Source organism: Cavia porcellus, unplaced genomic scaffold (genome assembly GCF_034190915.1).
Source record: "Cavia porcellus strain 051 isolate PalLab524CR breed Dunkin Hartley unplaced genomic scaffold, mCavPor4.1 scaffold_30, whole genome shotgun sequence".
Taxonomy (NCBI): domain Eukaryota; kingdom Metazoa; phylum Chordata; class Mammalia; order Rodentia; family Caviidae; genus Cavia; species Cavia porcellus.
In genome coordinates, this window is record NW_026947513.1 from 7,010,426 (window position 1) to 7,154,604 (window position 144,179).

A 144,179-nucleotide genomic window follows, 5' to 3' on the forward strand; every position below is an offset into this window, starting at 1 on the left:
GGGGTGAGTGAGGTGGGGAGCCGGGAAGGGTGAAGAGATAGTCTCTCAGATAAGGCTTCTGAAACATAGACTATGAGGCCCTGAAGTAAGACTTTGACTGTCATATCCTCAGGGTCATGGAGCCCAGTGCAGAGTCCAACACATAACTGTATCTCTTAGGCATGAATTTGGCTACAAGTAACACAAACCCACTAGCAATGAAACACATGAGGTGTAATCTCTTCTAACGAGAAACCTAGAATGCTGCTGCTGTTGGTTAAATGCTCAGTGAGGTCTTCAAGGACTTAAATTCTTCCCACCGTTTCCTTCCACCATCCATGTACGATGGTCTCATGTTCTCATTCTTGTCAACTTATGGTGCCAAAGCAGCTGTCACATTGCCAGGTGTCTCTCCCACATTTTAGCCAAGATGGAAGAGATCATCACCAGCCATTTCTGTAACCTTTATAGAAAAGTGACTCCTCAAAATGGCATCAGTTTATGTTTCATTAGTTCTAACGAGGTCACCTGTCCACTACTACTTACAAGAGGTTCCAAGAAAGCAAGTGTCTAGTTTCCCAGATTCTGGGGCAGGAAGCAGTAAGAAGAGGGGCAAACATGGACGTTAGGACCAATGAATGCTAAATAAAGGTAATAAGAGAGTAAACTGAAAATTGTTTCTCTTTTCTCAAATAGATGCAATTATTTTGAGCAAATAAGTGCTAAATTGGATATGCTTTCAAGGTACTATAGTATTTTCTTATTACAAATCAACAATGGCAGGAGCTTTCTCCCAGGGATGACGCAGGAAGACGAGAGGGAAAGTTGAGCCCATACTAGGGAGGGCTTTCACTCTGGGGACCTTCCCAGGAAATAGTCACACACACTGCCTTCACGTCAAAAAAGGCACTCCTTTTGTGTCCTACCACGGGTCTTGCTCTTCAGGTGACCACGTTTGAAGGGAAGGGTGATATGCTCACCGTGGAAAGGAAACTTGTCCAAACACAGCATGGACCAGAATGCAATTTCCCTTCTTCACTGAGAAGCAACATTATTAATATGAATGAAAAGCTGCACACAAATTGCTTAGCCGGTGCCTGACACACGAGAGGCATTTAATAAATGTTAGATGTTATTAATTTACTCCTATTCGTAAGTCTGATGCTTCTTTGCTTCCTGCTCACTTTTCCAGTTAGGATCTACTTTTCCCTACATTACCCAGGTGTGCCTGGACAAGATTGAACTCTGCACTTCTCGGATTCCGCTTCTACCCCCCTGGAGGCTTCCAGGAAAAATCCAGGCAGGTAAAATGCACTGGAAGCGTTTTTCAGGGGGCCTGAAGTAAGTACCCCGCCTGGGTAAACTGTCATCATACAAAACCTGGTTTTGGGGGAGGCAATCTGAAATCCTCGCTATCACTTTGAAAAATTTTCTCCTGATGGTAACCACTCAATCTACAAACTCGTAGAATTTAATTCCATCCGTTTTCTGCAAACACAGTGGCAAGGAAGCTGTTTACAACTCAAATTCCTTCAGAAAGAGTACAAAGTTCTCCAGCAAAGCGGACAGCTTTTAAATGCATTTTATAGTGCTGCTGCTTAACAATGCCCACTTGGTTTTCTGTTGTATTATTCATTAGCAGACATGAAAAGCACAGAAGTCAGTGGTTCCGGGTCTCATTCTAAAGGCACTTCAGATGACTGCAAAATTTGTGCTTATTTATCTGATGCCTGTTTGTAACTTTTCTTTCATCTCCTCATAAGGTTAATAATAAAGTGTAATGATTAAAAGACCAGGCTTAAGGGTCAGAGTCATGAGTTTTCAGCTGTGACTTTGCCATTTTGTATGTCTGCAAGTTTGGTGGTATTTTTTTTTTGAACTCCCTTTTGATAAAGTTAACAGATCAATATCAACTCTACAAATTTATTGCAAGCATTAAATAACATACTATCTGAGAAAAAGCTGTAGAATATTCAGTTACAAGTTTAGAAAACTCAAGCAATCTAAGGAATTTTTTTTTTTTTTTTTTGTACCAGGATTCAAACTCACAACCTCACACTTGCCAGGCAGGTGCTGTGCCTCACGGCTATATGCCTGCCAATCTAAGCAAATTGCCAACATATTGATTTACAAAATGAAAACAGAGCTTCAGGTATGGCTAGTTCTAGGGGCTCAAACACTGCCACTGAGTCCAAATTTCACTCTGGTTTTATTCTACTTCCTCCCATGTTGGCCTTATCCTCAAAAGGACTCTTCCTTAGTGGAATATGGTGGCCACAATAATTCCAGCCTTTCCTTCCAGTGTTTCAAGTCCAGTAGGAAAAAGAGGCTATATCTCTTTTAACAGCTCCAGCAAAAGCGTGGTAGCATCTCATTGTCCTTGAAGAGATCACCCCTGAGCCACCTGCAGCAAGGGGTGAAGGCAGTACTTATTAGTAACTCTTTCCACGGTGCCAGTTATCAGGGACCCCTGCAATGAGTCCCTGAACCTCCTGCCTGGAGTTAATGTGCACAGTGAGAAAGAAAAAGAGTAAAGTGCAAGAAAATAAGGCTCTGGGAAGATCAATGTTTTCCAGGAACAGAGACCAAGAATCCCCCGATAGCTACCATTTTATTTGCTAGTGCAGGAGGAGGGAGGAGCGGTACAGTGCTTTTCCTGGAGCAGCTTAAAAGTGTGGTTGAATGGGCAAGTTTAACATCATAAAAGAAACAAAATTCACCTCCACATCTGGGCACTGGTTTTCCTCGCATTGTCCTCCGCAGACTTCATCCTGCTCTGTGAGCCTCACAGCCGCACGGACCATCAAGATCTCAGCGGCGACCTAGAGGAAGCGCAATTTCCACCGTCCAGAACTGGCCCACCAGGCAGGGCAAGGAGGACCTCGGACAGATGCTCTGTGGATTTATAATTTGTGGTCGCCTACACAATACCACTTGCAAGACTAAAAATGGCTTCCCAGAAGAAAATACCAGAACAGAGCAAGGGGAGCGCTTTCTTGGACATTAAAAAGCGTGCAGTTAGTCTAAACAAAATGGTAGCCATAGAGTTATTTCAAAAACTGAATGAAAATTTTTAAAAAATTGTTTTGGATGATCAGTTCACAATGAGAAGGTAAAGGTCTGCGGGGGATGGCTTCCGGAACTTGGAAACTCATTCGTGGAGCACAACAACCCCCATCCACAGAATCCAAGCTCATTCATAGAGAACAACTGCGCCCACCCACAGAATCCAAGTTTATTTGTGGAAGACAACCACGCCCATCCCCAGAATCCAAGCCCATTCGTGAAGGACAACCAAGCCCACCCACAGAATGCAGAGCTGTAGGACTGAACTGCTTTGTCCAAATGCTTAGCCAGAGGTCCAAGCAGGGCAGGGGGCTGGAAGCCCTGAGTTCTGAGAATTCTCCATCTTACCTTCTGGATCAGCTGCCTCTGGACAAAAATCTTTCGTTTGAGCTTGTTATGCCAACCATAAGTTCTCAAACCCGGTTGACTATCACGACCACTGGCTTTTAAAACTATTTCAAGAGGTGTCTATTGTGATCTATTGGCCTGGGGTGGGGTGCAGAAGCCTACATCATTCAACAAGCTTCCTGCTGCCAGGGCTAGTGCTGGGGATCCCAGGGGCCATGTCCCTCCTTCCCTGGATGCACTCCCCCCATCCTCACTGCTGTTGTCTCTTTTCTTAGTGTGAACCCCAAGAGGCCAGGACTCCTGTAGCTCTGGGTCCCCAGTGCTCAGCATAGTCACAGTCGCTTACCTCCAGTGCACAGCCTGGCAGGGGGCAAGCACCCAATGGCCGTTTGTTGAAGGGACCCAGGAGGACAGGCAGGCAGCAGCAAGCTGCCTTTTCCCCTGCGGGCTCTTCTGGGAAAGAAAGGCTTCTATTTCTAGCAAAAGCTGCTGTGATGTAGAAGAATTTGTGGCGACGAGAGAGAAAAGGACCTTGTAAAAGGAAAGGCTTTTGCCCCGGAAAGACCACGTACCCTTTTAAAATGCTCCTCTGTCATTTTAATAACAACAATGACAGCGACAGTGGCATTAATGTCATTATTTAGGAAAGCCGGGAACTGGCTTTTGGGGGTAGGGGTCACATTTGTATGACAGTCTTGTTTCATCTTCACAGTAATGGTGCACGGTGCCGTGTCACATGCCCATTTGACAGACACTGCAAGCAAGGCAGAGGGGAAGGTGTCATGGGTCCAGGAGCACAGTTGGGAAGAGACAAAACCAGAGCTCTGCACTGTGAGATGTGCTGCTCACCTCTTTACAGAGACCACCAAATTCTGGAACAAGCATCACTCACGTACGAATGCCAAGAGCCTGCGTTTAAACACATACCAGCATCCAGCAAAAATAAGTCAACAGCTGAGGCACTGAGGGGAATGGAAGATCGCTCATAAAGCAGCCATTGTGCACCTCTCCAAACAGGCTATTTTCTTTCTCCTGTTTATCTCCCCGCTGCATGCTGAAGGTCACAGGCTACGTCTGTAGAAACCAGGGACGTCATGAAAAAGCAGACTTGGCAAGGGGGCCGAGGATGGGAAGGGATAGGGAGGTGGGGACAGAGGAGGAGGAGGAGGCGAAATGATTTTGCAACAAGGGATATTTGGCTGGCTTTTCCTCCCTAAACGGGCCCAATGACCTTCTTGCCTCCTACTGACCACTCCCTAAGGGCTGGCTTCCCTCTGCTCACAAACAACCCAGCCCAGGAGGTGGCCTGAATTCCTGCCGTCACCACTGGTGCTGCTCCACACAGCAGGAGGAGAGGTCTCCTGGAAGGCTGTTCAGGTGGGTGCCAACTTCAGACGGGGTCTGTTCTTCTCAGTGTGTGCTTCTTAAGAGCCAGCAGTCGGTTGGGGCAGGAGGCCTTGTCTTGGGGAAACACTTAAGGACAGGCCTGGCTGCTTTGGAGGAGCAGTGTGGCCATGAGGAGGAAGGCGATGGGGGGAAAGAAGCTGTTTGCTCTGCCAAGGCCAGTCCAAAAGGACTTGTGCATTAGCAAAAAGAAATCCTACGAGAAGTAGATTTCTCAGAGTTGCCTCACTGAAGGTTGCCTGGCTTGGAGACTGGAACTAATGAGGGACAGGAGGTACTTGAAAATCAACACTAGGACAAGCATGGAAGGTGAGGCCCTGGCCGGACCACCGCCAGCTCCCACCAAGGGCTCCTTCTGGGAGGGAGCTGAGGGATACAGATCACCTAAAGCTCAGGAGGAGTTTTCAAGGCTCAAATCCTTGCAGATACGGAGCCAGGTTAAGACAAGGCCTGTTAGCTTCTCTCTGACAGTCTTATCTCCTCTGCAGACCATGCACAGATACTGAAAAAACCAGCTTGCGTGTTCACCGTGAAACTGGGCAAGAGGCTGTCCCAAAAGGCTGGGCCCCAAGTGGAGGCCCCAAGACAGAGAGGGCAGAATCCTAAAAAGTAGGACTCAGAGCTTACCTGGATGTAGGAAGCCTTTTGCTTTTTTCTTTTCTTTCTTTCTTTCTTTTTTTTTTTTTTTTTTTTTTTTTGATTTAGCAGTAAAATAGCTCCTTCAAATATTTATTATTTCCCATGTAGTCCTGTAAAACAAAGTCCACAGAGACTAGCGACAGCCTGATTTTGTTCTCTGCTTTGAAAGAAAACTTCTCCAGGCACAGAGAACTGCTAGGCATCAGGGTGGCCCCAGGAGGAGGTTCCTACTGGGAAAGCTCCAGGGAAGTCCCCCACCTCCCTGCCCACTCCCAAGGATTTAGTAGTAATGCCACACCAAGCCAAGTCAGAAGCTGGTCCCTGGCTATCACTGTCTTTGCTTCTTGTCCTGCCTTCCTGGCTATTCCTTGGCGATTTGGATGGGCACGTGCTACTTCTAAGGTTTCCATCATGGCTTTCTGGACTGATGGTCCCAGCATTTCCACTGGTGGCTTCTTTGCTGAGAACTCTTCATATCAGGCTCTGGGCTACAGGTCCTAGCTGGGTGCTTCATCATGGGGGCCCTGAACAGTGTGTAAGGGGCAGCAGATCACATTTTAGCAGTTCTAAGTGTCTCCAGCCAGTCAGCAAGCTTCTAAGGAGAGTGTTACTATCTCTGCTGCAGATGAGAAAGCTGAGGCTCAGAGGGGAGGCAGGCCTGTGGACACTTTGCAGTCCAGCATTAGCTGCTGCACTGTATAAAACATGACAATGACTGCTAACTCTTAGAGTCCAGGGGACCATCAAGCTTTCAATTCATGAGGTCCAGAATCCATTCTTGTAATCGCCCTACTAATGAGCCTTCCTATGACAGTTCTGCAGAGAATACAGACCCAATCCTGGATTTGTTCTTGTAAATGGCATCTACTTTGGGTTTAAAGAAGGCCCTTGAAAGTGTACTTGACCTTCAGACTAGTTCTTCAGAGGCATCGTCAGTCCCTCTGGGCCGGTTTTAAAATGTGGAAGAATTCTGATTTATAAACACCTCACCCAGGCCTCAGCATGCTCTCGCTGGTGTGACTGGCCTTATTTCACAGGGCAGGAGCCTGAGGCTGAAAGTGAGCAGCCCTGGAGGTCACAGGACAGTTAGCCCTCAGCTCCCCTTGAACAAACTCTGTCTGTACTGATCAGACTTTTTTCTCATTGTTCCTTAAACAATACGGTCTAACATTTATCTATCTACATAGCACTTACAAAAATGTAATGAGTAACCTAGAGATGCCTTCGGGTGTAGGAGGAGACCTGTAGGTTATGTGGGAATTCACTGGCGTTTCATATAATGGACGTGAGCACCAAGGACTTTGGAATCCACAGAGTGGAAGGAGTGGCCGTGGGACCCCAGATTCCTACCGATCCTGAAGGTCGACTGTTTTTGTTGTAACTAAGATTCAAATCCAGACCTGACTCACAGTCACTTCCCAGGCCTCAGAATCTTTGAGTTTTCTTTACACAAGGAAGCCCACCACTGAATTAGAATCTCATGGGTGGGGCCCGAGCATCCAATTTTGTAAAGCCCACATCTGACGAGCAGTCAACAATAAGCTAAATCTGCTCCCCAAGACTCCCACAGCACCCCACCCTCTGTGGGTGCTGGCTCACGCTGCCTCTCTCCCTCTGGGCCTGGATCCTGTCCATTCCCCCGCAGCAGGGTGTCCCCTGCTAGGAACCTCAGCCATCGTCAGGGGCTCACTCTCCCTCCCTGTTGGCGGTGCTGAACCCCAGGTCTCCCTCACTTTTGGAAAAGCTCTGCTCATTTCCACCTGGGTGAGGTCTCCTCTCTCACAGCTGCTCTGTGTCTCGGTCTCTAGAAGGATGACTCCCATCACCCTCCTGTCCTCTCTACCCGCAAGGTCCAGGCGTCATCCATTCTCCGCTCAGACTTTGTGAACTCTCAACATTTTTTAGCAATTTTAACTGACACAGTAATTGTGCATATTTATAGGTTCCCTGGAAGGGCTCAAGCTGCTGGTATTGGGTCGCATTCAATATGCACAGGAGAAACATGTCTCTCTCTCTCTCTACTTCTCCTTTCTTAGTGGTGAGGACATTCAAAATTCAGTCTTCTTGCATCTAATACTGAACTTTTAAAATTTCGTCGTCACCCACTTCTCCCCGCACTCTAGCCCCGGCCTGTACACACACACCACCTCCAGCCCTTAACACAGCAAAGCTGTCCCTCCGTCCCTGGCTCAGTTTCCTCTCAATCCCCAGCTGTCCATAGTCACAGAGGCAGTGTCCTGGCCACAGTGAATTTCCTCCAACTTTTGTCCTTTCATTACCATGAGCATGTCCTGCCTTCTCTCCTGCCTGAAATGGCTAGCTAGTAAACCGCTACTTGTCTGGTAGAATCCAACTCAGAATCCTCTGGGAATCCTTTCTGGAGGCCTTCTGAGGGTTTGGGCATGACTTTTTCTGTCCTACTGCAACACAAGGTTCCAACATCAATCACAGGATTGTATTGGACTGGCTTGGGGACCAGCCAGCTGCTCACAATCTCCCTCAAGGTTAAGGTTCTGCTATTGCCTGGTATGGGCTGGGTTACCTAATAAAACCGAGTATATTTCCTAAGCCTGCAGACCAAGACAGGAGGCCAGGAGGGCGGGAGGCAGGATGTGGAAAGAGGGCAGCAAGGGGTCAGCCCTGGAGAAAGCTGAGTCTGGAAGGGTCCCAGACATCAGCAAGGCCCTGGGTCTCTCTCCAGACTACCCACAGGACTTGAAGGGACCTAGCTCTGTGAGTGTCTCCAGATGGGATCTCACCCAGTTTTACTAACCTAGCACCTTGCTCAGTCCGCTGGACATAAAGCAGGCCCATTTGCCAATTGAATGTCTGCTGGACCAGGAAGGCCCTTTGGGGAGCCCGGGAGGTGGGATGAGGTGGATCTGTCGAGGGCAGGGACCCTGAGACTTGCTATTTCAAATGACCGAGGTGTTCTGCCCTGTCTCCATGGGGCGCCTTCAGGTGCAGACCCCAGCCATGCTGGCCCTGCTGTGTGGCTGCCTGCTTCTGGCAGCAGGTTCCATGCACACCCTGAGCAGCTTGGTCCTGGCGGAGCCCAGCCCCGACCTGATGAAACAGATCGGAGACATGTATGCCAAGGTGACAGACATCTGGCAGGAGCTGACGCAGCGGCGGGAGGCGGCTAGCCAACCAAATGCAGCGCTCCACGCAGTGTGTCGCGTGCAGCCGTCCGCCACGCTGGACGCCAAGCAACCCCGGGTGACTGGCCTCGTCCTCTTCCGGCAGTCTGCACCTGAGGCCAGGCTGGAGGCCTTCTTCGACCTAGAGGGCTTTCCAGAGGAGTCCAACAACTCCAAACGCGCCATCCACGTGCATCAGTTCGGCGACCTGACTCAGGGCTGTGACTCCACCGGGCCCCACTACAACCCGCTGTCCGTGCTGCACCCGCACCACCCTGGCGACTTTGGCAACTTCGTTGTGCGCGACGGCCGCGTCTGGAAACACCAGGCCAGCCTCCCCGCCTCGCTGGCCGGCCCGCACTCGATCCTGGGCCGCTCCGTGGTGGTCCATGCCGGCGAGGATGACCTTGGCCGCGGCAACAACCCGGCCAGCGTGCAGAACGGCAACGCGGGGCCCAGGCTCGCCTGCTGCGTGGTGGGTACCACCGGCGCCGAGCCCTGGACGCGCCAGGCGCGGGAGCACATGGAACGCAAGAAGAGGCGGCGCGACAGCGAGTGCAAGACAGCCACTGCCTGAGCGTCCTGGGGCGCCCCCGTGCATCAGAGACCACCCACCGCCTCCCCGGGACACCCCACACACTCCCATGCGCCCTTGCAGGACGCTCATCCCCCTGGACACCCCACCATGCCAGGATCTCCCTGTGTGCCCCAAGAGTCCCGTATCTCCCCAAGGGCTCCATTCCCAAAACACCCCCATGCACCGAGAGCCCTCTCACCAGGACACTCTATGTACCGCTGTGCGCCCCGAGAGCCCCTCCTGCCAGGACACCTCCCACCAGAATCCTCTCTGTCTTAACAACCACGTGTGCCCTGAGACTCCTTTGTACTCCGGTGCCTTTCCACCCCAGTATACCCTAAGGATCCTCCTCACCAGGACACCCTTGTGTACTCTGAAAGCCCTACCTCCAGGCTGGAGGAGATGCCCTCTATACGGTTCCACATATCCAGGGCCCCTGTGTGTGCAGAGAAAATGCTGTGTGCCCCTTGACCTGTCTGCCTTGGAGCCCCTCTACCTTTGCACCCACACGCATCTTTCAGCCTGAGGTCTCCTCGTGGGCCAAGATGCTTCCCTCTGAGGGCCACCGATGAGCTCCAAACTCTCAGGCCCCCTCCCCAGGTGTGTGGAAATACAGCATCCACCTTGGGTCTCTCCTGCTGAGATCCCTTTCCTCCCTGAGCCCCAGACCCCACAGCCCCCTCCTGTGACCCCTGAGATCATTTTCAATCTTGAGAAAGAAAGAAAGACCTGCTCCCTTAGACTCCTCCCTGGCGTGGGAGGTTGCCCAGGGACCCTCTCGTGTTCACACCACTAGTGGTGCGGCCAGAAGTTACCATCCCCCACGCGCCTTCTGCTGTTTTGCCCGCACCCCCTGGGGAGAGCTGCTCTTCAGGGCTGTCTCTGACAAGCTCTGTTGCATAGTAAAAATTCGGCAGTTCAGTCCTGCGCCAGGCCTTCCTTGGTTACTGTGTTTATCTGAGTTTTTTCTTCCAAAACAAACTTCCTTTTTTCTTCCTTTCCCCTCTTCACTTTTTCTTTTCTTTTTTTTTTTCTTTTTTTCTTGCTTTCTCTCTCTCTCTCTCTTTTCTTGAGATAGTAAAAAGAACTTCTCAAACCTTTGCAGGATGTGTTCCCTGCTATAACCCCACTGGAACAATGTTCAGTCATGCATGATGGTGCCCTTTCCAAGTTGGGATTACCACCATGGGAATCACCAGAATTACATAAGGGTAGAAGTTCATGTGTGTACACGAGTGTGTGTACCCACGTGTGCATGTGTGTGTGTGTGTGCATACATATTATGTCATATATGCCTCAGAGCTGTGAAATCCAAAAGGCGGGGGAGGTCCATTAGGAGGAAATGTTGAGTCCCTGGCCCGGGAGGGAGTGAGGCCAGATGGGACCCGCCCGGCCTTGGTTCATTGTTTCCCAGGTGTAATAAGAAAGCACCAGGGAAGCCACACCTGGGCAGGTCACGGTGGGTGGTTGTTGCCAGCTGGGATTGTTAGCATTCTCCAGGATGATATGCGGCACAGGGGTCAGGGGAGCAGAAGCTGCAGGCTGAGTTTGACTGGGCCCTGGGGGGGGGGGGGGTTCCAGGTCCCTTTATGCAAATTATCACCTGTGGTAGACTAGAGCAGCTTTGAGCAGACACCTTCATTCACCAAGCTGGAGCACCTGTGTGTGGCCTGCCTCGAGGGGGCGTCACTCCCCAGCTAACCTCCCCGCCCAGAGGCAGCTCCCATTTCACCTGGGCTCATCAAGCAGTGAGTCAAACTGAACCACAGCCAAAAACCCGTCCCCAGTGGTTATTTTTACCGCAAACTAGGACTAACTTGTTATTTCTAAATCTTTGCTTGAACTCAAGCGACAACTGAAAAGACTGCTGTCTTTGCTCCACCACCTGGTCCTTACTGGTGTGAAATTTTCAGTGGAGACTGCACGGAAGGGAATCAGCAGCAGCCTCGGAATAGCCTGAACTTGTTTTTTTGGTTTGGGTACTGAACTCAGGACCTCATACTTGCCAAGCAGGCACTGTGCCCCTGGGAAGAGGGCTGGCGGAGAATCCTGCCGGGCGGGGGAAACAAGTGAAGTGCAAACAACAATGCTATCACAAAATTGTAGTTCATCTTAAGGACAAAGCACCGCACGTGGAAGGTGAGCTCGAAAGCCCTGATGAACGTTTAAATAAGAAAAAGACGCATTGCTATTAATCGCCCCCCAGTGCTCCCCCTGCTGCAGAGACCCTCATCCATCATTCTTGCTGCTTGCTCTGGGAGTCCTGTTCCTTGTCTTCAGTTGTAATAGCTTGGCTGCCTCCATGTTCTGACCTGATTCAAAATGTTTATGTTTCATGGTCATTTTGACTTTGGAGAAAAGCCAGAAATCTCACAGTCCCAGATCCAGCGATAAGAGGATGAGGACACACTGTCGTGTTTTTATGTGAGGGAAGTGATGTGTCTGGAAAATGGCCCGAGAAAGGGGTAACAGGCGTCCTCCACTGTGACAACACTCTATCACACATCACATCTAGTATGGTGATCGAACAGTAGTGTCTCCTCCTCCACGCTGTTCATCCGATCTGGTACTATGTGACTTCTAGCACTTCCCCAAGGCAGAATAAGCAGTGAAAGGTAACATTTTGAATTGGTTCAGGATATTGAGGAAGCCAGCACAGTGCAGCTGAAGACACTCCTGAAAGAGGACCTCCAGAGCTGCTTCAGAAAGTGCCAAGAACAATGGGATTGGTGTGTTGGAAGACAGGCAGGGTATTCAGAAGGAGACTAACAGCAATGCGTCTCTCGCTGTAATTTTAAAAAATATAAACGCTGAATATTTCGATTGCACCCGATAGCAATGGGGTCAGAACCCCTGTCTGAACTCTGACTCTGCTCTACTTCATGCTGTGTGGCCTAAATAAGTCGCTTAATTTGTCTGAGCCTGGGTTTTCGTTCTTGTAAGATAAGATCATACCCTGGATTCTTCTGAAGATTATCACAAGTGTTACTCATGAGAGGTACATAGCATCACATTGATAAGGATCTACTTAAGAACAGTGGCTAAAGACAGAAAAATACCAAAGCTATCATGTGAGGACGTCACACAGCTAGGAGTCAGTGAACGGAAGGTCACCGTCTTTGAGTTTTCTAAGAAGAATTTCTGCCACCCCTGGGAGGCTGGAAGAGAGAACCTCTGCTATCATGGCTCTTGGCGGGAGGGGCCTAAGAGAAGGGGGGGCTTGTGAGCCAGAAGGCAGACAGCCACCAGGCCCGCCCACTGGACCTGACTTGGCCCCTGGAGTCTATTTTTGCTCCTCTCATCTTACAGACCTATTTTGTTAATCTCCTTATATTTGCTGTTTTGACTTGCCAGCCAGCTTGCTAATCAGTTTGCCCATTTGACTCACAGGGTTTGCATTTGTCACTGGGACCTAAACACACACTTGTTTTGATTTCTTTTTGTAAAATTAGAAGCGTTTGATGCAATGACTCTACCTAGACACAGCTGGTAAAGTGAGAATAACGCTCAAGTTTGTATAGTTTAAACACAATGTAGACAATAATTAGAAATGCTATCTTTAGATGCTTAGGATAAGCTTTTTCTCAGAATTGCAGTGAGTTTTTTTTTCCCCGAGTAGGGCTTTTTAGTGCATATACACAGAAATACTAAAAACGTGAAAAAATAGAGCAAATCAGTGAGCACTTGGGTCCAGTTGAAAGACTGCAGGAAATAAACCAACTGATTTTAGATCTGCCTTTTTTGACTGAATGCATAAAATCTTTACATTCACCGTATTTTTTCATGGCTACCATATGATGAAGTAATTTTAAGGGACAGATTGTGACTGGTAAGTCGCTACAATATGCTATAAGCAGTGCCCGGTGCTGAGAGAGAATGGCATACATAATACAGATAATTAGTCACCTACATCAAGAAAATCATCACATTTTTATTTCAAGTAAAAACAAGATATAGTTATGATACACAGTGATCATAGACTCTAATATGGTCAGGCCTGCAAAGGAAGAGAAGCTACATCTTTCTTTACATAAAACTACAAAGAGCAGCTGGTTTTAAGAAAAAGTCAATTGTTTTACATTTAACAGGCCCTCAGGGCCTTGGCTAAAATCCCAAAATGTGTTCCTGAGCTCTCACAAATTCTCCGAAGTCAAACTTCCCAGCGCTATGCAGACTCTCTCGTGCATCCAGAAGAAACAGTCTTGTTTAGCAAAGACCTGATAAGAAAGAGAAGGCAGCACATCCACAGCTATCATGTCAAATTGCCCTCATGCTGGATCGACTCGTTTGGCTTTGCTTTTGTGCACAACCGTCACATGGAGAGACCAGTCCTTGTTTATTTCTGCTTTTCTTTCTAATTAGATTCCCGAGTTCCTAGTTGCAGCTCTGTCTGCACTTTTCTCCATCCTGAAAGCCATCTGGGGGAAAGGAATGTGGTAAAGCCATGAGCCTGGGACAGTGCTTTGGGTTTTTGACACTCTAACTGGAAACCTCTGATGGTACCTTGGTTTTTATTGAGAAGGATTGTCTCAAATGGAGCCTTCTGGAATGAAAGTAGAGGGAAAAAGCCATCTAATCGGGACCTTTTGCAAAGAGAAGTGAGCGCCAGGCAGCCAGCCACAGGGCAGTGGGAAGGCAGTGAAGCCAGAGGGCACCCTCTTGGTAGAGGCTTGGAAAACCCAGAGGGCAAAGCCACGCGGCCACTGGAGAGAGACAGAGAAGAAAACCTCAGAGAGCTAGTCTTCAGAATTCCCTAGAGACTGAACTTCTCGCGCCCCAGTTGGCTGGCAGACACATGCGTTTGGGAAGAGCAAAGCAACAAGGGAAATCTAACCAAGTTCCTTAAGGTTGCCATCAGACAGGAGGCTGCGGGGTCGGGGCCTCCTAGCAGTGAAGCTGGGTGGTAGTGGGGGTGCAGCAGGGGGAGGAGGGGGCAGGAGCGGCATGGAGGGAAGGAGCCAGGGCCGCCTGCCTTATGAACACCAATCCTTTCTGCAGGCCTTAATTAAAGACAAACACCTGTATGTAAAACTGCACGCCAAGCAGCTGCAGGAACAGAGCTGTACAGGGGTGCAGCACGTGTACCCCGTTTTCATCAGGAGGCCTGCCAGCCCTGTGTCCCTTACCCCAGCTCAGAAGTCTGCGGGAGCCTCAGGACAGGCGGGCCTGCAGCGGAGGGACAAACCCTCTCCAATGCAGGGGACCACAGAGAAGCGGGTGAAGCGGGGGTGCAGTCTTCTTCTCACCGACCCTAACGTTCCGGCTTTCAAAGCCGGGATAAAGGAGAAACCGCGGGGCTCAGAGGAGATGCTACAGCGCCCACTCAAATCTCCTTAAGTCTGCGCCTCTAACTTACGATTTTGATATGACAGTCACCCCTCTCATGCCTACAGATCCAGGACAGGGCCCCTCCTCAATTCTGAGGGTAAACCTCATACACCTAAACCTATCATTGTACCATCTTCTTGCGGGGGATTGACTCACAGGCATATGAAGATTCTGAGTAATGAAATATGGCAGAAGCTGGGCCTCTTGCTATTGAAACACACACATAGATTGTTGGGAGAAACTTCCTTCTGCCTTTGGACATACGTGAGAATGAGTGATGCCTGGAGCTATTGCAACCGTCTTGTTATCATGAGGAAGTAGCAGACATGGAGGCAAATGGAGATGGAAGGTGGAAACTCAGACCATCGGTGACTTTCTTGAAGGAAGCAGCCTTGGGACCTCCTACGTCTGAAGCTCTTGTGATGCCGTAGAGTTTGCATCACTATTATTAAGTGTCACAGGTGTGAATTGTTACTGAAAGTTCCACGTCCGTGCAGGGCTGTGTGGTGGCATGAGGGAAGAATGCCACACACTTTCACAAAGGCTAAAAGACAACCATGAGTAGTTGCCCAATCTCCCTTTAATGTCTGTGGTACCACGCGGGTGGGGACAGCAGAGATATGACAGTGTCACACAAGGGAATGGAGAGTTGCCATGGTTACCTATGTGCCAGGATCAAACCTGTCTCCCATTCCACCTAAGAACACAAGAGACTACCAGACCGACGGCGGGCACATTGTTAAAGCCGCAGCTCCTCTGATCTCAGCTTCCCAAACCCAGCCTCTCTGGGACTCAGTTTCCCTGGCCCTGGTGGAATGTGTTGGGTTTTATTACAAGCCCTACTATCCAGAAAGCCCTGCAGAGATAACTGCGGTTGACCATGTGGCAAACCAGAGCTCGGGTGAGCACCTCAGCTGCAGAAGTGACCTGCCAGGAAAGGATGTTATGGAGTTCCCCAGGGAGCAGAAGGACCCTGTGGAACGGGGAAGGCTGAAGCAGCATTAGGAGCAGCTAAGTGTCCTTGTACCCCCAAGTGACAGGGCACCGGTTCCAGCATGCTTCAGTTCTGCAGGCGGGTAGCCTCAGGGGAGCTGGGAAAAAGCAGTCGGAGGCCCCAAGGTGTGCACTTGACCCAGCCCAGGTCCTTGCTCTGCACGCTCCCTCTCCCCCCACCAGAGTGAGGACTGTGATGTCTGCCAGCAGCGTCACCAGGAGATGCAACCTGGCAGGAAGGTGTCGGTGGGGGCCAGCCTCCCATGAGCAGGCGTCACACCTAGATGAACCTGTGTGTACGTCAGGTTTTGGGGTGAATTTCTTTGTCCTGCAGGCAGGTGTCTGCAGTGCAATGCTGCTTCTCCAAGGTGTTTTGTGTGGTGGGATCTGGTATGGGGCTCTTGGGAGAAATGAACTGAGTCCAGCTTGTAGAAAGTCCGCAGCTCAGAGACCCTGCAGTTTCCTGCAGCCCCAAATGCTAGGTGGAACTGATGAGTCTCATCCCTAGAAGAACCAGCACTGGCCATACCCTCCTTTCTTACCCTTGGACCTTGCCCGGAGTCCCCCAGGCTCCTCCTCGCACCACACTGGATGAGGTCACTTTGTTTGCTCTCTTTCCCCACCAGGACCACGAGCTCTGTGTCTTGTCTTTTAAAACCCCATACCTGAGGCCCCAAAGAGACATTCTGTTGAAGCACTAAAGGGTTCTAGGTTCAGGTGGTGCAGGACAGTAGACTGACACCATACTGCCTGCTCTTTCCCAAACCCAGAATGGCCTCCAAATCCTACAGATAGCACAGGCTGAAGAAAGCAAACAAACATTTCTACTTCTAGCTCTCATCTCTTTTCAGAAGCAAAGAATCACATCATCTCTGGGAGTCTCAGGCCCTCCTCCTCCTCCACCACTTCCAATCAATTAATCCCCCAGATTTACAGGCTAGAAAACTCAGCTCTAGTAGTATGCAAACAGGCCTCTATGGGGACTAGGGATTTCCTTCCAGAAGGCCAACCTTCTCAGCCACTTCAGTCCCTTTCCACCCACCAGCGGGCACCTTGACGCACAGGGCCAATGACAGGATGCCAAGAAAGCCCATGCAGGGAGGTCTACTGGGCCCCGAAGACACAGGATGCTCCATTACTTCTTTCTTTCCAGCTGCCTGTCCATCACCAGCCCTGACTCAAAATCCCCTCCAATTCCAGCTCTTTCCATAATTTTGATCCACAACATCAAATGCTAATAGAAAAACATCTTATCTCTAATAAAACAAATGCTGACAGAAAGACAGAGGCCGAAGACCAGCCATATGGCAGCCTGGCCCTGTTCACAGCCGCACATCCTTGGCAGAAAGAGATGACACTCGAGAAGCTTGAGGACCTGTGTTTAATAAATCACACCCCGCAGGCATCGTCGGGACGTTCACAGTTTGCGACAGGATCTGAGCCATTCCTCATTTGCAGAGGCTGAGGTGTTTTAGGGGAAAGCGACCTGTGCATGTGTTGTGACGCTTCATTCTTTTCTCGCCATCCCTGGTGCCTGCAAAGTGTCACCGTGCTGGACTCTGTTCCCCTTCATGTTTGCAGGACACTGCCTGTGTCCTCATCCCCTGAGATTCCTTTACTGTCTTCCAGGGCAGCAGCTTCAGCCGCCGGCTGGGTGGGGTCCAAGCTGTCCAGGAGGGATTTGGGGAGCTCCTCGTTGGAGGCCAGGCCCAGGCCCACGGATGAGCTCTTTGATCCCTCCAGGGGACTCTCTCTCCTGACCCCTTCCAGTTCTGCAGCCGCCTGCTCCTTTGTCAGTTTAATTATTTCCCTTCCAAGCCTGTTTACTGCTTCCTCCTCAGAAGGTAGCCGGGGTAATGAAGGATGAAAGTGCTTGCGTTGGCTCCCATGACTCGGGTTTGCTGGGGAGCTGACAGCGGGCCTCCCACCATCCTCGGGCGCTGTCAACGCCTCGGCGGCAACACAACTTTCATCTCCTTCCTGCTGCTGAGCCTCCCCTGAAAACAGAGTGAAAACAGCGTCAAACTCTGGCAGCATTCAGCCTTCGCTCTGCCTCTCCATCAGAGAGCGATGGCTTCCGAGGCCCTACGGCAGTGCCCGCTCCATGCCAGGCACTGGAGTCCAGCCAGCAGGGGGACACAGGACCCACATTCAAAAGGCGAGTAAGTGTGATGGCTGCAAACAGAGCACCTCGTGGGGTTCAGAACCATCCTCTTAGGTGTCTGGGTGCTCTGGCTGCCTCTCTAATAGGGGCTCCTTGTGCCTATTAAGTATTCAATGCAAGGACAAAAGTTTTGTCTTGGCAGCTCTGGGAAGACTTGAGGCTCTTTAGTAATGAACGGTTTCCAGCTGCCTTCAAGGTGGGAAGCTGGATAGTGGGGGAGGAACTTAGTGCCGCCCCCATTCTCCATCAGCACCTCGTGCTTTGATGCAGGCCCCTAATGTTTGCTGACTTCCACATAAAAGATTATATGTGAAAGCAGCTTCAAGCTTTCTCCCTCAACAGTAAGTCTTTATCACCAAAGGCTCATCTATACAGTAGAAATTCTACAGCTACACCTAGGGAGGGACCGGAGACAATGGGGAGCCCTAGGTGTTGGCACTGTCTCCCCTGCTCACTTGTTTTGCGGTTGGAACAACTCACATAGCTTCCATTCTTGGGTACAAAGTGAGGGGCAGGACTCACTGGTGTGCCTTCCAGATCTGATGAGTGACGGGCTCAGCCGACTGGGGAGCAGGTGGGCAGGGTCACTCTTACTGCTTGGCTACGTGCATTCAACACCTGGCTCTGTGTCTTACAGAAACCAAACACTGATGAAGTAAGCATCGTGAAAGGGCCAGAGGTGGCCTAGTTCTAGCCTGTACACAGGTCCTGGCCTAGGGAGCACGGCCTGGGTGTACTCCCTGGCACTCCTGCATGGATCCGCAGAGCCCTGCTGTGATCAGGCTTGCTATCAGATGTAGGAAGGGCATTAGCAGGTTGCAGGTTGGGCAGTGGGGAGCTGCAGCACTGCGGGAGGCTCAGGAAGGAGCTGAGCATGTTTGGACAAGGCTTGTTCTGCTTACAGCCTTTTATCAGGGCCTTGCTGACCGGGACCCACTGTGATTCCTTCCCTTGGGTCCTCGGCAAGGCCCTCTGATTTGCTCCTGCCTTGCTCTCCAGCCTCATTTCTCAGTTTGGCCACATATGCTTGTCCTCCCAGCCAGGGGACACACCCTTCAAATCTCCATACGTGCCACTCCCAGCCGACACTTGTTGGATTCTCTTTTGTGCTAGGGAATGTACCAAGTTCTTATTCTAGAACTTAAATCCTTAAATCCACAAGACTAACATATTCTAAACATACAGAACAGCTTAAAAATATACCTTTTTAAAAAAAAAATGGAAGTATAACATCTGTAGGGAGATGTGGACGTATCTTAATACACATCTCCGAGCCAGTCAGCTTTCCATCCTCATAAGAGACACTGCAATGATTAACTTATAAAGAAAGAGGGTCCCAGCCCACGGCCAGCCCACTGACTCCAGGGCTATGTGTTGGGCAGCACATTTTGGTGGGAGTGTGAGGGACAGCTGATCTAATGGTGCGGATGCAAAAGACAGTAAAGAAGGGGCTGTGCGTCACCACCCCTTTCAAGGCCACACCTCCAGGGACCTGAAGACTTCCCACCAGGCCCCACCTTTTGAAGGTCTCACTGCCTCCCACTGGCACTTCCCTGAGGACCAAGTCTCCAACACAGAGGCCTCTGGGGGACAGTCAAGACCCACAGTGTAGTAAGCACAGTGAATGTTCATAAGGTGAACACATTCACATAACTAGGCTGAAAAAAAAAATCACCAGTTCCCTCTCAACACCTCCCAGTCCGGTGCGCCAGACCCTCTTCCTAGTCCCTTCTCTTCTGCCAAGAGTAACCGCTGTCCTATTTAGAAAGCCAAAAGGAGTTTTGCCTGGGCTCTAATTTTATATACAGGAATCTTACTGGGCGTGCTTGTTTGTGTCTGGCTCCTTTTGTTATCTACATGAGGCTTGTAAGATTTACTCATGCTATTGTGTGTAGAATTTGTTCCTCGGATTGCCAAGTTTTCAACAAATATTGAATGAAAACAGGCCATTCACAGAAAAACAAACGGACAGCAAACATTAAACAATTCACAACATCATTCATAATTAAAGCAATTAAAGTCACAACAGGATTTAATTTTTCATCTATCAAACTGGCAAAATTTCAAAGGTTTTATAAAGCTTAGTGTTGCTAAGGATGAGGGGGAAAAGGTACAATCCTAGAAAGTAAGACAACAGAAGATAGTAACATTGTTTGATAGGCCATTTGGATAATATGTCATAACCTTAAAAGCATTTATCCTGACACAGTGATTCTCTGCTTAGGAATCTATCTGTGGCTATCAGCCTAAGCGTGTCAAAATACATATTCCTGTACGCTCACTCTAATCTTGTTTTTAATAGTAGAAACCTAGAAAGGATCTCAGAGGCCACCAACAAGGGAAGTACACTTGCAGAGTTGTAAAATTCTTTCCACGGGAAAGAACTGACTGGAAATGTTGGGACCAGAAGAGATTCAGATTTCAGACTTTTTTGGATTTTAGAGTATTTTCATATATACACTATAATGAGATCTCTTGAGGATGGGACCAAAGTCTAAACATGAAATCCATTTATGTTTCATATATACTTTATACATAATCATAATATTGGAAGTAAACTGTATTTTTAGCCTGTGTTTTCACTGCAACCTGTCAGCTGAGGCCAGCTGTGGAATTTTCCACCTGTGGTATCCAGTGATGCCCAAATTTCCAATTTTGGAGCATTTCAGATTTCAGATTAGGGATGTACAACCTGTAGGCTAAAGGTGTAGGTTACCCCTGGGGAGAAGTCAGAGGGCCAGGGCACGCAGCAAGAGTACAGGAAGGCTTTAACCTTAATTTCACTTTTCTGCACTATTTTTTTTTTTTGCATGCTTGTATTACTAGTCTAATAATGCAAGATTCTGCTAGATTGTGTTCAAATGCAGCTTAAAATTTCTATAATATGTAAAATTATTGTCTGTTACTCATTTTAATTTAAATACAATGCATTGAAGTATTTATGAAATGACTAGTATGTGTTTTTGAACATTTGTTTATTTAACTAAATAACTAAATGCCTTTTTTTAGCATTTGTTTACCTAATATATACTTCTAGTTTTAAGAAATTTAAGACTGGTTATGGAGTTGATAAAGTTTATTCACATATTGCTAAAACAGAGGATTTTGAATGTTACACACACACACACACACACACACACACACACACACACTCTCTCTCTCTCTCTCTAAGCAGTTAAGATTCTGGATATACCAATTACTCTGAAGTGATCTTTAAACATTTACTGAAATGTCACACTGTCATAGTGATTCTATGTGTATAAAGTATATATGAAACATAAGATATATATATAGTTACTTTTATATATATATATAGTTTTATATATATATAGTTACTTTTCTTATCATTGAGCCATAATATCTGATACCCAAGGTTAAAGGAGGAAAGGTTTATTTAGCTCACAGTTTGTAGAGATTTCAGTCCATAGTTGACTGGTTCCAAAGCAGGACAGCACATGACAAAGGAGCAACAACAGTTCCTGGTAGCAGAAGACACCAAAAGCAACTAGAGACAAACTTTTTTCTGTTCCTTATATTGTACACAGGCTGCCTGCCCTAGGGCAGGTGTAGCGCTCATATCCTTAATCTCACCATTGGACCATGAATCAATCATAAACTCTAGAGTTAGCAGCTTCTGAGAAGCCCACCTCCCATGACCACATGAGGCTTTGAGCAGACATTCAGACACGAATTATAACAATATACAATGTTTATATACCAATTAAAGTTTTAACATTTTTAAATGGCTGAACCCTGATTAAAAAACATATATGCTGAGGAATGCTAGAAGAAATGAAACAGTGACACGAGGTGGACTGCAGGATGGAAACGAAACTGCAGGATGCGGATGGAGCACGGAGGAAGAGACAGTGATCACGTGAGACAACAAATACGCTGTTTTCCCTGCAGGCTGTGGTCAACTGAGCACGGCAGGTCCTGGCTGCTGGCCCCAAACCTCACTGCTCTCATCACAAGGATCCCTTTGGCTTTTGACACTGCCATTTCTTTTTTAACATTTCTGATGACCGTAGATGAATCTCAGATACAGATTTCCAGCCAAATCCACCTTATACTTTCAAAAGTCTGTATTCAGCTATAAGCAAATCTGCACTGCTCTCTACTAACAACTGTACCTGGACACCAGACTGCTGTGCTCATAATGGAAATCTGTGTACATATGAAGAGTGGAGCAAGCCTGACTTTTAGAAACAATTCCTATTTGGATCTGGCCAGCCAGGGTAACGATGCATGTCAAATCCTAACAGGTTCCTTGGCTTCCAGCCTCCTCCAAGGACCTTCCCTAAAGTTTCGCTGCTCACAATGGGGTCCAAAGGTCAGCAGCAGCAGCAGCTGCAGCCACAGCAGTGCAACCCTGAGGCTGGTTAGACATGCAGAGTCTCAGGCCCTGCCCTTGTGGACAGGTTCAGAATTTGTGTTTTAATAAGATCCCAGTTCACATAGGTGCAGAAACACAGCAAGCTTGAAGTACAAATCCTACCATGCCTTTGCCCAGCTATAAAACCTTCAAAGGCTACCAGTGCCTCAGGAACAAAGCCTAAGCTCTTCCTCTGGTTCTAACGACCTTCTATGACCTAACACTCATCTCTTTCTACTTGCTACCCTGACATCTTGTATTCCCATGCTCCAACCATATCATCCCTTCATGGGCTGCTACCCTACCCCAGTGCCTTTGCTCAGGTGCTTGATCTCTCCACCCCAGGACTATGGTTTCTTTCCATGTTGAGTGATAAACTGCAAGTCAGCCGTTTCTCCATCTCCTCCATGAAACCTATTTCATTAAATCTGTTCACAGGTCATAACGTCAGTGTCTGACTTCCTACAAGGCTGTATCTGCACCTCCTAAAGAGCTTAATACTTTGTATTTTCCCCCCCAAATTGCTACTTATCACTACCTTAAGTAAAAAAATCTTGCCCACTCAATTTTTAACGTTGCCAATATTCTCCAGTAGTTGCTTATATAGCTCATTAAATGTATGAATATATGGGTTTATACATGAATGCATGAACAAATGAATGTCTTAGCAGACATTTTTATATTAGGTACATTAATACAGGAGAGTAATCTTTGAATTTATGGTATTCAGATTGGTTCCAGGTTGCAACCCTAAAAGTTCTTAAAAAGCTACTTTCTGAAAAAAGAAAAAGATTTCTAATTTACACAAACATTGAGCTACCTCTAAGGTAGCGCAGGGAAGCCATCACATAAATTTTGAACTAACAAATGAAAATTTTTATGGTGTTGTAGAGGGAACATGAGAAACAGTGGGTCAGAGTGAGCGAGTCCCAGCCGTGTGGGGAAGCTTTATTCAAAAGAAGTAAATTACGGTACTTTCTGCACTAAATTTTTTTACCAACATGAGGTGAATAAACTCCTTCTGGAAATTACTCTTATGAAATTACTTCTTCCAGGACACTTAATAATATATTCTGGTGTCCCTGAAAAATTAATTAACCTTACTCATAACAATGTAACCTGTAAACCATTTGCAGCGTTGGGTTTTTTTTTAACCATGGGTTAGGTGAATCTTCATTTACATCTAAGGGAGTGTGGCCTAAATTATACCAAGGCTTTCTGGTCATTGGTATTTTTCCCTTGTGCCGTCTCTTGAGATGACATTCTGCTCATGTCCAAATGTATGGATCTGTTTTTAAATGGCAAACCTCTGAGACCGCTGGAGAGAAGTGTTTAGCTTTTTTGTAATGGGGCTGTCGCCATTATAGGTTACGATGCAGCCACAGCATGGGGAGAGATGAGCACAGGAGGCAGCACTACGGCTTGGTCCTACTGGGCATTTACTTTTTCTGAGACAGGCTGGGCTTTCAGAGCCTTGGCACCATGAAGATTCAGGGGCCAGACACTGGAACTGGCTGACTGACCAACAGCAGGGTTTACCAACCTTCTCGCCCCTCCTGCAAAATATATTCAAGTTATCAGGACATGAGGAAAAGTTCCTCAAGGCATCTCAATGGTTGTGCTGCCTCTGGGGCTCCTGGGTGCTCTGTGTGGGAATGCAACCTCTCTCTGATACTAAGATTCTGGAACAGTAACTCTTCAGCTCCAGAAATTTTAATTTTCTTTTAACTATAAACTCATAGCACTGCTACTTCCATAAAAGACTTCCGAATTAAGAGTCAGAAAATATTATGGCTAATAACAACAATTATTCTGTGCTGTTTTACCAAACAGAATTACTATTATTAATACTTATTAATAATATATATCAATAATGATGAGGCAGTCCAGCAACACAAATGCACTAAGACACAAACAGTGTGGAAAGAAAAGTATGTTTTTCTCTAAAAGAGGAAAAAAGAAAATAGTGTTGCTTTGTAGAAAAGATGACGAGACCCTTAAAGATGTGTCCCCTCCCTTTAGCCTAAAGAGGACATTTGTCTGCCTTTGTGAGCTGGTCTCTGATGGTCTTTGTCCTCCTGAGTATGTGCTGCTTTCGGCTGGAATTAATCAGGGCTGCCACAATGATGGGCCATCCCTGATGCTACATGATGCACCCTTGTCCCCGCCCAGCGCCAGCAGAGGATGAGGTTGGAACAATGAGAGCTAATGATGGAATTCTGGAAGCTATCATTTTGAATCAGTCCATTACTTACAGCAGCCTTGTGAAAATCAAGCCGGGCTCCTGTTCCATTTCATGAGCAGGCCCAGCCCCCTGCTCCCTCAACCCCTCCACAGAGGCTGAGAAATCCAGAACAGACGCAGGCTTTGGGCCTCCATGTGGACACTGGGCACCACCGCAGGATGACCACCAGCCAAGATGTGGGCCCTGGTGCATTGTGGGGCAGCCTTATATGCTGTGTGCTGCAAAGACCCAGGCCAGTGTGGCACCTGGGAGAGTTAGGGACGCTCTCCAGGAATCCCCCTCACAAGCATCTGGGGAAACTCTAGACGCGTCCTGGATTGTACATTTACCACTCACTCACTGTGATGAGTGAAGCGAGCAGGTTTCAAGATACAGCTGTACAGATGCATGAGTGAGCTCGACAAGCCCAGCTCAGATTAGCAGAACTTCTCGTCTGAGCCAGACTCCAGATCCTCCAACACCACACGACGGTTGCTTTAAGCTCCTAGTTTTGAGGTGGGTTGTTACATGGTAATGGCTAACTGACAGAGCTGGCTATGTCACTTTGGTCAAAAGTGAGCTGACCGTAAGGTTAGAAAGGTGCGCTAGGCCAAGCTGGAGTCAGGATCTTAAGCACAAGATGGCTGAACACCACTTTGAACAGGGAACAAGCAAGGTGGAAAACTATCTCAGTGGCTTTGTCCTGCAGCAGAGTGATGAGGATGGGAATGAAGCAAGAACCTTGAGAGACCGCACATCAAGGAGAGAGCCTGCCAGGAAGTCAGCAGGACCTGAACCAGCCCACGGTGGGTGGGCGGGACCGAGGCGCTGAAACTGCAGGAAAGCTTAGCTACCGGCCAGACGTGGCTGGGTAAGGGTGGCTGGAAACAGTCAGCTACTCCCGGGTTTCAATCCAGAGTGTTCAAGAAAGTGACCAGAGAGTGGGTGACGTTGAGAAAATACAGAATATGCACTGGGGAAGTTCAGATTCTGGGGACTATGGAATTATAATGGCAGATGGAACCCAGAAGAGGGAAATACTTTGAGAATATAAGGTTTGGTCAAAATAGACACTGATTTTTTTTTTTTTAAAGAAAGTTCCACAGTAAAAAAAAAAAAAAAAAAAAAAGAAAACACACCAGGCCATTAATGCCTCTTAAAATATTTCCCCTTGCTGTGGACACATTTATTCTATCGTTCTTGCCACTTTCTGAAGCAGTTCTGGAAGTCCTTTTTGGCAAATGCTTCTATGAATTACTTTTAAAAAACACGCTTAACAGTGTTGTCAAGGGCCATCCAACAGAAAGGCAGTGTTGTACAAACATTAGTGAGTCCTCAACCACCGTCTTCACCAGCTCCATCCGGCTCCATGGGACTGGTGGCTCTTCCCCAAAGTCAAAATGACTGCGAATGGTAAATGTTTTGAGTTGAACCAGGATATTTTGTAGCCACAACAGCACAACTAATCAGAATTTCACAGGAGCAACAAAACTGCCATATGGGAAAAGATCTGGTATCAAGCTGGTTGCTTCATCTGGTCCCCTAAATGGGTCTTTAATGTCCTCTAAAACTGTGTGCCTGGCAGAGGAGATAGCCTGTTCAGTCCACTGGTCCCTGTTCACCACACACAAGCAAAGCTCCAAGCACATGTCACCACTTTACAGAGAGGAACCTGAGTCACTAGCCCACATTCTTCCAGCCACTATGCTGTGGGACTAGAATATAAACTCTATTCACCTTGTAAATCCTTCCTTGTAATCTCTACGACACTAGAGGGCAGAGCTCTGCTGGGACCACCCAACAAGATGACCCCAGGTGAGCAGCAAGAGGACATGTGAGAGCCTGGATGATGTCACGGAGGCTGTAGGAGGGAAGAGACCTGAGGCCCCTGAGACCTTTCTCTGAGGTAGGCACAGGCCCGGCAAAGACAGAGAAACTGAGGTGTACTTACTGTGACCTTTAGTCCCGCTGTGTCAACTTTACTGGACTAAGAAATATCGTAAGCTCATTCATGCCGATTAATAAAGCACAGCCCTGGGTGTGTCTGGATGGGTCATGGAGGTGTGACCGCAGGTCCTATCGATGGCCCCTCAGCCATTGCTCTCTGGCACTGGTCCCCTCCTCTGTTTTCTGGCCACCATGAGCACAGCAGCTTTACCGTGCCACACCATTCTGCCATGATGTCTGCCTTGGAACCAGCCAGCCATGGACGGAATCCACTGGATTGGAGTGCCATCTACATGTGAGTAGCCTTTCATCCTTTAAACTGTCAGTGTTAAGGGTCGTGCTCAGCGATGAGAAGGCTGACCAATACACTTACCACCCTTGGGATCTGGTTGGTTCTCCGTGGGCTGCTCAACAAACTTCAGCAGTGGGGACCTTGACCTTTGTACGGTAGAAAGAGCAGGGTCGCTGAACAGTATGGTGTCCTTGCCCCCTGTAACAGGAAAGGGGAATGGGTGGGTATGTCGCCAGTGGAGCCAGGTTGCATTTCTAGCTACATAATGAACTGGCTGAGGACTAGGGCCTTTCTTTCCTGCAGCCACACATTGGGGAACAGCCAGCAGGCCCTTTCTGTAGGGTGAGGATGGAGCTGTGAGGTCCAGGCCAGATGCCTGTGGACACACCCTGACTCTTTCCTGACAGCTGACCCAGGCACAGATGCTGGCTCACGCTACTGTTGATGGGCAGCCTGTGCATCTCCCCAAAACGGAGTGGATGAGACCAAAATAATATAATGACAACAGAGGGCTTGGGAGCAGAGGTTTTGGGGGCTCTACGCTGCTGTGTGCTCTAGACAATGTCACTTGCTATTAACATCAAGAAAGTGACATCAAGAGAGTCACTTCATCTTTCTGGGCCTCACATCCCTCATCTTCAAAGCGAGGGAGGAGTGTAACAGCCCACCTCTTGGATGGTGTTGAAGATGAAATGGACTGATTGATGCCAAGTGTTTGGGTGTGTTGGCAGCACTTGGCTGATGTCACCTGTTGAATGATTAGTGTTGGCTGCCATGTACACTATATCTGATTGGATTCCCTTGGCCATTTAGATTGAGTAGTAACTGTGTATTAAGTCAGATAGTATCAAGTCTTCCAGATTGCTCCAGCTGAACTTCCACTTAGAACATAGAGTGCCAATCCAGCCATGCTCTTCTGCCTACTAGTAACAGCTCCCCGCACAGATAGAAAAGCTTGGGATAATTAGGATAAGAAAAAGAAAACCACGACAGCCCCATGCTAGAAGCCATGGTAAACTATGAAGGCAAAGAGCAGGGGGCAGTGACTTTGAACATGAACATGATGGGTAGATACCAGACACAAAGTACACAGACATAAAATGATACAGTCCCAGAGGTCAGGAGAGCCCACCAGGGAGCACATGATGTTGAGTTTTTGACCGTGAGGCTTTGGGCTTCTCTCACTGTGCCAGAAATAAAGGCCCAGGGGTCACTAATCCAGCAAATCTTACCTGTCTGAGTTTAGGAAAGACCATCTCTAAAGCAGTATAAAGCCAACCCAGGAACATCTCTGAGGCTCAGATCAGAGGCTCCAAAGTCCTGCAGTGTTTCTGTGTCAGTTCAGCCAACCACAGAATGACATTTGGGTTAAGATGCCTACTACTTCTTTGGAGAACTAGATAAAGGTCGGATACAATTTTAGGGGGCCCCACTACACATTAATAATACTGTCCTCCCATTGGGCTGTGTCTTTTACTAACTTTATTTCCAAGGCTTTGTAGGAGACCTCTGCACATTGTAAGTACTTAATAAATGTCTGAACAACTAGCTGACAAATTATTCTTAGGAGTCCTGGTGAGCGTGGGCACCACTGCTACCTCAGGCAGATGGGCCAGCAGCCTCAGTCTCCGGTTACTCTGCTAGCCAAGAATCATTCCCAAAGACTAGGAGCTGACCCTGAGGTTCTGCACCAGCACATGTATTGTCTTCTGTATAAAATACTAGAAATCTTTAGGGCCACAGTCTGCAAAGAATTCCCAAAGAGAACTATTAATTTGGTGCTCAGGATGTTGATAGGAGCCTATAAGCATAAAGTCAGCAGGATCAGGCTTCTCCACATGCAGCAAAGATACAGTCTGGAAGCACCTTGATGGATTCATGGTGATCAGTCCTTGGTCAGCATGAATGCAGAGCAGGTGGTTCATGCTTGATTTCTTTTGTTTCTCTCCACCAGAGAAACACCATCTGCCCACAAGTCATGGACAGCATTTCTTGAGCTGTGTTTCTTTGGCAGGTGGTCTGGCAGCTCTCTAGCCTTTGGGAGACTCTGCCCCTCCATGTTCCAATCAGCCTTTGGGAGATTCCTTCCCTCGATGTCCCAATCAGCCTTCCCACACTCCTCTGCCTTGGAAGGCAAAGAATCACGAGTGCAGGCAATACAGGAGCTGTCTTTAGGTGAGCGGTGAAGGCAGCCTCTGGCAGGTCCTTAGTCCTTCCCCACAAAAGGAATTCTTCAGGGTGCAATGTCTCCGTGGCCCCACCCAACCACAGGGTTGTTCTCCACACCACAGTGGTGCTCCAATGCTGGTCCTAGCAAAACCTTTCTAAAACCTCTCCATAAATCTGAGCCGTGAGCTTGTAGAGGAAGGAAATAGGAGCATCCTTTGTCTGTGGCCAATCAAAGTGAGGGCTGAGGAGAAGATAAATAACATTGCCAGCCTTTTCCCTGGAGAGAGTAGTGGCTGATTGTAAAGTAAAATGCCAGGTCATTCTTGCCAAATGTTTGAAGCATTCAAAAACTTTTCTTAGAAGGCACTTAGTTCTATTGTCTCCAGATTCCATCTGTGTTGACTAAATTAAGCCCTAATCTGATGATCTGATATCTTGTACTTCCATTTGGCTCCTAAGTCTAGAAGAAAGGGATGGGGGAGGGAGTCAAGCTACAAACTCCAGTCAAGCTAAAGTAAGCTTCATTTTCCAGAAGTTCTCCTGATCCCCCCTGCCCCCCGGTACTGGGGAATGAAACAGGGGCTTTCACACTGAGCTACATTCTCAGCCCACTTTGGATTTTTTATCTTGGGACAGGATCTTACTCAGCTGCCTGGCTGGGCTCTAATTTGCAATCCTCTTGCCTCAGTCTCTCAGAGGGCTGGCACTGCAGGCAGGCACCACCACACTCAGCTCTCCTGATTCCTTGTGGCACAGAAATCTTCCCTCCTTCTCCAGAATGCACTAAGCACTTTTAAACCACATAGTTTCCTTCTTGGGTCAGTGCATAGAGCGGGGACAAATAAAAAGCTCAAAGAGCCAGGCTCTGCTCTAGCCGGGTTCTTTCTCTGTCTCCCTTTTCTCTTTCCGTTCCTTTCCTTTTTCTTTCTGTGTTTCGTTTTCTTTCTTTCTTTCTTCTTTTAAGCCATGAACACATCCAGGAGCCTCCCCTCAGAGTTCCCCAGCACTATTCTCCCCGCAGAGGTGGACAAGGGCTGAGTCCGGGCCGGCAGCTGGCGAGCTGGGGAGGCTGGGAAGCGATCTTCGCTAACAGGTGCGGCTGGCAAGGCCCACCTTCCGGCTCCCCTGAGACAGGTTACACTACTTGGGATAGGCCCTGCCATCCAGATGACCTCTCTCTACTTGCTGTGACATTTGTCAGACATGTCTGCTTCTCAGCAAGATCACATCATGCCCATCTCCAGCAACAACAAGAGATCTATTGCATGGACTCAGAGAGGAGGGAGGGAGAGGAGAGTCAAAGAAGAAAACTCACAGAAGGCGAACGTCCAAGAGATATCTGCTGTTCAGTAAGGGGTGGGCAGGCTCTTCTACTGCTGCCTGTTGGAGTCACTGAAGAGATTGTTCTGGGCGTGAATTCTCTTCCTGCAACCCTCCTTGCTGTGCGAGCCACTGTCCAGCTGCCCTGCTCTGCCTCCCTGCTCCCTCCTTAAAACTGTACACCAATTGAAGGTCACCAACAGGAGAATCTGAACACCTGCAATCATGCGGGCCCCTGTGGCCTCAGGAATCGGCTCATGTTCTGCCTCAGTTTCGTCATCTAAAACAAGGAGAGATCTAGAAAGGGGAGTGTGTTGTCTCACATGTCAGCTCTGACCGAAGGTGACTTCCTGGAAAGCCCCTGTGGAGGAACACTCTGAGGGCCAGGTCCGCAATCATTAAGGAAGAACAAAGTGATGGATTAGCAATGTCTGCCATGGGCCCTGGAATGGCTGTTACGTGATCTATGCCATCCTTAGCTCTCAACAATCTTTCTAGGATAAGCATTCAATGACTCCCCAACCCTTACATCTTAATATTCTTATTACTCACTGAGCTCTGCTTTCCTGTTACTGCCTGATGTATATTCATCTGCTTCCCTAACTGGACTGCAGGTTCTCAGGAGGGTGAGAGGCATGAACAGAGTGCCTGGTGCCGCATTTGATTCACAAAGTTGATGCTTAGGAAGGCATCCACACACTGATGGGCTGGTCCATAGGAGGAGACACGGACCCTTTCAAGATGCTGCTAAGCAAGAGAGAGTTAATTCTCTGTGTTCCTGTTGGTCAAACACTGTGATCTGGTTCCTATTCGGGGAAAGGATGAGAAAAGGGAAGAAGAGGAAGGAGGAAGTGGGGAGGAGGAGGCAGAAAGGAGCACACTGCTTCTCACTCCACTGAGACACGGAAGACAAGGAGCGCAAAGGGTCTCATCTGACTCACGCTGGGAGAGGCGTCCCCTGCCCTTAGTCCTGAGGGACTGGAGATACCAGAACGCACCCTCGTGTGAGGCTCTCTCTGCACGTCCCTCCTCATATGCCAAGAAGACGTCACTGTCTTACACAAACTGTACCGCCGCTGGAGAACCCCCTTTTCCTCCTGTCCTCACCCCTTGTAGCTCACTGAGGTCAGAGCCTGGGACAACCATGGCCACCACACAGCGTGCACCCAGGCAAGTCCCCCTGAGCTAAAGTTGTTCTTTCGTATTTGCTTTGTACTAATTGAATCTGCCACTCTAGTCAGGAAAGCCCAAGGAAACACAGATAATGGATTTCCGCGTGTTTACATGCAGGGAACACAGAATGCAGGGATGACAGAATGCGCGCTGATGTTAGCCACGGAAACACAGATTTCAAAAGGAACATACTGCCGAATCCTACGGAAACATTGTAGCTCAGGCCTTCAGGCAGCGAGAGGAAGGAGAGAAACAAGTGTTACCGCCACGCTGCCTGGAAGCCGGCACCTGGCCCCGCACCACCAGGCAGCACACTCTCGCACGTGTCCCCTTCGTCAACTTCTTTTTAGGTACATTATAGAAACAAAATAGCGAGAAATTTCACTAAGTCATTTTGAGAAGAAAAAACATCAAAACTCTGGTGTGTACATGCACAGACATGGCAACCTGATTCCACAAGCGAGCGCCACATTCGCCCGGCTTTGGTGCAGGAAGAGAAAAGCTGCACGGCAAATGGGCTGGAGCAGTATCCGAAGCGCCTTGTGCCAAACGAATCACTCAGATCCCCAGACAGCGCTTGCCACTAATTACTTCTGGCAGGTCTGTTGACATCAAGTTCAAGGAATCTGGGCTCAAAATTCCAATTTATGAAACACACTTCCAGGCCACCAAAGGTGGCCACTCAGATTTACATGTTAGAAAAGTGGATGCTGGCCACCTCCGTGTACAATTTTCATTTCTCATCCATGACAGGCAAGCAGCCCACGCGAGCCGAGGGGCCAGGGGACCGCTTTGCGCGGAAAGGGTAAGCAACTAAAAATACATCCTTCCTTCCAGGGAAAGAGGAGGTGGGAGAAAATGATAAATACAAGTTTCTAAAGAGTGGGGAATAGCTGCCAGGGGTCTCCTGAAAGGGGTATTTTACCACGATAAATGGGATAAATGCAGCTAATTAAAGAGAAAATCAGTTTCCTCACACGTCGGGCAAACGTAGGGGGAAAATTCTCCGGGAAAGTTTTGTGTTCAGGCTGCATAAAAATGGGATGGCAGGAGGCAGGAGAGGGTGGTTGTGAAATACACTGGGCTAGAAAAACTGTTGGCTCTTCATTTTTAGTGCCGGTGATTAAACCGAACACATCTTTGTATGTGCTTACATTCAATTTTAGGACTGATGATTAAATTGAGCAAATCTTTGTAAGATCTTTATATTCATTTTTAGGACTGATGATTAAATTGCACAAATCTTTGTATATTCTCACATTCATTTTAGGAGTGATGATTACATGGAACAAATCTTTAGAAAATACCTACCAGTAAAAAATGAAACAATTCATTATATTCAAAAAGGATACACACACACACACACACACACACACACACACACACACAATGACCATTTCAGAATTTAGGTTAGCAGAACTTCAGTGTCCCCTACATGAGAAGTTAAATTTTATTGTATTTTCTGATTCTGTCTTTTTCTCTGATGGTTTCTAAGTTTAAAAACTTGTAGATTTTTCAGCAGTGATCTACAAATAAAAGCCTTTAAAATGGTAGACTCTTCTCTGCAAATTGTATGAGAGCTTCTGTTTAAAAACAAGCAGTTTTCATAAAGTTCCATTTACCTGGAAGACTCCACAAACCAGAAACCTCCAGAGTTCGTAACTTTTTCTCCAACTCTGCTACTCGATTCCCTAGGATTCTGGAAAGGGGGAGAAAATGACAGCAGATCAATGAGTAATCTGTCAACCCTCAGGGCTGAGAGGTGGCTCCCAGGGAAACCCAAAAGTACCTGAATAGAGATAAAAACGGTTTAAAATGCAAAATCAGTGCTAAAGATGGAACACATGTATATATGTACATGTGTAACATGTATTCCGCTGAGTCACACAGGAAAGTAGAAACTAGGGTGAATGACTGTGTAAGTGTGTGCATATGTGTCTACCTATATCTACATCCGTATCTATGTATATATCTGTATCTATCTCTGTGTACCATTCAAGCCAGGCCTCTTCCAACACACAGCTCCCCTGGGAAGTTCCATTCTCGTGGAATTTCCTATTTGAGAATTGCTCATGGTTAAACACAACAATCTGGATTACCTTTAATTGACTCTTCAAGGGTGGAGTGAAGTTTCTGGCAACAACTGAGTTTAACAAGTTAGATGGATGAACACGCTTGATAATGTCTTTTAAGTGACAAAACTGGTAAGATCTGCATTTTTAGACCCACCTATGTCCCAGGCCTGCCCAAAGGCTGGATGTTCAGCACAACGCCTCGTCCAGGATATATGCTCCAGAAGTACATTTGGTTAAATAAGTGCTTTTCTCTTTCATGATTTATAATTATCAATGGAGAGAATTAAATAAGTATTTCAGAGGAGTTTTTAGAAATTTCAGAATCAGCACAATACATTATGTTGCTTTTGAGGTGATATTTCAGGTTCTGGATATAGATTGAAATACATTCTCGGAAGCCAAACTTTGTCTATATGCACAGGTAGCTATAGATATGGACATGTATCTTTCCTCTATGCACAATTAAATATACACAGGAAATGATTTGATATTCATCAAAAACTTCAATCACTTTCTATTGGCCTGGAAATTGAAAAAGTAGACTATTTTATTTGGGGGATTTTCTTGGCACTGCTGTATTAAAATGATGTGGAAATCACCATGATAGCCAAGTTTCAATTCCTTTCAGCAGGATAAATCAGAACAGCAGAATTATTCTCCTACCTTTCTTTAGATTCCAGAGATAGCAGCACACACCCACATACGTAGAGAGGCATGAATATGTATAGGTCTGCACATATATATGGCTTTGGATTCATCCTTATTTTACCTGAAATGACTTGCAGCATCTTAATTAATATTCCCTTTGAGTTTGTGGAACACTCTGTGTTACTGTATGTAGTTTCCCTCGGCTGAGTACTTACAGTTTTCTTCTTTTCTTTAGTTTTAAAATTCTGCCCAATCTTTATCAGTGACTTCCCACCTCATCACATTGTTGGGCCTCTTTGCTGCCGGGTCACTGGCCCTCCTGGTCACTGGTCCCCTAACCTCACTCCCACATTTTGCTCAGACCCCTGACCCTGGCTCCTTTTCACCAGCTGACGGTCTAGAGACACAATCGCAACCGTGCTCAACGCGATGCCTGTTTCTTAAGGACATCACATCATCTGTTCTCAGTAGCCTCTCAGAAACAAAAGGCACTCTGCTGGGGTGCTGAGGGTGCCCCTTGGGCTATGTGTGAGGGCGCAGTGCAGACACAATTGGTTCTATTTCCTCTGGCATTCCTGGGCAACACAGGCCATTTCTCCCAGAAATGGAACCCCATGTACTCACTGGTGCCCCAACAACCTGCTTCCAGGGACTGTGTCCAAGGGTCAGTAACAGGTGCTTTCTTATCAACTTCCCCACATCTGAGGCAGGACTAGAGGTAGGAAAATGGGCCCAGAAGAAGTTGTGATAGTTGTAATAGTGACAATAACAAAATCAACAAAGCAACTGTACTGCTGTGAACAGAAACAGCCAACTAATCTTTCCTGTGTCCTCATATGAGGCATAGGTCACACGGAACACCTGTCTGGCTGGCATTACTCGTCTGAGTTGATAAAGACCTTGTAGAGGACATTGTATTGATATTTCTCCACACACATGGACATTGAGGAACAGAGAGGTTAAGCAATTTGTTCGAGGACACACAGTTCATCTCAAAGCAGTCTCGTCTACCATGCTCCACTCACTGAAACCCAGGATCCAGGTGACAGGGTGTGAGACAACCACAGACTCTGAACTTGGCCTCGAAATTCACAACTTAGGGGGAACATCTCAAAATAAATGAAAAAAAAAGGCTGGGGAAGGCACTCGGCACTGTGGCCAGCAGGTGTGCACCGCGGTGCAGGAAGCATGCAGGAGAGGAGGAGAGGAGGGGTTGGACCCTGAGGAGGGTGATGGTCTGTGAGGCAGACGACAGGGGGCACACAGGCGGGGTTCCTGAAGGTCCAGGTTCAGGAAAGGTATGTCAGAGACACACACTCAGGATGCCACCCAGCCGGAACACCATGAGGATGTGGGCATTAAGGGTACAGGAACAGAGGGTTAGAAGATAGTCGATCATCCATCCATGAAACCCACATGTGCCCTCACAGGAGCCAGCACTGTGCAATGCACTAGAGAAGTGGAGTGACCATCACAGGCACAAACATTCCCAGCCTGGAGCAGCTCTGCCCTGAGTGATGCAGACTCTGTCCAACCTCCAAGAAATGTTCTTCAAAGCACACTGTAAATGGTGTGTTCTTCTCCGTCTTCTAGCTGGACTCTTAAGTCTGCATTCTCCAGTGAACAGATCCGCGGGCTGACTCCATGTCTTCACTCTTACAAAGGACTCTAGAGTGAATAACCTTAGGGTTACACCTCTAGGGGGTCATCTGATTTTTTTCCTTCAGGACAAATTCCTAGAAGTAGGTCACTCAGGACAAAGGGCAGGTAATTAAATTCAGAAAGGTTGTTCTGAGCCTTAGCTTTGTTGAGTAGGAAGAGCTGTGAGGATACTAAGAGAAACTGTCTACCTCGCAGCTGGACATGAGAACTTGGCCCTTGATGGAGAGGTAGAGACAAAGATATAAGGAGAGTCTGCAGAGAGTGAGAGGCAAAGGCAGGGACAGAGCATGAGGTCTTGGAGCAGGGAGGGGAAAACGGAGCAAGAAATGAAAAAAGAGGTCCTGCAGGATTGGGCTGGGGGGCGAGCAGAGGGAAGGAAGTGAGACCACAGAGACGGTTGGAGGCTCAAAGGGAAATTTCAAGATGGCGCCCTGAAGTGGAGGAATTACAGAAGGAAGAAATTCAAAGGCGGACTCTGGGGACCCTGGCGACTGACTCAGAGAACTGAGTAGAATTTGCAGGAAGAAGTCAGGAGGTAGCAAGCCAAGGTCGTATGTCTTCCTGCACATGAGCTCCCCTAAGCTTAGAGATGCCCCCCACATTTCTAATGAAGCGTCCCTCCCAGGTCACTCTGCCAGAGGTGACCACCAGGACACACTTTCGCAGGGGCCACTGAAGAGTCCAGGTGGCCCTTTTTGGAGCAAGCCAGGGGACCAGAATTCCTAGGGAGGCAGCAGGTTTCTGGGCTCAGGGTGAAGCAGTACAAGCCGAGGGGAGGAATTGAAGAGGCTGAAAGAGGAGGTGGCAGGAGAGCAAAGCCACCGAAGGTGACAGATGCTGAGACAGGAGGAGCTGAGGGAGGAAGACACAGGCAGGCTGCAGGTTTCAGGGCAGTGGCAGGAAGACGGGCGCATGCTGAGTGACCCCTGTTTTTCTGAGGTCACTTGAGGTCACCTGCTGAGAACAGATCAGCCCTGCCAGGTGCTCTGTGGGGAAGAAGGACCAAGCAGGCCCACCGTGCTCGGCAGCAGATCCTGGGCAGGGGCGGAGGCCAGCAGGATGCAAAAGTGCAACTCCCTCCTCCTCCCTGCGTCTGCCCTTCGGCGGCGGCATGGGGAGGCTTCCTAGTTAAGGTTTCATTGTGCACCACAGACACAGGTCACCCTTGTCACCCTCAGGAGCAGGCCGGCCTCCTGTCACCGCTCCTCCCTTCCTGCCACATACACTTTGATCTCTCCTGCAGTCTACCCAGACTCCGTCTTTTTCCTTTTTCTGTTTTGTTTTTACAATACTTTCAATCATCTTCCTTCTAGTGGTCTGTCTCGCAGCACACAGTTCTGCTCCTCCCCTTGTGGTTCGAAGCACAGATCTTCCCAGGATCCATTCTGGCTCTGGTGGGCATACAGCCTGTGAGCTGGACTCACCTACTATTGAATCTGCAGAGTAAACAATGAACTCTGCTCCTAAATTTTAGGTTAGCGATGGCAGAGCATCAGACCATGATCCCGGCCCCTGAGGCAGGCAGCAGACCGCCAAGCCTTCCTGTGATGCAAATGTGCTACCCAAATTCCCAAATGAATGGGAGCCGAAGGGTGGGAGCTTCAGGGGTGATTAGGAGGAGATGAAGTCCTGGGGGGGAGGCATGGTCATTAGTAGAAGAGTGACTGAGCCAGGGCATGCACCGTGTCTCACCACAAAATGTCCTTTGTTATGTGATGACACGGCAAAAGGCCCTCTTCAGATGCTGGTGCCTGATCTTGGCCTCCCAGCCTCCTGAGCTCAAATTAGTAAATTCCTTTTTTTAAAATAAATTACCTAGTCTCAAGTATTCAATTATAGGAGCAGAAAGTATACTAATGTGTGTAACCCTTGTTTTAATTTAGCTTTTTACTCACCATGATCTGAATAACTTTCAGTTTTGTTCTGTTGCTTCTAACTTACATTAACTTGCTTGATTCTACGCAACATAGCCAATGTATTTTAAAAACCCAAGAAGCTGGACATGCTAACACAAGCCTGTAATCCTAGCACTCTGAAAGGCTGAGCCCCAAGGATCACAAACTCAAACCCAGCCTGGGGATGTAGTTTAGTTTGATGATCCTGGGTTTAATCCCCAGCCCACCACACACACATACACACACACACACACACACACACACACACACACACACACACACGCACACACCCTTCTGTTTTATGTACTGGTTCTTTCCACCACCTTATTTATTTATGGGGTTGTTTTGTTTTTTGCTGATCTAGAAGAGAGCCATGAGCCTCCCTTACAAGTCCAGCTGCTTACTGAAGTCAGTACCTGAGTGGTTTCTGCCAGTCAGGGCCCTTCAAGTTGTCAGGCTGAAATGGCCACTGAGGCAGGTCTGCCCTAAATGCAGACCTGAGCGAGAGGCAGGGGAAGTCACCCAAGAAATCACCATGTAATACACATTACTCAACGTGTGCCCCCCACAAAGTCTCCAAGAAGAGACCATCAGGATGATCCCTTTGCTTGGCTCCAGCCCACAGCTAAGACCCTGGCTGACCTAAAGGAGAAGCATGCTCTAGTCTACTGTGTGTTCTTTTAGAACCGAGGGACATCGCCTTCTTCCCATGAGGCTGTGGCTCTACCCGGAAGCCACGCCCTGCTGGTGGCCTCTTCCCTTCCCGCTTCCCCCAGAGTCCAGCCACCTACTTGTTGGTTTGCCTCTGGTGCTGAATGACCATGTTTTTCTCATGGATCGTCTCCAACAGGGCAGTTGCCAGAGATTTCAGGTCTGAAATGGACTGCGGCGTAGCGGGGAGACTGCACCCATGATCCTCAGAGAGCAGATCCTGAACTAGATAGGGACATAAAATTGACAACTTGGCCATCAGTTCTTCCTGGAAATGGGGCTGCAAACCACTGTCATTTCTTCCCGGGTAACAGGAGGTTCTCAGGTTCTAAATACTACTGTATTGTATCAAGAGTCTGCCTCAAATGTCAAGAGTAAAATCAATTCAGTATGAGAGTTAAAGAGAAAATTCCCGAAGGAGTTTTATCATCTGCACCCTCTTTTTCGCAGTGCTGGGGATGAAACCCCAGCCTTGTGCACGCTAGGCATGCTCTGTCACTGAGCTATGCCCCCAGCCATCCACGATTTTTTGAAACAAAAATAGTATGTGCATTTGCCCAGTGTGTTAAACATTTTCATGCCAACTAACTCATTGAGACTTAAAACTGAAAAAGAACAAAATAAAACCAAACACCTGAGAAACGGTGTTTGTCTCTATTTCATAGGCAGGAAAGCAAGGAGCCAACAGACTAAAAACACTGGCTAAAGGCCCCAATGTCATCCAAATGACAGAGACGCCTCACCCTGAGGTCCTCACTTTGCATGAGTTTCCTACGGTGTGATGCCTTAGCAAGCAGCAAGATAATGTCGGAGATTTTACATTTAATGCAAAGTATCTTTTTGAGTTTCAGTAGCTGCCTTCTTATCTGAAGTTACTACACAAAGGAAAATATAAGCGATGAAGTAGTGGCTTCCCTTTGCTGCTGTGTGGGCCAAGGCCAAGTACAGGGTCACTATAAAATTGGGTTGAAGAAAAATATCACATAAATAACAGCCTGAGTGGTACAAAGATCTGACAAGGAAATACAAAGCAGCCTGCGAACACCTGGTTGCTGGGGAAGAGCTCATTACACACTGACCAGCTATTGCTGGAAGCTTATCACTCCACAGACTGCCACGTCACACTTTCAAATGAAGCCAAGCAACAACATCCCGAGGTCAGCGTAGCTACGGGATTCGGACCAGGGTAAGCGGCCCAGCATGCGTGCCTTGCCCTGGATCAGTCTCTGCTGACAAATCTCCAGTCATCTATGGACAATTCTGATATGAAATTCCCCTGCTTTCTGTCTAATTGCAAAAAGTATCTAAAAACTAATTTCTCATTCATCTCATGGCACCTCTAAAGATATAAAAGAATAGTCCAGGTGTGGTAGGGCCAGCGTGGCCCAAACTGGGGCTATCATCCCATTTATTCCAAAGAGAATATTTATGTTAACATAAGGTGAGATTTAATTAGCCTCTTGGGCAATAAAACGCCATTAATAATAATATAAGAATATCGTCTGCTGAAATCTCTATGACTTTCATTTGTGACGCTGCTAAACTCCACTCCCTTACATCTATTTGGCTGGGCTCAACATGGCTTAAATGGCTCTCCTGGCAGCCACCCCCACAGTGTGGCCGGTGCATACACAGAATCTCGGCTTTCATCTCTGCCACCCTGGGCTGTTTCACATACTCATAGTCAGAAAACTCTCCTTTGAGGCAGTCTGCTTTGAATGTACACAACTTCCTACCGTACTACAAAAGTAATCCACATTTTTTAGGAAGGATAGATAAGCTGAGATATAACAAATGTACAATAACCACCACTCCTCCTCCCAGACACGATAAAGCAACAGTATAAATCTCCCCTTAGAACTCTCATCTCCTAAGTGACCACGTGCAACTAAAAAAAAAATCCTTTTTCTTTCTTTTTTTTTTTTTTTTGGTGTGTCAAAAGTCGAACTCAGGACCTTGCACTTGCCAGGCAGGCGTTGTGCCTCTGAGCTACATCCCCAGCTGCAATTTCAAAAAACAGAGAAAACCCTGCTTTTTTTCATTTAACAATACTTAGCATTATTCATATCTTATAAACATAAAATTTAATAGCTGCTTTAATAGTCCATTCAAAGATACTATACAAAGAACTACTGCTGAATGTTTACATCACTTCCAGTTTTTACTCTCATCAAACGTATGAAGAACTTCCTGTAGCAAAATGTCTGCATATATTATAATGATTTCTTGCTCTTTCAATGGGGGCCAGTTAAGGCTTTTTGTAATAGGTTGCCATAGATTGATAGGTTTGGATTTCTGGTGCCAATAGATCATGATGTAGGCTTTGTGCAGTAGGCTTTTCAGAAGGGTCAGGCTGGGTGCCTAACTCTGCTCCCCGTCCGGCTGAATCTATGGCATCCAGGGCTAAACACAGTTGGGCCAGTTTACATTGTTAGAGAGGACTCTAGTTTTCTTTTAAAAATACTCATAGCTGCTCTTTTCTAGTGGAGTGGAGACAGAAGTTGCTTGGAGCAGAGCCTTGCTGGTTAGATAGCTGGGGACTCAGCATTTTTTGTCCAAGCCTCTCAGCTCAGATGGAGACGGCCACATGGTAGTTTCTGGCTGCACTGTCAACAACTGGAAAATGGGCCAGCTGAGCATGTGCAAGCCGGAGCCTGTATTTAGAGCTGAATTCTGAATATTAAGCATCAGAACACAAGCTCTCTGCTATTTATTCCCCTGGCCTGTTCCTGGAAGATCATTATTTTTCATTGGAATCGACAAGAAGGAGGAACAAAATTGCAATCAATAAAAGCTTGTTTGAAAAAGGCACCTGTTCTATGGTAAAATGACGCCGGCAGCTATGGGGCTTTTCTCTTCTGATGGCATGGCCAGGAGAAGGAGAAACTCCAGGAGGCTGGAGAACATCTCAGAGATGCTCAGTCAGTAGCTGGGGTAGGGGAACACACTGGGGTAGAATGGAGCCATTGAGAAGACCTGAAACACACTGATTCTCAGAGTGGGCCCACTGAACCTGCAGCAACATTAGGTGGGAAGTTTTTGCACACATCGTCAGGTGCCCACCTCAGACCTACTGCAGGAGCTCGGGAACAGGCCTGGTAATCTGAGCTATAACTAGATTTCCAGGTGATTCCCATGCAGGGAGAAGTTTGGCAACCACTTCTTCTAGAACTGTCTGGCTTCTAGATCTGCAAACCCAGCAACTCAGATGTGACGTAGAGCATACTAGAAGCAATTTGTGTTTATAAGTGGTCTCATCTAAACAATGAGCACCTACCTTGCTTTGCAGACAGGACTCCAGTCAGAGCACTGCTGCTGGATTTGCCCTGGCCCTTCGAGTTTTTCCGTCTTTCAAGAGCGTTCTATAGCAGCATTGGGAGAAAATAAAAACACTTGTTAGAAACACCAACGATGCAAAAACACCTCACTGGAGGAGATGCATTCACTCACTGGCACCAAGAACCTCTTTAAAAATCCTTATGCTCCCTGACATATAGAATCCACAGTCTTTGCCAAAGTTAGGGATTTTACAGATCCAAGAAGAGTTTTGTAAAAAGGTGCTGCATAGCAAAATGATAGTAACTACACCCCCTTTTATTCAAAGGGTGTTCAACCCATGTTCATTAAATTAAATTATATCTGAAGTCAGGATACAGTGTAATGTGTAAAATCTAGTTATGGAAATCCCTTTGGAAAAGAAACAAAATGGAAAATAGATTAACTCCATGTCCCCAATAGTGGTATCCAAAGGTTTGGTCGCTGGATTGAAAAAGAAACCCATGATCAATTAGTGATGTCTGCCACAGGCATGAGATTAAGGCAATGCACATGTGTGCTGCCTATGTGTCATTCCTACAGCAAACTCATGCATTAAAGATTGACGTGTAATATGTATCAGTGCTTGGCACACAGAACAAAATAAATGTTAAATGAAGGTATCTGTATTTTTTAAAATTACATATTAAAAGCTGAATGTTTACTTGGCTGCATGTGTATCTACAGAATGGTGCAGAATAATGTGTGCCACTATGGAATGGACAAGCATGGAAATTTCTGAGAACAGAAGCTCATGCCAACAGCCACGACAATGAGCGGGCTCTCCCATGCATCTCCATGGCTGTAAAGCTGCACCCCCAGGAAGAGGAATCAATCTATTTTCAAAGCAGAGAAACCCAGGAGATTTTTCTAATTATAACACTTACAACTAACATCTGCAGAAATAGATATTATCAAACTAATGGTGCTGGAATCAGACTAAATAACAGTGGGGAGAATTCAAACGCCCTGTCCTTTCAGTGTGACGTGAACATTATCATTCGGAGTGTGATTTCCTAGCTTTGTTTCTCCCTCCCTCAGAAACCCTTTCCTTATGGATGACTACGAGATAAATAGCATCTGATGACTGCACATTTTACAGGGGAAATAGGGAGGAACCCTAATTTCACATGGGCTGGGGCGGTCAGGCAGACACGTCCAGATTCTGGAGGTCCCCAAATGCTCGGCTGACAGCAGCCACGAAAGGGCTCTGCAGAAGCTGCTCGGAAGCTGTCTGTTGTTCAGGGTTAATTTTTACTGGTTCCCCCAGTTAAAGCACTTCAGGGGCTTTCTCTGGGAGGACAGGCAAGCACTGAAATATCTTGGCACATAAAAGAGAATTAAAACAGGATGCCATTTAGATGTACAATGGTGAATCACCGGCATTATCAACACAATTTTGCTACCTTGTATTTGGCGATGTTTGATTTCAAGAGATTGACCTCTTCATGGAGATGTTTTAATCTCTCTTGAAGGTACCTGGAAAAAAATATATCCCACCAGGATATGTTTGGGAGCAAAAATTTAACAAAATACACTAAAGTCTGAGAGCAAAAAATGAAAACAACTTGCAAGAAGATCTATCTTTCGCACATAATGCTTTCCTTCTTCCTTGTTCCACAAAGGAGGAGAAAAATGTACATCTTGGTGACCTTTTCTTAAATGGATGTGATCAAGGTCAAACATGCCCAAATCACTGACACCCCGCTTTAAACAGCCCTCGCGGAGGTCCCCTAAGGGACATCAACACAGTTTTCACATAATTCTCATTAAGATGATTCCACCGGGAAGCAAGGCAGGAAGAGGCGACACCAGGCATAACACTAAGTGAGACACAGACACACTCTGAAATTTGCCTCAGGGAGAAGAGAGAGGTAAGGGAATTTCTCAATTTATTTTCTTATTCTTTTCCCTCTCCTTGATAGCAATAACAAGTAGCTCCTTCTGGCTCCTCACACTGCCGGCCCAGGCAGGGAGCGTGTGTATGTTGGGGGCTTGGGAGGGCTCCATGCATGGGAATGAGTGCCTCTCCACTTAGTTTAGGACTAGTATGTGACACTGGTAGCATTGGGGCCACGAGTTTCTTCTCACTTGTAAAGCAATATTTTCAGATGCAAACAGGGCTGCAAAGGACTTCCAGCCTGTCCCCCCGTGAAGGCCAGCACATCACCAAGCACAAAGGCCACCTGCCTGTTTTCCATACACAGGGCATCCACGTCGATGATGCGGTTCTCATGGCCACCCAGGATGTGGTTGAGCTCCTGGTTCAGCCGGTCCACTTTGTCCTGGTAGGAGGCCCGCTCTTCCTTGACATCCTGAAGCTCATCCACAGAGGCCTGCAGATCGTGCTCCAAAGACTCGATCTGCAACCCCAGATGTGCCCTCATTCAATGCAGTCCCCAGACCTGGGCCTTTTGTGACCAGAGGTGGAGCCACTTGCCCAGCTGAGTGACTATCTCTTACATGCTATAAAACCTCATGCACTACATATTAGGTAAAAGCGAAAAGTGAGCGGCTGCCTTCCTGCCAGAATTCACTACATCGGGGATGGCCAAGGCACAGCAGCTTAGTAAAGAAAGCCGAGCCTGACCCCTGCAGCGTGCCCTGAAGCCACGGCTCGCAGAGGGTGAAGTCAGCCCTGGGAACCGCTGCTGGCACCTTACAAATGCTTAACGTTTCCAGCCCACTCTGGAGCCAAGAATCTTGTTCCACTCTTCAAAACCAATTAGCCAGAGGAGGGAAATGATCCACAGGCTCTTTTAGCTGCTCCCTAACCAGGGCTCTGTACCTGCTGACATTTTACCGAAGAAGCATCACTCAGCATTTTGGTGGAAACCTACAAATTAGGGCCAGGTTGTCAGGTTTGGCTCCCCCAGCCTATCCTGGCTGGGGACAAAGTTTTTGGCTGTGTTCACAATAATGTCAGTCAGACACCCAAGGGTCAGCTTGGGACCTGGGACAGTACCAGGAGCACAGCAGTCAGCAGTGTACTCTGGCCACATCCTGCACTCAGAAGACTCGGGGTGCATGTCTGCTCTGGGGCTGTGTTCAGCTGTGCAAGCCCAACCTCCACTCTTGACTGACACCAGTGACAACCTGCTCCTTTGCTCGCTCCAGCTGCTGCACCAAGTCTTCTCTCTCGTGGGCTGCAAAATGCCGCACCCCGATTTCTTCATCTCCCAGTCTCTGCTTGGCAATTGTCATCCTTAAGAGCTTCATTTTTCATTGGTACGAAACAGAGAGAGAGAGAGAGAAGAGAGACAGAGAGAATATTTGAATGAGTAAATCCAAATAAAAACTCAAGGACACTAGAGAGAAACTTCCGATAGAAAAGGTTCTTTCAAGAAATACTAAGGATCCCGGAGCAGTGGTGCATATGTAAAACCAGCATTCTGAGAGGCTGAGGCAGGAGGAGTGTGAGTTTGAGCACAGCCTGGGCAACTTAGCAAGTTAGTAACACCCCATTGCAAAATAAAAAATGAGCTGGGGTGTAGGGCAGTGCAATCAACTGTACTGGAAAGAAAGAGATAAAGAGAGGAAAAAGAGAAAGAAGGGAGAGAAAGGAGAGGGAAGAAAGGAAGGAAAGAAGGAAGGAAGGAAGGAAAGAAGGAAGGAAGGAAGGAAGGAAGGAAGGAAGGAAGGAAGGAAAGAAAGAAGGAAGGAAGGAGGGAGGGAGGGAGAAAGAAAGAGGACACATTGTTTGCCAATATTATGAATTCTCTCCAAAAATTAAAATCTCTCCTGCAGCTGTCTGAAATCAGGGTCACGTCAGTGGTGGGTTACAGGACACACTGGCGATGCCACCGAAGTGGGAAAAAAGAACACTAACGTTTCTGTGCACTATGATCAAACTTGTGCTAAGAACTCCCGTGTAAAAGAATAAAGGACCCAATCCACAAAAACATTAAAACAGTATGATGTACGGTATTTTATAATTATACAACGTTGTAATGTTATGTCTAGGTGATACCGAGATTGTACATGCTGTCATGTTGTTTTCTAACGTTTTAAAACAGGTATGACTCAGTTTCACGGTTTGTCTTTATTTACATGTTTGAAGATCCCTAAGCAGATAATTCCAGCGTTCAAATGTTATTTTCCAAGGGTTGCCTGCAAAACCAACCGCTTTTCCAGACTGCAGACTGCAGCCTGCTTCCCGGAAAGGCACACACGGTGGGGGCCGGGCCCAGCCCCCAGGGCCACAGCACGCTCCCCGGAGCTTCTCCCGCGGAGGTTCCGAGCGCAATCCACGTGCCCCTGCAGGCGCACACGGGAGCGAGGTCCCAGGGACAGATTTTCACTGCCGCCCACGCGTGACCCCAGGATGCGGGGCACCTTTCCCCTTCTCCCGCCTGCACCTCGCGAGGCTGGTTAGTGCTCTGCAGCTTACTATTCCAGGCCCTGAAGGATGTAGGCGCAGCTGGGGCACAGGAGGGTAATGTAAGCCGTGGTGGAATATTAACTAAATAGAAATAATAAACAGCAATGAGGTCGGAAAGCAATGATGACGAAGGAAAACTAAGAAGCGTTTTCCAGCGACACTGAGTTTGGAATCTTTCCTAAAAACGACTCGATTGAATGCAACAAATGTGGGTGCCCCGCGCGGCCGCAGCCGAACCCCGCGGTGCGTGGGCGGCGCCCCGGGCTAGCTCCTGCGTGCAGACGGCCGACCCAGCCCACGCGCGTTGTCCGCGGCCTCGGTGTTTGCGAATGTGCCTACCCAGTAAAGCTGACTTTTAACCCCCCAAATCGTGGTCACTGTTGGACACGCGCAGTTGGTCATGCTCCGTCCAGCCGGGGCGCCTCCCTTCGGGTCAGCCTGCGCGCTGCGGGCGCGGGTCCCCCGCGGTCCGCTCGGCGGATTCCGTGTCTGCGCGTGTGCGGTCCTGCTGCCCGCCCCACGGCGCCCCACCCCGCTTCATGTCACAGCGTCTCCCTGCGTACAGCGTGCTGAGCTCGGGCATTCCCTGCAGAGGGAGTCTCGGAATCCCTCTTCCCGCGTGCCTGGTCACTGCTGGGAGCCCCTCTGTTTGCCACGAGGAGGGAACTCTTCCTCCTCTCTGACTGAGCCTGTGGTCTTGTTGATCCTCTCCCTTCACTGCTCTCCCTTCCCCCTCCCCGGCTTCCGGTAGCCACTCTGCTACCCCCACTTCTAGCGGAGCCACCTCCCCTAGCAGTTCCACGAGTGACTGAGGCACTTGTCTTTCTGTGCCTAGCTCCTTTTGCCTAACGTCCTGTCTTCCACGCTCCTCTGTGTTGTCACAAATGATAGGAAGTCCCCCTTTTTGAAGGCTGAGTCATATTCCACTGTGTATGTGAACCGCAGTTTCTTCAGCCATCCAAGCCCTGCCTGAGGGACCTGGAGGTTGATTCCGTATCTTGGCTACTGTGAGAAGCCCTGCCGTGAAGTCAAAGTGAGCACGGCTGTTTCATACCCCGACTTCATTTCCTTTGGAGGTCTACATTGCTGAATCACACGGTATTTGTGTTCGGTTTGGAGAATCCTACACACCATTTTCCACGGTGGCTATACTAATGGTGTGTCTCCTCCAGTTTGTAAAGGGTCCTTTGAGAGGGGTCACAAGCATGGAGCTGACAGCTGGCCCTGCGTGTGGGGAGGCCGTGCCACACGTGTGCAGTAAGCTTCCTTCAGGCATGAGCTGATGTGAGTGGATACGTATTAAACAAGGCGACTTTAAACAGAAGCACACAAGGTGTGGTTGATCGGCTCACAGGAACCTCCACAAGTGTCCCCCAGGAATGACAGCTCAGTATCTGTGAATTCAGAGTCCACAGCGACTGCGTAGAACTCATTCACAGAACTGGTCCCTGCACCTTCAAGCTGAAACGTACAGGCAATCTTCCATGTCACACAATTCTTGGCCCAGGAAGTAGAGACCCAGCAGGACCAGCCCAGAGCCAAATGAGACCAGGTGCCCCAACTGGAGGGCCCCAAAGAGGAAGCTCCACCTACTGCGCCCGCAGTCTGGGGAACTGGGGATCAGTCTTTGAAAGGTGGCATTTCCCTGAGCTGTGAAAAGCCAGACAGACAGCCTGAACTTTAAGTAATAAACACCACGGTGGCCGTGCATTCACACTACGCTTCACTGCATATTTAATTTAGAATTGCACAATTATGTTTGCTTAATGCCAATTAATTATTAAACATGTTTATTGAGGTCTGACAGCCATATAAGAGAGTCATCTTTTATATACTGGATGCCTGTTAAGCTTCAATAAATATGTTAACAATCATTTGGTGTTTAATGTGCATACGATATCTGCTGTTAAATCGCAGGGCTGCGCTGGTTGAAACATGTTTAAAAGTGAAACCAAGGGCTGGGGATGTAGCTCAGCGGCATAAGCGCCTGCCTTGCAAGCAGGCAGTTGTGAGTTTGATCTCTGGTACCGATAAAAAAGAAAAAGAAAAAAAAAAAAAAAGTGAAACCAAAGTTGGTGCTGGCTGGATCTTTCAATGGGGCTGCAGGGCACTGAGGAGGTCACCGTCCTAGTCACAGCACCACAGATTCCGAGAAGTCCTGCTTGTTCCCAGGGAGAGCTCACAGGCTGTTGCTTCGGCTGCCCCTGTCCTAGCAAGCCGTGAAACTCTGAGAACTTGTCCAGATGTCTCTGAGCATCAGCCTTCTTCCTGGTATAAATGAAGCAGTGGAAGAGGAGCCTTGTAGGAGGAGTACAGTGTACAGGCCAGGGGGGAGAGAAAGTGCAGTCCAGGGGCATTTAACAATGTTAGGGGAGTTCAGACAGCTGCGCATTAGGACGGAAAGAGGAAGAGACCAGAAAGGAAAGAGAAGAAAAGCAATTCCCAGATGCCATTGTTGCTGCCTATTCCTTTGCTCAACGCCCAGCCTGCAGTGAGGCAGGACAGGGACCCTGCTTGTGTATCAGATATACAGAGATGACACTGATTAATATGTTCAGCAAAATCAGGCTGTTCACTACATCATTCTGTAGTTCAGGCACCGACATCCAACCACGTGCCCTGGACACTTCAGACAATTTAAGGGACAGCAAGGCAATTGAGGGAGAATACAAGCCTGTGCCTGCCGCCGGCTGACCCCAGCCACTGTCCCCAGTGGAGAAGACGGCGTCGACAGGACACTTGGTGCCGGCCTGAGCACACAGGGCCTTCCTAAATGCAAGCTGCTCCTAGGAGTGGTGCCGCCATCGTGGTCGCCCCCATTGGCCAGCGCGAGTTCTGTCCCAAGCCGAGCTCTGGGCCAATCTTATCTGCAGAGAGCAGGCTGCAATGTTGATTTCTCGCCTTGGAAAGGGCTGTGAAGGGACTTTTCAGGGCACTTAATTCCCTGCCACGGGGCTGTCAGAATGCCACAGCCAGCTCCATGCCAAGCCTCAGAGTGGATCCAGGCCCTACCCGGCCGCTGCACTGCCACCAATAGCCACATCCATTTGCTGCTTTGGGTGGAAACGAATGTTTATGAATGAGCTGTAGGTGGGCTGCATGAGCCGTGCCACTGAGGAGGGGTCCAGCTGCAGCTCAGGGGTGACAGAGGGACAGGACTCAGCATGATGCAGGGAAATGGCCCTGCCCTTCCCCAGCCGCCAAGGACCTGCCCAAACTCCTTCAGTCCTCCCTGGAGACTGAGGGAAGCGGGAGTGCCTCTAGCTTTGATCTCTTTAGAGTTTCATCTCATACCCCTGAGCATCTGATACGTCTAGTTTTCATTCACCTGAATCCATTCTACCCAACAGACAGATAGTGAGAATCAGGTATGGAAGCAGCCACTCTCCAGGGGTTACATGAATCAAGCTATCCACCATGGCAAATCAACAGATAACTTGATTTAAAAAAAATAAGATAAAATTTGTCTTATAGATTGGCCAGCCATGTATGGCTATCCAGGCTGTGCACTGCACAACTCCGACTTCAGAGATTTCTATTCCCACCTGTGAAGACGCCAGGGAATGTGTGCTGTTCATCTCTCTCTCTCTCTCTCTCTCTCTCTCTCTCTCTCTCTCAGAGAGAGATGGGGTCTCACTATGTAGTTCAAGCTGGCCACAAACTCATAGCCATCTTCCTACCTCCCAAGTGCACCACAGAGCACTAAAAGCACAATCCCCAGGCAGAGTTAGCACAGCCACAGTTCTGACACACGGGCTCCCTGTGTGCTGGGGCTGTCGGCAGGATCAGGTGAAAGAATCACTAACAGGAAGTGGATGCTCCCACTCCGCGGCCCCCAGGTCTTGTGTTTTGCAGCACATTTGCACAAGTGGGGAGAGGTCGGCATGAGAAGGGATTTATTCAGCATCTGTCTGGCCGAGGGCCGACCCAGACAGCTCAACACAGGGCCGCCCGCACAGCCTTCACTGCTGTTGGCTTTCTCCTTCCTCTCCAGTTGTTCCCCAGCTTTCCGAAAACACACTCATAAAACTGGACACCTCAGACTAGAGAGGCTGCAGGCAGCTGCTGGGGTAGAGCGGTGCCCACTTCCCTGCCCTGCTGAGGCACTTGGTTCCACACAGAGCAGCACACTTAACACAAGTCAAATGGCCCCGGCCCCAACTTCCACCTCTCAGGCTCCAGAGAACACAGGAGCCACGCTCCTCAGCGTGCTGTTATCCAAGCAAGCAATGAGCCAGGGCACACAGGAGGCAGTACCCCATCCAGGCCTTCCCCTCTGGAGATACATGCTACAGCCTTACCAGGGCTGCAGAGGTGGCACTGTCGGCCTCCCACCACACTGGCCTCCCTCCAACTCATGGTTGCCTCAGGCCCTTTGCACTTCCTCTGTGCCTGGAGTGGCCAACCCACACGCTGCTTTTATCTTATTCAGGTCTCAGATCAAATGTCCACTCCTCTGGGTCATCTTCCCTGGCCACTGTAGCTGAAGCCATCCTCTCTGAGTCACTGCCATGCGCGTACTGCCCTGCCTGCTTGCCTTAACTGAGCTTTCCAGGAACCATTTCATTCACAGCTTGCAGCCTCCCTACCTGGCTATCTTAGGGAGCCCTCAACACTCAACAGATAGAGGAGGCCCTCAGTCAGGGCTCCCAACAGCTCCAGGATCCAGACAGTGCATCCCCTTGGGACTAAGGGACCAGGGCTCCTCGATATGTCCCGTGCTCTGTTCAGCAGCCAGGGGCCCCAGCACCCAAAGCGGGGGTCTCCATGCTTTGCACCCAAACACTATCTTGGGTTCTGACACATTCACCCACTTAGCTCTACCAAGCACCCAACGAGTGGCTACGGTTGTCTTTTTCAGGCAAGAAACTTACACACACACATGCATGCCTCTGATCCAGCTCTCTGGGAGGCTGAGGCAGGCGGATTGCTAGCTCAAGCCCAGCCTGGGCAGTTTAGCAGGTTAGACTCGGTCTCCAAATAAAAAATGCAAAGGGAGGAGGATGTGTGCTAGGGATGTAGCTCAGAGAGATGGCCCTGGGTTCGACCTCCTGTATTGGAAAAAACCAAACCAAACCAAAAAAGACCCAGGAAGGTAGTCATCTGCTTGAATTGCAAATGTTAGAAAGGACCCTGGCCAGGTTCAGCCTGGTCAGGGAGGGCCCAGGAATCAGGGCTGGGCCGCCTTTTCCCGGGAGCAAAGCAAGCTGCACGCGGCACTGGTCCCTTTGCACGCTTGTTTATAAACCTCAATTCAGTCCTCACTTCGGTGCAGCGCCCCCTGCCGGGCGCTGACAGCCAGCGCTCACTCCGGCCTCAGCGCCACCCCACACTCATCCCAGGTACCTGGTAGCTGCCACCCAACCCCCCAAAGCCCGCATCTCTGTGCCCAGTGCGCATGAGCAGAACCCACCCCCCACCCTCTCTGCGCTCGCTAAAACAGCAATCCTGCTGCGTGCTGCTCACAACCCCCGACTCCTTCTTTTCCCACTTAGCATCCGTTCGCCAGCATACTGTGTTCCATCCAGCACAAACTCCACCAACTCTGAGACCCGCCACTGCCACTGTGTACCTCTAAAAAGCACAGGAAGTGCAATCATACTCGTGATTAATCTCTAAGACGTCCAACTGTGAAAGCTGTCCCGGTCTCTGAGAGGGACTATCAGCTAGGGTCAGCCTCTGGAGCCGGCCCAGGGCAGACAGCTGGTCCTCAACAACAAAACAACCACAAGAGTACCTAACAAATTGAAGGGAACTTCAGTCCCTGACTGCTAAGAAGTGTGATTTCCATGCATGATCTCTGGGATGAGGAAGGCGAACCTGCTGTCTGGGTCACACAACACCCCAGAGTAGGCTCACATCACCCAGGCCAGCTCCAAACAGTTCAGGACTGACTTGCCATTGAAGCACCAGGGAGTGCGATCCAGTCTAGTGGCTTAGGAGCCTGCCGATCTTTGCTGGGATTTGCAGTGAAGATCCCGTTAGGGCAGGGATAGATGGGGCTGGTGTGGGCCGAACCTCCCCGTCACTCACTCACTGCCGTTCAGGACTGTGGCAAACGTCCACAGCTGAGGGCTGGCACGCGCTCTCCCTCTCTAAACAAAGTATACTTTAATTAGTCACCTGCATGCTCATTGGCCTGTCTTTATTGGCTGGTGGCTTTGACTTAATTGGTTTGCTTGCTGAATCCATCCAGAAGTCCCCTGTCAATAGAGGTACGTTCACAGAAGGGCTCTACCCTTTTACAGTGCCAGCAGATAAAACACAGGCACTTAAAGACTGTCAGCTGGTGTGACATAAAGCTCATTATGAAGGGCAAAGCCCGGGGTTCATGCAGTCTTGCAACAGCTAAATTTAAATCTGCCAGTGAGGTTTGGGAAGGGGGATGCATGACACCAGAGGGGACAGTTATCTGTCCCTAGCTTCCTTGCTCTGAGTGTGTCACGCTGTGGTGTGGGTCTTGCACATAGGCGTCTTGATCTTTCCTATGAAGAAAAAAGCAAACAGACAAGAGAATCCACGCAGCTGCCCCGTGGGGATGTGAGCAGTGGCCCCTGACCCCTGAGGGGCGCTCAACCCTACGGGCTCAAGGAGGCTCGAGGCAGCTCTGCACCAAAGCTCTGCACTAATGCTTGGTGCTGCCCAGAGTTGGGGTGGTGAGGAGGCAGGCTGAGTTTTGGGGCTCTGTCTGCTGGGTGTCAGGCTTCTCACCTGGATTATTGTTTCTGCTGTGTAACACATGCCAAGTCCATTGGCAACAGCCGACCCACAGGAAGGACGTCCCCAAGACTCTGGGTGAGATTCACGTAGGAGAGGACAGAGACCCATTTGTGCTATAGATAACAGCAGCACATGCGCCCCCCTGAGGGTTTCCCAGCGGCAGGCGCCGTGCTGTGGACCTCACAGATGATACTGCGAGGACACACAGCTCGGCGATCAGTCTCACCATCCTGCTTCCCATCTTTCCGGCTCTAACCACTGTCTGATGATTTTATGAATCTATGTTCTGTCTGCAACCAGAAGAAAAGCTCCCGGAGAGTGAGCGCTCTCTTCCCTAACATTTCCTCAGCTGCCAGTGTGTTAATCAGCACTTAGCAACGTGTGAATAAATGGGAAAACCCAGGGCCGGGGAAACTGAGGCCTGGAGCAAAATGACCTCCCCAAGGCCACGCAGACAGCCGGGCAGAGCAGGGCCCCCTTGCCTTCGGAGCCGCTCCCGCACTCCCAGCAGCAGGCTGGAGTCGGCCACAAACAAGGAGACACACACACACACACACACACACACACACACATACACAAACACACACACATATATTCTATGGTGTGATGCTTTTAATTGTTTTGAGAGGAACCAAGAAGAGGAATAGCTGGGTCAATTGGAACCTCTAACTTGTTTTTTGAGGAATCTCCACACTGATTTCCACAGTGGTTGCACCAGTCTACACTCCCACCAATGATAGATAAGGGCTCCTTTTCCCCCACACCCCTGACAGCGGTGTTATTGGTTGATTGCTTAACGCTACCCCTTCTTTCTGGGATGAGATGGAATCTCAGCATTGTTTTAATTTGCATCTCTTGAGTGATGAGAAATGGTGAACATTTTTTCATATATTTATTTGCCATTTCTATTTTTTCATCTGAAAGATGACTGTTCATTTTAGATGCCCGTTTTGACTGGGTCTTTAGATTGCTAGTTGTGTAGTGTGATCGGTTCTTAAATTTTCAGAGACCTTCTTCCTTCCCATCCCCTTTTGCTGAACCCTCTCTTTCCTCTTCACCCAGAAGAGGAAGCGAGGAGACCTCGGGGCTCAGGGCAGGCAGGACAAGGAGCTGCCTCTGCGGGCTCCTCTCGGACCCAAGGCCACGGCCAGTGTGCACCCCTCCCCAGAGCTGGTTCTTATTCCTCGAAGCTAACATACTTTGAGCCCTGGCTCACTACAACTTATAGACAGCCCTTCCTGGGGTAATGGGGGCATCTTGAGTCCCTCTTCCATAGAGACCTCAAGATTTAAAAAGGCAGAAGTAACCTGAGTAGGTTCCCCACTGCACATCTTTCCTCTGGTTGGAGTCGGGGATTTGTGTAAACCAGGGAGCCTGAGAAATTCTTGGGCACTGGACACAGAGATGGCAACCAGCCATGGACCACAAGCCCCCAGTTACAGGACACCCAAGCTAGCAGGGAGCCCCTACTCATGACCCAGTGAGCGCCAAGTTGCTCATAGCCCAGGACAGGGACAGCAAATCTTCCGGGAAGCTGCTGGGAATGCTTTATGGCACAGAGGGTTACACGGCTCTAGCTGAACAAATGGAAAAATTAGTCTACCCTAAAATATCCAAGGCAAGTAATTTCCTGTCACCTTGTTTCTTAAATGTGCTTAACATCTAGAAGCTAGGCTTCCCAAAATATGGCTAAGGGTCAGTAGTTAAAATGGCAACTCGGAGATAAAAATCTTCCGCTTTAATGAGCGTTCATAAATTGATGCCCTTGGCCCCTCTGTTTGGCACCAGAATTGGAACTGAACCATGATGTTCAGTGTGCAAGAACTGAACGGGCTTGAAGCAGCCACCAAGCAGGACAGCGATCCTCAGTCCACCACGGAGGCTCAGCCCCTACCCGCTCACTGTCCTCGCAGAGATGCCCCAGGCTGCCCATCTCAGATGCTTCTACCTCCTTCCTGTAGAAGAGTTTGCTTTCCTAGGTCCTTTCTCCAAATTTCTAACTATTAAAGCGAGCTACTGATGCTGAACAGAATGAATGTTTTGCATATTCATCTTTCTCCTCTTCTCTTCCTCAAATCACTTTGCTCTTCTTCTTTGCTCCCGATTGTTTATTCCACTCATCCATTCATTCATTCCATTTCTTCAACAGAGACTGTTTAAAGACTGTCTATATAAGGGAACCAAACGTTAATTCCTACAACACTGCACAAGTGAGCAACTGACCTTAGGGTTAGAGGTGCCATACAAGTGCCAGTTGAGGGGCACAGCAGGGCTCACTGGGCATGATCGGGACTGGCCCTCAAGAGCTGGAAAAGGCTCTATTTGAACTACATCCTGACAGATGAATTGGGGCTTGCAGAAGTCAAGGGGAAGAGTATTCCAGACAGAGAAAACAGCACAGCAAAGGGAAATCAGCACAAGTATGAGGGAGAATGGGCTCGGATGTGCAGGAGAAATCAGCAGAGGACACATCATAAGGACAAGGAGGTGACTCTGGGCCTGGACGGTGCTGGGAGGGCTGGGGCTGGGGCAGCAAGTGAAATGACCAATCAAAAAGCCCAACAAACCAAAACAACAAAACCTCCAAAGGGCTCACCCCTTCTCTACCACCCAGGCCTGGCCAGCTCAGAAATGGGGCTTCCTGGTCTTCCAAAACCCAGTCTCACCACCCAGTGAAGCATCTGCCCGTGGTGTTAAGGACAGGACTGAGCCGGGGGTGAGAGACCGTGACTCCCAGGCATGTGGAATAAAACAGCCCGTAACTCTGGGTAGAGCTGAAACGACACAGTCTCTGCAGCTCACTGCAGTTTTAGGATTTTTTCATGTTTTGTTTTGGACTGGGAGAGACCATTGCTGAGTGAGAGGTCTACTGAACACTAGAACATTTTCCTTGCACCTTTTGGCAGGCAAATTACTTCATAGGCCATGAAACGACTCACTAAATTCTAAACCTGGTGTGAGCAAACAAAGTTGATAAATGTGTCTAGCCACAGAAATAGAGACCTAGTGCCCAAGTCAATCGGGACATGCAGACTGGGCAATGTAAGCGGAGTCCTAAGCTCAGTGTGGTGTTACACACGCGCACCGGCTCATATATGAGTACACAAGTACATGCATACAGACTCACACACTCACACGCACGCATCCTCCCTTTTCTTGAACTATCAGTTGCCAACATCTGTTCCTAAACTGTCTGATGCTCAAAGGGAAAACCGATGAAAAGCAACGGACAGATGAGGCTGAAAGGTATTTAAGAAAGCTGGGTGGGGAGTAGCTTAGAATAACAAAAGGAAATAGAAAAAAGTCAACCAGTGATGAATAGGGAACCCCTAGGCTGCCGAGCTGGAGTCCCTGTAATGATGGTTAATACCATGTGCAAGGCTGACCAGCTTGTCCTGCACTAATTAGACTCTTTCCTGGATACTCTCTCTCACTTCCTATTTTATGACTGGGAATAGGAGAAGCTAATTTTTCAAACTTACATTAAGTGCTGTCTTCTTCCATTTCCATTAATTATAATGAAACACTCAAAGTTGGGTACTTTATAAAGTAAAAAGTTTCGCTTGGCTCCCAGTCCCAGAGGTCCAAGAGCACACAGAGGCTTCTAGAGAGGGCCCCATGGCTGCATCACAGCATGGCAGATGATATCACGGTGAGGAGGGGTACCGAGGTGGAGGGATGAGCCATATGTGCGGAAGAGCTCCCATGGAGATGAACCAGTCTTCTTGTTTTGTAACAGCTGGTTCATTTGGGGATGAATCCACGGCTGGGAGATCCACCCCACTCTTCACGAGGATGATGGGGGCATAATCACCTTCTCAGAGCCCGGTTAGTTCTAACACCTTATAATACTCTTACTAGAGGATGCCAATTCTCAGCACCTTTGGCAAGAATACGCCATAATCAAACCATCACACCTTCCCAGGAGAATATCTGCCCCCAGGTACGGTCTCTCGACCCAGCAGTGGCACTAAGTTCTCTGATCTCCTGCTATAAAAGGATTCTCTCCAGACAATTCTGTGCAGTCTCTAAAGAATGAGCATGTTTCAAAATGGCACCTTCCAATAACCAGCAATTCCCAGCAAAAACGAAAGACGCCATCATCTATCAAGGAATTTGGTAACATCTAGAAAACATTTCCCAAGAAAGCGCCCCTGAACCCACACACAATATCATTCTCTTGAGTCAAAATCCAACGCCATCTCTTGCAAAAGCTGCCTCTGGCAAGGAGTTGAAAATAAATCTATCTTGGCAAAACAGGAAATTATTTTAGAGGATAGAATTAAACTTCGGCAGTTTTTCTTCCCTTTCTCAATTTTACTTTTGTTCATAGCTTCAGCTGGGAGAGAAAGAGAGCGCACACATTTAGTTTGGACTTTATGAGTTCATATTTTATAATTAACGTTGCCAACAGGGGAGTTTGATTAATACCAAGCAGTGGATTTTGAGCAATGTTCCATACAAATTGCCAAATTTTGCAATAAAATAAATTGGTTATGTGAACATAATTAGTAGGATGACTACTTAAAATTCAAAACTGAATGTGAATAATTCCAAATCATCTGAGCCACAAATCCGTTATTTGTATAGAATGGGGAAAGTACAGGCTTTGAGTTTTATTTCACCCTCAACCACAATGTTATTCACCACCAAGCTGAACATAAAGAAACTTCTACAACGGCTTGCGACAATATTTTAGAGCAACCCAGAAACACACACATAGATGTACACACACACACACACACACACACACACAAGGGATATAATAAAGACCAGAAATGCTCAACTGAATTTTCATTGCAAATATAAAAATCTCTATCACAATTTTCAACAAATGCTGCATTCCATTTTTCTGATAGACTCCTGCGCACTTACATTAGCAGAGCTCTCTTCCTTTATATAGTCACAGTACCTTATTGTCACCCTGGACTTCTGCGAGCCTTTGCTGAAGTTCTTTAATTTCTTCTCCCAGATGTTTATTTCGGTCCTGAGAATCTCTCAATAGCTGTGAAAGATTAGCCTGGAAATATCAACACATTATGAAACACAGTCAGAAATAGAGAGGCAGAGAAACGTGGGGCTTCATCGGGCTTCCTGATGCCAACGCTACAGCCCAGCAAAACCCTATGAAGCCCATCAGAGCGAAAACATCTCTGCGTGCAGCAAGTGTGCAAATCACAGCACCACAATGCACAGGGGGTGTGAACTTGGCCTCCATTTAGGGATGTTCTTTGTTCCCAGAAGGGCCCACATAGCCCATTCCAAAGATTTCTGAGAACTCATCTCTACAATGTCCACCTTGAAAGTGGACAAAGTTCAATTCTACAGTTTGGGCTACAATATAGGAAAAGCTTTATTTTCTTGACCAGATAGTTTTTTAAAATAATCTTCTTCCAATATATATTATTTAATGAACCTGTGTTTGATATCTCAATAGCCAGAATTGTTTGTTGTTATTTTGTTTTGTTTTGAGAAGAGGTCTCACTATGTAGCCTGGGCTAGCCTTGAACTCATGGTGATTCACTTGTCTCAGCCTCTTGAGCACTAGAATTACAGACAAGAACAACTATGCCCAACCCAGGCATTTGATCCTGGTTCTAGAAAGCAGTCAAAGAAGAGGTCGTATTAAGCATTCTGAAGTCAGGATCCACAGGCGATTCTTCAGTCCCCTGGGTTGGCTGCCACTCCCATCTCCATGATGCCAGCCTCCCTAAACTCTGTCCTGCCCAGAGCAGGGTCCCTCCAGCCCACACAGTGGCCCCATAAGCAGCCTTCCTGTCCATGAAGCTTTGGCCCTGGCCACAGCATGCACTATGCTGTGAGCCCTCTGCCACTCTCACCTGGTTTTGGGTTCCAGGGAACCCTGCTCCCCCAGCCACATGCTGACATCCGGGGTGGGGGGCAGCTAGCCTTGGCCTTCCACTCCACTGCCATGCTTCCCACTATAAGGTGTCACATACTCTCATGCTCACCTGGCAGACTGCACTGTCACCTAACCAAACAGGGATGCTGCCAGTGACCAGAAGGCAGAGCCCCTGCTGGGCCTTTGCTCACTTTACACGTATGGCTCCAAGTGCATATGGACAACAAGTGGACAGCAAGACTCAGGGCAGATCAGTGAAGCAGGGAGAAGGGAAGCGGCAGGTTGTCAGAACATGACTCCTGGAAAGGGTATACAGGGACTGGGCTCAGCAGCACATGCCAAAGAGTCCCAGAGACTCAGGAGGATCACAAGTTCAAGATCAGCCTAGAAAACTAAGTGAGATTCTGTCTCAAAATAGAACAAAAAGGGCTGGAATTTAGCTCCGTGGTACAGCATTTGCCTGGCATGAAAGCTGGCCTGAGTTTAATTCCCAGTATTGCAAAAATCAAAAAACAAAAACACAGTCTTTGGCGAACAGATGATTATGCCCCACAGATGGATTGGAAATTCAAAGATCACCTGGGCGCGTGCCCTGGTTTGGGAGGGACAGGCAGTCGGCTATTGATGGTGTACGCTGCCTCATTTGGATTGGTCTGGAAGGATGCCTGAGATGGGGAAAGGGGATCCTTAAGATTATTTCACAGATTTCCCTCATGTTACAGCTGCTCTGCCCAAATCCAGCGGCCCTGGGGAACTAGTGCACCCCCAGCTGTTAAATCTCTAAAGACCGCAGTCCCCACCTTTTAAGGACTACCTAATTCTGTCGGGTACCAAAAGAGAACAAAGAGGAAGGAAGAAAAAGATGAACCCTGGCTCCCCAGGCCTCTTCCCCTTCCCGCTGCCCAGACAGCACTGGCAGGGATGCCCTGCCACCCCCCCCAGCTTCCTCACGCTCACCTCCTTGCATCCCCGCACGTGCCAGGCCTGGGCTACCTCAGCATGGGCACTTCCCCTCTGCTGGGGACCCTCTCCCCTAACACCCCAACCCCAGCCCCCCCTCTGCCTGTTCTCGGCCCTGGTGCAGAGGCCCAGCTGGACCCCTGGGCTTAACTCAGCACGTTCCTCTCCTCTCCGTTACTTTAGTTCCTGTGTCCCAGAGCGCGTGCCATCTTCTAACACACCGTATAATTTACTTCATGGCTTACTGCTTACTGTTTATCTCTTGTCTTGCTTTCCTTGCTAAAATATAAGTTCCATGAAGGGCAAGGAACTCTGTTCTATCCACTGACCTCTCTGGAAAACCGTATAAATATTATTAAAATAAGAGATGGGGGTGCTGCTGTCTGGAGGTCCCAGCCTAAGGGAGGATCTGGAAAGAGACACAAGTGCCAATGACTGAAATCAGGGCCCAGCACCGAGCATGGCAAGGGAAAGACACTCACCCAAATGGGCCTCGGGGTCACCTTCTCCACGCACCGTGAGAGCTGCTGGCTGACACAACCTGAGTTTTCAGCCCCCGCTTTGTAAAAGTCATTATCTGTAACAGCTGAATTCCAGGTCTCCCATTTTTCTGTTCTCATTACATTAAAAGGTGGTGATAGGGAGGAAAACTAACCCCCATTTTATAGGAAGGAAAGCAAAGGAATAAGAGATACTAAAAGGGGGCAGGGAGAAGGTCTCTAGGAGGAATGAGAAAGTCACAGTTGCCACCTGGTTCAGTCGCTACCTGAGCTAAGTGACCTTGCAGGAAGTCCTTAACCTGGAGCTTCCATCCCTACAGTGGAGCTAGTAATACACAATCCGCAGGCCAAACCAGCCCTTAAATTAAATAAGGAGCACAGAGCACTTCCCGGGGGCTTGCACACGGCAGGTGCTGGCTAAGGCTGGCTACCTCCCTCACCTGTGTCCTTCCCACCTCCAGGCCAGCATGCAATGGACAGGGCAGTGTGAGTGTGACCTTGGACCTCCGTTGTAAGCCTGTCCCTTCCCCTTTATTCTTTAATAAAACAAATTTTTACAAAGTGCCTACTGTGTACCAGACACTGTGTAAGCTCTGGGCATAGACCAATGAACAAAATAAACAATCCTGTTGCCCTTGTAAGCTTACATATAATTGATTGCACTGAATTGCTTACACTATATTATAATAAAGTAAATAATGACTCAGGGTGCTGGCTCGTAAGGACTCTGGAAAGAAAGCAAGCAGGTAAAAGGAACAGGGTGTGTAAAGGAGACTGCCACATTTAAACCATGACTCCAAAAAGCAGAAAGAGCCTTCAGGCACCCTGGGGGAAAGTTTCAGGAGGGGGAAGGCAAACAGGCTTCCATCTGTCCTTCTCATCACATTGCCCCAACTCATCACAGGCTGGCTCCAGGGACTGCGCTGAAATCCATCCGAAGGTGGCTTAGCTTTTGTTGGATGTCTCCTGGTTCTCTCCCTCCCACCTACCTCTCTCCTTCCTGAGCACAGTTATCAACAAGGAGCGACCTCTGTCTCTCCTCCACAGAACTCCAGGTGTCCCCAGATGTTAGCTCTCTTGTAGAAGCAAACAGTCCCGCTCTGCCATATAGAGGGACAGCGACAGAGCAGCTGTGGCTGCCCTGGGAAGGGGCCCTCTACCCAGAGCCTGCTGCAGGCAGATCTCAGCGTGGCCACCTGGGGAGGTGAGCCAGGTTCTCTCGCACAGACCAGGACAGATGATCCTAAGAGCAATGGGGGAAACTTAAGGAAAGGATGAAAAAGAAAAGCATTCCCCTACTTCCCTTCTTAAATTAATAATGGTGTAAGCCCCTCAAGGAGTAGGAAGACCTTGGGGTTCACTGACTACTCCAACTGCTAAACCACTAAGCGCAGGACATAAACCCGAACAACTCAGTCCACCAGTTGTGAAAGACCAGTCCTCCTCCTCCTCCAATCCATTGCTAATCAATACTTTGTAAAATGCAATAAACAAGAATTAGAAGGAAAATAATTTTAAAAAGACATCAAGATAAAACTGCAAGTGTTTTTTGTTAGATTCGATAGACATAAAACCATGTTGCCACATTGCTATCAAAGTCTCTGAGTGCTGACTTCCAATTTCTGTACCTATCTCAGCACAGATCAGAAGCGATGAGGTCGCGACCTGACACTAGGACTTGGATCTCCCCCTAAAAGCATCCCAGATCAGCGATGCTCCCAGGTATCTGGCCATGAAAGGGGGGAGCAGGGCAGATACTGAGCAGAAACACCAGCCAGAGATTCCAGGGAAACCTGGGGCACCGGGCCAGTTGCTTTACGAAACATGGATTTAGAGACCCAGGGCTGTGATTTTCAAACATTATTTACTCCGCAGCCTGGCTGAGAGAAATCTACCACAATTCAGCCTACATTATCCACAAAACAAAGGTCTATTAAAATCACAATGCCGGCACACTAGTTCATGGCATCTGCCTCCACCCTAGCAGCTTTAAACTTGGCCTCTGGAGTATAGTGGGAAGGGAGGCACTACTGCCTCAAAGCAGGTGACTAATTTTCTTTTACATTTAACAGACTGGATTACACACAATTCTTTTCTATTCAAATATTCCACCTTCTCAACTCCAAAACAGTAACTTTGAAAACTAGAAAATGATGATTCTGATACGGTACTTAGTTCCTTGACATATACCTTGAAGAACCAAAAAAAGAAATGCATTTCACAGCGCTCAGAATAGAGGAGGAAAGTTCACACTATTCTTCTGACCAAAAATAACACCCATGACTCACACACTCCACAAATCCATCAAGCAAACGCGCGATGCCTGCTTACAATTTATCAGCTATGCGGTGCGTTTTGCCTCTGTGTCATTGAGAAGAACTCTGTGACCATCGGTTTAGAATAGCATTACTATGTAAAGGAAATGTCAGGGGAAAAGGTGGAAACCACCTAGGACTAGTGCTTCACGGGGATGGAAAGCAGAACCTGAGATTATTTCCTCTCCATCTCTGGGGTAGGGGGCAGCATCAATAGCAAAATGTGGAAAGCCTTACAAAGAAGTTTCCTTTAGATATTCAAATCCACCCAGGGCTGGCATTAAAGGCTGATACTTTCTCTGTGATAATAGAGGAACGATGACTACAGTGATAGGTGGTGGAATACAAACACCAGAGTCTTTCTAGGTAGGACTTCATGATGTTTAAGCTTCGTTGTTAACTTGAATGGGATATGAGGTGACTGGACCATAGGGATGCTAAACTCCTCTTAATGCACTGATACTAATGGCTGAACTCACTCTCAGGACACAGAGCCCAATGCAGGAGGTAGGCACCTAGGTGTGTGACTCTGGAGGATATATCCCTCACTGGTTCTCTACCCCTGTGTACTCCCTCCCAGTGGCCGTGAATTGAGAAGTTGTGCTCTACCACGCCCTTCTGCCATGGTATTTCTTCCTTGGAGCCAGCCTACCATGGACTGAATCCTCTAAAACCGTAAACCAAAATAACCACTTTCTCCTTTAAATTACAGGTATCAGCCATTCCATACCAGTAGTAGGAAAGCTGACCAATAGAGTTTATCTATTAACTTGGTGATGGGGAAGAGAAAATGCTTGGAAATGCACTCTGCACAGGGATGATGACTGCACATCCTGATGGGTGTGTGGAACTGAGACAAAACAGTGGAGGGAGACACTCTTACCCCACACTCTTCCAAACCTTGTTGCAAAAATCCTTACCAGGGTAGACTAGTTCCCCTGACTTCACATCCTACGGCATCCTTGACTCTAACCCTTGCCTCTACTACCCTTTTAATTCTCCTACCAACGCCATAAAATATGTCAGAGCACTTTACATTACAGACGCAACAGGATTTTTACACTGATAAGAACTGATGTGAGATTTTAAAATATAATGAAGTGTCATCTGGTGGTGATCACTCCATTTTCAAAGATGAAGTAGTCAACCCTGGCTCACAAGGAAGAATTTCAGGACACTGGTTGTATGAAAAAGTCTTCAATCTTTTCAATGGGGAGAAAAGGATTCAGCAAATACCACAGAGGTGCCTACTCTTAGCAATGAAAAGATAGATAGAAGGGGGATCAGAAGCCGCCTCAGATTATGCCACTTTGTCATACGGATTGTTTGGAGCTGAAAGTAACAGAGAACCAAGAGAACCAGGAACTGCTCTCTGTACTTCTTTTCCTGCCTAAAAGCAAGGCATAAATTTGCCTTTATTAAGTCTTCAGCCTTTCTGGTACCAGTAAGAGGAGAGCAATTCCTCACCTGAGAAAGGCACACCAAGACAGGTCTCCACAAGCAAAGCTTACCGAAATAATTCTCTCTCATTATTTTTCCAATACATTTTTAGTCATTTTCTCCCATTTGATCATCCCTCAACATCCAAATTCCCTTTCCTTTGTTAAAATAGTATATAAACTCTGAGTCTAACTGCTTCTCTGAATTTCACTTCTTTTCTGAGAATTTCAATTGCAAATTCTAAATATTAATAAAATTGTAGGTGTTTCATTCTTGTTAATCTGCCTTTTTTATTTATATTTGTGTATCCCATCCCCACTAATCTAAGAGAGCCGAGGAAAAACTTTGCTTCCCTACAGAGAAAACCAAAGAAAAAAACTGGAAAGAAAGTTTAAGATATAACTTCTAAACTTACAGTATTCCAGACACTGGCAATAGGGGTTAGAAAGACAGGTCGAGGGGCTAACATTCTAAGAACAATCCCTCAAGCCTTTCCAAATTTTTGGATTTTATTAGATACACATTATTTTAGTAATTAACTATGAAATAGTTATTCTAAATCATAAAATAAAAATAATGTGCACTGATGAGTCCTTCAATACTCCTCTCAATTTTCAGACATACAAATTAGAACAAGAAATCAAAAATGAAAGGAAAACAAAATAAGAGAGACAGACGGACAAGCAAATGCCTGATGTAGGCACTTCCTCAGGAAGAGTAAGGAGAGAGAGAGAGGAAGAAACAGAGTCCAGATTTATGAAATGTTGTTCACACACATGGCGTTAAAAGTTTCTTATACCAGGCCCCTTACATCCATCTCTTTCATAGGAGTAAGTACTATATAAAGCAAGAATACACACACAAAAAAGTTTGATGAAACACCAAGTGTGCTTGAGAGGTATGATTGATAGCAAATTTAATTGCAATTTCTACTCGGCTGCTTTGGTCCTTTGCAAACAGTAATAGAATAAAATTTGCTTTGCTTAGCAAGGGCCCCCGTTCAACTGCCAAAGCAATGACCTCTACTGCAGAGACAGCTCCCTTATTTACAAAAAGCCACCAACATAACGTTTACTCTGCACCTGGTCTTGGGTTTAAGGAGTAACCTTCAGCAGCCTACTCCCTCCTGTTAATCTCAGAACGCACCTACCAATGAATGAATCAGAGTTTCCAGATCTCGCAGCCCAACCCTGGTGAATGGGCTGGGGAGGTTGCTATTTAAATACATGTTTGCTTAATCTTGGTCACTCCACTCTGCTTCTGCCACTGAGGGCCTCCTTAAATACAACTTGCAAGTACTTCAGACTCCTCAAGCCTAAACTTACTCATCTAAAATTGGGGGATGCTTCCCATTTCTTTGCAGAATTGTTGCCAGGATTCAAAGGTCTTGCAGCAAGGGTACTTTAGTGCTCAGGATGAAATTGCCGTGCACAGGATGTGGGAGGCCACATCCCACAGGCAGCTGGCCCTTAGATGTTTTCCCAGCTTCCCCAGCATAACAGTTAAGTCACACCTTTCAAAGTGTTATGAAAAGAAACGTCTCAAAGCACTTCAAGTCTTTGAAGGAAGTTTTAGGTTCTGAGCATCAAACCAGGACGTACGTACAAAGTCACTCTGATTTGCAGCCACAGGGGACTCAAATAAGCTTGACCAAGAAGCTTTTCTGCTGCAATAAAAGGCTCCCTCCCACCCCACACAGGGCCACTCTACACTCTGTTTTCTACAGAGTTGTCATCTTGCACTTGTCACCATATAAGTAAGCCATTGCTTTTTTAGAGGCAAGAAAGCAAGGACTTCTTCCTGGATCTATAGAGACAGCTCCCATGGTACGACTCTGGAAATCAAAACAGGAAAAGACACAGAGCTTAAAATGCCTATGACTGTTTGTTCAAGGAATTGCTTGCGGGGTGGAAATGTGCCGCGGTGACCTGAAAGAACCCCATCTCATGAGAAAATTAACCCAAGATCATTTAAATTCCCCTTTGCCTCCTTTGGAGGAACTGCTTGTTTAGCAAAAGAAAAATATATAAGGGTCATGTGAGATTCTGGGGCGATCTCTCGCTGAGGTGTGAAGCAGTGTGCCGTGTACACTGCTGCCTGGAGGAACAAGCAGACGCTCCCATTCTGGTGTCCCATGAGAAGCTATTAGTGCCATCACTGTTGTCACGATTTCTTCACAGCTTCTTTAACGGATGATTTGCCACTGGAAATTGAATTGTTTTAAAAAGGATTCCAAGCTCCAAAAGAAAGCCTTGACAACTGTGTCTCTCGAACTACACAAAGAAAAGCTCTAGTCTGTCCTGCAAGGGGATGGGTTTTTTGAAAGCAGGAAAAATGTAACGGCCACAGGAAAGAGGACTGGCTGTAGGAAACCCCTAGAGAAGCTTCCGATTCTTCACCAGTCCTAATGCGAAGGCTCTGAACCAGGCATTTAATCTTTGAACTCCCAAGCTGGGCTGGCCTGACTGCTGACCATGTCTCCTCTCCACTCAAACAGTTGAAGAACCAAAGACGGAACAAAAAACCTGATTTAGAAAATCAGCTACAAGTAGAAGATCTAGATTCCAGTCTTGCTCTATCTAGCTGCTTGGTGGTCTTGGATAAGCAGCAGGAAAATTTTAAATTATGCAGCACCCATCAAACACTCACCACCCATCAGGCAATGAGCAGTATACACATTACCATACCAGTTTCTCAGAAGAATACTATGAATACATGTCACTGTTCTATGCCCTTCGGTGAGAAGGAAATTGAAGTTCAGAGAGGTTACACAGACTGCCCAAGATCACCCAGCCAGCAGGGGAAGGCTTAAGTTTGAATGCATATAATTGGACTCCAGAATCCAAACCATTCTGATTTACTGCCACCCCTTGTGCTGCCTGGCAACTTCCTGGAAGACAAACTAACTACTGTGACCTCGGAAGACAGTGGAGAGAATCGAACAGACAGAAGCCCAGTAAGAGGTCACCGAGTTTCACCTTCTCAGCTAATGAACAGAAAGCTTCAAGGACGACGGGCAGCAAGATGTGCAGTGGCTTCCAGTCCACACACCGTGTGACCTCTGAGTCACATCTGCTGACCTGGCAGTGGCGCCCTGCTTCCACTTGTACAATGTGTGCTTGCTCTGCAGTGGGAGGGTAAATACTCCACCCCCTGGCTCACCCTGCCATCAACATGGCAAGTTCCTTAAGGCACACAGGGGAGGTTGCGTGCTGCCACCCCCTCGCAGATGACGGAGCAGTTTCAAAAACACCTGTGCCTCCTCTCCTTCTCCCTTACTCCCCACACACGGACTCCTAAGCTGCTGAAGGGAAAGCTGCATGGTACCCAGCCCCTAAATGTGGCATGTGACGTTTCCTTCCCACCCTGGACCAACCACCTACCTTCCAAAGACTAGTCACATGCCCAGCCAACTACAAATGAGCCAGTAGCAACACAACTTTAACATATTCCAAAGGGACAAGAACCTGCTTTTCTTCTAATTCTAGAACTGTGTTCCCCCAGTCTTTATCAAGACATTGCTCCCATTACTTAGCCAGAATTCCCTCTCTAACCTTGGCCTGCATTTGCACTGAGGACCATTTTACATCCTATATACTTTAATGATATTGTTGACTATTTATGGCATCCCAACTAGAAATAAGATGACTATATTATTGATCATCTGAACCGAGACGCCTTGGGAAGTGAAAGGTACACTAATAAAATTTGATGCCAAGATAAGAGGTATAAATGAGATCGCCTTAGGAGAGATATGGGTGTTCACCTTAACTACAGCACCACTTCAATTAGTTCAGGGGTTCAGGTCACACTCTGCTCATTCCTGTGTCCCTCTTGTCTAAATGAGGACTGGGAAGTACACATCCATAACTCCAGCTTTTTGGGAGACTGAGGAAGGAGAATTCAAAAGTTCAAGGGCAGCCTGGAAAATGTAACAAGATCTTGTCTCAAAAAAATTAAATAAATAAACAAGTAAATAAATAAGTAGGTTGGGGGTGTAGCTGAGTGACAGAGCACTTGCCTAACGTGTGTGAGGCCCTGGATTCAATCCCCAGCAGTGAAAAAAGATGGCATTGGATCCACATAGGGTGCACAGTAAGGGCTCACTGAGTCTTTGAAGTTGTCAGCAGGAGCTCCAAGAGGGCTATGGAGTCTGAGCCGGTACCTACACTGCCTCTCGTGGCCAACTGTCTGGACCTCCATAAGCCCCCGTTACCCCTGCATAGATCACCCTGATGATACCAGGACCCACCTCTCATGGCTGGCTGGGAAGTGAATGAGACCATCTACTGCAAAGCTCATGGTAAACTTGAACCCTTAATACCACTGGCTGTGGAACTGGCTGTGGAACAGGCATCTGGTGGCACACGCCTATAATCTCAGCACTCTTGGGAACCAGAGGCAGAACCAGTCTGGCCAATTTAACAACTTAGCAAAACCCTGTATTAAAATGGAAACAACAACAACAACAACAAAAAGCCTGTTTGACGCTGTAGCTCAGTGAAAAGTCCCTGGGTTCAATTCCCAGTGCTGCCAAAAAAAGGAGAAGTATTATATGTAGTAGTATATGTGGTCTGTATTATAGATCACTCTGGGGCCCTCCAGAGCAAGCATGTTTAATATGGTTTGTGGCACTGTCTGCCCCGTTTCCTTTACAAGGCAATACCAGGAGCCACCTGTACCTACAGGAAGCCCACCCAAGCCTTCCGGGCCCTGATGTGGCCTGGCCTGAGCCTAACTGTTGGTATTCACCCCAGAGGCCCAGTGACCACTGGGCAGAGTCTATAGCTCCAGGGGAGTTGGCTGCCACATCAATAATCTGAGAACAAAGCAGAGTCACTAAAATCATCTATAATGAGCACCTGAGTGCAGAGCAGACAATGGGGGCAGCGGAGCCTTGGTTGTGCCTACCCAAGAAATGCAAGTTGCATTTCTGCTCACACGGAGCTGCTCAACCAATTCCTGTGCTCCTATGAACCGGAAATCTGCTCCATGACCCAAGCTACTTCGAGTTCCAAGTGCAATGGAAAGGATCCTTACACACACCTTACATCCTCTCTATGTCATGGATACCATGTTTATTTCCATTGTGTGGATGAGAAAGCTGAGACTTGGACACCCAAAGGAGAGCTCCTCAGGCCATACAGTTAGTTTAGAAGGTGTCACGATGACCCTTAACAGCTTTTCCCTCCAGAATAACAGTCTAAGCCAATAGGCATGAGTACTCTCCTTCAAAGTTCCTTAAACTAGAAATGGGCATACGTCCCACACTGGTCAAGCAGCTGCAGGGAACAGCTTGTATGTCAGGGCTGGGATTTTGATCTCTCCAGTGTAGAAGAATCAGCCATCGACAAAGGCTGATGATAAGCACAAGAGGAAGCCGACATGACAGTTGGCACAAAGGTAGAGCTGTCAGGTAAAACGCATGATGACCCGCTGAATACCAATTCAGATAAACAGTGGGAATACTTCAGTGTGAGTATGGCCCCAACATTGCATGGGACACAGTCTTACATTAACAAAGTTTTGACTGGCTATCAAAGTCCAAGTTTACCTGAGTGTCCTGTATTTTTATTTCCTAAGTGTCACAGAGTGGGAAAAATAAGTACATGAAAACTTTCTGATCACATAAAACCTGGGACTTCTGGTTATGCAAGGCAGTGGGTTCCTTTACTGGTCGCACAGCTTTTGATTTCTGTCACCTGTATCCCCCAAACACCCTGTGTCATCCAGTGAGTCAGTGATGCCAACTGAGGCTGGCTGCATAAACCCAGCTCCCCCCACCATACTAAATCCTAAAAGAACAGAAACTAAACGCTGCATTAAAAGCTACATCACCAGTATTTAGGTCCTTGACTTGCATTTTCAGAACTGTAACAACACCGCTTGACAGACTTGGTGGAATTCATCAGATTCTCCTCAGTCGATGTAAATTTTTTATTATAAAGTCGCAGAATATGAATTCACTTAAAACTGTAAAACTCCTTCATGAATGCTAACAAACTCTAAAATTGCAGCAAAAATGACTGCTTATAACCATCAAAAACACCCCACATTCAAGAGGAAGGATTCTAGTTTTTAAACAGTACTGATAAATTTTCATGTAATTTTGTTTAGAAAAAAACATGAATTAGCTCCATAAAAAAATTAGACTTTAGAGCAGAAGTAGGACATTTTAAGCTAATTGCATAAGTCAGTAGGCAACATGGAAGCAAGCAGGCTTCAATGGCTGCAGAGGTGACCCGGGCACTGAGTTGCTGTTTATAGATACAAGTCGTGTGTGTGTACACGTGTGTGTGTATGTGTGTGTGATGGGAACACTGTACACCAGCATCAAAAGTCTCAAAGAAAACAACCCATGCATGTTACCTGTGGGTGCCCAGTACATCATCAAGGAGCAGGATGTCCCCCGACATCACAGGGGAACCCAGGAAGTGGGGTAACCCACACAGCTATGAACAGGCAGACGGCTCCTATGTCCTTATTTGTACATTGGTGCTTCCGTTCATGAACTTCATTCATTCCATGATTACAGTCACTAACCAAATTGGTAGTGAATCAAATCAAATTCAATGGTTAGGTTCAGTGTTGACCTCATGGGGAAATTTGATTCAGTTCTCATCCAATTTGATTTGCCAATTAACCACTATTAACACTTCCACCACCTGGCTCACCTTCAGCACACTAAAACCTTAGAAATCAAGGCATGTCAAAGTAATTGTGAAGTTAAGGAAAGCTCTACAAAGGCACCTTTATAGAGTACCCTTTCATACATTATGAGAGAGACCAAACTCATCTATAAAGTAACAACTTTAACAAATTTGCTATTCATCAGCATCAAAGGTCAAAATAAATTTAACAGATTCAGATGCTCACTTTCATCATCTAACAAATTTTGATGCTCCCTTTTATCAACTTAATGAAACAAACTTAATAAAACCCCAGTAGGATTTGTTCGTGGGATCAGAGAAAGACTTGGTAAAATGTTTTTCAGTTTTATCTGGAAACAGTAACAAACAAAAAACATCTGAAAGAAAGAGCAAAGGGAAAGAGACTAACTCAACCAGAAATCAAAAGTACTCTAAAGTGCAAGGTGTGTTGGTGTATGCCTACAACTCCAGAAACTTGGGGGCCGAGGCAAGGGGATTGTAAGTTCCAAGCCACCTGGACAACTTAGCCAGACTCTGTGAGGGAGGGAGGGAGGGAGGGAGGGAGGGAGGGAGGGAGGGAGGGAGGGAGAATGAAGGAAAGGGCTGGGAATGTAGCTCAGTATTAGGCCTCGGTTTTGATTTCCAGTACTGCTACACACACAGGCACACACGCACACACACACACACACACACGCAGTATTGTAAAGCAGAAGCAATTAGAACAATATGGTACAGAACTATTTGGGAAGCTCCATGGAACAGATCAGAAGCCCAGACACAGATGCATAGATATGTAGGGAAGTGAGGAAATAAATTAGTCAATAAGTATGATTGATATCATTAGAAAAAAATAAATGACTTCCAAGTTTTGATGGAAACAGCTCCAAAAGTCGGCAGTGCAGGAATCTAAAGGCCTGAAGGCAGAGCAGTATGCACCCACCACACAGCAGCCCACCTGCTCAGCTTCCCCAGAGCTCCAGTGAGGGAAGGTCCAGCCCCCGGGAGTCCTCCAGCACCTCGGTGGGCTTTCCTGGGTTCCTGCTCCTGCACCTGACCCTCTTCCAGTCTCTACCACCCAGTCCTCCCAGACACAGAGGATGCTGGGAAGTGAAAAGAAGTTTGCTCCATATGTCTCAGTTCCTGATTCCTCAGTTCTTCCAGCTGTAGGAAAGCCGCAGCAATCATAATGTGCAGCTATCAAACATGCAGAGTGAGTCTTACCTGCTTCCTCTTTTCAGGGGGAAGCAATGGATCTCCATCCTATAAAGAAACAAGTAATATGCTTTACTTTCTTTAAAAATACCTAATGTGTGTAGACTCAGGCAATTGAATCAAACTATGAACCTGAATTCAGACCCAATCTTATCACCAGGCAACCAGCACAACCAAGCTCAGCTATACTTTAAAAAAAAATAACTATTAACCAGAATTATTTTAGAAAAGTCTTTAGGAAATCAGCTTGAATTAAGGCCAGTCTTACATATTTTCTAAAACTATGTGAGCTAAAAAAAAAAAAAAAAAAAAAAAAACCCTGAAGGTTTTTCAAAGTAAGTTTTGAGGAAGTTATAAACTGACATAATATTTAATTTGGCCTGAGTTCTTTTAAGTAAAACCAAAAGAACAGTGCCTGATATTCTCTAGGGTGAAACAGTGGGAGGGAGATAGAATTTGCTCAAAATAAAAGCAAATTAACTGATAACTTCCAATCCTGTTGGGATTTTTACCACTGATGGCTGACTTCCTCTCCCTTTGGCAGCATCTGAGAATACAAATTCCTTAGGAGAATACGCAAGGCACCCCCTTACAGATGCTGTTGTACATGGGTCTACATTTACTCAAAGATTTTTCTATTCTGTCTCTACTCCAGGGCAGTTCAGTGAGCCAGGCCCAAAGGTGAAACACTAGCAATAGCATTTGCACTTAAAAGAGAGACTGCACCCATGAGGAACAAGGCAAGGGTGAGCAAAGCACTGGACCACTGGTGTGCTTTGCTTCAGGGTTTGCAGCATCATACCAAAGAAACATAGGGAAAACCAAAAGGCCCCTCGAAAGGAGAAGATTATAAAAATTATGGATCCAGATGTCTCAGAATGTATTAAATCTGTGCAAGCGGCCCAGAAAGCTGTCCAAAAACAGTCATGTACAAAAGAGCATCTTTGAGGACAAGGCATGCAAGGCTGCCCAGTCCCAGTTGGACGCTCTGCAATGATGGAAATGTCCTAGTCAGCTCCCAGGGTAGCAGCCACCTGCAGCTACAGAGCCCATGAAATGTGGAACGTGGAACTGTGTAGCTGTTTAAATTTTATAATTAAATTTAAATAGCACGTGTAGCTGGGGGGGGGGTCTCTGTATTCACAGATTTTAGAATATGATCCTCCTTTAAAATCATCTTTTTAAAAGTGCATATTGATTCATGATAAGGAAGCTGCCAACCATGGACGCACAGCCATGCGCGCGTGTTTGCAGGCGCTAAGCAACGATCTGGAAGCTTTCATGTCCACTGGGAGGGGGCTGGGTGGTGGAGGACACAGGGCGGTGACCTTCGCTTCCTAACTACACGTTTGTACCGCTTGAATGCCATCGTTTTTGAAGGAATGAGCTGTGAAGTCCCCCTCTTTCTGCCCGCACAGAGGGCACAGGGACGTCACCGTGGCCTGGTACTTACGATCAGCTCGCGGTACTTTTTCTTCAGGGACTGGTGGCGTTCGCGCAGCTGATTGGCCATGAGCTTGAACTGGTCCCGCTCCTGCTGGCAGGTGTCCAGCTCCTTGGACAGGATGAGCAGCGCCTCCTTCTTACTCTCCAGCTTCCTCTTGCACACCAGGTACTGCCAAGCAAACACACCGGCCGCTCAGGAGAGGCCTGCAGGGCTCTGTTTAACACACGCTGCCCCTGGCCCACCCGCCCCTTTCATTTTTAGGGATCACATCTCCAGGGACGTTTGCCAATGAGGGACATAAGTGTATACAGGCTGCTGCGGTGCCTGGCCTGGGTCCTCATTGGACATTCAGAAACTTACAGAGACCGGAAAGATAAAATAACTTAAATGGAAATAACTTTAAAAGCAGGATTTTTTTTAAATACATAGGCAAATAAACAGCTGAGTTCTAGTTTTGTTTAAAAAGAGTGTTTAAATCCAGATCAGATTATGTAAAATTTTACAAAGTGATATACATAAAGATATTTGATAAGAATTTTGCAAAAAATATTGCTAATAATGATCTCTTGATATTAAATTTGTTTCCCATGTTTGTATTTTTATTTTTGGCTTGTTTTTGTTTCTGAGACAAAGTCTCACTCTGTGTTTGAAGCTAGCCTGAAACTCACTATGTAGCCCAGGCTGGTCTTGAACTCTCAATCCTCCTGCCTCAGCCTCCTGAGTGCTGGGATTACAGGAGTGTGTCACCATTCCCAATTTTAAAACCCCAGTTTTTCCAGTTTGCTTTGTTTTTCTGTATTTTCTAATTTTTCAGGGATAAACCCATATGGCTTCTATAATAAAACATATTCTAAAATGTAATTAAAATAGTTTAACTGAACCATAATTCACAGCACTAGATTGTCCCAGCCCACACAACCCAGGAGACTTTCCCACTTGTAAATCTGCTTCCAAGAATGGCCCTGATCTGTACAACTTCTGTGACTCAAATGCAGGCACTCATCAGCCAGGAGCAAAGCATTTTAGCCACAACTGAATTCCCAAACAATCGCAGAGCGTGCTGGATAGATTTTTGCTTCCGAGGGGTGCAGATTTCTCATCCCTTCTGCCCTTCATCACTTCTTCTGGCCACTGCCTGCACCATGAAACACCCACATGTGATAGTCACCTTCCACACTGGCCAGGGCGAGCCCGGTGAGGACTCTCTACTGTTACTGGATATATTGCACTGACTGGTGTTATTCACATATGTGAAATGTGGCACTAAATACCTTTTGAATTTACCCCGTAAAAGACCAAATTCAGAGCATTCATGAAAACAATTTATAGTTTCATTATACACTGTGACACAAGTACTTTGTCATTATGGACGCTCCCACAAAGCAGACGGAGAATCAGCACTCCCGTTCCATTTGAGTCAATGGGCTTTTATGGACAAAAAGCATTACTCATATATACTGCTCGCTCAGAACTGACTTTTTAAGTTCAATTTCAAATAAACGTAAGGGTGAAAAAAAAGAGTTTTGTGCATTAGCGCAATTTTTTTCTTAAAAAAAAGTAATTGCTTAGCTTCAAAAACAAAGGGGAAAGAAAAGCCATTCTGAGACGGATTTGAGTTCTAAGAGAAGATGCTTCACCTTGTATGAATTTTATTCCTGGCAGTAATGAGGTTGGAATCCTGCCTTAAAAAGTCCTGGATTTTGAGACTTTGACATTGTCTTTGTGGAGGCGAAATGGTTCTGTTGCTATAGTGGTTTCTCCTGAGTAAAATCCTGAACAAGTAAATACCAGGAGTGAGTGGCTCTAACCTGACTGTAATGTCCTCAGGGAGGTATTGAGATTTCACAGGAAAAAGACCATTTACACACAATTTAACAGATCTGCCCTTGTGCCTCCTGTCCTTTGCTGGATCAGCAGCCTCTTGTCAGTGCTATGAGGATTGGTACCACAAAGACGGCCACTTTGGTTCCTTCAGTCTATCAGATTCCAACTTGATGACCTGAAGACACTGCATGCCTTTGACTTCAGGGAAGGAATTCCCAACTGTAGGGAGAGCTGGACACTGCGGTAGGGAAGTGGGGGCGGAACATCTGGTCTAGTGGAGGTGACACACAAGGGCCACTTCAAAGTGGGAAGTTGAGCTCTCTGGCCTTGAATGACAGTCTGATTCTGTGGTCGTCCTTCTGAGGTTTCCTGCTGAGGCACAGCTAAGGCAGGACTTAGGAGCCGGGGTGACAGGAGGATGGGTGGGAGGCCTCGCTTCTGGGTCTATGGGACCTGGCAGAAAGCAAGCCCAGGGGCCTCTAAGTCCCACTGGCCCCACCACGAAGAGCAGGGCTCCACAGTTTCATTATCTGAGGGTGGGACAATTATAAGCACCATCAAAAGGTAAGAGCACAGAGGTAATCCATCTAGAACAGCGGTGGCGAGCCTTTCAGAGCTTTCGAGGACAACACACAGCAGGCTGTGGCACACATGCCTGGCTCACCATCACTGATCTAGAATATGAAGCTGGAGCTTACCAAGAATATGGTGACCTTTAGTAACCATGCTGACTCTTCTTTCTTCTTTGTGCTATGGCATAGAGCACAGAAGGTGAAAACCTTTATTCTATCCACTTATTTTTATCAGCAGAACAAACCTTAGGCTAACAGCTCATTCACAGAACAGCCTGAGGTGGAGCTGAGTGCAGAGCTAACATAGAGGATGACCCTCCCGGACAGATCCCTGGGTCCACAGAGAATGCTGCATGGTCCAGAAATAAATGGCTGTAGCGTTAAGGTGCTGAGATTTGAAGGATGTTTATTACTGATGCGTAACTTGGCCCCTGCTGACTAATACATCCATATGGACAATATGAGGAGTAGGCTGGTAGAGACCACAACTGTCCCTGGCCTGTGCTTGTGCTGTGTTACCCCAGCAATAGAGAGGGCCGTAGCCATTACATTTTATTACAATTAACCATAAAACGCAAAGTGTCATACCAGCTGCTTTACATATACCGCCTCCTTTAATCCTTATGACAACACTATGACATAGAGTGATTACATATTTATAAACACAGAAATGAGATTATCAGAAAGCGTTTATGTAATGTGCCAGAAGATTGGAAGAGCCAGAGTTTGAGCCTAGATCTTTATAAAGCCAAACCCGGGGAACCCTGATTCTTGATACAAACTCCCTGAAATCAGAATATTCATAGCATTGGTTCTATGTAGGTAGTACACAGAAGCCAAGAAACAGAAATTTTCAAGATGGCTACTTCTCTGGGCCTAGAGCAAATCAGTAATAAAGGCCTTATCCATGGACTCAATTTTCTCTAAACCTAGGGCTTGCCTTGCTCCCTCCCTCCTCAGTTGCAAAGCCTGAAGCAAAATGGAAAAGAATTACCAGAATCCACAAGTGGTTCCTGTGAGAAACCATTTGTGGGGAAAATAAGATTTTTATCTACTTAGGAGAAATAAGGTAAAATTTAAAGGGCCTTGGAAAGGACATAGAGTTAATTTCTCAAAACTGAGCATGACGGGAGATTTCTATAAACTGTGGTTGGACTCCATGTTTCACTCAATAAATAAACATCTCCCGGGCCCTCCTCTGACTTGGGCATTGGCTCCAAAGGGATAAATGGTCCAGTTAGATTTCAGAAAGAAAAAACCTGGTGCCTGGATAACAAAATTTCATTTCCTATTGTCTGAACCCCTCTGGTCAGTGACCTATGCTGATGTGAGGGTGCTCTCGATTTCACCGCAAGGGGTGAACAGCCAGCAGGAGCACACTTCAGCACGGCCACTGCAGGGGAGGGGAGGCACCCAACAGTCGGTGTCCTCGCACTTCCTCCAGACGCCAAGGCTTGTGCATGTGGGGACACCTGGAGCCCAGGATTCTGGCATTTCCTTGAAGGTGACCCTTGCAAATCTCAACACAGTTTCAATGCTCATGTGACTAAATCAAACCTTTCTCAAACAGTAACTGCCCAGACATCTAAGCCTGCATTAGGGTTCTACATCCTCACCTTGGCCACGAGAAACTAAACACACATTAGATGGAGCTAATCTTCAGGTCGCTGTAATGCTTCGCTGCTGATTCCCTTCATCTCCTATTTTCTCAGTCTCTGAGAATCAGCATCCACAATCTGGGACAGACTCCGAAGATCCTTCAAGGAGCTCACCCAATTGCAAAGAACAAACTTTCTCTCTGCCAGATTATTCTGCAACTGTGTTTTTAAATTGCAGGTCACGATACGTTAGTTGGGGTAGTGAAATCAATTCCCTTGTAGCTTTCATTTTCTTTAAACAGAAAGAGAGAGAGAATGAGAACAGAAGGGAAACTCTCGGCATGCATGGCATGCAGTAAAGGAATAGCAGGACCGGTTTGCGAATCCTTGAATAGGTGTGCAGGAAGTGGCACACTCAGGCCTATATTCACACATTTAATGGAGCTGCACTGGAAAAGTTTGATAACGACTCTTCTATAATGAGCCACCATGTACATTTCTTCATTCATTCAACAAACATGTGATGCTAGCAGGGAACAGGCACGGTGAGACTGGGGTGGGCAGAGCAGGGGGAGAGACTGGGGGACACTGTGTGCTATTTCTTAATGTAATCTGTCACCACCTCATCTCACACAGGACTAGACAGGGTGCTACCCAGGCAACCGTGTCCTCACACAAATTCAGCCACGACAGTTGGTATCATGTTTGTGGGCAAGTGGGTCATGGGGCTGCCCAAACCCATCAGAAGGTCTGAGGTCATTCACAGAAAAATATCCCGCTGTGGGTCATGTGAGTGGCGCCGAGAGACACATGTTTATTCTCTTTATAACTCTGCTTTTGCTCTTTAGTCAAGGTGTAATTCTGCTAGCCAAGTTCACATACACAGTAGGGACCAAGGATTTTTTGCTCTTTCCAACCTCAGAAAAGGGGTGGGGGGTGTTCCACTTGCTTTCAAGAAAGGAGAAAGAGCAAAAAAACATTTCCTGATGTTTACTGTGTGCCAGGCATTGTTAGGAGCATTCGTAATAATGAGAAGACCTTTATTTGATTAGAACAGTAGCAGCAGTAGCCAATATTCGGTGGATGTTACTATTTTCATACTGTGTAAATGCTCTCCCAGAAATGTCCCATTTGCCATCAGAAACAGGATGGAAGGTTAGCTCTGTCTTACAGATGAGGACGCTGGAGGCCAGAGAGGTCACTTATCCTTCGTCACAAACTCAGTAAGTGGTGGCACCAGGTTATTATCTGTGTACAAGGGGTGACGGAAAAATACAGTGTATTTAAGTTAAAAAAACTTATTATGGTAAGACACACATTGCCATTAATCCTACTCAGAATACACCCCACGCTTTGAACACTTTAGTCCATTATTCTTGCCACTTTCTGAAGCAGTTCTGGAAGTTCTTTTGTGAATATCTTCACAAGGTAAGATCAAAAATACAACAAATACTGTAGCTGAACGCATCCAACTCTGAGGCAAGCTTGGAAACCCACGACAGTGTGTTTTGCACTAAATCTGGCACTGTGTGACTTCTGGTTCCTTCCCCAAAGTCAAAATGACCATGAAAAATGAATGTTTTGATTTGATTCAAGTCATTGAGGTAACCACAGCACTGCAACTAAAGACACTCACAAAAGAAGACTTCCAGACTGCTTCAGAGCGTGGCCAGAATAATAGGATAGGTATGTGGAAGAGAGGGGAGGTTTCTGACAGGGGTTCATGGCAATGTGTCTTTTACTGTAGTGCATTTAAAAAAAAAAAACAAGTATTCATCGTATGTTCAATCACACCTGATCCATTAGGATCCTTTCATGGCAAGCAACAGGAGCTGACACTTCAGCATAGGAATGAATGTGCTGGGAGGACGCTGGCTCCTGCAGAGTTGGCAGGAGGACAGGGAGCTAAGCTTGGACACTCTGGGCAGAACTGCCACCCGCCACACTGCGGGAAGTTGAGTCGCAGGCCACCAGCTGGGTGGGCTGAGCCCATCCTGTTCCAGTCTATCTGTTGGTTCCAGGGCATCTCTACCTGGCCTGCAGCAGGTGATGTGCCACCCTTTGCCTGGGTGAAGATGGGGCATCTGTCCGCAGTCCTCATTGTGCACAGATGGGATCCAAAATGCTCCTCTCCAAGCACAGCTTCCTGGAGAGAATGAGAAGCTGACAAATGCTGACCTCACCAATGCATCCTGCAGGCTCATCTCTAAGTCTTGCTAAAGGCTTCTCAAGGTTCGGGGTAAAGGCAGAAATGGTCATGGAGGAACAAAGCGTTTATATGGAGTACCCTTGGCACCTCTGCGCCTCATGCACAGACGTGCCAAGGGCCGCTGCAGGAACACCCCTCCTGAAAACTCTCCCCAACCCACTCCCTTGCTGCACCTGGGTCTACACACCTACTCACTGGAAAAAGCCAAGTAGATTGGGAAATCAATGACAAATGAGTGGAATAAACTCGGTAAAATATGCCCAATGTCTGGCATGTATACTAGATATCATGAAATATTTTTATTATCCACTCAAAAACAGCTTCCTTCTGAGTTGTATTTCAATGGCATTTTTAAAGAAGAGCTCGTAACTCATCTGTCAATGTTAATTTATGCCCGCACACAAACACCATGAAGAGAGCCTGTGCTCATCATCTTAAGAACCCAAAGCCACGGTTTTCGCCACTGAGTGGCTATTATCTACCCGTTTCCTATTATCTGCAATAAAGCAAAATCATAATTGCTACAAGGAAGATTGTAGTAATTAAGTGACTATCTGACATACTACATTACTGTTTGGATGGGTTTATGACCAGATAACTGCTGTCGGGATATGGAGGTGACAGGGCATTGTCAAGGGATTGTCTGGGCCAAGTATCCCTTTCCACCAAACAATAATGGGGGTTCTTGGGGTTTTTACTGCTGGCATCAAGTTAGCTCTCCTTAGCCATGTGTGCTAAACTTAGAAACTGAAGGGGTCCTGTCCATAAACAACACAGAAGTGTCTCAGTTGCAGGCACTATTTCCTAGCGGTCCCACCTTTCCTAGTGCTACAGCTCGGATCAGAAATATTCCACAAATGCTGTGTGTTGTTACTAGGAGTAGCTCTCCTGGGAGACTGGGGCCCTTTAAGAGGTGTGGTCGGGTGGGCGGGGTTTCCAGGTTGAAGGCGTGTCCTCGAAGCGTGTCCTAGAATCCCTCCACGCGCTTATCTCAGGCACTTACGGTACCTGCCGCACCCAGCCCCTCTTCCCTCCTAACCAAGGTCTCCTTCTCAGCCGCCTCCATCCATTCCTGGAACCTCTAGGGCCTGTGAAGACCTGAGTGACCGTGACCACCACGGTCCTCGCCTTGTCGAGCACAGGCCCCAGGCCCTTTGAAAAGCACCAAGCAGGGTGCTCTGTGTATACTGAAGAGAGAAATGAACTTCAGTCCCTTTAAACTAAGTACGCACTTAGGGATATACGGGGTGACCGAGCAATATGGTTAATGTTTCAATTTTTCAAAATCTTACATAAGTACAAAACATATTACTGATGGGAATGATGGGATCAGTGTGTTGAAAGCCAGGGCAAGTATTTTTGAGTCTTGAGGGGAATAACTGGCGATCTGCAATAAATTTTTTAAATGTAAACATTCACCATAGTTTTTTTTTTTAAATCACTGTGTATATAGACATACAGATTCAGGCACGTGCGTATAGTCTCACATTTTCAGTAATGTGCCCATTAATTTACCGTTATACCTAAAGTTCTAAATCTCAGTTTGCCATTGTTTAGGGAGGAAACAAATGCATTCACACACTCGTGCTGTGTATGAAGCAGGAGAGCTCCAACAGTGTCATCAGTTGCCGTTTATGTTTTAGCCTTCAAATAGCACTTCATCACTTTCACGTGGACATTCCCATCTTTGCTCTTGGAAGAAGTTGCCAACCCAGGAAAGGTATTCTGCTCAGCGCCTTGGAGACAGACATGTGCTTAGCCTTCAAAGAGGTGTCAGGGCTCCCACAGAGTAAAATGCTACATGGGGCGAGCCGCGCACACTGAGGTGTTTTGCTGAAACCTTCAAACCTGCAACAATCCCGCCACCCACACTAACTCTCTCCTGCCTCGGGTGCCAGCCTTCTTTGCCCCTATCTGTACCTGCTCTCTAGTGGTGCAACCTCTGGAGCATTTTCACAGCCCTTCCTGAATCTGTGTCAGCCGCTGTCATTTTTAGGTAACATTTCAGCAATTCCAAGTTGATCGCCTAATGATTCTAATGCCATTCTCTAAAATGACTCTTTTTTATGATCTATCTTTTGCAGCCTCACCATTGCATCTTCCCCTCTCCAATATGACTTTCGACAGGCAAACTTTGATTATTTGAATGCCCCAGGGGATGTGCTGAAATTTAAGTTAAGTGAGATTTCAGGTAATTGAAAGAGTTTATAATGTGAGCTGCAGTAGCTGGGGGGTATGTGAAATTCACTGACAGTCGTGGTTAACTGAAGTTTTGAATAACGAAGCTTTGCCTGAATATCTATTTCAATCTCTCCATTCCCCCTATTTCTCCTTTCCTCCTTTCCCACAGCTCAGACTACACTCTCAGGTGAGTGTAGCCCTACTCTTTTCAGGTCTATAAAAGATGAAGGGGGAACACAAGGAATAAGATCCGCGCTCAGTGTTCGCCACAAATGGGCAGGAAATTCCTTCTCCTTTGCCAAAAGCAGCGTATCTTTGTGAAAATCACTGCCTGCCCTGGTACAGGTACTCGGTACACTGAGCATTATATCAGCTCTCCCAGGCTGAGATGCTGAGGTGGGGCAGGTGGTTCTGGTTTGCTCCACAAATCCTGGGTCAGGGCAGAGCTCTAAAACCCTTCCATGCAGCTGATGCTTTCCCACTTCCATCCAGATTGCAGGGAGCATGAGCCACCCTGGATATCATGAGAGCCTGCATCACCAACGTACACGTGCTGCCAGCTACAAGTTGTAACATACCTCAGCAAGACATGGAATAGAACGACGGACTTGCTGCTTACATCCTTTTAGAATAATAATTTGATTCAAAGAAATCATGAGAAGACTCTAAAATCCTATTATTGATGAGCTTCAGCATCCGTTTCTCAACCTGCTCCCAAATACCACAGGGCAGAGAAGATCAATAATAATGCTTGTTTTTATAGCATGGCCACTGAGCATGCTAAGGGGTAGCGTATGCAGAACTAGACCTGATTCTTGTACTGCCTTTCAGTAAGAGGGAACTAGTCTTGATTCCTGGGTTTCCCTTTGACAAGGGGAGTTCAAGAGATACAGATGGGGAAAGACACCATGAATAGAAGCAATGTGGCCCCTGGGATTTGTAGGTTACACGGCCATCACTCACCAAAAAGGCCATGAGGAGCCACTCACCCACTCTGTGCTTCACTTTTATCTTCTCCAGATGAACTCAGTGTCCACAGACGAATCAGCATGTCACATACATCAACCTTTAGTCTGCATCATCATCCCAAAAGGAAGACACTATCACCTCTTTTATAGATGAAGAAACAAAGACTCTGAGAAATTTTAAAAATAAAACAAAAAAATCTTGCAGTGTTTAGGTGGTGACTATGACATCTGAATTCAGGCCTGCTCTGTGCCCTTTCTGCCACAACATCTTATCTCAATCATAAGGATTTCAAAACAATACACCTAAAAGGACCATTCAATAAATTCAAAGACAACGATCCTATCATCACAGTCATCAAGAGAACTCTGTCTCATTCTAAGAGGAAAATCATCACTCCTAGGTTTTGTCAACAGATCTTGACTTTGTGAAAAATGTTATCCCTTGCTAGAATGACCCATCCCATTAGTGGTCAGCCCATGGAGATGGAGAGTCAACTTGAAGGGACAAGCATGGGAAGAACCCCACTCCTGCCCCGGATACTGGAGTCACGTGCAGATCCTCTAAAGGAAGAAGCTTCCATCCCAGCCTTCCCCAAACAGCAGGCATCTGCAGACTGGAGATCTTGAAATCAGCCATGCAAATCCATCACCATTTTAATTACCCAAGTAAGTAGAGCTCTTGCCACCATCTGCCAAGACTTCAACCAGTCATGAGCACTGCAGTCATGTTGTCTTGATGAGCAACTCAGACACTGCTGAAGGGCCATTTGGAACCTGAATCATTGTCTAGGATGAAAGTGTCCCCAGACAAAGCCTGAATCTGGGAGCTGGTTTTTCCCACTACACCCTACTCACATTTTTCTGAACACATCTAATTTGTTCTTGCACTTCATCTGCCTTGTGTCTATATTCTTTCTTCCACCTTTGGGCATTACTGATTAGTGAAAAATTTCCCTCAACAAGAACTGCATCAGAATTTAGGTTAAAGCAAAAAATCAGGCAGTGATTCATTCTGGGATCTGGGAGATGACTCAAACCATTGGAGTTTTCAAAGGACAAACTAAAATCATGACCAGTGGTTAAAGTGGGGATTCCATCAGGTATCTTTCTTTGGTTCCCAACTGTCCAAATGGTTTGATTGTGTTAGAAAAGGCTCCTGTGGGTTACCCACATTAATTATGGCCTTCCAGGAAGATGGCAGAATCCTCACTGGCTACCAAGCACCAGTGGACCATAAGCCAACACTGGGCATGTTTTTACTTGCTTTCCTTGGCAGACATTTGCCCACCACTTTTGCCTCCTCAGTCATCATCATTAATCAGAATAATGCTTAACTGACAGTAAAATTGGTTGTTCAGTTTTCTCTTCCACATATACAGCCAAAAGGCCTGACATTAAACACAAATACTACCAATGCCAATAACATGAAGGTTTGGACATCTCTCTTTCAGTAAAGGAAACTCACTGGGCATGGTGGCACATCCTATAATTCTAGCATTCAAGAGGCTGCAAAGAAGACTGCTGTGAGTTCAAGGTCAACCTGGGCTAAATATAGTTCAATGCAAGTTCAACTACACAGTTCAATGTAGTTGTGTTTTACTGAACTACATACTAGGACCATGTCTCAAAAAACTGAAAAAGAAAACTCAATGATAATCTCAATCACCATAAATAGTAGCATCAAAATGGATTGTTCAATCTATGACCAGGTTAGGTATCACAAAATGAGATGAAGTGCAGAGGGACCTCCACGGATAAGGAAGCAATGTTTATCCCAAGGAAGACACTGGTCTGAAGGGTTGGACTGCAATCCCAATCCTTGCTTTGCCACACCTAGCTAAATTATCTTGAACAAGTCGGTACATGTCTTGCTTTATCTGTAAAGATTCTTTATCTATAAGACAGGAACCATGACAGTACCTACTTAGTACTTTTCTCAGAGGATTACTTCAGATCATGAAACCAGGCATTTAGCTCAGTAACTGGCCTGTCATTCAGAAGTCATCATCATCATCACCATTGTGTTCATGGATATCAACAGCACTGGTTGCTGTCCACGTGTCATCGCAGAGTACAGACTAAATTTGCTAAAACAAGTTGCTGGGAAAGATCCATCCGTCATGAGCTCAGATGCCAGATACAACCATGGAAATATCAGTCAAAATACGGCAGAGGACTCTGTGGTTTAAAAGCACTCAGGAGGAGGCTTCCCTTCTAAGTGCCTGAATTGGATTTTGTATTTAAAATGCTTCATGTGGTATTTGGCATACAAGTGGAAACTTTGTAAGTTTCTACCAATAGTAATGATAATCAGAAGAGTACACGTTGAATATTCTTCACCAGAAATGCTTGGGAGCAGAAGCTATCAGTGTAGTGTAGTAACGGTGTAGGAAAATAATAAAAAACTAAAGCAAAAAAGGTGAAGAGGGGATGGTGTCTCACTGGGCATGCTCAGTGCCTACAGGGTCACGACTCAGCTCCCCAACCCTTGGGCAGAGGGTGTTACTGGGAAATTCATGATGTCCCATCATCATCTTGTCAATGTCATCATGAATGATTCCAGTAATCAAAACAGCTGTTTTCCTTGCTTACCATTGTCATCTCAAAAGAACATCTCTCCCAACCCAGCTGTTTACTCTTTTAAAAGTGAGTTTTTAAAAAGAAAATTGAAGAACAGAATTAATTAGCATCCTAGGACTTATTCTCCTATAAACACCTTTGCACCATGTGGTAGCATGCTAGGTACCCTCTCAAAACACACCCAGAGATGGTTATTAGGATATTCAGCACAACACAACTACATTGAGATAACTGGACCATGGATAGCACAAACCAATCTTGAAACACACAGAAAAGTCCCACAGCCACTGATCCTGCAGCCTGTTCTAGAAACCCAGACACCCGACCTCTGGGAAACAATACTAGAAGCATTTCAGAGACACAGGCTTGAAGTTCAACAAATGTACATGCTGCCATTATAGCTGAAGATGGTAATAATGAGTTAGTGACATGGAAATCATTTGTTACTTATGGCTGATTAGAAAAAAGAACAAGTTATAAAAATACCATACAATAGCAAAAGTTGGAGTAACGAAAGTATGTTGACTAAGATTGACATATAGAGCCTTGGGGCAACTAGGACTATTCTAAACCTTAATCAGGGCAGTGGTCACACAGGCACAGACACATAAAAATGCACTGAGCTACACACTCAATGTGTGCATTCATTGTCCAGCATCTGGACAAATGAAAAGCTAAAACAGCATGTACCATCAGCTCAGCTTTAGAAACAATGGCATGGAAAAATGAGAGATTACATTTTAACAGCAATCAGCCCTGGGTAACGAAAGTATAATTTTTTTTCCTTTAAACATTATATTCTCTAAATTTGGAGTGTGCAATGAATTTACTTTAGTACTTAAAGTTAAAATTCACCATTACTCAGGAAGTATCATCTCTAGGAAATGTTTTTTCAGCCACTCACTTTTCTTCCCAAACTTTCACTCTTTCACAAATTCAGTCCATCAAGGTCAAGGCTCCCACAGCTGCCTAAAGAAACTCTCCACCATTGGGAACCATCAGGCGCAGGGTGGGGAGGTGAATCTTAGTTGCTACTAGATTCTTTGACTCCCTAGGAAATGCTGTTCAGACAGGGCTGGGTGACTGGGACACCTGCCTTTATGCCTATAGCACTGACAGTGTTCTAAATGGCTCCTTGGGATATGGTCACATCCGCGGGAGTCCTGGCTCCACTGTTACCCAACTTCCAACCTTTCCTGAAGTCTGAGCAGGAAACTAGAACCAGACCCCCAGAGTTTCCCCTTTTACCTCAAATTCTTGGGTTTAGATCCAAGTCAGCCAGATGCAGACATGGGATACCATCTTTTGTCTAGAAAAGAGAGTGCAGATGGCCTCAACCCAAGGCTCCCATCACAAATCCTGATTTGTATGGAAAACATGTGCTTGAAGTTAAAACCTAAGTCTCCAGTTCTTGCTGAATGACCATAGATGGGGACTCTGAATTTCTTTCTTTGCCTATGAAATAACATTATCACCTACTCAGTCTAACAATAAGGTGGTTCTGAGGGAGTGGAGAGGAGGGTGACAATGTCCTGTTGAATCGTACAGCCCAACTTCAGGCAGCATGCCTGGACATAGTAAATCCCCTTAAACATCAGTTGAAGAAAGACAAATGTGAGGAATTGTTTCTATTATTATTTCTCATGATGAGAAGATGACCACAGGGGCCAAAGAAATTGCACAACTTCATTTCCTAAGAATCAACCATGGGTGGCAAATAACCTTTGGAGCTGCTTAAATTCTAGTCAAGAGCAGAGTTAAGGCCTGGTGTTCATTCAGACACACTATAATACAGGTCAGATCCCATTATAGAAAGCAGCTCTTTATAACCAAGTGATTTCCCACCCGCAGCCTCTGCCTGGCTTTTTTCAAGCTATATATCTGATACAATAAAATTCCAGTTTGGAAGGAAGGAAGGAAAAGAAAGGAGGGAGAAAAGAATTCATAAATCCTGCAGAGCTTATTAGAAGGTGATTTGACTTATGCCTTTAAAAGATCACAATCTATATTTTGAAAGACAAGCTTGGTTGGATAAAAATGAGGAGACTTTGGAAATGAAATGGATGAAAATGCCATTCAAGCCCCCCCAAAATGGATGACCTTGTTTTAATTTAGTAGCTTTTCAGCTGAAGTGTTAACTGAGAACCAATTTTGGTTTGTTATCTCTTTTGGATGTGTTGATTCTGGGCAGACATTGTGTTGGACGTTGTGGGGGACACAAAGATGAATCAGCTTGCTCCAGTGCCAGACCAACTTCAGGCTTAACCCCAACCTAAGGCAGCCATGGGAAGATGGGATCAGAGAAGTACGGCGGGAGGGAAGAATGGATGTGACAGGATGCAGAAGGAAAGACAGCTTTTCATTAGGAAAGGCAATGCAGTTCAGTCTGAGCCCTGGAAGAGAAGTAAGGAAAGTGAGAGGACTAGGTCTAGCGGAAGGCACAGCCTGAGCCATGCCATTCGTGTAGAGAACCGGAAGTGGTTCTATTTGCCTCGATGTGTGCAAAAGAAATACAAAATAAGGCTGGAGAGTATTCTTTGGATGAAAAGTTAGAAACGTCTTAGATGGCAATAGTTTGGGCTCTAGTAAGAGCCAGTGGGAGTTACAGAGGATCTTTGAGCAAGAAAGAAGCACAGCCAGAGTTTGGCTTCCAGGCACTTGATCTGGCAGTGACGGATGGGATGGCAAGCTGGAAAGAGATGCCGGGCGTAGGGAGACAATGAAGAGACACCTCGCAGAATAACTGAAGGAGCTTACTCTTGGTTGTAAGCAAGTGCTGGGCCTTTTCCTAAGCACGGAAACTGACTTCCTACGAGGCTGATTCAAAATCTCCTGCAAATAAGGAAAGTAGAGTGGTTGGCAAATGCTTTCAAGACCAGAAAGGGGAAGAGGTGAGGAGAGGCAGAACAATCTGGGCATGAAGACAGACCTAGGGACACTAAGGGGTAAAAACTTGGAAGGTTAGAAGTTCTCAGAATGTCACAGAAAAGCAAGCTGCCCAGGGCTCATTAGCAGCCTGCATGCACACTACAAAGTCTGGAAAAACTGAGAAGGAAGGAAAGATTACAGATTGACCCCAACAGCATTCCCCAGGCTAAAGAAAATTAAAAAGCAAATTGGGGCTGGCTGGGGAAGGGGAGTCCCAAACCGGCCACTTCCAGTATTGCCTTGATCATAAGGTTTACAGATGGCAGAGCAAGCGGTTGGGTCAATCTGCTCCCCATCAATATGAATTTTCAATGGCATTGTGTCAACAACAGCAGCCACGTTACCGCCCTCTGCAGAAGCGTCTCAGAAGCCCTGGTGTTTTTAAAGCCAGACAAGGAGAGGAGCGCCACTGAGGGTTGGGGCTGTTAAGCACACTTCCATCTACCATCTCACTTTATCGTCACCGTAAATGAGAGACTGTACTGTTACACTCATCATCTAAAGTCCAGAAAAGATAAAGTCTTCAAGAAGCGAGAGGTTTCCCCCACATAGCTAACTACCTCATAAGGAAGTGTGTTGATTTGTATCAGACATGGCATCCTGCTCTAGGTAGGTGGCTGGTACATGGGCATGGGCTGGGGCCATTTGGACATAGCAGAGGTGGAGACAGACTCAAGGGGGTTGGAAGCAGGCAGGAGCAAGGGAACAGGGTTCCAGGCATGGATGCGTTCCTGTGCTCTAACTCAGCATCACCCATCGACCACACGCATTACTCCTGGCAGGACAGTCACCTTCCATGTGTACCCCAGCAACAACTTCTGTTTCAAGGATACATGACTCTTTGAGTCATCTCCAGAATTAAGGCCACATTCAAGACCCAAGCACCTTCTTTACAGCTTACAGAGCATCCACAGTCTGCCTGCCAAATGTCCCCCCCAAAGCCAGGTGATTTCAGAGTTCACAATCCTGATTTTATCATTTCTACACCATCACTGTCTCTATTGCTCCTACCTAGAACAGCCTTCCTGTACATCTCCACTTGCTGAAATCTGGTCCTACTCTCCTAGCCCAGATGCTATCTCCAGCTAGAACCTCCCTGGATCTCCCAATCTAAATCAACCTCTTCTTGCCCTACAGAGCCCTTGTGACAATATATGTCAGAGTGTTGTGGTCTGATTCCCATTCTCTGTCATCACCAGTCTGCAAACTTCTTGAGGGTAGCTGAGCAGGGAGGAGAGCTTTACACACAGGAGGGCTTAGTCTGTGTCTGGTTTACTGAATGTTGACCTTTTCCCCTGAGACCTACCCTCGACCTTCTCTGCTGACGTATTGCCAGGGCTGTCCTTCACTCCTGTCTCAGAGGTCAGCCAACCACCATTGTGGATCCACTCTGATAGCCTTATGTGTGCTATAAATTGAGAAGCAGGTATGTAAGAGTCACTTTCTGTGAGGGATGATGTGAAACCAACGTAAAGGCCCTGCACATGGGCCAGAATCAAGGAGCCTGCTTAGGTCCTGCTCCTGCGAGCCACAGTGCGCAGCCTCAGCCTTCAGGACTCCGGTCTGCTGCCCTCACAGGCAGTCAGTCCCTTTCCTTAGGAACTCACTGACTCATACAGAATTCATGTGCACTTGTAGAGATGGCTCCTTCTTTTCTCAGGCAACAGGTAAGTGCTAAACAAGCAGCACTTTAAGCAAACTAAGGCAACATGATTCAAAGTTCACGTCAAGATTGGTGGTTCTCGGTGACTCAGGAGGGAAGTTTGCATTTCTAGCTTCAGGGTGAGAGCAGGGTGGGAGAGAAACATGGGGACCGGAAGGGTGGAAGGGTCCACTCGGCTGACGTGGCCAATTTAGGAGGTGAGAAAAAACAGAAACTAGAAATATCGATCAACATCAGGCAATGGGGGAGTTCCAGAGGTTTCTGAGTAACAGAATCTGGTGCAAATGTATTATTATTTTTTTAAAGGCAACAAGTTGTATGAACAAGTTATGTGGACCATAGAGTAACTTGAAAGAGATCTGACACCTTGAACAAGATGAGAATGTTTGTTGCTATAAGATGGTTGAAGATGATGGAAATGAAACATTGATTCCGATGAGATAAAAACAAGACTTCAAAATAAAATCAACCAAAGGTTTGGTTCCTTGGAAACCAGATATCCCCTACCCCTGGCACCGCGAAACCTGAGAGCAAGAAGCGGGCTCTGAACTATAAGCAGAGCTCGCAGCCATGAGGCACGCTGAGCCCAGTTCGTGCTGTTGGTGGAAAACCAGACTAAGAAATGGCATTCACTCTGGTCTCTTTTCATTCAGCAGCTAGCCAAAGTCCTCTTCTAATCTTCAGCCAATGTATTATATTCAACGTGAAACTGACTAAATTAAGTTTTTCACATAATAAGAGTAGAAATTGTCAAATTTCGAAGCACATATGCGAATTTCCCCTGCACAGGAGAGAACATGAATCCTATTAGTTAAAAATAGCAGTTGCACTCGCTTTCCCCCACATGCTAATTTTAATAAACTTACTCTGAAATTAGCCTGCCACTATGAAGATAGCTGCTCATCAAAACTGTTCCCAGTAAGCAGTAGGTTGCCTCACAGAGTTCAACAATCCCAGAAAACTCTGAACAGTACACAGTTGTAAGTGGAATGGTCCTCATCAGACTTGGTTACCCCCACCATCCACCACCCCGTCCAGCCACCCAACCAAAGGCCGTCTTGCACTCACTATATTCCACCTTCCTAACCCAGTGGCCAATAAAGTCTTGTAGGAAGTCTTCTTAAAACATTTCCTATAGCTGCCCCTTCTCTCTCTGCTCACTGGGACTATATCCCCTTACCTCTTCATTCATCCCAACTCCCACACATCCATATATTCTGCACTTATTAGGTACCTACCACAAACAAAAAACACTGCTGCTCTTATAGATTAATAACATAAGGTCCCTGTTCTCAAGGAGTTCAGGGTCTTTTCAGTTCATTGTGGAGACAGACATGTCAAGGGGTTAGACAGACAACCACAGATTAAGTCATATGATTGGGTGCAGGGGGAATGAATGAGAATACTGCTGGTGGCAGAAAAACCCAGAGTACAGACAGCTTATCCTAACCTGTCTTTCTCTGATTCCTGTCACAGTCACCAAACTTGCTTTGATGTCTCCACTGGCTGGCACAGTCACTGCAGACAGAAGCTCCGTGACTACCGAGCTCAGTGGAAACTATCCTAAGTACTTATACCAGCTTGTAGTCTGGCTAAAAACCCATCAGTGCCTCCCTCACCAGCTACAAGCAGGTACACGCTGCTGTCTGGTTCTGAAGTCATTCGCCATCTGCTCCCCTGTGGCTGCCCAGCCTCAGTTCCTGCTGTCCTCCTGCCTGGTCATTCTCACCCTCACCAGGAATGTTTCCTCAAGGCACAACCCCAGCTCTGGCCCTGTGCCCACTTCTGGTCATGATCCCCTTGGCCTTCTTTGGCCAAAGAAATAGGACCCAGTTCAAGTTCTACTTCTAAATTTTCCTCACTGCTTCAACCCTTACCAACTACATATGTAAATAATACTCATATAGAATACATTCATACACATATTCACTCATATGCATGTATATACTGTATTCACTCATTGTATATAATCATATATAATATACCCACACATCCACACATTTATAAATATACACATACATTTGTATGTTTATACTCACAGACAAGGGCTATTCAAAAACTGGTATTTACATAAATACATAATATGGTAAGAGAAATATTGCCAGAGAATCCCCTCAAAATACTCCCTCTCATTTTGAACATACTTATCCCATCGCTCTTGCCATTTTCTAAAGCAGTTCTGGACGTCCTCTTTCATGAGTATCTTTATAAGGTAGGATAAATAAAACACAGCAAATGCTCTGCCAAGTCCCTCATAAGCAAGGCAGGCTTGTAAAACACATTACAGTACACCCTCGTCCACCTTATTCACCAGATCTGGCACCATGTGACTTCTGACTCCTCCCCAAGGTCAAATGTGTTCAAAATGAGAGTTAAACGTATTTTGTGATCACACCTCATAGATCCATGTATATACACATATTCATATGTACACATATACATTAACACCTAAGATCTATTTTTATTGTCATACAATACACTTTCATTCAACAGTAATATCAGACGATAAGAACGGATATTTTGAGTATTTGCTGATTGCCTGTCTTTCCATCCTGCCCCCATTTCCTATAACCCCATCCTGTTTTTCCCTGTACACCCCTTTTCCTTTTGAAGAAGCCACACAGTCTATCTTCATGTCTCAAGGAAGGGACAACTTGCAGAACACAGGTAACAAAGTGATTGCCCTCTCAGTCTTGAAAGCCTAAGCCTTAAAATATTGGGGCACACCCTAAGAGGAACTGTCTTCAGAGGACTCCCAGGCCATGCCCCAACTGCAAAGGTGACCACTGGAGATTGGACTGCCCTCTGAGGCCAAGGCCCCAGAGTTCAGACCCATCCTACCAGCTGGGGAGTCCAGCAGGACTGAAGGGCCTTGGGGCACTCCATCTCCTCCCTTTGGCCAGAGTGTCATCTGTACCTGCCATCTCTGCAGAGAAGCCCTGAGTAATCAGGACGAGAGATAAAACCAGCCTATTGCTGGACGTTGGCACATGTCTCTTTGTCCTTCAAAGCTCGGTCACCAAAACTATCTTGCTTAAGCCGTAACTGAAATAACTTTCTCTTCTCCCATTCCTTTTAGTTATGCCTAAAAGCCCAGCTCCCTTCCTGGAGAGGTTTTACTCTGTCTAAATACTGTAATATATATACAAGTTGCCAACTAATAAAAGCGATGCTGAAACTGGTTTTTGTAAATATAGTACATATTGTTGTTCATATACAAGAACTTAAGTCTTTCACTGGTCAAAATATATTAATCTGGTTCTCATACATTATCAAAAATTGAGGTACTTATAACTAAAGCTTGAGGGATTTCTGACAAAATGTCAGACTCCATTAATAAGGGGACCTAAGAGCCAATGGGTTATAATTGATATTCCTTAGAAACAGTTTCTAAACTTACCTATCAGCTCTAATGCTCATGCTTTGATTATACATGCCTTTGTATACATACTTTGACTACATGTGCTTTGATTAAAATTTGTTTTTGCCTAGAAGATGCCAAACCTCAAGACATCATGAAGATAAAACCAGTAACAAATATTCTAGATTCCTTTTACTGGGATCCACCAGATCTTGTCTGGAAAAAAAGGTTATATGACACATACCGAGGCCTTAACTAACTACTGAGTGTGCCTTACATGACACAGAAGCCGGTCTCTCTCTCTTAAATGAAGAAGTAAAATTAATGAGACAGGCCATCCTCCAGACTGGATGGCATTAGGCATTCTAACAGCAGAACAAGAGATACTTGTAAATGTTGTATGTATGCTCTTGGTCACTCTGATAATATCTCAATAACTGTTCAAGATGCGAGATGACAAATCAATGACACGTCAGACTAAAATTCCCTGGACCTTTTCCTTATCCTCCTTATGACAAGCCATTTCTAGCTCCTCTTGGTAGAAATCTTTGTTAACTGTACGCATAATTATCCTATTAATTCTATTACTTGGCCCAAGTAAACTTAATTGTTTCTTTTCCTTTGTCTCCTCCTGGTTTAAAGCTATACACAACCCAAAACAAAAATACCTGGTGTCTATTGAGGGCCTTTAGACACACACTCTGCAGAATATCCCTAACTGCTGGTCAATAACTACCACCCGCTTCAGCCTACAAAAGCCAGAGGTCATCTCCCATTACTCCTTTATGGTGATTTGGGTTACTTCTTTAAAGGTCGATTGTTATAGACAGCTGAGTTAGACAGGAATATTGTAGGCAGTCAGACAAGACTAGGCCCTCAAATGAGTCAAAAGGCCAGACATCTGGAAACTGTGGGCAAGGCCTCAAGACCAAAGACAAATCAAATGCACTCATACTTCCTAAGGATAAGCATCAGGAATTGATATTCTAAATAGGTATGGTCACCTTGAGGGAGCCAGGAGTCACCATTCCAGCCCCCTACAGGAAGAATCACTGCTCTTTAAGCATGCCCACTTGCTATGTGACTCCCATCCCCATTTGTCGCCAATTTAATCAATTTTACCTGAGCAGTTAATCTTATTGGTTGGCCATTCTTCTATCCCAATTCATGCCCACCTCACAAGTTCTCATGTTTTCCCCACCTCCAAACTGCCTCACTTTGTGGTTTTGTTCTATAAAAGTCCCTAGAAAAGACAGAGACTTTGGCATCTCACTGGAACTCCTTCTGTCTCTCTCTCAGAAGCTTTCTTTTCCCTCAATAAATATATCCTGCTCTTTAAAAAAAAAGATATTGGTGCACAAAATCTCCTCAAGTGGCTTGATCCATCATCACCTCCTAAAAGATTAGAAAGAGATCATTCCAAGATGAAGGAAGGGCACAGGGAGAATGCGATAGAGGACTTGATTACTAGAATTATTAGTCGCTCAGCGCAACATGGAACCTGGCCTATAAGGGAGAAACAGAGAGAAGGGCTGGGGGACTGTGGTTAGTTCTGATGGAGTCAGTGAGCTAAGGGATGGAGAGGTGGGCCAGGGGTTTAGCTCAGCGGCCTAAGTGCCTGCTTGGCAAGAGCAAAGTCCTGAGTTCACTTCCCGGTACAAAAAAAAGAAAAGGTGGGGATGGAGAGGTAAAGGGAATAAAGCTCTCTGTAGCAATGGCTGGCTTGAATATCTGGTCTTTAAATAGTTCTAACAGAGTATAATTCACATAGAGAAAAGTTCTGTGGGTTTTAAAGTGTACTTCTGTGACTTTTACCAAGCTTATATAGTTGTGTAATTATCACCATAATCAAGACACAGAACATGTCTATCACTGCAGAAAGTTTCCTTATGATCCTCAGCAGTTCCCTCTCACATCCCTGGCTCAGATAACCATTGATTGGTATTCTGTCCTTTTAGTTTTGACTATTCAAGAACTTCTGTACACCCTGACCGCAGAGATGGTTCCATGGATACATACATATGTCCACGCTCATCAAATTGTGCACATTAAGTATGTGGAGCTTTGTATCTGTCCATTTTACCTTAATAAAGATGTTTTTAAAAATATGTATGACAGATACTATAGTCATCACAAGCATGAAAACAGGTGCTTCCATCCTGTATGCTGTATGCTTCAAGTGAAGTTATTTGGTTCAATACTGTTGAGAAAACAAAGGAAGTAAACTCTTGTGGCCTGAGAAAAGAATCATATAAATGGAATCATTCCGTGGGTATATGTGAGTCTCTGGTTTCTTTTGCTAACTGAATACTTTTAAGACTAATCAGTTTGCGTGTGTGTGTGTGTGTGTGTGGCTCAGTAGACAGCTCAACCTTAACACAGATGATTCCATCACATGGATGAACCAGATTGAGTCCAGGTTGAGTGCTGGGGCTGTTTCTGGTTTTTAGTGTTTATTAATCAAACTGCTATAAACATTACACACCACTTGTGTGGACACTTCAACCCTACCTAGAATCAGAAACACTGAATTTTTAGGGCTAAATGTGTGTTTAACTTTATAAGAAACAGGCTAGTGAGGTAGTTCAGAGGCAGACTGCTTACCTGGTACATGCAAGGCCCTGGGTTCTATCCCTAGCATTGAAAAAAAAGGAAAAAAGAAAGGAACTGGAAAACTGTTTTCAAAAGTGACTACCATTTCTATTCCCTCCTGCAGTGGCTGAGGCTTTCAGTTGCTCTGTACCAGCTCATCTATATCAGTTAGTTTGTTGTTTTTCTATTCTAACAGGTGTGCTGTGGTTTCTTGCTGTGGCTTCAATTTACATTTCCCTGATGACTGATGATTTTGAGCATCTGCTCCTGTGCTTATCTGCTGTGCATACCTCTTCTCTAGTGCAGTGTCTATTTAATTGTTTTGCCCAGTTTGAAGATTAGGTTATTTTCTTATTGAGATGTGTGAATGTTTTATATAATCTGGATACTATCTAGATATTCTATACATCTTCATTTTGTCTGTGACTTGTCATTTTTTAAAACAAAATCCTTCAAAGAGAAGTAATTTTTAATTTCAGTAAAGTTCAATTTATCCATTTCTTTCTTTGATGGTGTATATGCTTCTCACCTTTTAATAGAACCCTCCCAAATATAAATTGAGCACATCAGCTAGAGATTACATTTCCTTGATTCCCTTGCAGCTTGGAGGGAATCACAGGACTATGCTCAGACCAATGGGCAGAAATGATAATGTACTGCTTTTCGGTCATCCAAAATTAAAGGAAGTCCATCCCCCGCCCCCCCCCCCCCCGCTCTGCACTTCACCCTCTCTATTTCTCTGCCTTTCCCATGAGTTAGAACACAAAAGTTAAGCAAACCAAGTTCAACCATGATGATTAGAGCCTGCCCCCCACCTCCAGCATGGTAACCAACAAAATGAAAGAACACAAACTAGAAGAAAGTGGCTCACAGACCAGGACTGTCTTCGTCTGTGGACCACCACACACATGAAAGAGACACTAATGTCTACCTTAGTAGGTATCTTAGACTTTACTCTAACAAATACATCCATCTTTCTTAGGAAAATAATTCCTATTCTCTGGACCCAGCATGATGTTGTGTAGTGCATTAAAGAAGACAATTGCACAATAGTTTCCCAAAGCTCAAAAATTATTCAGGGCAGTAGGATTTCAGCCCCAAAGTAATTCAAGGGCAACAGAACAAATTTTAAAAATGGATGATCCTTGCCTCAACCTTAAGCAAGAGAGCAAAGTTCCCTCTTCCCAGAGCACAGAAGAGCAATACATTAAATGTTTGTTCTTCTTTTGCCTAAAATGGCATGGATGTGGTACAGAGAGCAAAAGGGCAGGAGGGTGCCTGAAGAGGGAATCAGGGAGGACACAACAGTGACCTAGAGTGACCAAGGTCCAGACGCTGCCCTCAAACATGGAGACTGTGGCTAAATAAAAAGAGCTCAGAATAGACGTTTGCTTCCTACTGTGAACCCTGTCTTTGACTTACAGCTAAGCTCCTTGAAACTGAAACACAGGTCAAAGGACTTGTAACTCCAGTCCAGATCACATTTCCACCACTCCACAATGGGAACTTTCATCAAAATTAAGGTCTTCTAACCATATAAAGCTTTCATTCCCTGTTCATCTGGTTTTGTGTCCTAGGCTTTCTGCTTCTGTACTAACATTCCCTTGCCACAGGGTGGGCACTAACAAACATCAGTCTGTCTGATCCTCCCAGTCATGCACCTAGGTGTCAAGTACTTTCGTTCTCTTAAAGATAAGAAAAATGAGGCTCAGAGAAGTTGCATAGTGCAATGATTCCTCTAACATCTATTCCCCTTTTAGAAAATAGCCCCTCAAGGTTTATTTGGGGGTCTACCATGCTCCAGGCTCAGTCCATGGAATCCTAGGCAGGGCTGTAAGCACAGCTCCAAGCCTAAGGAAATCAGTTCACTGCTATGCTCCTGAGCAGTCTGCTGCAGGACAGGTGAGTGATTTCAACAGACTGGAATGGAGTGTCCTGGGGTTCTGTGGAATTGAATACATATGGATCTCTCTGGACTTGAACTTAAGAGGGTGGGCGGCTAAAACTAAAGGCAGAGAGCAAGCTGACCCAAGTGTTAAATCTGACTATGCCCAAAGCCATCCCAGGCAAGGAATTATTAGTCATGTTAGCTGTGTGAGTTTCCTAGCATTGCCATAACAAATTACCACAAGCCAAGTGACTTAGCACAGCATAAATCAATTCTCTCATAGTTCTGGAGGTCAGGATTCTACACTCAAGATGTGAACATGGTCATGCCCCTCAGCATGGCTCTAGGGAAGGATCCATCCTTCTCTCGTCCTAACTTCTGGTGGTTGCAGAAACCTCTGGCTTTTACTGACTTGCAGCTGCTAACTCCAACCCTCTGCTTGATGTCACATGTTGTCTTCCCTCTGTGCCTTCACTGTGTCTTCCCTCTTCCTATACGAGACGAACATCAGTCACGGGAAGAGTCCACCCAGCAGGACCTCACCCTATGTCCATTCCATCTTCCAAATTAGGTCATGCAGGGGATAGGACTTGATCGCATTTTTCAGGGGCAAAATTCAACCTGTAACATCAGTCAATTAATCTCCCTTGACTTTAACCACTGCAGCTTTGGTTTTTTTCATCATCTGCACCAAGAAAGATGCACAGCCAAGATTCACCCTCCGGTCTCTTAATATCTTCAGCGTCAAGGTCAACAACTGAGACCTCAAGCTGGTTCTCTGCCTTGATTGAACACAGGGATGAACTCTATGTCTGATCAAGCTCTTCCCCAAAAAGGTAAAGGCTGACTATGGGCCAAGGCTTAGGGTTACCTGTCTTTATCTGCCCATGGCCACTCTATACAACATACTCAAGGAAAATGAGATTGGTTGTTCTCTAATTAACCAACACCCAAGCAGTGCAATTGAATTAGGCATGCTCTGTAATAGGAGGCAGGCTGAGACATGGCCATGACTTTCATCTTGGAAATATAAACACTGACTATGTGGCCACTTGTGGGATTCTCCAGTTGGGAAAGGTGGTGATGATAACACACACACACACACACACACACACACACACACACACACAAACCAGACATTTCATGTCCAGAAGAGAACACCAGCCATGTGCACAGCCCACACATGGCCATGTTTACTTTAGGGCCTGAGAGAAGGCTGCAGTTCAGCTTGTTATAGTAAACATATGAAAACCAAGTTGATCCCTGGAGAATCATTTAAATGAAAACTGCATCCCAGAGGCAAGTCAAGGAAGCAAACTGACTGACAGCAAGCACAAGGCTCTGGGCAGGAAGAGCAATGGAGTGAGAGGCCAGGTAGGCAGGTAGAAGCCAGGACTTCTGCAGAAATGGGTAGGAGCTCGTCACAAAGCCCACTCCGCACAGGGAAGATGTGCGGTGGTGTCTTCCCATTCCTTCCTCTGTATAAAACCACCTCCCACCGACTGTGCCTTCCTTGAATCCTGCTTGGCTGGGTGCCAGACTAAGCCTACGCCCATGGAACATACTAGCCAAACAAGTGGGCAGGAGTTTCCCTGCAGCAGAGCTGAGAAAGGTGGACTTGGGGCCACGTTCCCAGACGCAGTACACGCAAATGTGTTCACTCCTGTGGCTTCTGTAACAAACCACCACAAATTGGGGAACTGAAAAACACACACTCATTCTCCCACAATTCCGGAGGTGAGAAATCCAATATCAAGGCATCCGGAGGGCTGGCTTCCTCTGGAGTCTCTGCTGGAGAACGTGCTCCACGCTCCTGTCAGCTTCTGGTGAACCTGGTTGGCACTGCCAGGCTTGTCGGTGCACACTCCAGCCTCCATCTGCTATCTTCATGTTGTCTCACTGTCCTCCCATAGCCACCTGCTGTGTCTCTATGGCTCAGATCTTTCTCTCATTAAAACAATGGCCACAAAATGTAGGGCCCATCCTGGATCCAGGATGACCTTTTGTATTCTTAACTTGATTATATCTGTAAACACACCATTTCCAAGTCGAATCACCTATGTAGCTACTAGCAGGGAGGATTTGGCCTTCGGGGAGTTAGGGCACACAACTTAGTACACATCAGTAGATTAGGCGAAAGACCCAGAATTTTGCATTTTTAACAAGCACTCCTAATGATCTGAACAGGTGATCTCTATGCCAGACTCTGAGAAAACTGATCTGTTTGTTACAGAGTCAAAGATAAGTAAAATGTTCCCCGGCCTTGGGGAACCCATCATCTAGTGGAAGATACAGACAGATAAAACAATGACTAAAATAGGAAGCATTACGGAGTGATCCCAAGTAAAGCTTTGGAGTCAGACAGTCCAGGGTCCAAATCCTGCCTCCCGCACTTATGAGCCATGTGGTGTGAACAAGTTCTTAGCAACCGAAGTAACTTCCCTTATCTATATGAAAAATAATCCTGGGCCAGGGATACAGCTCAGTGGCACAGTGCCTGCATGCAAGCACAAAGTCATGAGTTTGATTCCCAGTGCCAAAAAAATTTAAAAATAAAATAATTCCTACCATTGTAAGACTGAAGTTCAGACAGCTAAGAAAAATGCTTAGCTGCTTCATATGAAATGTTGAACCTGAGGATGCATTCAGAAGTAGCTGAAAGTTATCATTAAGGTAGAAAGAAAGTTGAATTCATTTTCACATTCCTCACAGCACCTGGCTGGGGGTCTTCTGCATTCTAGATCTTCAGCAAATGCATGTGGAATGCAAGATGACACTCCATTAGGGGAACTCAGCTGGGATGGGTGTGATGACTCCCAAAAGTCCCACTGTAGCATGTACTGACTTATTCAACAAGCTTTTATTGCCCACCTGCTACGTACAGTGCTCAGTGTGTTGGCACTGGGAATAAAGAACCAAACCGAACAGCCCACTAAGGAAAGCAGTTCTCGACAGTACAGTATGGTCAGTGCAAGGTAGGGATGAACCCAAGGTGAGAGGCACACTCGGGGGACAACCAGGCAATTCAGCGTTCAATGGCAGCCCATCTTTTAATACGTGCTTATGACTACATGACTGTCCTCCAAGACCGCACCACTTAGCCCCAGGAGCTTGCTGAGGGAAAGAGGGGGTGTCTGGCTTGTCGACCACTGGAGTCTAAGCACACTAACTGTGTAGCTGACTTCCAGTAGGCGTTTGACATGTCCTGTTGGAGCAGTGGACATCCTGCTACTATTCTGGAGCCCAACTCTGGGCCTCTATGGATGAGCATCTCTATCCTCACTCATTACAAAGTATGAGTCTTGACGGCCCCATGTCAGGAAGCCTGGCTGTTGAAGGAGATGGGGCTGGGCTGCAGTATGAGGTACCCTAACACTGTAGGTCAGGAGCTCTGTCCCATTCTAAACGAATAACCTAGGGCAGGAACCCTAACATCTTACTCCCGAAGAGGAATTTCCCTTCCTGAATAAGATGCACACGCTGGACATTCAGGGCTCAGGTAAGCGGAGGAGCTAACTGTCAGCACAGATGGGGATAACACCGGGAGGCTTACCTGAGAGAGGGGGCCCCAGCCGCACCCTCTGACCTGGAGAAGCTAGCAGCCTCTTCTGAGCCTACAACCCCCTAGGGTGGGCTGGAGAGGAAATGGCATGGGAGTCTGAGGTAGACCCTTGGGCTGTGTTTAAGACAAAATCAGTTTAGAGTGCACAGTGTTCTGTTTTCACCGATTGGACTTCTGCACCTGTCTGGCTCCTTTGCTAAAAAGCCACACACATAGTAGGCCCGCAGCAAACACGTGTTGGTTGAACTAAGGAAGGCATGAGCTGTGGGGACCTGGAACTCGCCCCCACCCCCAACCCAGCAGGTCTCTCCACCTGGCCCAGGTGTGGCCGGGCCGGATTTCCCCCTCGGCTCCACTTTCCCTTTCAGCATCAGGCGTCCAATCGTTTGTCTGGAAAACAGGGGTGACCAGGCCTGCAGGTGGGGCTCGGCCGCTTCTCCTCCCGGCTCCCAAAGCTGCGCGCTCCACTCCAGGGCCAAACCTGCTCCGGGGAAAGGGCCTCCCCGAAAGCTGGCCCAGATGGCGCGGGAGACGGGGGCGCCGCGCAGACCCGAGCAGGAGAGAGGAACGCGCGGCGCGCAGGTGGCGCGGGGCAGCGCGCGGAGCCCACGAGGCGTTGTCCCCGCGCGTGCCCGCCCGGCTGGGCTTCGCCGGGGCACCTGGCCGCCGCCTGGCCTCACCTCGCTCACCAGCCCCTGCCAGTCGCTCTCGGTGCGATCGCCGTTCATGGCCTCCTCCCGCCGCAGGCGCGCCTCCGGGACGCCTTCCCCTCCTCCTCCTCCTCCTCCTCGTCCTCCGCCTCCTCCGCCGCCGCCGCCGCCTGCCCGCGCGGCCCCGAGAGCGCCGAGCGCAGAGCGCCTCCTGCGGCCGCCGAGCTCCGGCCTCCACGTCAGCCGCCGCCGCGGGAAGAAGAGGAGGAGCCGCGAGCAGGCCGCAGACGCGGCCCAGGCCCGGCGACACCCGGGCCGCCTCGCAGATCGCCCCCGACCCCGACCCCGCAGTCACTGTCCTGGGGCGGTGGGTGGCCACCTGGGGAAGCCAGTCCCGGCACGCAGCCGCCCTGCCTGCGGCCAGGAGGCCACCCCTAGGCTGTGGGCTCCGCCAGGGCAGGAAGGTTGGGGCCACCCTATCACATAGTAGGTGTTCTACAGTCATTGGTCACAGGCACCCGTGGAGCAACCACGTGTTTCTATATACTCGACACCGTGTTAAAGCTACTAACCTAACATTTGCTTATTTTTTAAAAGTATCTGCTGTCATAAAATTTTAAAAGCAAATGAAAATGAAACGTTAATACGTTATTAAATTCTGAAAAGGGCCAAAAGCTCATAGGGTGGTGCTTTAACATGAGTCCAAATTGGGCGTGGTGTCGCATGCCTAATATCCCAGCCCTGGGGCAGGCTGAAGCAGGAGAATCACTGCAAGTTTGAGGCCAGCCTGGCTACATAGTGAGTTCAAGACTCTGTCTAAAAAAAAAAAAAAAACAGGAGCCCAGCGAGGGGTAAAATCTCTCCATCAGAAAGACGAGACTTTCTCCTGATAGAAAAGGTAGACAATTTCATAATGATGGTGCTGTGCCCAGACCCCCAACTCCTACCTGCATCACCACCAATAGTGAGCATTCTGTGCTTGACTGAGACATCACCAGTTGAGTGGAACAGATCAAGTGAGAAGGTATGAGCCCGATTTACAGTTGTGTAAGCATCACAGCCAACATTCTTTCAAATTCTTAGCCCCTGCTGATCCTGGCAGGGCCCTGTGAGACGGATTTATTTATTAGATGAGGAGGCTGCACCCTGAAAAGTGGAGAAACATAGTTTCAACTAGAACCCATGCCTGCCCCAGCATTTTAAAAACTTGAAGTCTCACCTGGGAGTTGGTGATAATAAACTATCTTTGGTTTGATTGGGATGGCAGATTTCAAGATGGTGACAATAATTGACCGTCCTTGTGCCTGCTATTGTCTCTGTCTCTGAGCTCGGCCATGGGACTTGCTTTGACCAAAGCAATGTTTGCAAATACCCAACAAGAAAAGGATTTAAAGCCCTTAGCCAGTGGAGCTCATTTTTTTTTTTACTGCTCCTGGGAAGCAAGGAAAAAAGCCCCACATCGCTGGCTTAGGTGGTGATGTAGGATTTCCAGCCAACAACTTACAAAAACCATATACGTGAGTGTGGCCACTGACCTCCAGCTGCATGGATGAGCCCACAGGAGCCCAGCAGAAGAACTGCCCAGCTGAGCCTTGCCCAATTTGCTGAGTCACAAAATTAGGTCATAAATAGGTCATAAATAGGTGCTTAAGCCACTGGGTTTTGGGGCACACTGATACATATGCTGTTACAGACCGTGACACTATTGATGAAGGGCATGGATTACCTGAACTCTCCCTGGCAGCCCTGGACCTACCATCAGAACCCGCTGGGTCCTCAGCTAGTCAAGGAAGCTTCTGCAGCAGGCTCTGGCAGATCAAGGGCTCTGAGGAGCCCACTAGTCAGCACATTGGTTTTGTGCCTGTTGTATACGAATACTGTACTCATTCTGGAAAAGCTCAAGAACATTGCAGCCAATTGTCCCTGTCCTGGAGGCTTGCAAACTCATGCTCTAAAAGAATGAAAACAGAAAGAAATTTTTAAAAAAAGCTAGAATGTAGATAAGTTTTCTGATTTTCTGACTATTCTGAGCAACCTATCTTTTCAGTCTAAGGAAATGGAAAAAAGGTCACCCCTGAGCAGAATGTCTAGGGTTAATTAACTCAGCAACAAGCATTTGCTCCTAACAGCCTGCTTCTACCTAAAAAACAAGGTGCTGTCTGCTGATATATTGCCGCCTGGCGAACCGTCTGGCTTCATTCTTACCTGTGGATGAAATAGACTGTGAAGAGTGTGTGCAGAACTTGCTCCCTCTGCCTCCCAGGGCCGCCCTGTGAGCACCATGCTGTCCGCTGGCCCTCAGACGGGAAAGCCCCTCCCAGGTGCCCCTGTAGCTGAGCTCTTCCTCACTCCCTGCTGCTGGTTGGGAGCCACCTCTGGTATTCCAGGCAATAGCACAGATAATGAGCTGGGAAACAAGGAATCCTCACTCTAGAAATTCTGGCTTTTTGGACAACTCTCTCTGTGACTCCCTTTCCCCCTATTTTCTTCCCTTCCATGAAATAAGTCAGATACTTATTAAAGTAATTAAAGATGAAATTGGGGAAGAGATCAAAGAGTAGCAAGCCTCTACCTTGCCCAGCATGCACACCAACTTTCCAAGCAATTGAAACAGTTACCTGAGCTGCCTGGGTTTTCTTTAGAAGTTCAGGGCTCAAGTGCCAGATTGAACCTGCTCAGCTTGTGAGATGTGATGAAATCACAGACAAAGGCACTGTAGCTGCAAGCGATTCTTTTTTTATCTCTTTTCATTCATGTAGCCTGACATTGAGTAATAATAATAATTAAATCCAGTTTAAGCTTTTAGGCACCTAGACTAGAAGGCCTCTGGGTACCTCATCAGCAACAGCCCTGGCTGACAAAAACAAAGCTAATTATATTGTGGTTAGCTGTTTTCAAGGAAAACAACAATAAAATCACTCACCAACTATCTTAACCTCAAATAAAGCAGTGCATTAAATGTCCCAGCTGACACCCATGTACACAGGACCAATTTAATATGAGGTGCTTATGTCTTAAATTCACCTGGACAGAGTATGGTGACATTGGCTTTAGACTCTATTTTCACATCCTCTTAGGCTTTCTGAAGAATCCTCTCTCGAGATGCAATTTTTCCATGTATATTCTTAGCCCCGAGACAGTTTTATTGGTTTATTTATATGCACTAACATGTTAGCAAAAAGTGCTTAGATGCTTTTGAATGATGTTTCTCACTTTTAAAAGTTTGTCAGAGTTTTAGATCTGGGAACTCTAAAATAGTTTAATTTGAAAGAAACTGAGCCAGCACATATTGATGAAAACAAAGAAATCTCTGGGGAGATTGGGGGAAAAAGGATGACTTGAATGTACTGTTAGAAACTTAAGACTCTCCTTGTGGGTTATAAGATCATCCTGACCATGTCCTGGAAGGTCCAGCCCTGGAGCTTTTGAAAGCTTTTGCAAGCAGTACTGTGATTCTGACTGTCCACCGGAACATGTTAGAGTTCTCAATAAAACAACCAAACCAAATCTCTAGTAGAGGTTTGACTCAGCTTTCTCTGGTTAGAGCAATATTTATGGTCATTATTTTCCCTGGTTATTTTTCTCCTGCCTGAATTAAGAAATCCAAAACGGAAAGAAAATTATTTCTTTCCTTCCAGAACTAAGGATTGAACCCAGGACATTCGAACTGAGCTTCATCCCCAGCCCTGAAGAACTGAGATGTATCAACTCCTCATGAGGAATGTAATCATTCTCCTGCAAATGCATACCATAAAAATTAAAATTAAAAAAAAAACAATTTTCTTTTAGAAAAAAATGAGACATTCTTACTAAGTTCCTAATTTTAGCAATTCTCTTACCTCATGATCTGACAGTGGTTTATAATGTTACGTGTGCACGCACGCATTGGTTTAAATTAGCTCTATCTGAGCCAAAGTTCCCAGTTCTTGCTCTGGTGGTTTTGGCAGGTCTGCTGGAAGCCTGCATGGCCTAGCTGCTTAAAAAACGTCCATGCTCATAATTTTAGCGGGGCCAGGGACTGCAGGTCCCAGTGTGCACCGCAACCGGGCCTCCCACAGGGCGCTGAGACCTGAGGTCCCCTGGGCCACTGGCTTCAGTTCTGTGAAAGATAAGCTCCCTTCCCTTCCTCTACCTCATCCATCACTTCCCTGCAGGCCGCCTGCAGCAGGCACCGAGGGGCAGGCGGAGGACCCAGCCGGACCCCTGAATCCAGGCGGCTCTGACTCCCTTAGCGCCCCGCCGGCCCTCCCCGCCCAGCGGCAAACAATCAGCGGCGGCTGGCGGCTCCGCCCGGCGGCTGCCAATCAGCCGGGCGCAGGTGGGGGCCGCGGGCAGCTCACTCCCCGCTGAACCGCCGCCGAGGTGCAGGCGCGACTGAGTGGGGCTGATGACAGCCCGGCAGGCCGGGCCAGCAATTGGCACCCCCAGGGGGCGCGAGCTGGGTCATGATTGGCTGGGGCCTCGCGGGAGGCAGGAGCGGAGGAGCAGAGGCGGGAGGGCGCCCCCAGCCGAGGGGGGTCCCGAGACCCGGACAGGGGTGCCCCGAGGCTGGGCCGGGGAGGAGGCGAGAGGCCCGGGAGCGCTGGCCGCGCCGTGAGGGGCCAGAGGATGCGGATGGCAGGAGGGAGGAGAGCGGCCAGCCCAGGCCGATGGGGACAGGGTCCAGGCGGTGGCCTCTGCAGAGTCAGAGGGAAAAGGCACGGCGCTCTCTCCCATTATTCAAATATGTTGCATTTACTGATAACATAGTTCGTTTCTTCCGCGCGGGGGAGGCGGCTATGATTCAGCACAAATTTGATGTAAATTTATGGAAATGGAAACGCAGCTAGGCTCAGGCCCGGAGCTGCTGACGGTTGGCTGCGTGGCCCTTGAGGAGGCAGAGGTGATTGCTCTCTGGACTTGGGGAGCTGGAAATAGAAAAGACTGACTTGGAGGCGATGGCCTTTCCTGCAGGCCAGGAGGAGGACTGACCTTTGTCCGCTCTGGAAAACTTTTCAAAATAATAATAAAGGGAACAAAGCTGCTAATTGTCCAAAATAAAATCACCTACATTGTCCTCCTAATTTTTGCCTTAGAGTGGGGAACAACTTTTACCCAAGAGAGATGGCTTGTTTTAATGGAAAGGGAGAGAAAAGAATTAACATTATTTAGAACCTACTTTGTGCACATAATTAGCTAGTGAAGTGACAGAAATGTTTTTCCTTCTGCACTATGGAAGAGTAATGGGGCTCAGGAAAGAAAAAAAGACAATTTGACAAAAAGGGTGAAAAAGTGACACTCTATAAATAACTGGAGCTGGTAAAATATTTATTGTCAATTAGACTGTCCTTCAGAACACAGGATGTTGATTTTTATCTCCCACCCCTGCAATACCAGGTCAGGACTTTGGTCTAATGATGTGCCTCTTCCATTTGGTAGTAGCTTTCCCTAATCTGGTTGTGTCCAGCAAAATACAGAAGCATTACAGTTTGGGAACTGCCTTTCCGGACCAGGCCAAGCTTTGCAGTTTGCAGTTACATTGAAACAGAAGAGTCAAGACACAAAGGTACAAAGCCAGGCTAAATGGCTAGATAGCTTTCTGTTGCTGTGCCAAAATACCTAAGAAAATCACCTTAAAGAATAAAAGGTTTATTTGGGTTTATGTTTTTAGAGGGTTCAGTCAAGCATTTACTAGTTCCATTGCTTTTGCTCCGGAATGAGGCAGAATAGTATGGCAGTGTGGGAGTGTGGCAGAGGACAGTGTTTTCCACGTGGCAGCAAGGAAGCAAAGCAAAGGGCCAGGCGACATGCTGCACCCCTTACGGACACACACTCAGCTTTCTCCGAGGAAGCCTCACCCACTAGAGCACCTCCCAACAGACTACACAACTATGAATTCGTCAGTGGACCCATCCATTGATAAAATCACAACCCTCATGACCTAATCACTCCCAAAAGCCCCACGTCTCAACATTGCTGAATTGTTCAACACAGGTTTTGGGGATATTCTGAATCCAAACTATACGGTCTTAGTGTCCATCATTCCTGTTAGAGGCGGATTTTGCCAACACTGGTCCTGCCTTCTGCCAAGGCTATGATTTCTTTTTCCATGTCCAAACTGTTCTGGGGCCCTAGGCTGCCAAGGCTCACTTGGTCTGGGTATTCAAACAGGTTGTCTGCAAACCAGGGTCGTGGGTTATGGATGAGTTGAAGCAACCATTTAGAATGGTAAGAGTGATCTGATCACTTTTATTACATCAATGGGACAGAAGTCATCAGCCCTTGGTGACATCCATTACAGTGCTTTGGTGTCACCTAGTTAGATTTCTCTGTGTTCTCTAAGAGAAGCTCAAAATGACAAATCTGCCTGTTAATAGAGCCTGTCAACAATAGTGTTTGCCAGACTGAAGTTCTCTACCATTGCACCAAGTGGCTTGCCTTTGGGACAGAGGCACATGTGTGCCTCCTCTGTGTCCTTATACAACACAACAGTTGCCATTTCTTAAACCTATTTGTTTGCATGAGACAGGAAAAAGCAGTTTTAAGGTGATATAAAACAATCTTTAACCTTCAGGGTCATTTATTCATTCAACAATGATTTCTTTATTTTTTTATTTTAGAAAGGGTAAAACAAAACAAAGCAGATCAAAAGAAAATAATGTAAGCGACACAGATTTAAAAGCAAGAGAACAGGGAATCTATAGTGGCTACCATAATATCTCTTGTTTTCCTCTAAATAGTTGTCTATTTCTTCACACACAATGAACTCATACAAATCAAAATAGTATAATCCTTGGTGCAGAGGTGGGGAAACATTACCAAAAGGAAAACATGAGGTCAGTTTGATAAGGTAAGAAAGAACATGACTGAAGACCGCAAAGATGCAGAAAGCAGAAGCTAATCAAGTTTAATTATCAACTCTCAGAACATTTGAAAAAGAGAAAGCAAGGACCCCCTTCCAAGGTGAGGGACATAGCAGTCAGACAAAACTTTAAAAACAAAAAAAGCAGTGAATTGGAACAGTGAGTGTAGAAGCTGTGGCACCATAGACTACTATGTAAGGTCCTCATCTACAGGAGACAGATTGGACCCAATGATCGGAAAGATCTGTGACTCTACGAAATTAATTTTACATGTGGATGGGACCCTACAAAATGTTAGTGAAGGTGCTGTTTATGATCGTCCTCTTGGGTTACAGTACATCGGAGACCTCCTAGAGACCCTTATCGTGCAAGACCAGGGTGATAAAGCTGTGTGCCTAAAGCCAAAGAGCATGTCAGGGAAGAGCTGGAGCTGCAGCCCAGGACTTCTGATATCTGCACCATCTCCTTGATGATATCTGAAGTTCATTAACAGCAGAATGCTGGTCATCTATTCCTATACAGCAAACTACCCAGACCTGGTAACTTAAACATCAATTTATTATTCTCGCTTGTGGTTTTTGTGGGTTGCTGGGGCTCAGCTGGGTGGGTGTCCTGTGGTGCATCCCTCAGTGGGTGTCAGAGTAAGCTAAGACTTTGGTCATCTGAAGCCTTGGTATCCAAGAGGTTGTGTTCTCAAGGCTGGCTGTCCTGCTGGCTGTGGACTGGGAGCTCAGCTCAGTGTGACAACCAGAGCACCAGCTCCTGTCCCTCCCACAAGGTGGCACCTGAGTTCCCCAGTCCCAGTGAATGCCTAACCACCCCGGGGCTTCCCTCCTGGCTGCAGTAGCAGTACTGCGAATTGGTAATGACTCAGGATATTTGCCCTTCCCCCATGTGACCCATATTTTCCTATTCTGCCAAGCCATTTTGACATCTAGGTGAAGGCTGTGGAGTTGGTGCAGTCTGAACTCTTTTATTCTTTTTCATGTTTTTTCAATGTCCTGAAGCTCACTGTGGTTTCCACACTTAGTGAACAGGGCCTGAGTCAGTGCCTGTCCCAACAGCAGTTCCAAGAGCTCTGCAGCTTGCAAGTTCTGTGAACTGTCATTCACATCTGATGAATCCCTCCTTAACTCCGAGAAGACACTTCAAAGGCTCTCTCCGCTGTGTGCTCTGGGAAACCTCTGCCACTGGAACTTGTCTCTCACTGGGGCTGCTGCTCCCTCCTGAGCATGTGAGATGGTCGCAGGAGCTTCTTGCACACTCCTTTGAAACGCAGTAACCTTGGCCTCACAAGCAATGTCCCCAGTCTTGAAAACTCACTGGACCAAAAGTGTCTACAACTTATTTTTTCCCCTTAGATTTTCTTTTTTATTGATTTTCCATTTTTAGCACAAGATTGATCACCAGCAAAATACCAATTTACATACAAATTCTGCTAAACTCAGCATCCTATATACTTGGGACTTTTTCATCCATAAACCAATTTTTTAAAGAGAGAGATTCTATTATCAGAAATGTCCCAGGTGACACTCAAGATGGTAAGCAAGGAACAAACCCAGAAGGATCACAGCTTGTTGGGGTAAGCTCAGCTGATTTGTAAGCACAATAAATAAGGAGACAAAGTCTCAGGCACACACCCATAGAAATGTGTTAATATTTTGCTGGACTCTATGGCCACAAGCAAACCTTGACCATCAGAGATATTACTGGTCCATTCAACATCATCAGACCAATATTCTTTGAATACCTACTCTATGCAGCCACTGTTTCAATACTGGAAACACAACAGACACAAAACACGGACCGTGAGCCATCTCCTGCAGAGGAGGAGCTGGGCGGATCCGGAGTCCCTGCAGAAGCCCGTTCCTTTGTCTGAAGGACTGAATACTTCTGCAAGCAGGGAGGCATCGCAGCTTCCTGAGGCACCTCAGCCTGTGGTGAGTGCCCAGCACAGTCTGCCCAAATCTCAGACTGTTCCGGACCCCCCAGGCTTCTGGGTGCAGTGAAGTGGAGCAGTGGGTTAGAGGCCACTACAGCTGCCCCCCCCCCCCCCCCCCCCCGCTACACTTGGAAGTCTGCTGAGCTCCTGACGGATGGGCGGGCCTACACTAACCCCCGAGCACAGCCACGCCTAGCCATCTGCCTGCAGAGGAGGAGCTGGGCGGATCTGGAGTGCCTGCAGAAGTCCCTTACTTTGCCTAGAGGACTGTGGATATCTCTGCAAGCAGGGAGGGATCACAGGCTCCTGAGGCACTGTGGCCTGTGGAGAGCACCCTAACCCGGCTGCAATTGAAGAGCTGTGGATCTTCCAAGGGGCAGGTGGGCGCACAGTGTCCCTGAGGCCCAGCTTGTCTGGAACTGCGGAGTTCTGAGCAGGCAGAGGAGGGACACTGGTTCTGCAGGCCCAATGGCTTGGGGTAGTGCGGTGTCAGAGGCTCAGTAGCTCCAAGCATAGAAGGGGATTTTCAACAGATCCTGAGGAAGCTTTCAAATAACACTTGAAACACAGAAATATACAAAATGACAAAACGAAAGACCAAATTACAACCTCAAACCTCCAGCCCATCTCAGGAAACCCTAGGAGCAATGTATACAGAAGAAAATATATCCCATCCACCTCATATATCGGACATAATAGCTACTGAAGTTGACAAACAACTCCAGGAAGCTTTAAAGAAATTCAAACTCGAAATAATCTCCCAGATAAAAGAAGAAATGATAAAAGAAATGAAAGAGATTCTAAATATATCTAAAGAAAACACAGATAAAAAATTGGAGGAACTAAACAAAAAGATAGAATCCCTAGACGAGCAATATAAGAAACAAACAGAATACATAATGCAGATGCACAGAGATATACAGGAAATAAAAAACTCCACTGAAAGTTGTAAAAACCGCCTTAATGAAAGTGAAGATAGAATTTCAGACCTTGAACACAGGATTGCAGCTAGTGAACAGGAAAGGAAAGATCTTTTGAAAATAACAAGGAATCAGGAAACAACAATTCAACAACTGCAAGACGATGCAAAGAAGAATAACATAAGAATGATAGGGATTAATGAAAGAGAGGGAGACAACATAAAGGATGTCAAGCGGATATTTAGAGAAGTAATAGCTGAAAATTTCCCAAGCATGAGATCAGAAACTGACATCAAGATCAGTGAAGCATATAGAACTCCAAACACTCATAACCAAAATAAAACTACACCCAGACATATAATAATCACCATCCCAGAAATCCAACACAAGAATAGATTACTAAAAGCTGTCAGAGAGAAAAGACAGATCACTTATAAAGGAAAACCTATCAGAATCACAGCAGACTTCTCAGCACAAACGATAAAGTCAAGAAGAGCATGGAGTGAAATATTCCAGATCCTAAAGCAAAATGATTTCCAACCAAGACTGATATATCCTGCAAAACTATCATTCAAATGGTACCATTCAGATGGTGCAATACGATACTTCCATGACAAAGAACAGCTGAAGAACTTCATGAACACCAAACCGACCCTGCAAAAAATATTGAAAGACAGTTTAGATACACAAAGGAAAAAACCACTAAGCAAAGCAAATAATTAAACAGAACAGAAAGATAAAGATGCAACAGCAGAGAGATAACATTCCTACAATTAACCAGCATTTAACAGTAATAACCATTAATGTAAATGGTCTCAATGCACCAATCAAAAGAAACAGACTAGCAGAATGGATCAAGAAACAAAATCCAACCATATGCTGTTTACAGGAAACCCATCTAACCCAGAAGGATACTCACAGACTGAAAGTCAAAGGATGGAAAACAATTCTTCATGCAGCAGGAATCCAGAAAAAGGCAGGAGTAGCCATTCTGTTTGCAGACAACGTGAACTTTAAACCAACAATGACCATAAAGGACAAAGAAGGTCACTACATACTTGTAAGGGGAAAACTCCAAGAGGAAGAAATAACTATCTTAAATATATACGCACCAAACTCCAGAGCACCAAGTTATATAAAACAATTATTAACAGAAATGAAAACTCAAATTATCAGTAACACAATTGTAACAGGAAACCTTAATATGCCATTGACACCAAGGGACAGATCAACCAGACAGAAAATGAGCAAAGAAATAACAGAACTGAATCATACCTGTGAACAAATGGGTTTGATAGACATATACAGGATGTTCCACCCAACAACATCAGAATACACATTCTTCTCAGCAGTACATGGATCATTGTCTAAAATAGACCATATATTAGCTCACAGAACATATTTAAACAAGTGCAAAAGAGCTGAAATCATCCCTTGCATGTTATCGGATCATAGCGCTCTGAAATTAGAAATTAATGATAAAAGATACTGCAAAAATCCCACAAACACATGGAAACTGAATAACACACTCTTGAGTAATCAGTGGGTCACAGAGGAAATTAAAGAAGAAATCAAACAATACCTAAAAGAAAATGAAAATACAGATACAACTTACCGGAACCTGTGGGATGCAATGAAAGCCGTCCTGAGAGGAAAATTTATTGCACTGAGTTCCCACATCAGGAAAACAGAACGAATACAAATAAATAACTTGATGCTACACCTCAAACAGCTAGAAAAAGAAGAGCAGGTCAAGCCCAAAGCCAAAAGAAGAGAGGAAATTATAAAAATCAGAGCAGAAATCAATGCAATAGAGACTAAGAAAACAATCCAAAGAATCAACAAATCAAAGAGTTGGTTCTTTGAAAGAATAAATAAAATCGATAAGCCTCTAGCCAACCTTATTAAAAAAAGGGAAGAAAAAGCTCAAATTCATGCAATAAGAAATGAAAAAGGAGAAATCACTACAGACCCAATAGAAATACAGAAGATCATCAACACCTACTTCGAAAACCTCTACTCTCAAAAGTTTGATAACACAGAAAAAATAGACAGATTCTTAGAAGCATATGAAGTGCCAAAGCTAGATCAAGAGGATGTAAAACTGTTGAATAACCCAATCTCTGTTACTGAAATTGAAAATGTAATTAAGTCCTTACCCACCAAAAAGAGCCCAGGCCCAGATGGATTCACTGCAGAATTCTACAAGAAATACAAAGAAGACCTAATGCCGACACTCCTCAAACTGTTCAATGAAATTGAAAGGGAAGCAATCCTTCCTAAGTCGTTCCTGGAAGCAAATATTACTCTAGTACCAAAACCTGAGAAAGACCCAACTAAAAAAGAGAACTATAGACCGATCTCCCTAATGAACACAGATGCAAAAATCCTCAATAAAATATTGGCAAATAGGATCCAGCAAATCATCAAGAAGATTATACACCATGACCAAGTGGGATTCATCCCAGGAATGCAAGGATGGTTCAACATACGCAAATCAATAAATGTAATCCACCATATCAATACAGCCAAAAATAAGAATCACATGATCATTTCTATAGATGCAGAAAAAGCCTTCGATAAGGTCCAACATTTATTCATGATAAAAACTCTACAGAAAATTGGAATAGATGGTCTTTACCTCAATATAATAAAGGCCATTTATGACAAACCAACAGCCAGCATCATTCTAAATGGCCAAAAATTGAAAGCCTTTACTTTAAAATCAGGCACAAGACAAGGATGTCCTTTATCACCACTCCTATTTAATATAGTACTGGAAGTACTAGCCAGAGCAATTAGGCAAGAAAGAGAAATAAAAGGGGTAAAGATAGGAAAAGAAGAAGTTAAGTTATCACTGTTTGCAGATGACATGATACTCTACATAGAAGACCCCCTAAACTCCATTGAAATACTCTTAGATACAATAAATAAATTCAGTAATGTGGCTGGATACAAAATCAATACTCAGAAATCAATAGCATTCCTATACACGAACAACAAAATTACAGAGAGAGAAATAAGAGAAACTGGACTATTCACATTAGTAAGCAAAAAAATGAAATATTTAGGAATTACTCTTATGAAAGAAGTGAAAGACTTATACAGTGAAAACTATAATACACTGAAAAAGGAAATTGAAGATGATCTCAGAAAATGGAAAGACATCCCTTGCTCATGGATAGGAAGAACAAACATTGTGAAGATGGCCATTCTCCCAAAACTCTTATACAGATTCAATGCAATCCCAATAGAAATACCATCAACATACCTTATAGATCTAGAGAAATCACTCCTAAATTTCATCTGGAACCAGAAGAGACCTAGAATCGCAAAGGCAATTCTAAGCAGCAAAGGCAAAGCAGGAGGCATCACAATCCCTGACTTGAAATTATACTACAAAGCAACAGTAGTAAAATCAACATGGTATTGGAATCAAAACAGAGCTGAAGATCAATGGAATAGATTAGAAGATACAACGACAACTACAAACACACTCAACCACCTTATCTTTGATAAAGGAGCCAAGCAGGTTCACTGGAAGAACGACAGTCTCTTTAATAAATGGTGCTGGAAAAACTGGCTCTCCATTTGCCGAAAACTAAAGCTAGACCCATGTCTATCACCATGTACTAAATTAAAATCTAAATGGGTCAAAGATCTGAATATTAAAACAGAAACACTAAATCTATTGGAAGACAAAGTGGGTAGAAACCTTGGAGACATAGGAGTAGGTAGAGAATTCATGAACAGGACTCAAACCGCACGGGAAACACTTCCCAGAATCAATAACTGGGACCACATCTTATTAAAAAGTTTCTGCATGTCAAAAGAAATCTCCAGCATAGTGAAAAGAAAACCCACAAACTGGGAAAAGATTTTAGTGAACTCTCTCTCAGACAAGGGACTCTTGTCTAAAAACATATAAAGAATTAAAAAAACTCAGACCTCCAAAATTCAAAGATCCAATCCAAAAATGGGCATCTGAGATGAATACGCAATTCTCAGATGAAGAAATGCAAATGGCAAATAAATATATGAAAACATGCTCATCATCATTGGTCATCAGAGAAATGCAAATTAAAACCACACTGAGATTCCATCTCACTCCTGAAAGAATGGCCAGGATCAAGAAAACCAACAACAACAAATGCTGGAGAGGATGTGGGGAAAAAGGAACTCTCCTGCACTGTTGGTGGGAGTGTAGACTGGTACAGCCTTTGTGGAGGTCTGTCTGGAGGTTTCTCAAAAAGTTGGGATTGGAAATCCCATTTATTCCAGCTATTCCACTTCTAGGCATATTCCCAGAAGAACTGAAAGCATCATACCACAGTGATTTATGTGCACCTATGTTTATAGCAGCACAATTTGTAATCGCCAGATCTTGGAAACAACCCAAGTGTCCATCAACTGAGGAATGGATAAAAAAGTTGTGGTATTTCTATACAATGGAATATTATTCAGCTATAAAGAAGGATCACATTGAGATATTTATCAATAAATGGGCGCAGCTTGAGACCATACTCATAAGTGAAATAAATCAATCTCGCATGTATGAATACCGAATAGTTTCCCTAATGTAAGTAATGATTCAAATATATGAAAATATGTGGCAATCATGATTCCCCATTATGTGGCCTTGAAGCCTTATAAAATTTTCACTTATTAATTAGAAAGGCTTTATTCCGGGCTTCTTGATATGGAAATATTTGAAGCTATAGTATATGAAGTTTTATCCAAATATCTCAAGGAAAAAGACAGACACTATGGTAACTATTATTCTTTAAAAAAAAATTATTTAGTTATTTCTTATGTTTATTTTAATTAAGGGAAAAATCTAAAAAATTAGGATATATAATAGTAACTCTTTTCGATTTCCTATTAACTTGTTTTGAAGTCCTGTAATGCTCCCACGATCTTGTTTTGACTGATTAGACTCTGTTCCATTCTGTGGGATAGTATCAGGTCCGAGGGTATAGGCAACTACTTTGAAGGCAGTAAGATTCACTAAGATGCCCATTCTGGTTTGACTATTGTCTCCTTTGGAAGTCCTGTAATGTTTACAATGTCTAAGTTTTATTGGTCTTGTTCTCTACTGTTTTGTCCAACTTTATAATATCTAATGAGATAGACAAATCTTTTTAAGGAAACAAGAGACGTTGATAACTATTGTTAATAACCGTATACTCTGTTCTACATCATGTGCTAAGGCTATCCTTGGTTTTCACTGACAGCTTTGTTCTGCCATATTTGACTTTATTCTCCCCCCCCAAAAAAAGTAATAAGAACTAAGGAGTAATAAAATCTAAAATGTGTAAATTTTGTTGTAAAAAGAGAGGAAGGGGAAAAAAGAGCTCTAACGGGTATAACAGCAAGTGTGTATAGGGATGTTGAATAGCTGACTATATTAATGTTTTTGGATCATTGAACACAGCTGTTTGTAGTCTCTCTGTTTGAATGTCTACTTTGTATTCTTTGATACTGTGATTTGAGCAACTATTTCCAAGATGATAATATGTAATCTATTAACAGGTGATTTCTTACTGTTATGCTTTTTTTTGTAGTTCTGTATTATATGTAACCTTACACTGCTTTGTTTTGTTTTGTGTTTTTCTCTTTTTCCTCTTAAATAAAAAAAAATAAAAAAAAAAAAAAAACAAAAAAACACGGACCGTGTGCCCACAATGGCTGCAAAACAGTGGGAAAGCAAAGGCTAAATAATCATGCACAGTCGTTCAACCACTAAAGTCATAAGTGCTCCGAAAGAAGACTCTTGGTTGCCATAAGAGTGTGTAATAGAAAACCCAAGTGACATTGAAAACAAGACTGAAGGAAGCAAAATTTATCACACAAGCACTGGAAGCCTTTGAAGGGTGTATTAGGATTAAAACTAAGCTTAAGTAGCAAAGAGACTCAAACATACAGTTGCTTGACTGAGAAAGATTTTAATTTTTCCTTCATGTGGCAGGATGGCAGGGCAGAGTTGCTTCCTGAAGGCATTCATGAACTGTGATTCCTAACATATAGAAATTTCTCCTTCATCCAGGATACTGTCCTCAAATGTAGGCTTGAAGTTGATTGCTGTCCTTTTCTGGAAAGTGAAGAAAGTTCAGGTCACTTCATATGACACATGTAAGGAGTGGTATGTATTCCCTTCAATCTTATTCCATTGTGGAGAAGAGAAGCCAATCACGTGACCACACACCACTGCAAAGGAGGCTGGGAAATGTAGTCTGTAGTTAAGTGGCCGCATGCTCAGAAAGAAGTAAATTTAGGGTGAGGGGATGGGCACCAGCCTGACTCAAGGGGATTTAAGTCCTAAGGTGATGAGATCTCATTGCCAAATTGTTATGGCTTAAGTGTCCCCCCCCAAGGCCTCATGAAGTCAGAGGTGGCTGAATCTAGCATTTATGATTGGTTCATTGTCTAGCACTGGGATTGGCACTGTGAGTGCTGCACCCACCCAGAGGCAGAGCTGGCATACAATATAAGGGAGGAAAGTAAACACATCTTTCTTTCTTTCTTTCTTTTTCCCTTTTGCTCTTGTCACTTGCAACCACTATGAAAGGCTCCCTCAGCCACGCCACCCTGCTTTGAAAGCAGCTGAGGATGGACCGAAACCTCCAAAAAGCTGTAAGCTAAATAAACCATTCTTTCCTTCATTTTTGGTGTTAGGCATTTTGTCTCAGCAGTGAGAGAAAAGTAACCAAGACACAAGTCTTGGTGTGATGTGATGGGAGTCCCAGGCTCCAACAAATATTGCCACATACAACACATCTCAGACTTTTTGATGTGCAGCACCTCATCATGTTCACGGATTCTGTGTTTGAGAATTCACAAAGGGCACCTTGGATGAGCAGGCTCGGCACTGGGCCACATCAGGCTCCAGTTGGGAAGCCTGAAAATCAGGGGTGACTCAGTGGCTAGAAGCTGGCATCACTGGAAAGTGCTGTCTTTCGCACATGTGGTACAGGATCCGGAGCACTCTAAGACTGTTGGTGAGAGGCTCTGCAAGTGACTTTCCATGTGGATTTTATTCCACTCAGCATGACAACCTAAGGGTGGTGAATTTCTCACATGCTATCTAAAGTTATAGGAACATTAGTTCTAGTGGGAAATGTAGACACTACCTTGCCTTCTATGATTTATTCCTGGAAGTCATCAGGGTCATTTCCACCACATTTTGGGTGTTTGGGGGGAAAGCATGCGGTAAATAAGTTAAAAACTTGATCAGCCAAATGTGGCAGCACATGCCTGTAATCTCAGCACTTGGGAGGCTGAAACAGGAGGATCACTGAATATTTGAATCTAGCCTGGGCTACGTAGTGAGCTCAAGGCCGGCTTGAACTACATAGTTAGACCCATCTCAACACACACACACACACACACACACATAGATGAAATGAAACTTGTCTGGCCTTCTCTTATTGGGAGGAGTATCGAGGTTACATCTCGATGAGCTTATTGGAAGCGAAAATGACTGCGGTCACCTTTGGAAAACACACTCTATGACAGTGGCCACACGCAAGGCCACTGTCCCCATCACACTTGTGAAATGCATCACTTCTCTCCCAGGCTACCGGAAGTTCCACCCATTATGTCAGGAGCAAGTCCCGAGTCTCATCATCTAAAAGTTGTCTGAGTGTGGATGTGAATTCTCAGGGACATTTGTGGGGTTCACTGTCCCTAAGGACAATTCCTCTTCATCCGTGGATCTATAGACTAAAGAGAGACGTTCTCTGTCCTCCACATCGGCAGCATACAGCAGGACTGACGTTGGACAGCTGAAGCCAGTGCTCCTGTTCAGAAGCAGGGAAGAGAGAAAGCTCCGCAGCTCAGAGCAGTTCTCAGATCTGGGCCGAGCTGGGGCCTTGCTCCTCCTCCCTCGGGCACTCTGAGGTCTCAGCTCTGCCCTCAGAGTTACCTTTCCTGCTCCACAACACAAGATGTGTGGACAAAACTGACGAGATTTTTCAGGCTACTTGCCCTTCAACACTTGGAAACCAAAAGGCCTCTTTCATTTTCTTCCTCTCAGACAAAGTTGACATAATTCCTTTTAACAAATACTCCATGCTTCTTTCTTTCTTTTTTATGTGTATACTGGAAGTCAGACAGCAGCCTTGTACTCTGCCTGGAAATCAAGTTTAATATTTTTCATGTTATACATCACCTCAGAAAGCGTTTTGCTGATCTCAATTTCACCATATAGGAAAAGCCTCTCTTCCCCGACCTCTGATAATATTTCCCCCAGTTTCTTTTAAACTCTCGAAGTCTTCCTCACTTGCCTGACTTGCCCTCACCAGGGACCTCCAGAGCCCCCTGCCTCTGCTTCCCAAGCCTAAGGCTACCATTTTAAGTTTTTGTTATAGTAGCCCACTTCTGGGTTCCAAATTACTAATTCTAAAGTTCCTTGCCTCCAGATTTAGTCTCCCTGTACTCACAGACTGTGTGGCCCAGGACTCAGAAAGTCTTGGCTCTGGGCTGTCTGGGGTCTCAGGCAGGGACACCTGAAGGTTGGAAGTGACGTCATGTCTGAAGTTCAGATCATATGAGAACGTCTTCAATCAAATGCCGGACACTGCTGCCTTGAGCGTCCACCTGGGCTGTCCATCCTTAGCTTCCTCACAACATGGCTACCTTGGGACAGACACACTTCCTGCTCCCTACATGAATGTTCCAGTGATCAAGGTAGAAGCTGATGACCCTAGGACCCAGACTCATAAGTCGTATGTCACTTCTGCCACATTCCATTGGTTATAGGGAGGTCACAACCCATGTAGATTCTAGAAGAAGGATGCCCCTGTTCCTGGGTGTACAGTTTGCATTGTAGAGGAGTCTGTGGGATGTGCGATTGTTGAGGCCATCTACAGAAAATAAAATCTGCCACACGCTGGAAGGCCATCACTGACGAAGCAGAACTGAAATTCACTTGCGTTTATGCCTGGACCCCTGCGCTTTGGCTACACCATGCTGATGAGCCAACAGCATCATTTGCATGAGTGAAAGACCTTATGTTATTAAAAAGAAGGGCTGAAACATAAGGCAAGAAGCCAAATTCAGTATCAATTGAACATTCTCTATATTACAAACGCAGCATAAATACATGTTTTCCACAGCTCGCGCAGAGCAAACAGCTGCATTTATTTGTGTCCAAAAACATGGAAAAGTGCCAAAATATAAGCAAAAAAGAAGGAACTTGAGAAAACTATGCAAACTTTTACAAGCTTAAATTTTCATAAAAACACGTTGTACAGTTGATTAAAGCAGGTGCGTTAACCTCCTCCCAGCCTGAAGGGTTTGACTTACAAATAACTCCGTGCTCATATAAATATATAGTCTGTCAGTCTCTAGGAAAAACTTATACATTTGGCTAAACTATTAAATGCCTATTAAACTTCTTTAAGTTTATTGATCCAACTCTCCAACATACAATCTCTGCTTCTGTCTCTCCCTCTCTCTCTCTCTCTACACACACACACACACACACACACACACACACACACACACCCCACTTTCTTATATCCCCCTGCAATCCTTTAGAGCTCCTCAGGCCCTTTATAGAACAGATATATTTTTATCTCTCAGACTCGGTTGGCTTGCACGAAAGTCAGGGCATCATCTGTAGCAGTGCAGATGTATGCAATCCGTTCTTCTCTACCTGAATTCTTTCCTTTGCCCCATGAATAAAGATACAGTCTGAGAGAAGGAGGGACCAAGGAAGCTTTATAAAACTGCTTGCCTTTTTCCCCCCTCCTCCATCATCTTCTGTCTCTGGTCTGGGAATCTGAAAATGGTAAGCCATGCACTGTTCCCTACAATTTAGCATGAGTGAGAGAGCGCTTTGAAAGGATTCGTTTATATCTTTATGTCTTTGCACATAAACTAGGTCTTCTCTGAAAACTCAGTTCAAACCTGCAAGCAGTGAAAATTTCTTAGGTTGTGGTAAGGATTTGAAGGGACAAAGAAAGAGGACACCATCCAGCACCTACTGTGACAAAACTATGCTAGGTGGCTTTCTACAGACACAAACATTGGGTTGGTAGGGTCATAAAAGAGGCTGAGATGCATAGTAAGTATAGACAGGACAGGAGCTCAGGAAGGAAGAGGTGAGGGGAGGACAGGAAGGGACAGCAGAATCAGAGACACTAGGCATGAGTTGTTTTTGAGGGGTACAGAGAATTCCAGCAGCCTGGGTATGTGTGAAGGAGGCAGGCCTGGCATTGACAAACTCACATTTTTTCTGAACCCACAGACTCCTTCTCACTGTGAATCTAACCATGGCTGGGTGGTCAGGAGCGCTCATCTCAGCTCCCACTTCTGGCTTTCACTGCCACAGCTGTCCTTCAGGCACCCCTGCAGGCCCTGTGCTTGGAATGCACTTCCACAACTATATAGGAGCACACTCCAGCCACCAAACATGTCACGGTCTTCACAGCGCAGAGGGGTCTTCCTGTCACTCCCAGTGTGCCCAGGGGTGAAAATGAGTCAAGGAGGAGGGAACGCAAAGACCACGAGGAATGAGGAGCCTCTTTTTATCAGGCTAAGCAGGTAACAGCCCTTTCTGAAGTGGCATTTACGGTTACCCAAAATGATCTGTATGATTACTAAGCTTCCTTGGCCAGGTTGCTACAATGTTACGCACTTGGCCGCCTGTGTGCCTAATTTAGATGAAGAATCAGTACCTTTACTGGGATAATGCTCTAGCCCTTATCCACCCTCCTGATGAAAGGCTGAGCAGAGTGAAATCCAGGCTCAACACCAAGCTTTTTCAGCCCCTGTGGTCCGATGCAGATCCCAGGTCCCAACAAGAGCTGGCTAGCTGTGCTCCTTTGTGACTTCTGTATTTTCTGCCTTGACCACCAAGGGCACTGCTCTGCTCATTCTCAAAAACAGTCCATAATCGGTGACACTTTCTTGCCAATAAAAATCACAGAGATGACAATAATTCTTCTCAGAGTGAGACAGAAGGCGTTCTGGGAGGTTAGGAAACGCCACAAAATCTCCTCTCCCTCTTAATCATTGGCAGCACCACCAGCATCACTTCCACAATCATCTTTACAATTAGCTGCAGCGGACAGCGTGCTGCATACCTGACTAACGAAAAATGGGCGGGGGAAAAACAGGAACTGTTGATAGGCGGCTGAAAACCTCTCACAGACAGCGTGCCACGCCTTTCCAGCTGCAGTCTCCTTCCCCACGCTCTGCTGCAGTCCAAGTCAATCTCTGACTTCACGTCACAGAGACCCCGACTTCCGCCTCTCACCCTCTGCTCATGTTGCCTAGAACACAGCTGCCCTCACAGAAAGCTCCACCCAGCCCCTCTAGGACTTCCTAAAAGACCTATGCGAGCCTCTCTGCAGCTCCTGTCCTTTGCAACCTTATAACACACAGTCATGTGCCGCGTAGTGACATTTCTGTCCTTGATGGACTACTTACGGTGCCACAGGGTTGTAATGGAGCTAAACAATTCCTAACACCCAGTCACAACGCAGTGATGCTGCTGGTATAAACCAAATGGGCTGCCAGTTGTAGAAAGGTGTTAGCAGTGCAATTATGTACAGAACATTATACTCGACAATAAACATCTCCATCATTAGCTGATACATTTCTTGTACCAGGCCTTTATTATTTTCTTAGAGTACATCTCTACTCATAAAAATGTGTAATGTGGAATAGTATGTTAGGTTAACGCTGTTGGTGGTAATCTTATATATTTCACAGTCGCTGCGTCTCTTGATTGTATCTTTTTCCTTTGCGCTTGATTTAATCTCACGTAGTTTTGTTCATCAGCGCCCAGGAGCTTCGCCATCCACACACACCACGTAGCCCAGGCATGCAGTGGGCCAGCCCTTCCTGGTTTGCACAAGCACACTGTGACATCCGAGTAATGACAGGATTGCTGCACAATGTATTCTGAGAGCAGTCCCTACTGGTAAGCAACGCATTACTATCTATATGTGTGTGTCTGTTTTTTCCTACTAGATTATAAGTTTGAGACTTTCTGTCACATTCTCCTTGCATCCCAGACTCCGGTCACCAAGCACGTACTTTCACAGACCAAGTGCTCAGTGAGTGTCCATTGAAAGGACAATCCACCAGCGCAGTGTCATTCTTTCAAGGGAAATATGTTAAGAAGAGAACCGTTTGGAGAGCAATGTCGGTGTGGCAGGGCCTGATGCTGATCTCCAAACACCTCGCCTCTCCTTGCTGGACACACGGGCAAATGATGTTCGCCAGCCCATTTTTCAGCCGGCGGAGACCTTGAAACTGTTCTCGTCTCACTGGCCAGATCCACTTATGCACGACCTTCTGTTTTCTTTCCCCTTCCCCCAGCTCAGTGAGGAAAAGCAGGCTGATCTTCATCTGGAAGCATCAGCAAAGCCACAGGAAACGGAGAGCCTGAGTCCTTGAGTCATCACAGGAAGGAGAGTACCTATCAATTATGGACAACATCTGGGGGTTTTGCATGAGAAATATACATCTACTATATTAAAGTCATACGATTTGGGGTTTATATGTTAAAGCAGCTAAGACTACCTTAACCAGTATAATAGTTTTTAGTATTGCTCGAGAAAATGCCACTACTATGGTTCTTGGTTCTCTTAAGGAACTAATTCTTCCCATTTTGAGGTGTGATCAAACAAAATAGTGAATGTTTAGATTTTAAAAAATTTGTTACAGTAAAAGCCAAGGTCTAGGCTGGGATTCAGCTCAGTGGTATAAGAGCCTGCCTGGCAAGCTCAAGGTTGTGAGTTCAATCCCCAGGACCAAAAAAAAAAAAAAGCCACAGGTCTTTAATCTTCAAAATATTCCCCCTATTCCCCCTGGGCTCACACACATTATCCCATTGTTCTTGTGGAGAATTGGCAGTGATGTGTCTTTTATTGTAATTTTTTAAAATTTAAACATTCACTCCTTGTTGACCACTCCTTGTAAATTTCGGTCTTGATTACGGAAGGTGTAAAGGCCATTCCTACTTCCAGAATCACTCTTAGCAAAGCCTCCACTCAGTAAAGGGAGGCATGAAAGGTTTTGGTAGTTTTTCTGGAAGCCACTAAACTGAGATGTTATTTTAGTTCTATCAACAGACAGAGCGGCTGCTCTTGACAGGAGAGTCTGTGGAGATGGGTTAGGAGTCACACTGTGAAATTTCTATCATAGTGATCACACAATTCAACTCTTTTTGGTACTGACTACAGAACGGACCTCCTAATATGCTGAGCTGAGCCTGGGAAGGGAGGGGTCTCTGGCTCTAACAGTCACCACTGAAACTGTGCAAGCCTTTTGCTCTTAGAATGGCTCTTACTGGTACTTCTTGATTGGTGTAGTTATTCCTTACAGAATAAAGACTAAATGCTTTAGCTCGGAATTTAAAGCCCTCTGTTATCTGATCCCCATTTTTCCTTCCATTCAAAAAACGTTTGTTGAGTATGTTATATGTTGTCCTACCTCCATTCTGTTTTTGGGCTGTCCTACCACCACCATATACATACACAAATATGTAATATGTTTTTACATATTATTTGGTGTGATATATAACCTTAGGTAGGACAGACAAGTGCATACTCAATAATCAACTAAGCCTAAACTTACAGTGTCTTGGAAAATGACACGTTTATATTTTGCTTGTGTTACATGTTCATCAAGAGGGTGTGTGTGTGTGTGTGTGTGTGTGTGTGTGTGCATACAGGAACGTGTCTCTGCTGCATGCCTGCTCTCAGGTGCCCAAGCTGATGGCCTTTCTATCATCTACAGCTGTAACAGCTGGGATAGCAGATGCCTTCCTCAAGCAGCCGCATAGAAGAGATGCAAAACCACCCCAGCACTTGAGCACACATCCCATTGGTCAGAACCAGTCATGTGACCCTACCTAATCACAGAAGAGCTGGGAAGCAGGTGAAGCACATGTAACATTTAATGAACAACACCACTGCCTTTGCCACTCATGCACCTTTCAAGAAGCTTTGCTGGTTTCTTCCAACTGCAAACAATGTCTCCTGTCTCTGATTCTGACTCTGATTCTATGTGCTCACTCCTTGTAATAGGTATTTTCTACATCATAAAATTATATACATTCCCATAAAATTCACATTCAAATAATATAGGCATCGCTTACCACATGCTACTCTCCCATTTACATATATTAACTCATTTAAATCCATACAATAACCCTACAAGCACCTACTTGTGTTTATTGGGACTTAGAGATGGGGACACCGAAAGGGTCAGTATTTAAAGAAGGCTCCAGCACAGCCAGTTTATTTCCACAGCACATGAACTATTCTACTACATCGTGGCAAAGAGTAAATGGTACAATCAATTCATCCTTTATTTCTCCTCATACCATGTACAGTTCTAGGTACTCAACAGGTTTTCTGAAAGGCACTGCCAATAATTATTATGTTTTCTAATAAAGATTTTCAGCAGATTTATCTTTGGATAATTTCCCTTTCAGTATTGCCCGGTTACTCCTTCTATATGCCAGGAACCATTTTAGAAGATGCAGTTGTAGCTCCTTTAAAAACTACAGGTCTCAATAGGAGATAGAATGGGGTCTTTGGGGACCTCTAGGGGACAGAAAGACAGAATGTAGCAGAAGATATTCAGGAACGACTTGACCGCTTTATTTATATTGTGTTTGATTTTGTGCTTAAGAGACTGTTAAATTGAAGTAGGGAAGTGTGGCTGCTAAGTCTATTTGGTCTTCTTTTGAATCCCCAAACTCTGTACACACATCCAGATCCCCAGAGGACTTTCCTTTGCTTAAATGTGGATTCCTGGTAAGCTATAATCCCCTTCCACTGGCCGCAAGCCTTGTACAGACTAAATTTAGAAAAATTAAATTACAGCCCAGCACTGTGGCTCCTAAGATGAAATGTATAGAGAAGAATACCTGAAAACACCGGGGAAAATGTTACTCAGAGGGAAGTGTCAGGGACCTGGTGATCAATCTCACATGTCTACGATCTGAAAGGCAAAGGTCCTGTTCATTTAGAGAGAAAATGCGACTGCACAAGGCAATTTAGAACCATCAGGGCAATGATAGGGAGAAGAGCCTCATTCTAATTATGCCTCTGTGTTCCAACCAGGCATGAAAGAAATCACAGTCGGCCTATTTCAAAGAGAGCCATTCCCAGGGCCTAGCACCCAGCGCCTCTGCGTGGTGAGCGCCAGTGAGTCAGGGAGGAAAAATACTGGAAAATGATCTTCTTCGATGACTAACAGAGAGGGGGCTGTTCGCGCCTTGTCCTGATGGAGAAATTGGTAGGATCTAAGGAATTAATAAGGAACCAGCAGCCGCTGCCTGGATGCTCTGTCCTAAAAATGGGGATTTCTATGTAGTTAAATGGGAGGGGCCGGGCGGCATTAAAATCTATCCTGGGGATGCAGGGTACTTACTAAGCCGTGCTTTGTCACTAACCTCCCCGCCGCACTGCTCTGAGCTTTCAGTGTGCTAAGGTCCAAGTCAACTTAAAATACGCTGCAGAGCTTGGACCCAAGTAGTATTTTTAAATGCCTAATAAGTTTCATGATAAAGATCTCATTAAAAGGAAATGCAGGAGTGGGAGTGTAGCTCAGTAGTATAGCATGTGTTTGACACGCATGAGGCTCTGGCTCAATCCCCAGTACTGAAAAATAAAACAGATAATAGAAAAATAAGTGTCTTTTTTAATAAAATGCAAGTGTAATTGGATATTAGGATTTTTTTTTAAATTTTGGATTTTTTGTGTGGAAAAGTAAGGCTTGTGTGTCAGCATTTTTGGTACATCAGTTTATTCAACAAATAAAATTGAGTCTTAAAATAGACCAGGTATTTCCTAAGCACTGGGAGTAGTGTGGTGAATAAAACCAAGTCCTTTTCCTCAGAGAGCTTAGATTCTAGAGGAAAACATCAACAAGCAGTAAGTAGTAATTTTTTATTGAGATAATTGCTATACAAAAAAATAAGCAGAGCTATCCATCATCATATACAAACCGTCTATACTGTAGTGACTTTAAGCAAGGATTTAGGATTTTAGTGATGCTGTGGGTCATGAATCTGTGTAAGGCTCAGCTGGCTGGTTCTTCTGCTCCATGTGGCACCAGCTGGGCTCAACGATTTGCTCCTGTTCAGTGGGTCATGGGCCAGGCCGAAAGGTCCAAGTGTCACTGATACGTGTGTTATGAGTTGGTGGACATCCACATGTCCTCTCTCTTCCTCTGTGGCATCTTACCACTCAGTAGTCTGGCTTGGGCTTCTTTGCAGTGTGCTTTCCCCAGACAAAAAAAGGGGAAACTGCCAGGCCTCTTAAAAGTCCAGTCCTAGAATGGCACACTGCCACCTCTTCTGCATCCCACTGGTCAGAGCAGGCTAGGGGACAAGCCCAGACTCGAGAGTGGAAAAAGACTCCACTTTCTGATGGACAGGATTGACTCCACCCATAACCGGAAACCATCTGCTAAAGAAAGCAGTCATGTTAGAGACCACGGTCTTAAGAAATGACATTTAAACAGGGCCCTAGACGGGGTGAGGGGTTGAGCTTTGGCAAAGATGGGTGGGGAAGTATTTCGCACTCTGGACCAAGGGAACAAAAGGTAGAAGGCCTTGAGATGGGAAATGATTAGTCCATTGAAGGATTAGGAAAAGGGTCAAAGAGTTTAAGGATACTGGAAATGTGATTAAGGAAGAATGATCAAAAGTGTAAGTAAGCAGTTAATGAGACAGATAGGCAGTCAGATGACCAGGAGTCTTGAAGGTTATGACTGGGCTCTTACATGCTTTATTCCAAATGGGACGAGACGTTCTCCTCGTAGCATAAATAGCTTATATACCAAAGGACCACAGTGCTACATGGTAATGAATGAGAGGGGAAAAGGCAGGTAAGTGAAGCAGGGACAGGGGATGGGAGAGGGCTCCTTCAGCCCCCTGCTGAGAGCCCATGCTGCTTAGACTGGTGCAGAGCAGGGAAGATGCAAGAATTTAGTAGATCTGGAGTTTGGGGTTTTGAACTTAGACCAATAAGAACAAAGATAGATTGTATGTAAATAGAGAGCGGAAATAACAAACGCTGATTGTTGAGATTTTGAGGCAAAACAGCCAAGTTAATCATGATAACATTTACTGCAACAGGAAAGATACAAGAGGAGCAGATTTAGGCTAAGGAGTAGGGAAAGTGGAGGATTCCACTTCAGATATTTAAATTCAAGGAGAACCAAAGCGGAGATTTTAATTAAGCAATGTGCGCAGGTCTGAATGTTTGTGTCTCACTAACATCCGTCTGTTAAGATCTACTTCCCAAAGCGACAGCACTGTGAGAGAAGAAGTTACCAGGGCGTATTCATGGCGAATGGGCCCAGTGTCCTTCTCAAAGAGGCCTGAGGAGCCTGCTTGCCTCTCCACCAGGCGCACACAGCGCGGAAGTGACAGCTGGGAGCCAGAAAGCAGGCCTTACCTGATACTGCCTCCAGAACGGTGAGTGACAAACCTCTGTTGCTTACAGACTACCCCGCTTAGGGGCCACTGTTACGGCAGCCCAAATGAACACATGTACAGCGTATAATAGAGTCTTCCAGCTCCAGGAAGAGGGCAAACTGAAGTTATAAAGTTGGGAGTGACCAGTGTGCAGCCAGTGTTCATAAACATAAGACTGAATGGAGCCCGGGGCTCTCGACCTTTAGAGGTGACAAAGAAAAGACAGGAAAGAAGTGGCCAGTGAAGGAGGAGGAGGTCACAGAGCAGGGGGCAGGAAAGAGTGATGTCGGGGAGGCCAAGGAAAGAGGGTATTCAAGGGAGGAGCAATGCTCCCCTGAGCGGCTAAGGTCATTTCAGTAAGATGAGATTCCCGTCCTTGGCTTCGGCCAGTGCAAAAGTCTAGGAAAACTCTGGCAAGGCCGATAGAGTACATGGTAAAAGAGGAATCCATGAGAAAGTAGAGAACTCTACCGAGGACTTTTGTCTAAGAAAGTTAGAGAGAAATAGGTTGGGAAGGGCTGTGAATAAAGGAGATTTAAGTTTTATATTTCTCACTGGCCTGCTTAGAACATAGTTTGAAATTGAAGAGAACATATGGCGTTGGTAGGGAGAAATTAATTTTGCAGGAGAGGAAGATTCTTATAGAAACCTAGTTTCCGAGTAGATGAGTAGATGAAAGGTTGGAACCCAGTGCCCCCCAGGGAGGGCGGGGCTCAGGACACAAGTGCAGGACGTGGGATGCAAGCAGCACACTGGGCCAGAGGTCCACCAGGGAAAGTTCTTCTCTAGCTGCTTTAGGTTTTCCTCAGTGAAAACAAAAACAAAGTCCAGTGCTAAGAGGTAGAGTGGGTAACTGTATTAATTAGGGAGTGATGTAGAATCAGGGAGCCACACAAAGTGCGTGCTCATCAGTCAGTAAATTTAAAGTAAACTATGTTTTTTTGTGTGTGTGTGTGTGTATGTTTTCTAGCAACACGTCCCTGCTAACATTCATGTACAGAGAAAAATGAATTGAGTTTATGCAAGGATATGTTTTCCTCCTTGGGTAAGTAAGAGCGGGTGGGAGTTAGATATGTTTTTCAAAAATGTTTGAAGAGTTTTAAAAGTTTAACACACATGTCTATAGTGACTCCTCTGTAGCAGACACTAGTTGGTACTTCACAATTAACTCATGTAATGTTTATGTCACCATATGCTACGATATGAATTCTACCCCCTTTCCTGCGAGATACAAATGAGTCATAAAAAGGTTAAACATCTTGTCTAAGGCACACAGCTAGCAAGTGAGTCAGGACTTGCATGGGCCAACTCTTCTCAAAACCCATGCTGCTACCCCCATATGTTCCCCAGGAGACTTGTGCAAGGCGGCAATTCAGGGGAGACCCCCGGAAATAAGGTGGGTGAGAAGGGAAGCAGAAATACCAAGGCAGTGGTGGGCAGCAGAGTCTGCAGGGCTCATGGAACTGAAGTACTACAAAGTACTTAATGTTCTACAGGTACTTTGTTGAATAGTGGAATTCCTGCCCATTGAAATAGATTTTGAAGGGGTTCGTGATAATGTCAAAGTCTAGCCTGTGATTCTATGAATGCGGAGTTGAAATGGGGTGAGAGAGAAGACCACTGGAAGATAGCAGCTGAGAGGCCAGAGTGTTGAGTAGAGTGTCCATACAGTCCTGCGGCTACTGAGAATAGACAGAAAAATACAACAGACTGATGCTGGCTCTTCACTGTGAAGGAGCACATCTTGGAGACTGGTAGGCAAGCCCAGGGAAAGCAGTGAGGGGATGGGGTTGCTTTCAGGGAGCTGCAGGGTCTGCGGGAGGGGCAGGCAGAGAGGGAAGAAGGAGGAGGAGGAGGAGGAGGAGGAGGAGGAAACCGCTGGTAGGCCTCCAGGGGAACCAGTGAGGAGTACAGAGGGCATCAGGAAAAGACAAGCCGTGACAGAGTGGAGGCTGGAGAGGGTGTCATGCTGTGGCCACCAAAGCAGGAGTTTTAGAGGCACCCAGAAGAACCTCGGGACTAGGAAAGGTTGGCTGTTTGAGTCACATCCTTTGGCCCAAGCAACTTTTGAGGCTATTATGTGATGACTTCTGTTTACGCCCTGCATGATTCGTGTAGATGATGACAGCGTTGGCACTGAGGATGGCAAGTGTGAGCACACAGTAGCTTACAACCATCGGCAAAGCCATGGGAGCTCGAGCACTGTCGCTCTACAGCCCTGCCCCGATGGCTGCCTGCCCTCTTCCCGCACCTCCTCTCTCCATCCAGGGACAACTTGCCATAGGTTTGTCGGGAGAACTGGGTGCCGACAGTGCACCCACTTGTAGGACATGAGTTCTCCCCCCTCACTGAGTCCCCAGCAGGACAGTCTGCTGGGCTCTCCCTCCAGACTTTATGGTTCAGGTGGTCTAGGGTGGGGCCTGAGAATTGCATTTACTATATGTACTTTGTTGAATAATAGAATTCCTGCCAAATCCATCCCCACCAGGAACCTCAGAACATAGCCTTACTGGGAAATAAGGTTTTTGCAGATGTAACTAATGAAGATGAGGACATGCTGGATTATAGGGAGCTTTAGATCCCATCTGCAAGGCTGGGGGTGGGGACCTCAGGCCCAGAGACGCATGGGAGAGCTATGTGGAGGGGCAGCAGGGATCGGGGTGATGCAGCTACAAGCCAAGGAGCTCCAAGAGTTGTTGGCAACAACAGAAGCAAGGAAGAGGCAAGGACGCCTTTGGGGGGTGTGCCCCACTAACGCTTGATGTCACACACCTGCCTCCAAATCTGCCAGAGAAAACATCTCTGCTGGTTTGAATCCGTTGTTCACAGTCATCTGTTACAGCAGTGCTGGGAAACAAATACACCGGGCAACGCTGATGCTGTTGGTCTGGGAATTACAACTTGAGAGCCACTGTTTCAGAATAAAAGGCCAAGTATATTTTTATAGCAAAAAATTGCAAAATTCAGGGAATAAATATTTTTTGAGAAAAAGGAAGTTCTAACTTGACTTTGTTTTCCCTGTTGAGTTCTGCAGTCCACGTGTATTGTTTTGGGGGCTGCCTCAAAGCAACCCAATTGCTTCTGGGCATTTGCCTGAAAATGGCCAATCCACAATCCCTTCCTGAGTCTGAGTCCTTTCTTTCCCTGAGCAGATTCAGTCAGAGGTGGGCACGTGACTTGTGTTCAGCCAATCACACTCTCTTCTCTGTGACCAGACTGTATATAAGAACTACAAATCTTACGGCATTTGTAGCACCACGACTGGACACCACAATATCAGGGGTGTCATGGCTCAGCCATATCGCCTACGCCCTGCCCATTCACAGGCTAGTTCTCCAGCCTCTTGGAGATACTGGTCTCCAACAGCCGCCCAGTAAATTTCTTTTTGTTAAATTAGTGAGTCAGTATCCATGGCTTGCAACCAAACACCTAAACCAATACAGAGAATCTGTTATCTTCCTACTGTCCTTGAAGTGGCTGGATTGGAGAGTGTACAAATTCAACTTTCACTTCAAATTTTTTATCACTCATACATAGCAATTTTCCAATTAAAACATTGTTATGGTTTGGATCTTAAGTTACCCCCAAATGTATGTGTAGAAGATTTGATCTTCAGTAGCAGTGCTCAAAGGCAAGTGGATCATAAGAGCTCTGATGTCATGCATGGGTCAACCCATTTATGGATTTGTAGCTTTATGATTTTGTGGGAAGGCCTTTGTTATAAAAGCTCTTTTGCCTCCCAGCCACCATAGAGTGAGCAGCTCTGTTCCGCCACGCCCTTCCTGCCACGATGTTCTGCTACCACTGGCCAAAGACAATGAGCTCAAGAGACATGGAATGAAACCTCTGAGACAGAGATCCAGGAAACCCTTTTCTCCTTTAAGTTTATCTCTCTGAGGTATTTTGACACAGCAATGAAACACTGGTTAACACAAACATCTTGGAGTTTTCCTAGCTGTAAAAGTCATACAAATGTTGCAACAAAGAGAAGGCACTTGTTAAACTTTTTGCAAGTCTTTTTCCTGACTTTCCATTTGTTACGGTGCCATTCATTGTATAGTTACTTAGAGAACAGAGTGCAGATTATCCACAGGGTGTTCTCTTAAGGAGGGGATGTATATTAAAAGGCAGTCTAAGGAGAGACCACAGAAGCAATGCACGTGTGGCCACTTTATCCCAGCAGGGGAAGGAGCTTCACATCCACCAGCCTATTGGGCAAGCTAACTTAATGCCAGCTTTGTGGTTAGCCTAAAGACTGTCTCAAACGTTTCTGTTTCTGTCAACTCCACACACACTGTAAAAGTTTAAAACATAAGTATTTAATACATAGTTATTTGTGGTACTGAGAATATTCATATGTGCTCATTGCGTTTCCTCTCTAAACTGTGAATTATTTCCTCCTGGGGTGTCACCTGTCTCCTCCTCCAAAGCCACTCTGTAATGATTTTCCAGAATCAACTGCGACAGCTTCCTCTCTGCCCTGGAAATCAGGTTCCTGTGCAACACAATAATAAGCATTTTTGCAACCATTAGATAAATTAGGTCAACTTTTCCCCCTTTATCAATTTAATGATACACAGATATAATCCCAAGTGAGTTTTCATAACTGTGCTTTGTTTAACAAACTCTTCCCTCCACTAAGTCGTACATGTCAAAGTCAAGTGGGGCCCTCACCAATCCCCACCCTGCACCTCCACCTTCCCCAGAGTCCAAGGCAGCATTGCCTGGATTTCTTCAGCAATCTTTCTACAACATAGAAAATAATCAAAATGTGCTACTACTCACCTTGTGGGCTTCTTATAAAAATACAAAATGTTACTTTTTAAGAATTAAAAAAAAAACCTATACAATGCCTTCCAAAGTTCAATCTGAGTTTAGAAAATTCATTACAATGAAAAGGAAAGAAGAATTTTTTTTTATTGATGGATCATGGAAGAGCCATCTGCAATATGGCCAAATAATTTCACTGGAGAGGATTTTATATAGCTACAGCTAAAATTCAATGAACTGATTCAGAAGACTCAGTATAAAATATAACAGTGACTTCGAGTGCCAAATCAATTTGGGGGCTTGAAGGGATGGGGAGCACCTTGTGTCCCTCCCCTGTGTGGATGTGATTCCAACTGGAACTGTGAATTGCGGGCCTAGGAGTGGCAGGGAGGGGGTCACAGCAGGTGATTTAGGGGACTTATCTGGAAAAATCAGCAAGTAGCTGCCAAGACTGGTGCTCAGAGGAGCAGGTGACTCTGAAGAATGTCCTGAGAAAAAGTTCACAGGATGTAACACCCAGAGCAAGTCAGAAAGAGATCTGCAATCAGGTGACAGAAGTTTTACTTTTGCAGTTCAGATCAATGCTCAGTCTATCTTCTACCTCAACTCCCTCACTTGTGAAATGAGAGGGTGGAGCCGAAATAATGGTTTTCATGGTTTGGGGTTGTTTGGTCCTTTTCTTAATAGGAGACTTGTGATCAGTGAATTTCCCTGGCTGTGCTAGACATTCGATTTGCCAGACCTGTGCCCCACGTGCTTGGCACACCCAGTGCCCTAGCAGCTACGCAACCCATCGGCATCAGGCTCCCCTGCCCTGGCTTCTGCTCAGGTGCAGCCCACAGGGGCCAGCAGGGCACGGAAGGATAGGAGAGGGAGTCAGCCCGCGACCGCCCAGCTCCCTCCCTGCCAGGCCTGTGGTTGACAGTGGCTGTGTTCCTGCCTACCGTCCCTCTCCTCCCTTCCCTCTCCCTCTGGGTTCAGCCCGCCACTCCACACATGGGTGGCAAATGCTATTGGTCTCCGTGGCATCACTACCCTTTCAACCCACCTACACCTGTGAGTTACCTCCTCATTAAACTCCCCGGCCGCCTCAGGAAAATGTGACGTGGTTCTGCCATGACAGGTGCTCTCAGAAGCTTCACAGGCCAAACAGATGAACGAAGAGCTTCTCTGCTCGAACCCAGAAGGTGCTGCAGCTGGTACCCTGTGCCCTCCCCCAAATGTCTATGAGGACCCATCTTCCAAGAAGTTTCATTTGAAATTATGATTTGCAGGAATGTGGGGGACCTCCATCATGTAAGGTGATCAGAATAATTGAGCTCCTATAATCATTTATTTATCATGTAGAGTACCTCCTATGAACCAGGTCCAATTCTAGTTAGTGTTACTGGGTTTGGAGTGCTGCAGTCTCCTTCTGGAGGTGGTTTCTGGGTTCTTTCCATCCTGAACAAAGAATTGGTCAAGAAAAGCACAAATGATAGTGAAGTTTTATTAAAGGTAGGAAAAGAATCAGGCTCTGCAGAGTAAGTCCAGGCCAAGTAAAAGTAGGGGAAAGAGTCCACCCTACAGCGTGAGGGCGCCACCACGCAGGAGCAAACAGTGCTGAAAGCCCCAAGTGAAGGGTCCTTTTGTGTCATCTTCCCCTCAGGCTGACGTCAGGTCTGGGCCGTTCTATCAAAACCTGCTTGAGTTCTCATGAGGAGTCCATGTGCAGGGCTTTGGGAACTGTTCTGTGCACCCGTCCTAGGATTTTGTGATTAACAGGTCACACCTACTTCCCCAGCCAGGTTTGCTACACCCTGATCTTCTGTCTCACTAGGATCTGAGGCTGTGGAGTAAACAGATGTGATTCCTGGTCTCTGGTGCTCACACACGTCACACAAATGCACAGCCAGCACTAAGACTTAGAGCCTGGCAGAAGAAGCCCCGAGACTGTTCCCACACTGGCTCAGGTGCGGTTAGGACAGAGACTCCATGGTTCTGTCGACTGCTGGGATGGAACATGGCCAACCCACCTCCCAGCAAGAACAGGACACAGTAGAGTTAGGACCCCAACCAGCCTTCTGAGGGAAGGGGCAGCAGGCTGAGAAGTGGGAAGAAGGGACCTATCTGAGCTCATTTTCTGTTGCTGACACAGAATACCTGAGTCTGGATAATTTATAAAGAAAAGAGTCACAGTTATTTTGAGTCATAGTTATACAGGCTGGGATTGGGAGGCCACACTTGGGGAGGATCTGATGCTACTTCAACTCAGGGTAGAAAGTGGTGTGTAAGTGAACATCTGGGAGAAGAAATAAGGGGTGAACTTTCTCAGGAGCTAAGCCAACCCCCTGAGAGAAACATTAATCCATGCCTGAAGGCTCCACCCCTGCCCCACCCCCCGTGAGGACCTAAGGCTCCAGTGAGGGGTTCTGAGACACTCAGCCCCAGCAGGGCCCTTCCCCAGGATGGTGCCTGTGCCCAGCAGGAAGTGATGGGGCCTTGGGCACCAGTTTGCATGACAGTGCTCCCCAAGGTGGATGGTCACCACTTGGATGGGTGTCACTGGGCCTGATTTGTCCCAGCAAGGTTGCCGCAGCAAATGCACCCCCATCGCTCAGACCCGCCTATTCCGAGGAGGCTTCAGGGCAAGCCCACTCGCTTTCAGAAGCTGTTACATTTGAGGGAGGACAGGATGGCCCTTAGCATTGTGCCCTCCTGCATTAGGAGTTGGTTTCCAGCACCACTAAGCCGTCATGAGTCATAGAAAGACATAATAACACAACTTCAAAAGAGCAGAGCCCCCAAAGGAAGGGTATTATTAATGGGGAACATTTTAAAAGTCAGATTAAACAGCCTCAAGTCTAGTGGAAAAAGCCAAGAAATGGGAACAAAATTAGCATTATTATAACTTTTCATGGTAACTTACTTTGGGTTTTTATGGTGTATTAAAAAAGAGAAAAAAGGAGGGAAATTCTAGCTGATAACAACTTATCCCACCAAATACATTTCCCACCCCCAGTGCACCTGCGAGAGCGGCTGTCTGATAATGCTCTCTTTTAGTGTCTGGTCTGTGGCCATTTACACTTCTCAGTGTTATTGGAGAAAGCAGCACTCTGCAAAACAGTAAATAGTGCAGTCCTTGGAGGACTTTCAGGAAAAAGTTCCATTCAAGCCAGGAATTATGATTATTAATTTGCATCTTAATAATCCAGCTCTTCACAAAGCACTCCCTGCCCCAGATGCAGCCTAGAGACTGTGCAGAGGGTGAAACCGCATATCAGTGTGCCGCCTTGGGTCTCAGAGGACCAGGTGCCTCCGTGCAGGGTGAGACCTGGTTTCCCCTCTGCCTCTGGTTACCATCTGTTTGACCCCATCTGCCTGGACTTGGTTAGACCGCTCCCTGCTCCGTCACATGGGACAGAGCACTGATGCTCCACATCCCAGCCTAAAAGTGTGATGCTCACCCATCTGTACCATGTATAATGTGCACTCCCTGGACATGTGCGTATTCTAGTACTAACTGCTGGGAGCCACCACCATTTTGAAGTTAAGAAATGACTGTTTTTCAACATACTTTTATTGTGGTGCAAAAATATCTCACATAAAGTACATTTACCAACTTAACTAATTTTTATTTATTTATTTATCAGTACTAGGGATTGAAACCAGAGCCTTTGCACTGCTGTAATCCTGGCCTTTTTAACTTTTAATTTTTTAAAAGGTTTTTTTTTGTGTGTGGGGGTGGGAGAGGTGGGTACTGGGAAGTGAACTCATGACCTTATACTTGCCAGGCAGGCAATGTGCCACTGAGCTATATTCCCAGCCCCTTAACTTTTAATTTTAGGACAGACTCTCACTAAATTGCTCAGGTTGAGTCCAAGTGGCAATCTGCCTGCCTCATCCTCCCAGAGGGCTGGGCTTGCAGGTGTCCGCCACCCTCCCCACAAGCTCCACTGTTTTGCACTTCAGCGGTATGAAGCACACTGTCAGGGTTCTGCAACCATCACCTCCATCCGTCTCCAGAGTTCTGTTTCGGGAGGCTGACATCTGTACCTTCTCAGTAACATTGTCTCCCCCTCTCCCTGCCAGTCCCAGGTACCCGTCATTCTGGCTCCCGTTTCTATGAAACTGAAAACTTTGGATTCTCCATAAAGGTAGGCACAGGGAATATTTGCCTTTTTTGCAGGTGATTTTTCGTGGTAGGTTTAGATTTGACCAGGTTTAGAAAGAGACCATGTGTGCTTAGCAAAAGGAGCAGGCCCAGGAAAGACCTCGGAAGACCTCAAATTTACAACTCGGCCAACATAGAACTCTGGCCTTGGGCAGAGTCTGATTTCCAGAGTCACCACATTATTAGATTTAAATGTCTGGGTTTTTTTTTCCCAATAACAAAACTTACAGGGTATACAAAGAAATAGGAAAGTACAGCCTCAAAGGCAAAAGAAATCACCGAAACGGTCCTGAAAGAGACCTGATGTTGCTATACTTGACCAAGACCTTAAAACACCTGGTTTAAAGTTGCTCACAGAACGACAAGGAAGAGGTGGAGAAACTCAAGAAAATGACATCCGAACAAAATGGAAATATCCATAAAAGGAGAAAATCGAGAAAGAAACCAAAGAGAAATTTCAAAGCCAACAAGTACAATACCGCAAACAAACGCTAAGAATAGAGGAATTCAAAGACAGCTATGAACACAAGGAAAGCATCAGTGGACTTGAAGACAGGACAGCGACAGGCACCTGTTTGAGGAAGAGAAAGAAAACAAGATTGGAGAAAAAGGAGACAGAGACCGAGGCCTGGCGCACACCATGCAGAGGGCCAGAGGAAGGAGCAGAGAGAATTACTTGAAGAAACATGGCCAAACATGTTTTAAATTTGAAGAATGAAATGAATATAAACACCCATCAACAAATCCCAAGTAAGAGGATCTCCAAAAGGCCCACATGAAGACAGTTTGGCCCGGTGTGGCTGGGTGTGGCCAGCTTTGGCTCTCGGACACTGAAGCAAAGCGGAGTTCTTGGGGTGGCCTGCACGGCTGTGATGGGGTCTGGGGGCAGTTCCACCCCTGCAGGAAGCCTTTGTCTGGGCCACCAGGCAGCCTGAGATCCTTTTCCAGTCTTTGCAGAGGTGGCCAAGCGCCCAAAGCTGTGCACTGGTCTCCACAGAAGTAGCACCCTACACCACCAACCCTTGTCACTTGTGCCCTCCTGAGTGGCAGCCCTGAGCCACACCTGGGCCCCCTTTGAACCTCAGCAGAGCACTGTTGGGATGTGAGGAGCAGAGAGCCAAGGCGGCCCTGGAAAGTGAGTCCCAAGATCCCGGGAACCTGGGCCTCGCAGCACTCAGCATATGGTCTAAGTTTCCTAGTGCCTCTGGGGCCATTGTCCACACTCCCGTGGTGATAAACCTTGGCACAATTGCTGCCGCGAGCTGTTCATTATCACTGAAAACTCTAAAAGTTGGCCTACAAGAACAGTGCCTGGTACCCTTTGATCCTTACTGATTCCTACCAAGTGGTCATGGAACCACTCCTTTGGCTTCTGGACTACACACACTTTTTGTGATGTTTACATAGCTAGGCTGAGAATTTTTGAAGTCTCTTGGGGAGAAGCTATATCCTTATTGATTTACTTATCATTTATTTATCCACTCATCTATCCATCCATCCATCCATTCATTGAGATGGTGTTGCACCAAGTTGTTAAATCATCCAGGCTAGGCTCAAATTTGCAATCTCTGTGTGTGGGGTGTGTGTGTGTGTGTGTGTGTGTGTGTGTGTGTGTGTGTACAAAGCACATTTTTAATTTATTTGTCAATTAATGATTACTAAGATTGTTTCCTTTTCTCAGATATTGTGACTAGTAATCATGGCAGTGAGATGTCACTTCTATACACTGATTTTCTTTTCTTTTTTTTATTTAAAGAGAAAGAAACAAAAAAATACATGGAGATAAAAAGGGTAGAAATAATACAGAATTACAGAAAAATAAACGGTAAGAAATTGCCAGTTGATAAGTTACATATTTTCATCTTAGAAATAGCTGTTTAGGTTACAAAATTAAAGTATGCAAAATGACATTCAAATAGTGACACTGCAAACAGTTCTGCTCAATGATCTAACAAAAACTTAGTAATATGGTTATCAGTCCTACACACTTGTTTTATATCTTAAAGAGGGTAAGATTAAACATATCAAAACAGTTAAAAAAAACAATTTAAAGAAATACAGATTTCAAAGCAAGACCACTGGAGATCTTCATTGTTTATCTAATTGTGTCTAGTTTCTTCCAAGTAGTCGTCCCCATCTTCACGCACATTAAATACATACTGCATATTATAGAACTAATCAAATCATTACAGGATGATGAAGGCTTTTTAGGTCTTCAAGATCTGACATTGGGGAAGAGAATAGTAACTACCATCGCATCTCTCATTCTCTTCATAGTAGCTGTCCTTATCTTTACATATGCTGAAATTGAACTTAAGAGACTAGACTCATATCATTCTGATCAGTGAATAATAGTACTGCTAGATTTTATATCATAATGTTACAAAATTAGCATTGGGTTTCTTAGTGTCTCTTCAGAGTATCTGTTCATTACATCTTGCATTATATAATGTTTCTGTAAATAGTTTTTTTTTTAAATCTTCTCATGTGTGAATTTCTACATGTATATCTATCCTCTCTGTATTATAAGGAAAAACAAATCATAACAAGACAGCAAAACAAATTCCTAGAAAAGCATGCAATGAATAAGACACATAAGACAATATTAGGTGATCTTCCGTAGTTACTATGCTTTCTCTTGTTATTTTCAATAGATTTGTCCACATCATCAGGCTTAATATAGTTGAACATAGTATTACCTAGCTATTTTTATAAAAACACAACTTTGAAAACATTGTAGGACTTGAGAGCTGTTAATAATTAATAGCAATATGGATATCTTTTACATCTTGTCTTCTTCAGAGTAGTTGCCTCTACTTTTAGGGTTGATACTATCAAGCATACCAAATTCAAATAAAATCAGCCAAGGCAAAACTGCGGTCTTATGAATCGGATTCATATAAGATCAGTCATAGTAAGACAATGTAAGTAATACAGGATTTCAGTTTAAGTTAATAGGAAATTAAGGATAGTTACTATAGTATAACCTGCTATTTTTGGGTTAGATGTCTGTGCCCTCAAATCTGAAATTCAGTGGGCAGACCAGAACAAAATAAATTCAAACTAAACAGGGCGATAAGACTACTGTGTCTTTTAAATCCTGATACACTATTAACAATGACCTCTGCCTTTTTTTATAGTGTATCAAAGCTATCTATACTAAAGACTATAGCTTACCATCTCTGCCTCATGTCTGCTACTCCACTTTACTGCTATAATTTGTCCACCTTACTCCCTCATTCCACTGTCTTCCCCGTTCATTAAGGCCTCTCTGCCACTGTTGCTGGAATCCTGGTACCTCTCTTTCTCTGGAATGTCCTTCAGCACTCTCTGTAGGGTTGGGTTGGTGGCCACAAACTCTCACAGTTCCTTCTTGTCTTGGAAGCATCTTATTTCTCCATTAATTTTGAGAGAGAGTTTTTATGGGTATATCAGTCTTGGTTGCATATTATTTTCTTTCAGGACTTGCAATATTTCTCCCCATTCCCTTCTTGATTTAAGAGTTGTGTATTGATAAGTCTTGTTATTTTGATAGTTTCCCATTGTAGGTAATCTGCTTTTTTTCTCTAGCTGCTTTTAATATTCTGTTCTTTTGGTGGATTTCTGGAATCTTGATTATTATATGTCTGGGTGTAGATCTGTTTTGGTTTTAGGTAGCTGGTGTTCTGTATGCCTCTTTTATCTGGATATCATTTCTTTTTGCTATACACGGAAATTTTGCTTTAATATATCTGCGAATATTCTTTGTATTTCATTTTTGGTTGCTCCTGCTTCCTCACTCACATTCTTTATTCTTAAGTTATGTATCCTTTTGTCATCTTCTAGCCTTTGAATTGTCTCTTTCTAGCTCCTTGTTATTATTAAGAGGTCTTTTCTTTCACGATCATGTATCATAAATCTCTCTTCAAATTTCAAAAGGCTAGCTTTAGTTTCTGTCAAGACATTTTGCCAGTGTTCAATGGAGTTTTTAGTTTCCTGGTAATCTCTTTGGATCTGTTTCATGTATTCTATATTTAAATTCTTCTTCAGAAATTTCTCTTTCTTTTCTGATTTCCTCAGTTCTTCCATCTGTGTTCTCTTGGGTGGGGCTTGTCATTTCTTTAATTAATCTCTTTATATCTTGCCTCACTTGGATCAGGAGTAAAGCTTTAAATTCATCTATGAGGTTATGGAGGTATTTTTTTTTATTTCGGCTGATGCTGTGTCCAGTATTGGATAGTTACTGTGCTTGTTCTCTTCAGTGTTTACTTCTCCTGGGCTTATTTTCTCATGTTGGGCAGCTGGAGATTTTTTTTTTAATTTCTGTCTCTTGTCATGTTTCTGGTTTCTTTCAGAGTGGAGTGTCCTGGGGGTCTCTGGCCCTCTCCGTATTGCTTAGGGCCTTTCAGAAGCATGCTGACTTGAGTTTTTGCTGTCCTCCCCAATTTGCTGTTATCTGGGGTAGGCAGGGATGCAGGGACGGTGCAGGCTAGCCTCCAGTCTCTGTGCCAGTCAATTGGCACAAATTTGCAATCTTCCTGCTTCAGCCTTCTGGGATTACAGGAGTGTCCCCTATGCCCAGCTTCCCTTAGAATCATAAGTTTTGTTTTTAAATTATTTCTCTCTTCTTGAATTTTATTACAAACAGATAAGAGATGCCAGATCCAAAATGTGTTGCTGCCTCTTCTGCCAAATATCCTACACATTATTTCTAACTTCTACCTGCCATGGGGTCCTAGGGGGACACATTGAAACCATAGCAACAAGAAAGTGACACCATCAGAGAACACCTTAGGGACAGAGGGCAAACAAACTCCTGCATCATTACCCTGTGACTCATTAAAAGCATGATTTGTATTTTCTTCAGGGACTTAATAGTGGCTTTTGCTAGACAGCAGTGACTCTTCACTGGGCCTGCAGAAGCTCAGCAGGTGACCAAAAACAGAGCAGAGCTTGACCTCTGTGTTGTGCAACTTCATGTCAAGTCCTCGCTCAGCTCTGTATTCAGGCACGCAGGTCAGTTAGACAGTGTCTATCAGAACGCTGGCAAAACAAAGCTGATTAGCTGTAAATTAACATCACCTATCTCATCCCCCTTCAAGACTGTGGACACCAAGGGTATCCGGCTCTGCCCAGAAGTTTCCTTGCTCTAAGCCTCTGGTCACCTTGGATTCCAGCCAGACCTCTCAAGACTGAGACTCTCCATGCAGAAATAATGAACTCGTGGAGACCAACTCAGCCCCTTAAACAATAAGGATTCTCCAAGAGCCCAAGCAGAACTGAGGCCATGATCAACTGGATCTTAGTGCACCCCAGCCAGCCTGTAAAACCCAGTCTCATCTGAACCTTGACATCAGAGTGGCACCTCTAGCTGCTCAAGCAGGAGCCCTTGTCCATCTTCCCTGGCTTTCTAATCCTGCCTAGTAAACCTGCCTGTGCTTCACACTGATGAAATTCCTTTCCCTAAGTTAAGAATCAAAAACTTATCAGCAGGACAAGTTGAGGACCCTATTTCTCTTTTACGGTTCTCCTTTGACCTTATCTGGTGATAAAAGCAGCCCAAATGTCCACCAACAGATGAATGGACAGGCAGAGCGTGGTGTGTGCATACAGTGGAATAGTACTCCGACTTAGAAAAGGAGAGGATTCTGGCATATGCTACAACATGGGTGAACCTTAAGGACGTTAGTTGAAATCAAACAGACCAATCACAAAAAGACAAATAGCTTGTAAGTCTGAGTTAGGATAGAAGAACAAAATAAAATCAGGTAGAAAGGAAATCATAACTTTAAAATTGTACTTTTAGGAAAAGCTACAGCTTCAGGATACAAAAGTTACTCAAGCTTTTTTTCTTTCCAGGAAACTTAGTCCCCTAAAACTCCTAGAAATGATAAAGGCAATGAACCTATAAACTGGCCGGGGGGTGTTGCTTTCACCTGTAAATTTTGCTCCTCCTAGCAGAAAACAGAATGAAGAAGATAAGCAAACAACTGATGAAAAAAAAAAAAAGAGCATAACAGAAATGAGGCAGAGAAAGTTGGTTATGATCTCTAACATATATGGTCTTGATACACTAAATTTAAAAAAAAGAACCACCCATGGAGTATATCAGGAAGTAAGATCCACCGAGACAGTATTTATAGGAGATAAAATTAACATGAAAAAGAGTACAGGGACTGAAAATCAGACATGGGAAAACAATGCTCTATGTGACAGAGAACCAGAGAGTAATAGGGGCAACTAGACCAATATTTGTGGATAGGTGGAAAGACGGGCTTTCATAGGTAAAGATCAAGTCCAGGAGAGAGAAGGTTCAGAACCACTTAGGTAAATAGCAGGTTCCCCAGCATGCACAATTTGAAACCAAGGGTTTAGTCAGACCCAAAAATGCACAGTGTGCCCTGGGAAAGTGAAAGGGGAAGGAGTCTTAAAAAAGATGGCAGAAGATACTGTTAATAGTGTATCGAGATTTAAAACCCACATTACTCGCACCACTCTGCTTAGATTTTATTCTGTCCCTGTTTGTCTACTTGCATTAGATTTGAGGGCACAGGCAGCTATCCCAAAAACATCAGGATATAGCACAGTAATCATCTTTAATTTCCTATTAACT

General features: G+C 45.8%; 2 protein-coding genes across 6 annotated transcripts; one reads left to right on the top strand and one right to left on the bottom strand.

Annotated features, from left to right (window-relative positions):
* Positions 1-4,573: 4,573 nt before the first annotated feature.
* Sod3 (superoxide dismutase 3) lies at positions 4,574-10,074 on the top strand. The gene is made up of 2 exons (XM_003467399.5): positions 4,574-4,770; positions 8,398-10,074. The coding sequence occupies exon 2, from the start codon at positions 8,413-8,415 to the stop codon at positions 9,151-9,153; it is 741 nt and encodes a 246-aa protein (XP_003467447.1). The 5' UTR covers positions 4,574-4,770; positions 8,398-8,412; the 3' UTR covers positions 9,154-10,074.
* Positions 10,075-13,064: 2,990 nt separating this feature from the next.
* Positions 13,065-102,474, bottom strand: Ccdc149 (coiled-coil domain containing 149). Of its 5 annotated transcripts, none has more exons than XM_063240571.1 (13): positions 102,456-102,474; positions 72,939-73,100; positions 71,495-71,533; positions 57,458-57,565; positions 44,541-44,657; positions 43,635-43,807; positions 42,851-42,923; positions 41,407-41,491; positions 38,210-38,354; positions 32,761-32,837; positions 31,331-31,363; positions 26,558-26,674; positions 13,065-17,471 (listed from the first exon to the last, which is right to left on the bottom strand). In XM_063240571.1, exons 1-13 carry the CDS (start codon positions 102,459-102,461, stop codon positions 17,044-17,046), a joined length of 1,563 nt encoding a protein of 520 aa, XP_063096641.1. In that variant the 5' UTR covers positions 102,462-102,474; the 3' UTR covers positions 13,065-17,043. The 5 variants fall into 5 exon arrangements, with proteins under 5 accessions (XP_063096641.1, XP_023419838.1, XP_063096640.1 ...); XM_023564070.2 differs by lacking the exon at positions 102,456-102,474 and adding an exon at positions 101,539-101,692; XM_063240570.1 differs by lacking the exons at positions 57,458-57,565; positions 102,456-102,474.
* Between the last annotated feature and the right edge of the window lie 41,705 nt (positions 102,475-144,179).

What these genes read in the sequence shown, in the direction of transcription:
- Ccdc149 (XM_023564070.2), bottom strand. Translation starts at nt 101,586, where the DNA reads ATGAACGGCGATCGCACCGAGAGCGACTGGCAGGGGCTGGTGAGCGAG. An exon ending in AAGTCCAGGGTGACAATAAG is followed by an intron (nt 44,658 to 57,457) that starts GTACTGTGACTA and finishes TGAAAAATGAAG; the next exon opens with CTCTTAAGGATGACAATTGC. An exon ending in TGGAGCGAGCAAAGGAGCAG is followed by an intron (nt 43,808 to 44,540) that starts GTTGTCACTGGT and finishes CTGGGGTTGCAG; the next exon opens with ATCGAGTCTTTGGAGCACGA.
- Sod3 (XM_003467399.5), top strand. Translation starts at nt 8,413, where the DNA reads ATGCTGGCCCTGCTGTGTGGCTGCCTGCTTCTGGCAGCAGGTTCCATG.